This window comes from Emys orbicularis, chromosome 3, assembly GCF_028017835.1.
Source record: "Emys orbicularis isolate rEmyOrb1 chromosome 3, rEmyOrb1.hap1, whole genome shotgun sequence".
Lineage (NCBI taxonomy): Eukaryota > Metazoa > Chordata > Testudines > Emydidae > Emys > Emys orbicularis.
The window spans coordinates 98051677-98193706 of record NC_088685.1 but is presented as its reverse complement, the minus strand read 5'-3'; the positions used below and the strand labels follow the sequence as shown (position 1 = coordinate 98193706).

Below are 142030 nucleotides of genomic sequence, written 5' to 3'. Positions count from 1 at the left end.
CTGCTACTAGTTAAATTTTTTTCTCAATGAGCTGACCTTTTCACCACTCTTCTGCCCTCGAATCATAAGACTGGTAGGGACCTCAAAAGGTCTTCTAGTCCAGTCCGCTACATTCAAGGCAGGACTAAGCATTATCTACACTATTCCTGACAGGTTTTGTCTAACCTGCTCTTAAAAATACCCAACAACGGTAATTCAAAAACCTCCCTTGGCAATTTATTCTGGTGTTTAACTACCCTGACAGTTAGGATTTTTTCCCTAATGTCCAACCTAAACCTCCCTTGCTGCAATTTAAGACCATTGCTTCTTGTTCTATTCTCAGAGGTTAACAAGAACAATTTTTTCTCCTTCCTCCTTGTAACAACATCTTACGTACTTGAAAACTGTTATCTTGTCCCCCCTCAGCCTTCTCTTCTCCAGACTAAACAAACCCCATTTTTTTCAATCTTTCCTCATAGGTCATGTTTTCTAGACCTTTAGTCATTTTTGTTGCTCTCCTCTGGATTTTTTCCAATTTGTCCACATCTTTTCTGAAATGTGACACCCAAAAAGGACACACTATTCCAGTTGAGGCCTTATCAGCACAGACTAGAGCAGAAGAATTACTCCTTGTGTCTTGCTTACAACACTCCTGCTAATACATCCCAGAATGATTTTTGCTTAAAACAAACAAACAAACAAAAACCACCCACAGTGTTACACTGTTGACTTATATCTAGCTTGTGATCCACTATGACCCCCAGCCTACTCCCTTCCTAGGCAGTCATTTCCCATTTTGTATGTGTGCAACTGATTTTACCATCCCAAGTTAAGCACTTTGCATTTGTCCTTATTGAATTTCATCCTATTTACCCCCATTTCTCCAGTTTATCCAGATCATTTTTAATTTCAATCCTATCCTCCAAGCACTTGCAACCTATTTCAATCCTTTCATTCATTCTTGTTTCATCCTAAAAACAAACAAACAACCCCACACCCCAAAATTCCTTGTCCTCACCTTAAAGGCACTTTATATATATATAAATTTATATATATCTATAAATTTCACCCCATACCTATAACTCTGCTCTTATCTATCCAACCCCCAAATCACTTCTATGTTCCTTCCAATCCTTTCTCCCTCTCCTTTCTTTCATACTGCTTTCTAAGAAAGCAAGTCTCTCCCTCTCAGTTTGCATTGCTCACTCACTCTGTCATATGCCTCCATAAAACCCACCTACATCAAGGAATGCTTTCTTACTTCTCACCATATCCTCCCTTACTTGAAATGCTATGCCATATTTAGTTGTCCGTCCATCTTGCCTACCTAAAGACTAAGTCCTTTGGGTCTTGGACCACATCTTATTCTGTTTGTAAAAGTACCATATAAACATACATTATTATAGACATTGTTTTTACTAATAATAAATGCTCACACAGTATCTATTTCCAAAACAGGAAGAAAATAAAGAGGTATACATGTATTTGAAAGTGCATTCCTTCATACAAAGTATGCGCTTATGTTTATCAAATTTAATACAATGTTCAATTTCTAGCATTCAGATCAAATAATTACAGGTGTGTACAACTGAATATGCAATTATACTAAAAACTCACAGGTGCCTTTTGTTGGATTCATATTTAGCCACCTGTGGTCAGCTGGAAATGATTCAATGCTTATTTTTTCCATTTTTAACCATTCCTATAGTGCAATGCCTATCAGCATAAATAGATTCAGGAACCATGCAACAGAACCTTACTTTCAATGACATTAAAAATGGCAAATTCAAAACTGATAAAAAGAAACACTTCTTCAAACTATGTGTAATTAGACCGTGGAACCCCTTGCCATATTATGTCACAGAGAACAAGAACTTTACAAGAATCAAAAAGTTACTGGACATTTATACTGATAACAAGATTATCCAGTTACATACTAAATGCTAACAAACATTTTAGAAAGGATATAAAACCTCATGCTTCAGGTTTTAAACTAATCTGTATTAGGGATTAAGATGAGACCTTTGGGGGTGAGGGGACAGATTACCCCATACCTGCCTACCGCAGGGTTTGTTGCACCTTCTTCTGCAGCATAGAGTGCTGGTCACTGTTAGAGACACGATACTAGAAGAGATGGACCATGGATCTGAGCTAAATGACAATTCTTATGTTCCTACTGTTTTTAATGATTCCATACATTTACTCCTCGGAGAATTCTGCACCACTGCACATGTGCAGAATTTATGTCTCCCGTAGATTTCTTTGTTTCCCTGCAGAAAAATGACTCTGACGGGGAAGCAAAGGGAAGCCACAAGAGTGGTCATGCGACCCTCGCCAGCAGTATGTTTCAGGTGCCCAGGGCAGCTGGCAGAGAGGTAAATCACTGTGGGGCAGGAGGCGGGACTGGGGAAGACCTGGCTGGTGGCTCCTACCCTGTGCTGGGCTCAGCTGCTAGTCCCGGCTGGACTAGGGAAGACAGGACTTCCTCTTCCCCTGCCCAGCATCCAGGGCTGGGTCAGACCCACCCCCAGATTTCTCCCCCAGCTTCAGGAAGCTCTGCAAGCCCCCCTCCCTCCTGCCCCGCCGCTTCTTGCACCCATTGCTCCTCAGCTGCAGGGGGAGGGATCCCTGTACAGGGAGCTGCTCCCCCATCTGCCCAACCCCCATGAATCCAGATGCCCTCATACCCAGACCTTCCCACCGAACCTCACACCCCTGCACTCAGAACCCCCCAATGAGCCCCACTCCCCCTGTACCTGGACCACCTTGACGAGCCACCCACACCCAGACCCCCCTGCCAAGCTCTATATTCCCCACACCCAGACCTCACCCTGCTGAGCCCCAACCACCTTCACCTAGACTCCCCTGCAGAGTCCCATTACTGTTGCACCCAGAACCCCCCAACAAGCCCCTGTCCATCGAGATCCCCACACACCGGGATCCCCCACTGAGCCGCCCGCATCCAGATTGTCCCACACAGAACCCTCTCAACCCACACCTGGATCCCCCCACACTAAGTCCCTCCACCCTTGGATCCTGCCTTGCTGAGCCTTCCTGCCCACACCTAGTGCACCTGACATGGAGGGGCGGGGCTCTGGGTGTTTCTGGGGCAGGCCCGGTCCTTGCACTGTGTCAGGGTTGGATGCAGCCTCACCACTGAGTCCGTGTCCCATGGGCAAGCTGCACAGTGATCTCCCACCTCTATGCAGCCAGTGGCCTGTGCTCCCCAATGCCATGCTGGAGCCTCCACTTTTATCTGACAAATAAAATTTGCAGAATTTTAAAATAATGTTCACTGAATTTTTATTTTTTTGGCGCAGAATTTTTTCAGGAGTAATACATTGTAAAGTACATCTGCCATGGCTCCAAGGGATGGAGTAGTGCTGGTTTTATCATTAAAATATTAATTAAAGAAAAAAAGGCACCATAGTGTTATATCATGATATAAGAATACCTTGGCCAAATTACTTCAACATAGTTGTTTCACATCATAATGTGAGATTGCTTTAGCTACAAGAAAACAGCAAAATTATTTTTAATGAAGAAACTTTTGGTGCAATATTCTGCTCATCCTACTCATATAAGCTAATAGGCTATGCATAAAATTGTATCTTTAGAAATCTGGTCTCAAGAGATCAATGGGTGTTAGTATGAAGAAGTGTTTCTAAGACTCAATTTAAGGATACATTTGGTAACAGTGGATATGGGGTCTCTATCCTAGCACAGTCCTCGTGCAAATGAAGATTGTGCTTTCTTGAATGTACCCCGTACTGACATGTGGCCTGATATAGTCTTGCACTATGATCATAAGTGCTAGAACTAGGGGTGCTGGAGGTGCTGATGCACCCCCTGGCTTGAAGTATGGTTTCCATTATAGACAGGATTTACAGTTTGGTTCAATGGCTCTCATCACCCACACTATACAAATTGTTCCAGTACCCTTGACTCTGATATACATTACATAGGGGATATGTGAAATCCAGCATAAGAGTTTTCAGTTCTAAAAACATGAGGATTGAGTCCTTATAGTGCAAGATCATAATGACAGAATTATTTCAACCTAGAAAGACTATTTTGTGACAAAAGGAAATCAATTTTTTAGCACTCTATACCTTTTACCCTTCTGTTACAGCTAAAGAATAGATGGCATTGTTAGATTATACAAATGTTAAAAGATCATTTAGCAATTCTAGAATTGCTAAACTGCTCATGAAACAGCTGAATGTTATGAGTCAATTCAGAATGAAGTAATAAGTAAGAGTTTAAAAAATGGTACAGCTTACCTACCTTCTACGAAATGTGATTTTTAGAAGCAAAATAACCAGGGCTGTGGTATTAGGTACTTGTAAAAGTTATTAAGGAATTTGAGGGAAAGGCAACAGCAGATTTATTTGAAAATACAAAACAGCTGAAGGCCTTATTGGAAAGCTGTACTGAATTAATGCTTGTTTAGTTTGGCAAAGGGTTGCCACCTGGGCAGTTTATTACTAGCTCAGGCTGGTGCCTCACCTCATAAAAGCCAGATGAAATTAAGATGAAGCCAACTTTTTAAAAATGTTTAATAAATAAAAGTAAAGCCATTGTATAGCAGAAAGTGTAAGATTCCCTTCCCTTGCATTTCTGTTTGGAAAAAAACCCAAGCAACCCCCAAAAATCTGAAGCAAGCAGGGATTTCTCTAGACTCCCCCCTATGGGGGGTGTACCCCCCTGAATTTCCCCAACACCCTCCCCCAGTTACATGCAGTGTTGGAAACTTGGTCACTGGTTGGAAATTTGAATTGAAATTGAAACATTACACACTTTAAAAGCATATACAGTATATGAGAAAATAGTTGTACCTGAGAAAGCATAATGGGTTTGAAAAGTAGGAACAAAGACTAGCTTCCTCATACAGCTGTTATTTATGACAATGTCAGCACATTTGTTTTAGCTATATTGGCCTACCTAATAATTTCAAATGATTATTTATAAGCAAGGTCTGAATGAGCTCTCCCCTGACAGCTAGTGATGAGCCAGGGATGGGTGGAAAGGCTTCAGGACCAGACTGTATTTACATGAACACACCTACTCTGCCTAGGTATCCAGCAGACATAGCTGTGCTGCCCAAGTGATCAATTTTGGCTGGTGTTGGGTTACAAATCACTTAAGTATTAAATGTGGGGGTCATGAAATGTTGTTATCCTTATTGTATGAGTACAGGGCAGCAGAACTGTACTTAGCCTGACGGAATGAGGGGGTCTCCCTCAGTGCTTAATTTGTGCTAGGGCTTGCCAGGGCTGAGCTGCAACACCTCCAGGCTTGGAAGTTCATAGCCCTGGGACCTCTGGGCTTATCACATCAGTTATGAAAGTAACAGACTTGCTTGAGCCCTGGCACCTCTTTCATTACAAATTAAGCACTAGTCATCCTCAACTGAACTGCGCTCCCTAAGCAGGAGGTTTGGATGCTATAGCCTAGTGAAGAGAGAGAGTGGGGCACAAGTGTTTTGCTTAGTGGTGTGGGCTTTGTCTAAGAGTCACAGGCACTATTTCACCTGCCCCTCTCTCCTGTTTAGAGACAGAGCTGATTAGGCTCCATAGAGTTTGGTTTGGTAAGTGACCACTAGAGCTGAAATCCCTGATAATCGGGTTTAAGTGCTTAGACCTGCTTTGGGACAGTGTTTCTGTGGAAGAGAAAGCCCAGCCTGCACTCACTGTGAGGTTCCCCCACTGAGAGCTGAAATCACTGAGAGCTGGGTGGAAACTTGAGAGACCAACTCGCAGAGGTCACAGTGGCAGGTGGCAGCAGAAGGTGACAGTGCAGGGCCATTGGGGACAGAGTGGTAGAGTGAACGGTGGCACGACAAACAACAGCGGCCAGAGCATTGGACTATGTTTTAGTGACTTCGCTCCAGAATGCTAGATTTGGGACTGGGAATCTTAAATCTTAAATAAATATACAAGATTTTTAAAATGCATTATTTGCCAAGGTCATTATCTCACAACATCGCTATCTCCAAGAGGTCATTATCTTGGGGAGTTTCTGTACTAAACTTTTTTTATTATTATTATATTTATATTTTTATGTAAGAACAGTCATATTGGGTCAGACCAATGGTCCATCTATCCCAGTATCCTGTCTTCCAACAGTGACTATTCCAGGTGCTTCAGAGGAAATGAACAGAACAGGGAATCACTGAGTGATCCATCCCCTGTCGTCCACTCCCAGTTTCTAGCAAACAGAGACTAGGGACACTCAGTGCATGGTGTTGCATCCCTGCCCATCCTGGCTAATAGCCATTCATGGGCCTAACCTCCATGAACTTATCTAGTTCTTTTTTGAACCCTGTTATAATTTTGGCCATCACTACATCCCTGGCAAAAAGTTCCACGGGTGACTGTGCATTGTGTGAAGAAATACTTTCTTTTGTTTGTTTTAAACTTGCTGCCTATTAATTTCATTGGCTGACCCCTGGTTCTTGTGTTAAGTGAAGGGGTAAATACCATTTCCTTATTCATTTTCTCCACACCGGTCAAGATTTTATAAGCCTCTATCATATCCCCTCTTAGTCGTCTCTTTTCCAAGCTGAAAAGTCCCAGTCTTTTTAATCTCTCCTCATATGGAATCTGTTCCATACCCCTAATCATTTTTGTTGCCTTTCTCTATACCTTTTCCAATTCCAATATATCTTTTTTGAGATGGGGTGACCAGAACTGCATGCAGTATTCAAGACCATGGGCATATCATGGATTTATATAGTGAAAGTGGAGGAGCTTGGTTTGCCAGACTGATCAGCTAAGCCAATACTGACAACCTATATGAAAAGGCTGCAAAACACCATGCCTCTGGACTGCATCAACATGCAGAAAGCCTTATAAGCCAGTCACTGTCAAAGCCAATTTTAGAAGAACTTAATGAGGCTGTTAAGAATGCTGGAGACGCAACTCAGTTTATATGAATCAACATGGCTGTTGCATCATACCACACACTACAAACTGGAGGCCAATGTTAAGTGCATTGTCATTTGTTAATCCTGAAGTTGGACACTGGTTTCAAACAAGACTGACAAATCCTCACTATCTTTCTGAAAAAACTCAGCTGACTCTCTAGAAGCATGCGGTGTAACAGTGAAAAACTCAGCAGTTGAAAAAGTGAAGAACTCTCTCACCATATTGAAAATATGTGCATACATGGCTGATGAATGCACCAATGCAAATAGGCATCAAGTATTAAGATATTGTGTATGTTATCTTGGGGTATGTCTACACTACTCGACGGATCGGCGGGCAGCAATCGATCCAGCAGGGATCGATTTATCACATCTAATCTAGACGCAATAAATCAACTCCGAGCGCTCTCCCATTGACTCCTACTCCAGCACCGCGAGAGGTGCAGGCAGAGTCGACGGGAGAGCAGCAGCAGTCAACTCACCGCGATGAAGACACCATGGTAAGTCGATCTAAGTACATTGACTTCAGCTACGTTATTCACATAGCTGAAGTTGCGTAACTTAGATCGAGCCCCCCTCCCCCCAGTGTAGTCTAGGGCTAAATGTCCGTCGTAGGCCAGTAGATGCATTCTAGATGTTCAGGTTATAGAAGACACATCAGCTGCATCTGTGACATCTTAGAAGAGTTAAATGCTTGTAAATTGAACCCCGAATTTACATTTGATGGAGCTACAAACTTCTCTGGAAGACATAGTGGAGTACAAGCCTTTGCTCAGAGAAAAGTGTAACCCTGATCTCTGCTATACACACTGCAGAGGCCATCTACTCTAACTAGCACTAGTATGAGCTGCAGACTCTTCAAAAGACATTAAAAAGCCATACATTTAATGGCTTTTTATACTCTTTTTTCAGTAAGAGTCCAAAAGGACTGAACGTCTTGGAAACAAATAGAAGATACACTGGGATTGAAGTTCAAATTAGTTCAATCTGGGAAAACCTGCTGGCTTTCTCATGAGCAATTCTTGGCTGTTGTCTTAAAATTACTGCAACTGTTATTACTGGCTTTCGAAAGTATCTACCAAGATGGACTACTTTTGTTACTAAGGTCAGAGAAGACAATCGCCATTCTCTCTCTTTTTAGTCTACTGTTGAAACCACTTGGGTCATTAAACAATGTCATCCAGACATCTGCTACAACAGTAGTAGATCTGTGTCTAGCAATAGAAGCTACCCTTAGATCAATCAGAGATATCCTTTGAAAATGTACTTGAAGAAGCAAAGCCTTCAGTCCAGAAGTTGACTAATGAAGGTACTTATATTGACTCCTTAAGTGAAGAGGACAAGATGCGTTTGTTAAGCCAGTTTAAAAAGTACACAGACTTGATTCTTACAAATCTACAATAGCGATTTCTGGATTCTACTCAACCTTCACATAGCTTTTACAGGTTCCTGTCCTATAAAACACCAACAGTTAAGTGGAGTGAGGCGCTACCAGCAATGGGGTGCCATGTGATCAGGACAGAATAAAGAATTTTGAACACAGAGTGGAATATCATACGACGAATGAATGACAATTTGACTTCAACTTCTTCATTATCATCACTAATGGTTCAAACCGATCTTTGTGTTACGTTTCCTGGGATGAAAGAAGTAGGAATTCATCTCTTGCTACTCCCAGTCACAACAGCTACAGCTGAGCATTCTTTTTCCTCATTGAATAGAATGTTGTGTTCTGAAACAAGTTGCCTTCTACTTGATCAGGAGCATAACACGAAGGACTGGAAGTAACGGACACACAAGAAGACACCAAAGAGTTGTGCAAAATTACAACAAGAAACCAAGAAGGATGTAGACGTAGTGCTTCATAGTAGGCTTGAGTAACCAATTTTAATTTTTATATTATATATTATTATTATTATTGTGATGATTTTAAAACTTGAGTTACATTTTAATAAAATGGTCATGAAACATTTTTGAGTTTTTACTATGGTGCCATACAGTCCACCTTCACCTTCACGGTCTCAATCCTCGTTGGCCCTCATCCCCCCCCTCCTGAATATTCCAACACCCCCCTTATTTCAATTCCTGGGGAAAACACTGAAAGGCTGTCCTAATAAAGCTCCCTGCAAAGTATTGCTACACAGGGTGATTGCAGGCAGTTCAGTAGAAACAGCTCCCCGCCTCCTGGCGTCCCCACAAGCGTTACTACAGCTTCTGCGTTTCAGCGCTGGGAGCCCTCTTCGGTGCGCTGGATAGAAGGTCACAGCTTGAATCCCGCTTAGGGTGACCAGATGTCCTGATTTTATAGGGACAGTACTGATTTTTGGGTCTTTTTCCTATATAGGCTCTTATTACCCCCCACCCCCTGTCCCGATTTTTCACATTTGCTGTGTGGTCGCCCTAATCCCGCTGTACCTTAGTATGCCCTAGCGTTCAACGGGGCCAATCGCCACCAGCTAGGTGGATTTAAGAAGTAACAAACCGGCGTTTAAGCACATAGAAAGGAGCAAGAGTCCCGCTCCTGCCAGCCCCCGAGCTGGAGTAGGCGGGCCAGGGAGGAGCGCGGCTCGGACAAGGGAGGAGGCAGGTGACAGCGCCGACACAGCGCGCCCCGACGCGCGCAGGACGGGCTCAGGCACCTACTCTGCCCGCCCCGCCCCGGCCAGGCGAAGCCCGCGAGGGTTTCCCTGCAGGCTCGGCTGTGACTCCTCGGCCCGATCGTCTCCCCTCCGGCAGCAGCCTCAGCCCCCTCCCGCGGCCCCAGGCACCTCAGGCCGGTTCCCAGGGCCCGCCTGTGGCGTCTCCCGGGGGAGGCTCAGGGCAGCGCTAGCGCCGCCTGGGCTCCGCCCCTCCCCCCAACAGCCCGGGCCCCGAACGCGCCGGGGTCAGGGACCCGCACCCGGACCTCCGCGCGGAGCCCGGCTCCCCCCCGCCAGCGCTGACGTCACGGCGGGAGCTGCTAACGATGGGAAGCACCCACGCGCCTGCGGCCGCCTGGAGCCGGGTCACGCGCTCTGCCTCACCTCGCTCGCGGCAGGTCCCTTCACTGGGGGCACCACGGCCGGCGGGGGGGACAGGCTGGGCGCCACTGGGCAAGCTGGAGGCGCCGCCGCACGCGGTGTTGGTTGCCAGGGTAACCAGCCCAGCCTATGGAGCCAGCTGTCCTCCGTTGCCCGGGGGGGTGCGGCCACGCGCTGCCGCCGGCGGTCTGTGGGGTCCCCGCCCCCGCACAAGGCGGGGCCGAGCTGGTTCTGTCCCGCAGGTGCGGAACCGGCCGCTGAGAGGTCCCTGCTCGGTGACAGCTGAAGGCGCTGCCCGCTAGGCACAGGGGGCGGGGGAAGGCGGTAGAATCTGTGCAGGGGCAAACCGAATGCACGACGAGGCAGGGGCCGGAAAGGGTCCGAGGGCGACAGCCCATAAGGTTAAGGAAGGAAGGAGATGCGCTGCCGCCGATGGCAGAGGGGAAACCCTGGGAGAGGGCGTAGAGGGGACAGACGCTAACCCACATTAGGTGAGCTACCTGTAGGGTGACCAGATGTCCCGATTTTATAGAACCTCACTTCTTGCATCTGAAGAAGTGAGGTTCTTACCCACGAAAGCTTATGCTCCCAATACTTCTGTTAGTCTTAAAGGTGCCACAGGACCCTCTGTTGCTTTTTACAGATTCAGACTAACACGGCTACCCCTCTGATACTCGATTTTATAGGGACAGTCCCGATTTTTGGGTCTTTTTCTTCTATAGGTTCCTATTATCCCCCACCCCCGTCCTGATTTTTCACATTTGCTGCTGGTCACCCTAGCTCTCTGCAGTGGTCGCAAAAACAGGGTGTGGGTGGCAGAAGTGCTCCCCCGCAGGAGGATACATCTCTGCACCTGCTGCGCCCCAGGGCTATGTGCTGAAAGGCCCAGGTGCGGCCCAATGCCTAGAGAAGGCTACGCTGCTAAAGGCGATTGGATTCAGTGAAATATTTTACATACCTACCCCTAAAACACGCAAATTGTCATATACGATTTTTTAGTGTTGTTAAGATTCCCTTACCCGTTAATGTCTGCCTAAAACTTCTGTGTAGTATACAAATTTGCCTTAGGCCTTGGCTACACTTGCGAGTTACAGCGCTGTAAAGGCTCCCCCAGCGCTGTAACTCACTCCCCGTCCCCACTGGCAAGGCCTTTGCAGCGCTATAGCTCCGTGGTTGCAGCGCTGCATGTACTCCACCTCTCCGAGAGGAATAGCGAATATTACGCTGCCGCACCAGCGTGGCCGCTCAATGCGCTGTGAATGGCTTCCAGAATTATTCGGCAGTATCCCACAATGCCTGTTCTAGCCACTCTGGTCATCAGTTCAAACTCTACTGCCCTGGCCTCAGGTAACCAACCATGTGACCCACCCTTTACATTCCCCAGGAATTTTAAAAATCCCCTTCCTGTTTGCTCAGCGCGGCGTGGTGTGGAGTGCTATCACCGAATCTTTCCAGGTGACCATGCCTCCACGTGCCCAGCGAGCCCCAGCATGGAGCAATGGCGAGTTGCTGGATCTCATCAGTGTTTGGAGGGAGAAAGTGGTACAGTCCCAGCTGCGCTCCAGCCGTAGGAATTACGATACCTTCGGGAAGGTATCAAAGGACATAATGGAAAGGGGCCATGACCGGGACGCCCTGCAGTGCAGGATTAAAGTGAAGGAGCTGCGGAGTGCCTACCGCAAAGCCCGCGACGCAAACGGCCACTCGGGTGCTCCCCCCGCGACCTGCTGATTCTACAAAGAGCTGGATGCGATACTTGGGGTTAACTCCACCTCCACTCCGAGCACCACCATGGACACTTCAGAGCCGGTGTGGGGGGGGGGGGTGGAGGAAGAGGAGGAAAACGGGAGTGATGGTGGTAGGCCGGATGGAGACACCCCGGAATCCCTGGAGCCAAGCAGCCAGGAGCTCTTCTCGAGCCAGGAGGAAGGTAGCCAGTCGCAGCGGCCGGTACTTGGTGGAGGACAAACAGAACAGCAGGTTCCCGGTAAGCGTTTTTTTTTTTTTTCGGGAAGGAATTTTTTCGGTGCGGGCTCTTTGGGAGAGGAGGGTTAGGCATGCATGCCTAGATGCGGAATAGTGCATTGATGTGGTTTATCACATCGCGGTAATCGGCCTCGGTAATCTCCTCGAATGTCTCATCCAGAACATGTGCAATGCCCTTGCGCAGGTTTATCGGGAGAGCCACCGTGGTCCTTGTCCCAGCCAGGCTAACGTGTCCGTGCCACTGTGCCGCGAGGGGACCATTACTGCACACAGGCAAGCTGCATATGGGCCAGGGCGGAAGCCGCATTGCAGTAGAAGACCCTCTCTTGCTTCCCAGGTCACCCTCAGCAGCGAGATATCATCCAGGACGAACTCCTGTGGAAAATGTTGGGACAGTGTTCAGTGTATGTGCCTCCTGAAGCTGTTGGCTCTCCCCAAGGCACAGAAACCCAGAGGACAGTGCAGCCCTGAATCAATCAGTCCCCCTTACTCACCATTTTGAGGCTCCCGTAGGATATGTGTGCTCTGTTTCGGACGGGAAAATTATGCTATTGTGTAGACCCTGTGTGTTTTCTACTCCTTAAGTGTGTGTGTGTGTGTGGGGGGGGAGAGAATCATTACTCTGTCTGGTATAAACAATGCTGCTTCTGTTAAATGTTGCATTTTGCCTATACAGCTGCATCAACCTTGAGACCTCAGCCGTCCCTCTTATCGCCTGCTCAGAGACTGCAAAGACTCAGGAAGAGACCGCGAAAAAGCAAAGAAGACATGCTGCAAGAAGTGATGCAGCAATCTATTAAAGAGAATGAGAAAGCACAGAACTAGAGGGAGAGAGAAAGCAGGATCCGCCAGGAAAACGCAAAGCACCGCGCACCGGCAGCAAAGCACTGATAGGCTCATAAGCATCCTGGAGCGCCAAGCAGACACTATCCAGGAGCTCGTAGCCATGCAGAAAGAGGAGCAGTACCGCAAACGCAAACACCCCCCCCCACCACAGCCCTTGTCCCAAAACTCTTTCCGTTGTGCCCCACTGTCACCTCCAACCCACTTTCCCCAACTTCCGTGTTCTTTATGCCACCCGCTGCCTCCAACACCAGTATCTTCACCACCCAGCCCTGAAAACCACGACCCTTACCCTCTGCACTCAACCCCCATCACCATGCAGTATAGCTGTCCTGAAGTGCAGCACTCCCTGCACAGCACACCAGACAGGACATATGCGAATCTGTGATTGTACTGTTCCCCACTCCACCCCCTTGTTTCTTTTCAATAAATGGATTTTTTGGCTTTGAAAACATTTTTTATTATTGCATAAAGTAAGAGACTCCTTAGCCCAGGAAATAAACAGGCACTGCAAGTCTGCTTAGCAAACACTGATTCCTAAAGATTGGAACTACTGCACTTCACTCCCGTGCAGGGCACCAGATATCACTGCTGGTTTTCAGCCTCAAATTGCTCCCTCAAGGCATCCCTAATCCTTGCAGCCCCGCGCTGGGCCCCTGTAATAGTTCTGCTCTCTGGCTGTGCAAATTCAGCCTCCAGGTGTTGAACCTCAGAGGTCCATGCCTGAGTGAAGCTTTCACACTTCCCTTCACAAATATTATGGAGGGCACAGCACGCGGATATAACCACGGGGATGCTGTTTTCGGCCAAGTCCATACAGAGATCGCCAGCGGGCCTTTAAACGGCCAAAGGCACACTCCACAGTCATTCGGCACCGGCTCAGTCTGTAGTTGAACCGTTCCTTGCTGCTGTCAAGGCTCCCTGTGTAGGGTTTCATGAGCCACGGCATTAACGGGTAAGCGGGATCTCCAAGGATTACAATGGGCATTTCAACTTCCCCTACCGTGATCTTCCGCTCTGGGGAAAAAGTCCTGGCCTGCATCTTCCTGAACAGCCAAGTGTTCCGAAAGACGCGTGCGTCATGCACCTTTCCGGGCCAGCCTGTGTTAATGTCAATGAAATGCCCACGGTGATCCACAAGCGCCTGGAGAACCATAGAGAAATACCCCTTCCGATTAACGTACTCAGATCCTAGGTGGGGTGGTGCCAGAATAGGAATGTGCGTCCCATCTATCGCCCCTTCACAGTTAGGAAACCCCATTTGTGCAAAGCCATCCACTATTTCCTGCACGTTACCCAGAGTCACGGTTCTTCTGAGTAGGATGCGATTAATGGCCTTGCAAACTTGAATCAACACGATTCCAACGGTCGACTTTCCCACTCCAAACTGGTTTGCGACCGACCGGTAGCTGTCTGGAGTTGCCAGCTTCCAGATTGCAATAGCCACCCGCTTCTCCACTGGCAGGGCAGCTCTGAATCTCGTGTCCTTGTGCCGCAGGGTGGGGGCAAGCTCCTCACACAGTCCCCTGAAAGTGGCTTTTCTCATCCGAAAGTTCTGCAGCCACTGCTCGTCATCCCAGACCTTCCATGACGATGTGATCCCACCACTCGGTGCTTGTTTCCCGAGCCCAAAAGCGGCGTTCCACGGTGCTGAGCACGTCCGTGAATGCCACAAGCAATTTCGTGTCGTACGCATTACGCGGCTTGATAGCATCATCGGACTCCTCACCCTCACTGTCACTTTGGATCTTAAGGAATAGTTCGACAGCCAAACGTGACGTGCTGGCGAGACTCGTCAGCATACGCCTCAGCAGTTCGGACTCCATTTCCCGCAGACAGATCGCGCTGCACAGAAACCGTTGAAAGATGGCGCCAAAGGTGGACAGAAACAAAGGGATTTCTGGGATGCGAAGCGATGCATCACGGGGCATTGGGACAGGACCCAGAATCCCCCGCACCTACGCCCCTTTCCCACAACCCACGGCGCCAGAATGGGAAAAGGTGCTCTGTGGGATAGCTGCCCATAATGCACCGCTCCCAATAGCGCTGCAATTGCCGCAAATGTGGCCACAACAGTGCGCTGGGCAGCTGTCAGAGTGGACAGACTGCAGCGCTTTCCCTACTCAGCTGCACGAAGTCAGGTTTAACTCACAGCGCTGTACATCTGCAAGTGTAGCCAAGGCCTCAGCTGATGCGGTTTGCCTGAAGCACACACTTGTATTTCTCCACTAAGTATAGTTTCTCTCCTTTAAATTATTTACTTTTTAAAATGTTTTATTAGTTTTAGCACTGCATCATTTACCTTCATTACCTTTGTGCTGGTGGATGTCATTAATTTACATTTTAATAATCAGTGAAAATATTAATAGGTAGTAGTAGCTTCAGCAATCACAGCTGCAGCATTTCTAGTAATATTTCCTGTTTTTTAATTATGATTTTGTAATCTAATTTTTATTCCTAAATTAGTGTTCATTTTCCTTTTTTATAACACAAGTCTGTTCTTTAAGCTCATATGACTTCAAGGCTGCTTGAGTTCTTGGGTTGGTGCCAAAACGTCTTTGGTTTCCTTTGATCTATCATTGGCCCTTGGCAACTGTTATTTTGCATCTGTACCCAGGATTTGAGTGCATTTCACCACTTCAGTGTAGAACTCCTTTCCCAAATATTCAGCAAAGGCCAGATTTTTAAAGGTTGAAAACACCCAGCTGTTCTGAAAAATCTCGCTAGTGACCTAAATATCTTTAGAAATCTGATCCTAGGGACACTATGCTATCTTGTATGAAATCTTTCTGAACGGCAAATTTCTACTGTAATTTTTACTCAACATAAATACACAACTACAAGATTGGCAACCACAAGAATTAAAAAAATCATGAGTTATGCAGCCAAAAGTCAGGGAAGCACAGAGGCAGGAAGCAGAGCCATCCTTACAGCAGAGCCCCCTACAGGAAGTGGGACAGAACAGCTGACAGCTGGTAGGCCAAATGAAGGCCCTTGTGGTCATGTTGACCCATGGGGTGCCATCTGAAGAATACAGCTAGTGAGATTCCATTTTGATTTTAGCCTCTATCTGCTCATTAGCCACCTGTGATTAAAATCTTACCTTTTACTTTGTGCTCCCAGGAAAATTTAACTTACAAACTCCCCAAGTCCCCATCATCTTACACCTTCCTTACACTGATAGTAGTGTTAATGAGTCCATGATTGCTCTAATCACTGTGCAAAAAGTTGTAAGATGGGCACCACCACATCCCTCAGCCATTTTGTGTGGAGTGAGGCAGACATCTGCCTAGCTCATTCTCCCAAGCAACAATTTAGATGCCTATGCTGCCTGACTTGAAGAGAGGGGTTACTGGTTGTGAATCATCAACACAGCTAGGCACCTCCCTGCAGCCCAGACTCACTAAACTCTGTGAGAGGGGCAGGGTTTAGAACCCATGCCTCTCCTCACCATCTCCCGGCTTAGGGAGCTCCCTATCTAGCATGCCATGTCTTACATATGACACTCTTGTTAATACACCATAGAATGATATTAGCCTTTACTGTAACTGCATCACAGTCTTGACTCATACTCAATTTGTGATTCACGATCACCCTCAGATCCTTTTCAGCAATACTGCTATGTAGCCAGTTATTCCCCATTTTGTAGTTAGGAAGAAAAAAAAACAATCAAATTTACAAGTGTAGTACTTTGCACTTATCTTTATAGATTTTCATCTTGATTTCAGACCAATTCTCTAATTTGTCACGGTTATTTTGAATTCTAATCCTGTCCTCCAAATCACCTCCAACTCCTCCATGCGTGGTGTCATCTGCAAATTTTATAAACATACTCTCCACTCCACTGTCCGGGTCATTAATGAAAATATTGAGTAGTATTTCAGATGCTGGAATGACCCCTGAAGGTCATTTTATATGCCCTCCCAGTTTGACAGCGAAGTATTGATAACTGCTTTTCAGTATGGTCTTTCAAACAGCTGGACGCCCACTTTATAGTAATTTCAGCTAGCCCACATTTCCCTAGTTTGCTTATGAGAATGTCATGTAGGACAGCATAAAAAGCCATACTAAAAATCAACTGCTTTCCCCCTATTCATTAGGCCAGTAACCTGTCCAAGAAGGAAGTTAAGTTGGTTTAGCATGATTTGGTCTCGACAAATCCATGCTGGCCCTGCCTTGTAACCCCATTATCCTCCTCCATTATTAAAAATGTGTTCCAGTATCTTTCCAGGTATCAAAGTTAGGCTGATTGGTCTATAATTCCCCATCAATTATAATTAATTATACCAGTTATAATTAACTCAGAAATGGGCTTCAGCAACGATTATGGACCAAATATTTAGGCCCGAAAACAGATTTATCATAATTATACAATCACAAGAACTGTACAAATAGCCATCTAGATGTCCTGCTAACTATTTGTACAAGAAACGGAGTGCACATTCATTAGAAAAGGAAGCCCTTTCAGTTAATCATAGAATTTTGGTTTAAATGTTGATTTTATTTAGTTAACTTTTCCCTTTTCCTGCCCCCACCAAAATATTTGGGATGTTGTACAACATTCTTAAATGCAATAAAAAAAAATAGAAATCACCCTTTAAAAAGTAAAACAAATTGAAGTAGTATTAGATGGATAACTTAAGTCTAAAACTATTTAAGAAGTCAAAAGAAAGCAGGTGCTTTAAACTGCAACTAATTTATTAGGTACACAGGAATTAGTACTATTCAGGTACAAACTGGCTTACAGACAGATACATCTCATCCAGCTCAAATCTTGGAGCTGAGTGACTGGCAAGTTTTTCCTCCTGCTTCTTTTCATAGGGTCTGTCACCTAGAAGCTCCATGCAAATTTTCTTATTTTCTGTCACTAGCTTTCTGATGAAGTAACTGGCTCAATGAGAGAACATTTTGTCCATTAATTGAATTAGTGGCCTAGGACTTCATTATCTCATAGTTTCTCTCTCAGCCTAGGATCAAGTTCTTAGATCTTCAGCTCACCCTCTGTAAGGTCCTTTCTGGCAAATCTAAAACAAAGCTATCTATATAATGTTGTAGGAAGGTGGCAGCTCAGCATTTATCTGTGAAGAGCAATTGCACACATAACCATGATTACACTCATGCATTTAGACACTTTAGGGTCAATTATTAGAGATATACAACACTTTGCATTTAGATAGAGTTTTTGATCCATAGAAGCCAATATGCTTTAGTGAGGTGAGTAGGCATTATTATTCCATTTTTACAGACAGAGAAAACTGAAGCACAAACAGATTAAGAAATGTGCCCAAAGTCACACAGTGACTCAGTGGCAAAACTGGGGCTAGAATGCAAGTCTCCTGACTCCCCTCTGATAGTCTGTTCATTGGATCAGACTTTATGCTTAGAGACACCCTAGCATGTGAACCCTACTGATACATTTTATCTTACAAAATGTAGACAAGGCATAGTTCCTTTTTTTAAACCACAAGTTTCAATCCCTGAGAAATAGGTATTCTTGATGATGGGCACAGTACTGGCTAAGCCTAGTTAACACTTGAGAGCATCCTTTTCAAGATTACTTGATATCCTTATAGTTACCGTGATTAGAAGAATGGTTCTGGAGAAAACTTTTTTATTTTCCTGTTTCAAAAAGTTAATCTAAAGTACCTGTAGACCTTTTGCCAATCAGACAAAGCACCATTCTGTCAATACTATCAATTCAGTAACCCTTTCTCAGAGAAGGCACCTTGTTTAATTAAAGGGCCAATATGTTTCCATTTGCAGTCACTGCTGATGTTTCAAATGCAGTAGAGCAGACTTCTATGCAATTTGCTTTTAAAATTTCACCATTGCAAAGGAACAGATCTTTGGAAAGTTGTTCTACAAAAGAAATTAACATTTAAATGCATGTAAGATTATTTTAATCCTAATCATTTTACCATTCCAGAGTAGGATATAGTTTAGCCTTATATGGAATGTGCTAATATTTTTTAAAATAAAGAAAGAAGTTTTGAGATATTAACATGGGGAGAGATTAACTATTTAAAGTTAAATATAGGGAAGTGAAAATTCTATTTAGTATAGCAAAGATGTTAAAAGTAACAAATAGATTGAAGTGACGTATTTTCACAGAATACTTTTGTTAAAGAATTATAACATTTTAAATATCCTTCAAAGAGATTAAGTTGTATAATGATCATATCTAACATGACCACTGCTAGTCAGAGCTGTTTGCCTAATTTGTACAGCTACAGAAGTTTAGTCCTTTGCTTGCAAAAAAGGATTCAGAAACGTCAGTAGCTTTTTCTTCTCCAAAACTTTATTAGGTAGACATTACTAGATGACACTGTATGACCCTCAGCATGCAAGTAAAGAAAAACTCCACTGTGTATACCTTCACACAATCCATATGTTAACACACTCAGAACACGGTTTCCCAAGATTAGGTCTAGAACAGGTGAAGTGCATTCAGATTCCTTTTATAACATCCTCCAATTTCATCATGAGAAAATTTCCTTTTAATTCCTCATAAATAAGGGACATTAGAATATTGATGAAAGTCGAGGGATGCATTTAAAACCACTGAAGCACCATAAGCTTCTGAACTTCACCCACAGGATATACACCAGATTCACTGGACACTCTTTACTGAAAATGCCTACAGTAAGTGTGATTGGATTTAGCAAAGTGGAACAGTACAATGACATACCTATACATGAATATTAGTGAGGTACCATTTTGAAAATAAACTGTTAAAAATTTCACTTAATTTCAAAAGGTCCTGTCCAGCAGGACAACGCTTTTCCTTGTTTCCATGTTTTTGTACATGTGCATATACAGCCTGTGTTTAAAATGTTTCTGAAGAACAGGATTCATTTTAATTATTAGTTATACATTCATTAGAACAAGTTTAGTCAGACACTACTATGGCAGATTGTACAGAGGATGATAGAGGACAAACATTGTCTATAGGCCACCTAAAACAAAAGGCACTCAAAAGGAGAGCAAAAAATATTCATTACAAAACATTGACACAAACTGAAGCAATCGTGGAGGGAGCATATTCAGTAATAGCCATTGATATAATTCTAAAGTATCAGTCTGGAAGGCAGATTAGTAAAAAAAAAAAAATAATACTGGCTAAAATCATCTATTGAGATTTTTTTTGTCAAATTACTGTAGCATAGAGATGTTTAGATCAACATTCACAAATTTAGTATAGACAATCACTCTTGCTAAAATGTTATCTTAAATAATTTTGCTGTATAATGTAATTTTCAAATAGAAACACAAGGTAAGAATTGTCCATTATCTTTCAGTATTTTGCATGGAAACAGAGAGGAATGTGCTTTTGAGGGAACAATTTGTTACACAAATACTGCATGTTTCTCTTATGATAGCTGAAGTCTTATGATACATGATCTCTCATTCAGTAGGCTGTAGAGTACTTAATTCTGATAAATTTAAGATAATACAGGAATAAAGCTATTGGTATGAGAGGGTATCAACAAGGGTTATGGCAATTCAATAAGTCTCACTGAAATGAGACTCTCAATCAAATTCCCTGTTCTTAGTAACTTCAGAATTGTAGTGTGTCTGACTGAATCCTAGTGAAGTACTTGTATGTTTCTTTATAAAAAAAGTCGAACTACAGGTGGGAATAATAATTTCTTCAAAGATTTTCCTTACTGTAATTTAAGATAACTGACTAGATGAAACATTCCAGAATTCTATAATTCAGAAATTTCAGTAACAGGAAAGGCTCTACAAAACAAAATCCCCACAACCTTATTTTTGGTCAAACTAAACAGAGTGTAGAAAACAGTTTATAAAGGAAGCCTATTTATGACCATAGTTTCATGAAGAAATATTTTTCCAAAACAAGCATCAGTTTTCATCTAAAAATCAATTTGCCTACAGTAATTCTTTTGACAATTGACATTTTATTGGTCTTTAATTTTTTTTTAGATTTTCAACAGTTCAGAAGACTCTACAAAAATTCAGAAACAGAATATATTCCTTATTCTGACACCGGATTTGAGGACAGAAACAAAATAAGGGATTAGTAACTTTTTATAGTACATATGTAAGTACTTCACGTGATCTAGAATATAGTGGGTAAATCCTGGCCCTCAATGAAGTCAATAGGGGCCGGGACTTCACCCAATATTTTCACAGAAGGGAGGAAAGAAGTTGCAATCACATCCTCCTTTTTGAGACGGAGGGACAACTAATGCTGCTTACTCAGTATGTCCTGTATCCGTTTCAAATTAACTCAAGTCTCTTCACACAAAAATGAGTCTCTTTAGTCCAGGATTATAATCTTTTAATGTATCATCATTAGCAGAACTAATAGAGGGGTAGGGGGCAACTGCCCCTCCCTCCCCCAGGGGCCTTTAGGTGTATGTGTGGTGTCTTTTCAAGCATATTATGTAACTGACAAAAGGAGGTGTATGACAACATTTTCAGAGGGAAAGTTTCAGTCCATCATCATGGAGGGTCAAATATTAGCCAGGATGTCTCTTCAAGCATCCTTGGATGCCACAGACACTGCAAGCCCACCCCAAACTCACCCAGCAGCGTCTGCTCCTGTCCCATGTGGCTGGGCCTGGTTGGCCATTTCAGGAGTTGCAACATGGCGCACAGGTTCAAGTGGTATAGCAACCCCGTGAGCCACATCACAATGCCACTCATTCAAATTTGGCCTGGCTGCCCATCTGTCGTGATGAAAAGGTGACCAGGCCAAACCTAAATAGTGCTCTGATGACCTGTGTGCTAGGTTGTAATACCCAGAGTAGAGAGCTAGGCCCAGCCCTGTGGGTCAGGAGCCACCACTGCCACGTGAGTGCGAGGCAGGTTTGCTTTCCAGCCTGCCCCCATCCCCAAGGTCTCCTTCCTGCACTGCGCCAGGATTAGGGTTGTGGTGCCCGGATGGAGGGTGCAGCTGCAGGAGGTAGGTACTCCCTCGGCAGGGCAAAGAGGATGCAGCTGCAGAGAAGGAGTACACCCATCGAACAGGGAATCTCCACAAACGATCCAGTGCCCTCCAAGGTTGTAAAACCTGGCTCCACCACTCACTCTCTCTCATCTAAAATTTGGCCTGAAAGGTTGTGTCAAAACCCACAGGTACTTTTATTAGAAGACAAAATGAACACTGACAACACATATTTAGATGCATTTCTGGAAAAGGAGGGGGGGTGAATAGTAGTTTAAAAAACCAGAAAGGATTAAGATCAACCAAAATTAAACAGATGAGATTACCTTTCTTGTTCCTAAAATGTATTATGTTGAAATATCCCTGTTTCAGAATAAAAGACTTTTGGCCTAAAGATGTCTATATATAGCAATCAACTTGTCAATATTTCCTATATGGCTTTTTTATAAAGGAAAACTCAACTGATTCAAGCAATAAGGCACTAACATAGGTTAATAAAAACATGCTGTCAATACATAATACACTAAATCAAAACTGAAAAGCAAGTGTTAATATTATACCCACTTTTCCAATTTGTAATGGCCTTTACGTTTCTCTCTCTTTGTTCACTAGCTAAGAGACGTACTAGAGTCCTATTCATGCGTGCAACTTTTCATTTTAAAATAAATTTGGAGAAACTATTTGATGAATCCAAATTCCCTCTTGCCCCAGCATTCCTATCTACTTCATATAAGGGGAGAAAGATTTGTCACTGATTTTGCTGGAAGTAGGATCAGCACCTATGTTCTGAACCATGTTAGGAGCAGGAGTAATGTTTTTATTTTCTCACCATATATTGTACTTATCTAGATCACATACAAAAAATAACCTATTTTATTTCAATGATTTAATTGCCACTAAAGATAAGAAATTTGGCCCTGAACATTTCAAGATTGGACAAAAAAAGATTGGGCTGTCTAATTTTGGAATTTTTTTAGAAAAATCCCAAAGGAGACATTAGGAGTCTGTTTTTAAATTTTCCCATAGAAAATATAATAGGTCAGATCCTCAGCTTTTATAGATCTGCCTAGCTTCACTAAAGTCTATTGAGTTACATCCATTTATATTAGCCTAAAATCATTCTCTTTTTAGGAGCCATTGCTATTAAACCGAACAATATTATGTAATGATAAAATTCTTATCATACTATAATCCCAAATGTGATACTATTTATACATGCTAAACTGCATTAGCTAATAGTAATACTGTACCAATATTGTCTCAAGTGGTCAATTTTAAATGCAATTATTTCCTTCTTTAGCCACTTTAACAATCAGTTTGTGTGTTGGGATTATGATTAAATAAAATGTATAACTGGCCATAAGGTAAACATTTTATTATGAGATGGCACAAACAGACAAATTTACCTCCTTGTACTTACAATTTCTGGGTATGAAGCAGGAGAATATAGACTGACATGAAAAATTCTTAACTGCAATTTCCATGTTAAAAAAAAAAAAAAAAGGGACATGGCTCAAGATTGAACCTGCTTGGCTTCCCCTGGAACTTGAATCAGATATGAGCACATTTCTTGACTGCATCAGCAATTTACAAGCAGCAGTGTTCGTATTTAACAGCTTGTTTTGACTGTATGTTTTTCATTTCACCTTTTTTCCTTTGTAAAATGAGGCAGTCGAGGGATCACAGTAACTTTATGCTGACCGTAGCAACAATGAATAATAAAAAAAAACCTGCTAACAAAGCATCATTTTTCTCTCACTGTTTTCCACGAACTTCCTAATTGCTCATGCCAGGTCTTCTGTAACATTATAGCTGGAAATGCACGGGGCTGGCATGCACTGATGTTTAAAAGGATCTTGCATGTACTTTTTGTTCAATTTTTTTTGTAGTGTAAAAGTGGGTATTTCTCTAATAATTTAGAAAGAAACCTCTGCCATTTTGACTTTGATCCTCATAATAATTTCAGATTTACTGTTCAGTTTTTCATATGAGCCAAACAGAAAATGAAAGGTTTTCTGCTGCACTGTATGCAGTATTTTTTTTCCTAATTACCATTGAGAACAGGGCCTTTTAATTTTATATAACAAGACTTGCAATAATTTTTAAGGGGAAAGATGAGACGTATTTAGACATTCAATTTTACTTTTCTAGGAAATAAGTAACTGTACCTTACTTACACACTCTCATATCTCAAATACATCATGCATTCTATGATCAAGTTCCTAATCTACCGTAGGTATTGGCAAGTATTTTACTGCCATATTAAAAAGAGCATTAATGATTAAATGCCTTTCACTGCTAATGTTTCCACTTTTTATAGGAAGAGAATATAGATAGCTCTAATTCCTTTACTATCACTTGGAATGACATGGAAGAAGCTAGACCAGGAAAATTACAGTCCTGCGAACAGAAAGTAATTTTGTTGTAGGTGCTGTTTTTAAGGAATCACAATGTGTTATGGGGACAATTTTGCTAAGATCAACTCAATGGTATGAAAACTTACAAATACAGTCACACTTTAAACTCACATTCATTCTTTTTATGTATTTTGATTTTTCTTGCCTCTTAACAAGCCAATTACTCCTATGTAAGTGTAGTCAAAATGTTGAATCATGACATCACTGTTTTCCATGTCAGGCTGATTTCTGAATCACAAGACTACTTCACTGCAAAAATATAACAAATGATGAAGCTGGGTTCTGAAAGCGTTTCCTTGATGTAAATATCTCTACTAACAATAGGTAAAATGCCAAAAAATATTAGCAACTCAAACTGCTAATTGTATAGGAGTACTCTTTTTCAAGTTTGTCCCAGTGTGAAAGTCCCTCTTTAAAAACTCTGGATGTTGGCTGATTGCAGTTCCTAAAACTTACTGATGTGGGTCTGCTGAATAAGGCAGGCTTTAAAAAAATGCCTAAATTAACACTATAAACTAAGTGGTTTACTAGTATCCCAAAGAGGAAAAATGGCTAGGTACTATTACAAGTCAACATTCCCTTAGCATGGGACCTTCCAGAGAAAGCAATTTGAGACCAGATCAACTGTTCTTCTACCAGAAAAAAGTCTAGCCTCACTTCCCCGCAAAAAAAACCAACCAAACAAAAACTGGTGCTATGAAGAAACTGCTAAGAGGCTTTGATAGAAAAAAGATGGGATGCCTTACAAGGGTGGAGAGGAGAGCACCTTTCTGAAAAATTCTGCTCTTACAGAAGATGTAAAATCCTTAAACATAACTTCATGTAACTTGGTCAAAACATTGTGGGCCAAATTTACCATTGGCATAAAAATGGATGCAACTTCAGTGACTCCAATGGAGTTGTGCCTGCAGCAAACACCAGCAGCAAATTTGGCCCACTGCAACTAAACGGCTACTGATGAAGAAATCATGAAATTCTCTTTCAAAGTGCTCCTTTAGGATGCTTCCCATCAGCAACATTCAAAGTGATCTAATATAGATTTAAGTTATAATGGCCCATGGTTCACATCCACAACTTAGAACTATACAGCCATAACCATGACCAAGAATTATAAATGGTATAAGATCCACTCCAGAAAGAAATGCCACAAGATTTAAAAGTTCAAAGTCTGTAAAAGTAATCTGTTTGGCCACTGAATTTGAACCAATTTCCCCAGATACACTTGGCAAGAGAAACTATTAAACTCTCTAAGAATCATTTCATCACTACAGATGTAAGCAGAGAATTATCAGTCCTCTACAATAGACAGATATACTGTCCTGCACTTTTTTTTTTAATGTCACACCGACTGCTGTGACTCTTTGGAAAAACAGACAGCTCACTGACTAAACAAAATTCATAGTGGCAATGCAAATACTTTCAAGTATTATTGGCAATATTCACCTCACATTAATATTATAGAAAAATTAAAACGTCATGTTGTCCAACCTTCCAAAGGCAAGGTGAACAGATGCAATCAAAAAAACCATCATGTCATCAAGAGCTGGGAAATAAACACCTATTTATATAGTATCTCAAAAAATGAACTATGGGTAGATCCTCAGCCCCTGCTGTCCTAAAGGGAGATCACAGAGGTGATTTGAAAGTGCATTTTTAATTATTTTAAAGATATGACTATACTGTGCTATAAATAAGTGATAAAAATTGGAAACATTGTAAATATAATTTGTGATAATGAAAAGGAAGTGTTATAGTCAACTGGAGGACAGAATTGCTGTACAGTTATTGACTCATAACTGTAGTCCCACCTTTCAGTTGTGTAATTCATTGCACTCTTATTGGGTAAGGTAATAGGATTTGCACAATAACTAGTTATTTTCCAATCATACAATATGCAATTCCCTGCATAATCACTGCAGTTACACAAATACCTCCACTGTGAAAGGCTACCACACCTAGAACTCCATAACACGCCTGCCATAAATATGGTTGTCTCCGCTTCTGGTCCCCTTCCCACCCTGTAACCTCACCTAGTTGTATTAAACACAATTTAATTACACTTAGTGAAAGAAGGGAGGGGACTAAGCCTTCCTCAAGGGGCAAAGAGCAGCATGGGAGAGAGAAATATTGGGAAAACTAGAGTTAGATAGATTGGCAGATGGCAGTGTTTGTGTGAACATATGGATGGAGAGTTCTAGGGCACTAGCCATTCAGAACAGATATATTCAGAATAGCCAGTCAGAGTGCAAGATTAAGAGGATACTTTTCAATATAATATTAATAATTTCAGGGGGCTCTGATAGCCCAGTATATAGTTATTACAGAGTTAACAACTCCTGAGTTTTTGCCCTCAAATGTTATTTCACACAGGAGGGCTACTACCTTGAAGATAAGTACCTTAAAGTTACAATTTAAGTACACAGGGCCAGATTTCCTCCTCTGATAGGACAATCTGCGAGGGGACAAAGAATGAGGAAGTCTTTGAGATGTCTTGTGGGTGGTAGGTTGTTCCTCTCCATGGAAAAGCAACAAAACTGGCATCCAAAAATCACAGATTCAAGAAGATCAACAGGAGGCCAGAGCCCTCTACACTGAAGTCCTAGACCTCTGCCCAACTTGGTTTTACCAGGTTACACAGTTGGAGCCACTATTATAGGGCTTATACAGCTGGCAGCAGATGTTGGGGCCTACTTTTAAGGGAGGCTTCCAATTGCAGAGAGGTGGCTGTAGAAAAGTAATTCAGACTAAGGCTGTATTATCTTTGTACAGGAATCTCTACAGTGGGCAGCAATCATGTCCTCAACTGGCCTGCCCCTCCCCAATTACCCTATAGAATCTCAATCTGAATGTGTCTTTTGGTGTGAAAGAGCTCCTCAAATGAAAAACAACCTTTTACTGTCTACTGTAGCTACTTCCTAGTGCCTACTGAATCCATGGGTCCAGCATACAGTAACATGAAACCTGTCTTAAGAATCATTCAAATGGCAAACAACTTAGTGTTTTAATGGAAGTGGTTTACTGATAAAGGTGGAGCAGAACTGTTGTCTAGTAAAGAGTGGTGTAATGTAGGTTTTATTCTATATAAATTTACAAATAAAAATATTTTGTAAGAGGATGAATGAAAAACCATTGATCAATTTCCAAATCATAGTAGCTAAATAAATTCTATTCCAGAAATTTTGGTGTAGTTTGTGTGTATCAGAAATAATTTAGAAAATACTGACTTTTACTTTCAAATCAAATATTAAATTTATTTCCCAGGAAATTAAAAGACTGTTTAGAAGTCAAAATTTTATCAACAAAAAATAGTTAAACTTAAGTATTCGCATTTGAATAGGTGTCAATTTATGTGTTTACATATTTAAACAACTGGAATATAAAATAGTCTTTTTTAATATAGTGTTCAAATTTTTAAAGGTATTTTTATTTAAGAAAAGTGAAGAAAAGAACTACAAAGTAAGCAAGCAATCCAGGACTGAATCTCTCTCCTTTCATACAAGAAAGCACAATCAATTGTTCCTATCATTCTTTTGGAGAGAGAGCATACAAAAGATAAGGATACTCTCTCATCTTTATAAATTCATTAGGTCAAACTTGCCTAATTTTGTTATATGTACAAACAAAATGGAAAATAATTTCCATTTGATTTTGTCTACCTTGATTAAATTAACGCCCCAGATGACACAGTATTGTAGGAATTGAGATGTTATGTTGTATTTTTTTAACCTTAATGGCATGCTTTTTGTGTTTACAAATATTTTTTTGATTATAATAAAAAGTGACTGGATCTATTACCCTACCCACACTGATGGCACTAATATGGAAATGCATCCTATTCATTCCATTCTCTTATCTTAAGATCTTACTTGCATTCCCATAAGAAAATCTGAGGTTATTACCTCAAACCTCCCATACTGAAAAAGCTACAAAAATAGGTTACACATTGTAAGACTATTTCAAACATTTATAAAGAACCAGGAAGAATAATTGAATCATTCCACTGTGTAACCAACTACAGAAAATCTCAAGTACTAAGATATTCTTAAATGAAATAGTTGATTTGACACTGTTTTATAGACTGCACTGCAAACACCAAAACTCTCTATACATCTAAGGTCTGAAACTTTTCTAAATAATACAAATGTATCCCCAGAAAGTTATTTGACTTTCAAAAAAAAAAAAAAAAGGAATAAAAATCCCTGAGTAATCCAAAAACAACTGATATGTATGACCTCAGAAAACAGACTCTCTTAAAACAGACTAGTTTCAAGGCAGCTGACAACTTTTAGGTACAACCAAAATAAGGGACAGATGTATCATAGCAGATACGGTTTTAAAGCTACATAATATATGTATTTTAATTGGAAATACTATACTTTGAAATTAGGTAATTGCCTCAGTTTTTAATATGAAACTCTTAGAAAAGGTCCTATTTCCACAATTGCAGGGTCAGCATACCTTTAAACTGAAATGGAAGATGAACTGAGAGGTGCTGTTGTAACTATCTTGGCTACTATTATATACTTGTACACAGTGTTTTGGTAAGAAAAAAAGCAAGCTGGCTAATGCCTGTAATAAGCAAACACTAGCCAACTATTGTAAGCTGACATTTGTATTGCCAGGTAAACAAAATCCACTACAATTTCTTCCACTGAGGCTTTGAAGTTGAAGTACACTCTACTGCAGGGGTAAACATGGATCACTAAACTGCTACTGTTATATTTATGTTTCAGGTTTTGTTTTGGTTTTTTTTAGGATATCAGTGCAAAATATATACTCAAAATTGTATGCTGTATTTGGGTGCAATTTACAATACCTTACAGGCTTTCAAGGAGACTAAATAAAATCACAGCATATATAAATACCTGGTTAGATGTGATCAGTTAATATGGCCATTTTAAGCAATCTTATTCCTTTTGTTTCTTAAAGGCCAACTGATACTTTATGGAAAAAAACTGATCTTTTGATTTCCTCCTCCTCCTTTAATGTTTCGATATTCTAGTTACATATACATTTTCATTTCTTCTTCTTCCTAACATTTTTAAAATAAAAACTTTAGTGATATTTGCATGATAGCAAGATAGTGGGATTTTTTTGGTTTTTATTTCTAGTAACTTATTCCTAACTTTTAATTACATTGTTCTGATTGCAATGGACTGTGAAAAAGAAGTCAGTCAGAATAATATGATTTTAAGTTAGGAATAAACAGCAGGACTAGTCGAGCTCTTAAAACAGGGGCGGGCAAACTTTTCGGCCTGAGGGCCGCATCGGGTTTCCAAAATTGTATGGAGGGCCAGTTAGCGGAGGCTGTGCCTCCCCAAACAGCCAGGCATGGCCCGGCCCCGCCCCCTATCCGACCCCTCCTGCTTCTTGCCCCCTGATGCCCCCCCCCCCGGGACGCTGCCCCTGTTCCCTGTCCCCTGACAGCACCCAGAACCCCTGCCCCCCGCCACCTCATCCAACCCCCCCCCCATTCCTGACTGCCCCCCCGGTACCCCCTGCCCCCATTCAACCCCCGTTCCCCGCCCTCTGACTGCCCCGACTCCTATCCACACCCCTGCCCCCTGACCACCACTCCGAACTCCCCTGCCCTCTATCCACCCCCCCCCCGCTCCCTGCCCCCTTACCGCGCTGCCTGGAGCACCGGTGGCTGGCGGCACTACAACTGCAGTGCCCAGAGTGCCAGGACAGGAGAGTCGCGCCACCTGGCTGGAGCCAGCTACGCCACCACGCAGCACAGAGCACTGGGTCAGGCCGGGCTTTGCAGCTGTGCTGCGCTGCCCCAGGAGCTCGCAGCCCCGCCGCCCAGAGCATTGCGCCAGAGCGAGCTGAGGCTGCGGGCGAGGGGGAACCGCAGGGGAGGGGCCGGGGGGCTAGCCTCCCGGGGCAGGAGCTCAGGGGCCTGTGGGCCGTAGTTTGCCCACCTCTGTCTTAAAATAAAAGTACTGTTGTCACCGTACATCACCAAAACCAAGGAAGAGAAAACAAAGTATGGAATACTTGTAGGATTGTTTCTAACTCCTTGCCTCCACTCTGTGCCTGCCCCCACCCATGAGACATTGAGTCTTTTAGGAATTGAGCAGTCTACTTAACAACATAAACGTGTGCTGTTTGGGTAAATAATATTTCATAGATTGAATCTTCATACTGTAGGTAGTTTGTAGTGTATGTGCCAAAATACAACTGAAGATACAAGTTAGTTCTAGCTTCACCATGAAAACAGACTCTCCTACCCATTTCCCCATCTCACTTTCAGTGAGTGCCTGAAGACAGAAAGGGCCAGTAATATTTGTTTCATTAGCTAAGACAAATATTTCTTTTTTGCTGGGAGGGACTGAAATGCTCTACTGTCCTACAGAATTAGTCTCCCCAAAATCATTGCTTATATTCCTAACAATTTAAATACTACAACAAATATCGACTTGGTTCCAATAATTTTACTCCTTACTTCTCTTTGAGGCACTGATATTTTGGCAGTGGCAACCTCTGCCACATAGGTGATTAAACTCCCTAATCTGCTGGTAAAATCGGCAGACAATATAACCAGCCATCATCTTCCAGCATCTGATTTTAGATATTGGTATGTTAGACAGAACACTGTGTGATGAAAAATATTTACAGAATTAGACTCTAAAACCAGACTAGGCTATTCAGTGTACAGTAAAAGTTCAAACACCTTTAGGCATTTCCTCTGAAAGGCCTATACAGAAGCTAAATGGAAAACATGTTACCAATTAAATGCTTTCTTCACAGGACAATCAGTAGAGTTGTGGCTACAATACAGACTTTGATTGTCTACGAAAGAAACTTAGACCTAAACCGTTAAAATTAAAATAAAAAACACATTTAAAAAGCAGCAGTTAGGGGGCCCATCTTGTTTGGAGTGCACCAGAGTAGGAGGCATTCTGGTCAGCAGTAGTGTACTGTGTGGAGGGAATATGGCAGAAAGTTCCCATTCTTTTTCCAAGACTGTGGCTTCAAAGCTGTTAACCAGTACTATATTGCTCTGTCGCACAAATTTTGTGTAGCCCTTACATGACCAGCTCAGTTCAGATGAGTAAGGTCCATTCTTACCAGGGCATACCTGTCCGTGACCTTTTCCTCTGCTTTTTACAAAGGCAATAGATAGGAAACACAAATAAACCTGCCAAAAAAGAACACACAAAATTAAAAGAAAATAGTATATAGTTATAAATAGTAAATTGTAATTCCTCAATGTGTGCGCATCTACAGACACACACACACACACACACACACACACCCCAGTATCCAAATATTGCTCCACAAATTCCTGTGAAACTTTAAATGGTTAAGACATTTAGACTAGCACGGCAAATACTGAACTGAAATAGTCTCTTTTTGGTAACTACACTAACCTTTCTCTATCTTTCATTAATTTTGGGTTTAAAACTTATATTATACTTCAGAAATTGCATAGTTTAAACTTTCACAATACCTCAAAGGACACAAATAGTACAGAACTGTTGAGCCCTGGCAATCTTAACTCCACATTAAAGTTTTTTGCTGTGAAATTATAAATTATCAGGAAGGTTTCTAAAATACTTTCAGATTTATTCAAAGAAACTTTAACCATCTGATTTTATCTGGCATAAAGATCCTGTGGGTATAAAAGAAGGATGCCATTCAATTTATGGTTTACTTTTAATTTACTTGCATAACTACTGGCTTTATGATAAAACACAGTGTTTATTTTGTAATTTACATGATACAATTCCTGCTAATGCCCCTGTCTCTCAGGAACAAAAATAAATGTCTATTCCGTAGTGTCGATTATACAAGACATGAGAATTCCATCATAGATTTAAAGAGAATATTTTAAACTTACACACTTTTAAATTCACAACTAAGTTAATAAATCAGTTTTCATACAAATGTAAATCTAAAACCCCCGACACTAAGTTACACTCACTGTTACTTACTTTCAGTTCAATTTTCTTTTCTATTTGCTCACTTTCCAGAATCCCAATTTCTGACTATAGAAAACCTTACATGGGTGATATAACCTGAACTACCATGTAACATGAAAGTAATGTCTTGGGCCACAAGGATATTGTGATTTATGTTATACTAAGTGGTTGTATGCAGTGTTCCTATAGCCGTGTTGGTCCTAGGATATTAGAGAGACAAGTTGTGTGAGGTAATATCTTATTGGGCCAACTTCTGTTGGTGAGAGAGAGAGATTTTCGAGCTCCACAGAGCTCTTCTTCAGGTCTAGGAAAGGTACTCCAAGCGTCACAGCTAAATACAAGGTGCTTTGCACAGATATTAGACTGTTTGTATTGGCTTAGTAAAAAAATCAATTAGTTTTTACCCTCTGCCTACAGCTGTTTTTTCCCCCGGTCCCTGCCTTTTTTTGATGGAATGTAGATTTCAAGTATTACATGTCTTCCTCTATTAGTAACTTCACTTTCCTGAACATTAGGTGGAGGGATATTTTAACAGAAAACTTATTGATTTGCTTCCTGGTTAATTAAGTTTAAAATATAATGTTTTCATTTTCCCTAGTGAAAAAGTATGGTCTCTAGATCACCTGCTGTCTGCATCAAGACACAATGAGTGTACGAAACATCTGCAGTTCACTGGCTTTCCAGTGACACCATTAATTTGAAAAGTGGAGGAGAAACAGCAACACCTTTCAGCAGAATGAGGGAAATAGTCCTTTCTGTCTTCAAAGGGATGTAGTTCATCAATATTTATAAAGCACTTTGGGTTGGTCAGAGAGAAGGTGCTACGGAAATACAAATATTACTTGGAGTGATTTTCATTCATGCCTTGTCTAGACTAGGATTTAAAAGTGTAGTGTTTGCCTGTGTTATCCAACATGTTCTAACACACTGATATTTTGCCTTAAAACATGCTAAATTGGTCAAGTTAAAGACCAGGTTCCTCTCTAGGCTTTAATTCAACCAGTTTAGTATGTGCTGAAGGCAGCATGTCTTATCTTCACATCAGCAAATGTGTGCTAATATGACACCTTTGATCCTAGCCTAAGCAAGATTTGAGTTTATCTTAAAGCCTTTCTGTAAAAAGCAAGCTGTTTAATAAACCTGACTGTGTTTTTTAAGTGAAAAAGAACAGTTTGTTAAAAGAGGTACTTTTCAATCCAAATTGAAAGATTAGTCCATATGGGCTGGTTAGAAAAGATGTGCTTTTCAGAGACTGCAGCTCTATCATACCATAAAGAAAACCTACTGAAGTCATTACTCCTAGCTCAGTATTTAGTAATGAACTATCAAAATACAGATGGTGAAATTACTGGTGTAGAGTGGTTTACAACTACCCTATTAAGATTACTTTTACAGCAGTGTTGGTACCAGACGTTGCTATAATTACTTCAATTTCAGAGTTTAACTATATATAATCAACATGTCTTTTCTAAACCGCATACACATTACTCTGCAGGATCATCTCAGTGATCTGATTATAGCTAAGGCCTAGTTTTACACTTAGAAGTTTTGCCATTATACCTATACCAGTATATTGCTATACAAACCCCTCTTAGTGCAGAAAAAGAGCTTTCACCAGTATAGCTTGGTGAGCAAAATAAGCTTTACAGGCAAAAGCATTTTTATGTCAGTATTAATGCACTGACACTAGGGCTTTTGCAAGCATAGAAAGGTCACAAAAAAAGTCAAAACAAAAACACCAAGCACCTCTAGTGTAGGCATGGCCACAGTTATACCAGAATAAAGGTGCCTTATATCAGTACATAGCTTATTTTGCTTTCTGACCCAGGATTAAGATGTATTGGTATACGCACTTTCATACTGGCATAACTACATCCACACTAACAGAGGTTTTGTTAATGTAACTATACTCATATAGTTCAGGTGGCAAAATGTTATAGTGTAGACAAGCCCGAAGTATTGACTCACTGAAAATAATTTGTTCTTTTTAAATAGCTGGTAGGCATCAATCCTGTACAGGAAAAAATAATTATAATGCATTGAGATTCTCATATAGAAAGCATTATTAAGATGCAAAGTGCTTTACAAACATCAGTCACAAAAAACACCCCTGTGAGGTATGTATGTATTTGTGCCTCCATTTATCCATCTCTAAAAATGGCATTACTGTGAGACTGAATGAATTGCTCAAGGTCACGTGTCATGTCAGTGGCAAAATCAGGATTAGAACCCAGATCTGCAGCTTCGATTCCCAGTTTTGTGTTAACCCTTCTGTATGATCACTAAGCTTCAACTGAATTATACTATCAGATTCAAGATATACTGACTACTTAGACTTAGAAATTCCTTTTTTTTAGCAGAATAGTCATTATTATACTGCATGAGTTCTTACCTATTACAACAGCTATAGCTCCCAGTGCCAGTCCCAATACCAGTATTAAGGGAGCAATGAGTAATTTTCCAGCTGAAAAACAAAAATCATTACAAAATTAAAATTATTTATTTTACTTCATCATCATCCTGGCTACCCCAAAACACCTTGAAATAATCTAACCTCATAGGTACTTCTGAAATAAAATTGATTTTTGGAAGTTTTACTGGAGTTCCCCTTTGTAATGATATCCTTCAACTCCAGTGAGAAGCCATTAGTGATAAGCCAATCTTCTGCTCTTCCTGCACTCTAACCACTTTCACACGCCACAATCTACCTCCGTGTATCTCAGTTTTCACAGTGAGCTTGCATCTATTACCAGTTCTAATTTTAAGACATTTCAGGATTAGAGCAGAACGATGGGCATATGTCAAGGCTGCTTCCCCACTTTGAACTTTAGGGTACAAATGTGGGGGCCTGCATGAAAACTTCTAAGCTTAACTACCAGCTTAGATCTGGTCCGCTGCCACCATCCCAAAGCTAATTCCCTTCCCTGGGTAGCCTTGAGAGACCTTCACCAATTCCCTGGTGAATACAGATCCAAACCCCTTGGATCTTAAAACAAGGAGAAATTAACCATCCCCCCTTCTTCCTCCCACCAGCTCCTGGTGAATACAGATCCAACCCCCTTGGATCTAAAAACAAGGAAAAATCAATCAGGTTCTTAAAAAGAAGGCTTTTAATTAAAGAAAAAGGTAAAAATCATCTCTGTAAAATCAGGATGGAAAATAACTTTACAAGGTAATCAAACTTAAAGAGCTCAGAGGAACCCCCTCTAGCCTCAGGTTCAAAGTACAGCAAACAGAGATAAACACTCTAGTAAAAGGTACATTTACAAGTTGAGAAAACAAAGTAAAACTAACACGCCTTGCCTCGCTGTTTACTTACAAGTTTGAAATATGAGAGACTTGTTTAGAAAGATGTGGAGAACATGGATTGATGTCTGGTCCCTCTCAGTCCCAAGAGCGAACAACCCCCAAAACAAAGAGCACAAACAAAAGCCTTCCCCCCACCAAGATTTGAAAGTATCTTGTCCCCTTATTGGTCCTTTGGGTCAGGTGTCAGCCAGGTTACCTGAGCTTCTTAACCCTTTACAGGTAAAAGGATTTTGGAGTCTCTGGCCAGGAGGGATTTTATAGTACTGTACACAGGAGAGCTGTTACCCTTCCCTTTATAGTTATGACAGCATATATGCTCAGTACTTTTGGTATCCCCTGGAGAGGCTCTAGGAGTCCTACTACATCCACCCCACTACCATCCCTAGGAAGAGGCCCCACCAAAGCATCCATCATTCTGGAGATCTATGGAGTTAGGCCCAGCTCCAAAAACGGGATCTCAGTTAACAGTCAGTAGCAGCAGCTCAAAGAGACATTACCAACTGATAGCTAGCTAATTTAGGGTCTGATCCTTTGCCCTTTGAAGGCAATGATAGTGCTCCCATTGACTTTCATGATGCAGGGCCAATCCCTACGAGCATCTAAGCCTGTTTCCAATCAATACCTAAAAGAAATGCTGTGGCTCTCACAGGACTGGGTGAGAAGAGTTATGCTGAGTAGAAGCCATAGGAGCATAGAAGTTACCCTGTATGGGTTGTTCTTTTTAGGTTTGTATTTTTTAGTTTACAGCAGGGGTAGGCCACCTGTGGCACACAAGCTGATTTTCAATGGCACTCACACTGCCCGGGTCCCGGCCACCAGTCCAGGGGCTCTACAGTTTAATTTAATTTTAAATGAAGCTTCTTAAACATTTTAAAAACCTTATTTACTTTACATACAACAATAGTTTAGTTATATATTATAGACTTATAGAAAGAGACCTTCTAAAAATGTTAAAATGTATTACGGGCACGCGAAACTTAAATCAGAGTGAATAAATGAAGACTCGGCACACCACTTCTGAAAGGTTGCCGACCCCTGGTTTACAGCTTGTTGAACTGCATGGAAGGATTGAGCAGCCAAAATCTTGCCAAACTGATACCAATTTGGATTAAACTAGAATCCATGCAATACAACTACTTTGTCTTGCTGACACAGACTGAACTCTTGAAACAGGGATAGTTTCTCTCCATGTGTTTGTATAGCATGTAACACAAAGGGGCTCTGGTCTCACCTGTTTGAAAATGCAAAACGGGAAGTAAATGCCAAGTATTTTGTTGTTATTAATGGTCCAGTAGTTCAAATGGAGGAAAATTAAAATTGATGCCCCAGAAATACAGACTGACTTAGATTAGGTTTTAGGGAATGATTTCATCATTCAAGAGAACAATGATGTAAGCTTCTCCAGAACCAGAGCCGCTAATTTGAGTAGTTTGAAGGCAAAACAAGATGTTTCACAAACATTTACAACAGTAACTGAACTGGTCCTTTTTACACTTCTGTGTAATTCAAAGTCTTAAAAACAGAGTGGGAGAGAAGGGTTCTCAAATTATGATTCATTATTAAAAGAAAAGACTTGGAAAAGGTTATTTGTATTACCATAAAACCTAGATGCCTACCCCTGGATCAGGATGCCATTGTGCTAAGTGCTGTACAAAGAACAAGACAACAGTCTCTGCCCCAAATAGCTTACAATCTAACACAAGAGACAGCCGATGGATGCAAATAGACAGGTGGGGACCACAAGGAAACAAGGCAATCAAGGATAAGCATATTGATAAAAACCCATCAATTTTTGTTATTTAAGTACATTTTTTAAAAGTAAAAATATTTAAAATATTTGAAGTTATGACAAGCTATTCTCAGGCCTAAGCTTATGAAATCTATTAAAATAATTACATTTAAAAATACGCAAGCAGTGCATGTTTGCTACTGAAGTTTCAAAGAACGTCAAACCACTGAACTGGTAGAACTTGGAAATCACTGGCTAAGCACCTGGAATCAGAGTTTGTTGTAGTGCTAAAAGCAGAAGTAGCCTCTGCTGCAGGTGCAGAGAGACTATTTTCTTCATTTTAGTTCAATCAACTAGTTCGTTCAAAGGTGAGAAACCAGTTGGGAGTTGAAAAAAAGTAGGAAAGCTTTTTTCCCTCTTCCAATCTATGAATAAAAACTAGCTGTGAGAGGATGAGATCTATTAGTTCTAAAATCTTGAAGGACGGTGACCAGAAACAATCAGTTCAATTCAGTAACTACATATAATAATTCCTTTAATATATATTTTGATAAACTTTCTTATTCTGTAACCAGCATAGTTATGGTAGTTTATTAAATAAAAACAATATTAAAATGCTGTCTGTGCATTTATAATTGAATTCCAATTACCATGCAAATATAGTTTAACACAAGTCACAAGAAAAAAAAATCAATTTAGTAAAGAAATGTGTCATTCACCATTTTATAATAAAAAATGTAAAAATTAAGAATCTGAATAAATGTACGTTAATCTTTTGTGACAGACTGTACCCTTATGTTCACCACTTTTACAAGACTATGATAAATTTTGTATTAACTGTGCATTGTGAGGTACTGTTTGAAAACTCAAAATGTACTAAATATTATTGTCCTGGTAAAATGTGTGCAGCAACATTGTATGTAAAGTTATAAGATTTTACTGTAGGACATTGCTGAGACATGCTCCAAGTTAGGAAAACAGCCCAAACCAGTTCCTCAGAGACAAAAGGTTAGCCGGAACCTCAGCCAGGTGTCAACATAATCAAGTGAACTATTACCAGGTTGAGTGGCCATTCTTTAACAGGAAGAAGGATGTGAGTAAGAAATTTACATTTTGGCAGTGGAACAGCTGGGGGTTTCCACATAAGCAGACTGGCTGTCACCTGAACCCCAGCTGGAGAGGATTCTCAAAGAGTAAAAGATATAAAAATGAGAAACAGAGGACACAAATCACCTCTTTCCCCTCATCTCCACTCACAGCATCAAGAATGTTTGAAAGATAAAGGACGCATCAGTGAACTAAGGGAGTGGTTCTGACTAAAGGAGTTTAGCCAGTGAAAGCATGTGGTGAAAAAAACCTTTGCTTTGAATTCATTTAGCTTCATAAATTAGGGATTAGTTTGCATTTACCTTTTATTTCTTTGTAACCATTTTATGCCTCATTACCTGTAATCACTTAAAATCTATCTTTCTGTAGTTAATAAACTAGTTTTATCTAAATCAGTGTGTGTTTGGATTGAAGTGTCTGGAACCTGAGATAACAGGGTTTGTGCATATCATTTTCTATTAATGAAATGATGGACTTTCTATGCGCTTGTAGTGCACGGAAAGAAAAAGAGCTGGGCAGTACAAGACGCACATTTCTGGGGACAAGTCTAGGACTGAGAATGTGCTGGTTTCACTCTGCAACGTAATTCAGGAGTGGCTGGCTAGAAGAACTCAGATAATTCAGCTGGGAGTGATTTTGCATGCTAGAGGCTGTATGTGAACAGGCAAGGAGTGGTTGTTCTCACAGCAAAGCAGTGCGTTGAGAGGACACAGCTGTTCAACTATCCAGATTGTCACATCTATATAGTTACTTTAAATGTGCATAGATGGAGTGTATTCTCCTGGTTAACAAAAAGTAGCAAAGGCTATATTTAGTTGCAAATTAAGATTTCACTGGTTACCAACCTACCAGTATCAACCATTCTTTAGGAAATAACTCAAAGGTACAAATGCAAAACAAGATTAAAATCAGTTATTTAAAATCAGCAAGCAGAAAAATCTTGATTTAAATCAATTTTAATCAAGGTTTCCCATTTGCTGATTTAAATTATAATTAAAATCAGTGATTTAAATCAATCCACTCCAGATGATATTGGTTAGCATGCTTGGCAGCAGTAAAAAAATAACAGTTACTGCTTAACACATCACCATTCATGGGGTTTAACTGAAGAAACTATTTGTATAAAATGTATGAAATATCTAAATTAGAACACTAAAAAAAAGTGAGGGAAAGCAACAGAACACCTCTGTTTATCAGAATGAATGGAACTCATTAGGGCAAGAAACTTAAGTGATGGGAGGAGGGCAGGAGGAGAATTCTCACCACCAGAGAGAAATACCTAGATTACGGCTTGTAATCAGCCCATCTGTGCCTTCAAATTCAGTTAATAGAGTCACTGAATTTACAGTTGTAAGATTAAGTAGGACAATAAATCCCTTGTCCTGCCAGTGCAGGACTGTCCATTTTCTTCTACTAGCTAGTATATCCACCGTCCACTTTAAGCTGAGGAGAAGCAGATACAACATGAGTCTACAACAGAATATTTTTGATGAAGCATAAATTGTAATGAATTCCACTGCTAAAAAGGGGTCTGCCATAGCCACCACTAAAGAACTGGTTTATCATTGTAAACAGAATGCACCAATGACACTTTATAGGTATGGCCTCTACATAGAACGCACTGGGCAAGATACACAGCTGGTGTAAACTGGTGTAGATCCATTGCCTTTAGTGGAGCCTCTACCAATTTACACCAGCTGAGAATCTAGTCCAATTAATGCACAAGGATCATGATGCTGTCAATCACTATTATAGGAAACATTAAATGCTGAGAAATACTGGAGACTAAGTAAACAACCGAACTTAAAAAGAAAAACGTTTAGAATTCTACACCTTAATTAAGTGGAAGCTAACGGTACGAGATTATCTGACAATAGGAGAATAACTTCAAGCAATTCCAGCTACAGTAGAACCTCAGAGTTAGGAACACCTTGGGAATGGAGGTTGTTCGTAACTCTGAACAAAACATAATGGTTGTTCTTTCAGAAGTTTATAACCAAACATGGACTTAATACAGCTTTAAAACTTTACTATGCAGAAGAAAAATGCTGTTTTTGACCATCTGAATTTAAATGAAACGAGCACAGAAACAGTTTCCTTACCTTGTCAAATCCTTTTTTAAAACATTTTTGTAGTAATTTACATTTAACACAATACTGTACAGCACAGTACTTGTTTGTTTTTTGGAGGAGTTTTTTTATCTCTGCTGCCTGATTGTGTACATCCAGTTTCAGATGAGGTGTGTGGTTGACTGGCAGTTCATAACTCTGGTGTTTGTAACACTGAGGTTTTACTGTACCTTTTCATGTTATTTTGCTATATTTCATGATATTTTTCTTCAGAGTGAGAACTGGTACTCCAAATCCACCTCAAAACACTGCAGATCCTCTGTTTACTCCCTCCAAGAAATCTGTTACTCTACATGTGTTATTAAAATTACACTAAAAAAAACTTTAAAAAAAGCTATTGTTCTACTGAGTTATTTGGATATTGAATTCAACCACTAATGTGAAACGAAGTGTTTTGTCCATTTATGCACGAATTTCAATACACACTAACTATGGAGTCACTCCAGTATCTGTATTGAGAATATACGTAAACACAAATACAGGCAGATCTAGCTAGTCCGCAAATACTAGTCTCAGTTCCCATCTGGATTTAAAAAAATCAAATACATATATGAGGCCTTATTATCAGGCCAGTAATAAATAAGCCTGGCATCTGCATGCAGATGTCTAACAAAGACTGAACACTGGGGACATATGCTGGTTTCTGCAGAGCATAAATTGTGTATATATCCTGCTGAATCAGGCACTCAGTCTTGAGAAGGAAGGGGGGAGTAGAAGATAAAATAAACAAGCGTAAAAACATACTATTTCTAAATCTTAGAACTAGAGCAAGTTTTTAAACAGTTATTTCTGATATAAAAGCTTCAATTGTTATAATGGAATCTGTTTTATGGTTGTTGTTTTGCCCTGCTATGTAGCATGTAATCAGTAATGCAGCACATGATTTACCATTTAATGCACTTAATTGGAGTCAGATGATGCTTTTATAAATGTAAACGAGCTGTGTATTTCCCCCCCCCCCCCCGTTTTCAGTGACCAACGGGATTCACAGTCCCTGCCATAATAAACCCGAGTTAGGCTACATCTACGCTACAAGCACTACAGCTGCTGAGACATCACGGTAGCACAGCCGTGTAGACACTTGCTACAGCAATGGAAGGGGGTTTTCCATTGCGGTAGTAAATCCACCTCATTAAGAGGTGGAAGCTAGGTCAATGGAGGCATTCTTCCACTGACCTAGCAACGTCTATACTGAGGCTTAGGGTCAGCTTAACTACACCCCTACATGACATAGCGAGGTCAACCTAAGTTTTAGGTGTAGAGCAGGCCTTAGTCTGATCATCCTGTTTTCTACAACTCAGCCGAACGAAGGCTACACAGGGTAGAGATGAAATTCTGCTAATTTTTTTTGGACACCAGAGGCTTAGTCTTACTGCTTTCCCTGGAAACAGTGGACAAAATCCCTTTAAAAAAAATCTGCTGGTTGAAGGCAGGGTGAAAGATTGTTCCTTTCCGCACTTTGCCTATCACTTCAACTGTATGTATTCCCCCCCTTTCTCTGATTTCTTTTAATAATTTTTAAATAGACGGTCTGCCTATTATCAGAGACATGTGCAGGTTTTCCTAGCTGAAACATTTGCTTCTAAACAGCAAGTTTGCCAGCCTGCCAAGTCTGCTGCAAAAAACTTTCCCTTTTTATATAAACACTAAAATTAAAATCAGGATTGCATGGTAAAAACCAAATTCAAAACACTTTAAAGCACAGACTTAGGGTACGTCTTCACTTACATCCGGGTCCGGATGTAAGCAATCGATTTTCTGAGTTCGATTTATCGCGTCTGGTTAAGACGCGATAAATCGATCCCGGATCGATCCCGGAAGTGCCCCGGATCGATCCCGGAAGTGCTCGCCTTCGACGCTGGTACTCCAGCTCGGCGAGCGGAGTACGCAGCATCGACGGGGGAGCCTTCCTGCCGCGTCTGGACCGCGGTAACTTCGGACTAAGGTACTTCGAATTCAGCTACGTTATTAACGTAGCTGAATTTGCGTACCTTAGTCCGAAGTGGGGGGGTTAGTGTAGACCAGCCCTTTGTTATTTCTAAAAACAGATTTTTGTTTAAGATAAGCATTTTCCTTCCAAAACAGGAATTAAAATGCTGCTGGAGATATTTCACTTTGATCATATGGCACTCCACTTCCTCACTACATCCCTCCAATTCTTTCATGAGTCTCAGACCTAAATGCCAATTCATTTTGCTATAGGGCTAACACTCAGGAAATCCCACTTCTCTACACTAAAGGGTTGTTTTAATTTATACTATACTCCATATATGCTATTTTCCTACAAGTTACATTATGTTGTCTCCCCTTTATAGCCTTCTTCAATCCTGCTCCAAGTAGTGATTAGCCAAGAACTAGCATTATAAGAATCTCTTCAAAATTTTCTATACTATAATGAGTTCTGGATTCACAACTACAAGAACCAAACAAACCCTTACAATTTTAGTTCAAGGCCAGATCCAAAACTGGAATGAAACTATTTTCCAGTTCTGGTTCAGAGATACTTGAAAGTTCCCAAGAACAGACTCTCTGCACAAGATGGTGAAAATCTTACAGGTGTAGCTGATCTCACAAGATTTCCACCATATGGCAGAATTCACAAGCTGAGCTGAAATCTCATAAATATCAGCTCAATTTCAGCATTTTCCACCTTCCTGAATGAAGGAATTATCAGGAGACAAGCTGGTAAGAAACTGATGCCATTTAATACGTAACATTCCCCTGATTCAGACAACCAAATTATATGCTAAATCTACTCTGCAGCCTAATGTTTTCTCCTCAGCAATCTTGAGTCCTAATTAGATTCAAACCATTCTGGTTTTATTTTTCAATTTTCTGCTCTGAGATTTGTTGGAATTCCATTATATTTTGCTATCCATACATTTTTTGTTTCCACATCTTGTACTAGAGCAACATAAAAAAAGCCTGTTTCCCTTCTGTAACAGCCTGGAAGACGTTAGGACCATGTATATCAATGCAGAATTCTCTGATTGAGTCATCCTAGGTTCAGGTGCTCAAACCTTACATTAAAATTCCAGGTAATTACTACTGAATTATGCTGGCAGGTGGCTCCAATTAGCTCCATCCATATTTAGGAGCTCAGAGTGTCACAGGGAAGTAGTGAGCTAAAACAGAGGTTGCCCCAGAGAGAAATCCTACAGTAAAATTCAGTGAGTAAACGTAGGCTGAGGTTTTGCATTGTACTACTCCTATCAACTTATCAAGAAAATATCGCCACAAGAGCACGTACAAACAAGGAAATGAAGAGTTAAGGACATCAAATCTTATACAGCCCGAACAGAGAGAAATGTACTGTTATCATAACACAACAAATTTAACTCTGATCCAAGGATTACTGGGGCTGTATGTATTTGTTACCTCCACATCAGTATTTAAACAGTATTTCCTCCAAAAAAAAAAAAAAAAAAAAAAAAGGTATTTTTTTGTGGGTTTTTTTTGCTGTAACAATAGAAATATTGTTGTTTCTTGCAGATACATGACAATACAATACAAAGTGGTAAAATATTGATTTTATTGTAAAATTATGTATATGGACTTGCATTTAGGTCTTACCAATGGGTCTCATTAATACATACATATAAATGTAACCTTTTTCAGTCAGATTTCTGTGTGTGTCGTATATTTAGAGATCACAGATGCATGAGTAGTATTTTAATTTTGGACAGTTGCATTGTGATAAGCCTGATGAACTATACGTCTTTGTACTGATGAGAACTAATTATTTGCATTACTGTAGTACTAGTCATGGAATAATAAGTTAATGCTTTAGCATGAAGATAGCATGGAATTTGTAATATCTTTGTGCCACTTAGGTTTTGAAGAGTCAAAATCTGGGTTGGTTCAGATCCAGGTTAAATTTATCCAAACCAAAACCCAGATACAGGGGTTCATTGGGGGGGGGGGGGGGGGGGGGAAATGTTCTTGTTTTGGCCCATCTCTCTCTTGTAGCTTTAGAAAAAGGCAAAGTCACAGTGTCTGGACACTGAAACTCGCTTTTTGCAAGTGAAATGATGCAAATCAATTTCCTATTAGAAAGTTTTAAAAAAGAACAAGGATAATTGGAAAATATGCAAAATCATTAATCGCTTTGCTAGGTCCCAAAACTAGCAGGTAAGACTAAGGATTTAAATTTCTTTGGGAAATGCAAAGATCTCCTCCAGAAGGGCTATATGAACTCCAAATATTCTTACTAATAGTATCCAGGTCAAATGTCATTTGGCAACAAAGGCTAAATTTATACAAACATATTAGGTTATCTATCCAGGAAGACACCATTTCAGATCAATAAGAAAGCTAACAGCTGGAGCTTTCATGATGGATTACCTGTATCAGGGGTAGCCAAATTTGCAGACGATAATCTTCAGAAGTTCAAGAGCCACAAGATACACACAATCTGTCCTGTGGGGCAGCACCTGCCGCAGCGCGGAGCTAAAGCCCCAAGACCTCCCTCCCCGCAGGGCAGAAACCCCTAGCCCTACCATCCCACCACAGGGCAGAAAGCCCCAAGCTCCCCACTCCCCAATTCTGGTAGGTGGAGAATAGAGAGGAAGTGTGGGGGTCTCCACGAGCCACACTTTGACTGTAAAAGCCACAGTCTGGCCACACCTGGCCTATAGTATCTTTTAATGGAGTCTCTGAATTTGGTTACAATACTTCTGAATATTCCTTCAGATGCAGAGCCCTGAAGAGAGTTGGATGAGAAAGACTTGGAAACATCAAAATCCACAAAGATGATTGTTCTATGGAGATGTACAAGATCATGTGCTACCAAGAATATGGTAATGAATGAGGGAACGGGGAGGAAGGACAGAGTGTAGTTGTATCATTTGCTATTGCTTTCCTCTGAAACTGGGTCGCCCAAAGATGCCTTTTGGCATTTATGCCATTGGTCAGTCCTACCTTGCCCGTGATCTGTATTTAACATAGATAATCCAGTAGTTTTCTGGAAGGAATCCAGGTCCTGTACAGCATTTTTCAGAACAGTGAGCTGCCATCTGGAGGAAATCATTTTGAAGCAACAATTGAGCCACTATTTTTATTCAGCTATGGGTAAAGGCTGATATAAGAGAAAGCATAATTAAAATAATTTGCCGAACATCGCAAAAGGAAGGAAAGAGCTGAAGGGGAAGAAAGAGATGAGTACCATAAACAGAAACATTTCTCTCCAGCTTCCAGAGAAGTACAGTAGTTTTAAGGTAGGCGATGAGGGAGCAAGCAAGGGAAAGAAAAAAAAAAGGAACGTATACACATTATTCAGTTAAAGTAAAGTTCATTTTCAAACAGGAAACCCTGCATTTAGAGGTACGATTTTATTTTATTGTTTTTTAAGAGAACGTTTTGTAATTTGCTACCTAAGTGTTTGTGTTTACTGGCATTCAACTAACTATTCTTGTTCTGCATCCTATAACTTGAATCTTGCAGTACAATAGAAAGCAGTGAACAATATTCTGGATTTATTATCTCCGTCTTGAATCCTCAGTATGAAAGGCTTTCTCCAGTGAAAAACAAGGAGTGCTGTAACATTTAATTTAAAACAAAAGAAAACTAATGTGTCCATACAGCTACTTAAGCCATCACTTGGAAAATGTACTTTTTAAAGTTTAGTTGGCATTAACATGGGTATTGCTATACAGTAACACTGTGTGACATTCTGTACCCCAAAGCAACACCCTGGCACCCCCATATTTACTATGGTGATATGATTACAATATGTTTTGTACAAAGTATGCCTTGTGAGGTATTATTCTAAAATCTTGATCTATTGAATATTAATATCCTGTTGGATTGTATGTGCTGTCATATATGAAGTTATGAAGTTTTGCTATGTGTGCGAAATACGTTGTGAAGTTGGAAACACACACAACCAGCTTTTCAGGTACAACAATGGAGAAGCCAGACAGCGTTGATAGCCCATTAAGGGGAATACACACACAAAGATTATCCCAGGAACTGTATACAATGGAGGCCTCTCAGAGAGAGCATGTAGACAACGGAGACTGCTTCACTCATAGCAATAGATCTTTCCAGCAAGCTGGAAGAACCTATAAAAGAGGGGAAATGACATCATTTGGCCTCACTCCCCCCACATCTCAACACCTGGAAACACGTCTGGAGAACAAAGACTGAAAAGATTTTACTTTTATATCTTGGGTAACCAACTTTGATCTGTACACTTACTACTTATAATCACTTAAAATCTATCTTTCTGTAGTTAATAAATCTGTTTCATATCTTACCTCAAATAGTGTGCTTTGCTTGAAGTGCTTGGGGAATCTGCTCAGTGTACAAAAGCTGGTGCAAGTCCACTTTCCTTTGTAGAAGTGGTGGACTGGGTAATAAACTTACATTGGTCAGGCTTCTGACCAAAGCAGGATGGTAAAGCCCTGGGATCCTAGACTGGGGAGCAGGGGGAACTGGCTGGAGACTCTCTATTGTTGGTTCATGGGTGGCTGGTAAAAGCAGCTGTGTGTGTCCCTGCCTGTGGATGTCTGTTAAGTGCAGGACCTGGAGCATAACAGTGTGAGAGGGAGCCCAGGTTGGTGAGACAGAGGGCTCAGCGGTAGTCCAGTTCCAGGTTTCACCCCTGGGAACCCATCACACAGTGCCATCAGTTTTTAACAGATGAAAATTAGACAAAAAGGCCAGGTTTCCAGAAATGTGTGAGCAGTCATGCTCGCAAAGTTTGTGCGCACATTTTTGTGAGCCCACATTTCTAAATGTGCCCTCAACAAAATGTTAATTAGAATAGGGCATTTGTCAGAAAAGTTACTTCTGTTTTGTATTACAATTGCTTTGCTGTATTTTAGCACACACAGTATATACCTACACATTTGGAACCTAAAGTCTAGATTTTTCATGACTGCATGTTCTTAGACAGGTTCTTATCAATTGCTTACTTTTAAACCAAAGGACTGCATTTGTAAAACCCCCCCCTCCCCCCATGTCTTGCTGGGTGTTAAAGATGCTTTTTTGAGTGTAATGAATGAACGGAGTGGAGAGCTGCTGCTACTATTAGAGAGTACGTCTACAAAAGTATATGGGCAATTCTTGATTTAGTGCAAAGCGGAACAACAGGATCTGGCCCAAGAGGTAAGTATAGCTGAACCACTTGGTAATAGTAGCCATATGGTAATTAAATTTAACAACCTTGTAGGGGGGTTAAAATACCAAAGAAACCCACCACAGTAGCATTTAACTTCAAAAAGGGGAAGTACACAAAAATAAGAAAGCTAATTAAATGGAAATTAAAAGGAACAGTCACAAGGGTGAAATGCCTGCAAAGTACATGGAGACTATTTAAAAACACCATAATAGAGGCTCAAACTAAATATATAGACCACAAAAAAAACAGTAAGAGGACCAAAAAATGCCACCATGGCTGAACAGCAGAGTAAAAGAACCAGTTAGAGGTAAAAAGGCATTCTCTAAAAATTGGAAGTCAAATCCTACTGAGGAAAATAGAAAGGAGTATAGAAACTCTAGTAAGTCAAGAATAACGAGACAGAACAAGAAAATTTGAAAAGTAACTAGTTAAGGACATAAAAACTAACAGCAATTTTTTTTAAGTACATCAGAAGCTTACCAAACAGTCAGTGTGGGCCACTGGACGATCAAGGTGCTAAAGAAACATTTAAAGGAGACCAGGTTGTTGCCGAGTAGCTAAATGAATTCTATGCAGTGGTCTTCACTGCAAAGGATGTTAGGGAGATTCCCACACCTGAGCCATTCTTTTTAGGTGACAAATCTGAGGAATTGTCCCAGATTGAGACGTCAATAGAAGAGGTTTTGGAACAAATTGATAAATTAAACAGTAATAAGTCACCAAGACCAAATGGTATTCACCCAAGAGTTCTAAAGAAACTCAAATATGAAATTGCAGAACTTCTAACTGTGGTATGTAACCCATCAGTTAAATCAACGTCTATCAGATGACTGGAGGGTAGTTAAGGTAATGATGATTTTTTTAAAAAGGCTTCAGAGGTGATCCTGGCAATTACAGGCCAGTAAGCCTAACTTCAGTACCAGGCATTTGGTTGAAACTATAGTAAAGAACAAAATTATCACACACATAAATGAACAGGATATATTGGGGAAGAATCAAGATGGCTTCTGTAAAGAGAAATCATGCCTCAATCTATTAGAATTCTTTGAGAGTCAACAAGCATGTGGATAAGGATTATCCTGCTGATAAACTGTACTTGAACTTTCAGAAAACTTTTGACAAGGTCCCTCACCAAAAGCTCTTAAGTAAACTAAGCAGTCATGGGATAAGAGAGAAGGTGTTCTTGTGGATCAGCTAAAAGATAGGAAACAAAGGGTAGGAATAAATGGTCAGTTTTCACAACAGAGAGAAGTAAACAGCAGAGTCCCCCAAGGATCTGTACTGGGACCTGTGCTATTCAACAAATTCATACATGATCTGGGAAAAGGGATGAACAGTGAGGTGGCAAAATTTGCCAACAATACAAAATTACTCAAGATAGTTAAGTCCAAAGCTGACTGAGAAGAGTTACAAAGGGATCTCCCTAAACTGGGTGGCTAGGCTACAAAATGGCAGATGAAATTCAATGCTGGTCAGTATAAGAACGGCCATACTGGGTCAGACCAAAGGTCCATCCAGCCCAGTATCCTGTCTACCGACAATGGCCAATGCCGGGTGCCCCAGAGGAAGTGAACCTAACAGGTAATCATTAAGTGATCTCTCTCCTGCCATCCAGCTCCACCCTCTGACAAACAGAGGCCAGGGACACCATTCCTTACCCATCCTGGCTACTAGCCATTAATGGACTTAACCTCCATGAACTTATCTAGTTCTCTTTTAAACCCTGTTATAGTCCTAGCCTTCACAACCTCCTCAGGCAAGGAGTTCCACAAGTTGACTCTGCTCTGTGTGAAGAAGAACTTCCTTTTATTTGTTTTAAACCTGCTGCCCATTAATTTCATTTGGTGGCCCCTAGTCCTTATATTATGGGAACAAGTAAATAACTTTTCCTTATTCACTTTCTCCACACCACTCATGATTTTATATATCTCTATCATATCCCCCCTTAGTCTCCTCTTTTCCAAGCTGAAAAGTCCTAGCCTCTTTACTCTCTCCTCATATGGGACCCATCCCAAACCCCTATTCATTTTAGTTGCCCTTCTCTGAACCTTTTCTAATGCCAGTATATCTTTTTTGAGATGAGGAGACCACATCTGTACGCAGTATTCAAGATAAAATATAAAGTAATGCACATTAGAAAACATAATCCCAACTATACATGCAAAATGATGGGGTCTAAATTAGCTGTTACCACTCTGGAGAGAGATCTTGGATTGTGGATAGTTCCCTGAAAACTTCTGCTCATTGTGCAGAGGCAGTCGAAAAAGTTCACAGAATGTTAGGAAACATTAGGAAAGGGAGAAGATATCATAATGCCACTATATAAAACCATGTTATCTAAATCCATGCCTACACCTTGAATACTGAGTGCAGTTCTGCTTGCCTCATCTCCAAAAAGATATATTAGAACTGGAAAAGGTGCAGAGAAGGGCAACAAACAGCTTCTAGAGGAGAAGAGATTAAAAAGACTGACTGTTCATTTTAGAAAAAAGACAATTAAAGAGGGATGTAATAGGAGGTGGAAGTGTTATTTACCCCTTCACATAACACAAGAACTAGGGATCACCCAAAGAAATTAATAGGCAACAGATTTAAAACAAACAAAAGGAAGCACTTCTTCATACAATGCATAGCTAACCTATGGAACTCAATGCCATGGGATATTGTGAAGGCCAAAATTATAACTGGTTTCTAAAAAGAATTAGATAAATTAATGGAAGATAGGTCCATCAAAGACTATTATCCAAAATGGTAAGGGACACAATCCCATGCTCCGGGTGTCCATAAACTTCCCATTGCCAGAAGCTGGGATTGGAGAACAGGATCACTCAAAATTGCCCTGTTCTGTTCATTCCCTCTGAAGCATCTGGCACTAGCCTCTGTCAGAAGACAGGGTACTAGGGTTAGATGGACCACTGGTCTGACCCAGTATGGCCGCTCTTATGGCAAAAGCAAAGAGCAAAACAGCTATCAGAAGACCCTAATATGGTTTCAGAGAGAAGGGGACAGGAAGGAAGAAGAGGATAGAGCAAAGGGAAAATAAATGTGTGGCGGGGTAGGGTGGGGGGAGAGAAGGGGCAAAAGGAAGGATGATGAGCTAAGCAAAGGGGATCAGAAGCAAGCAGAAAAGAGAAGGGAGGACAACAGTCTTCCCCAAATAAAATGTAGTAACTCTATAAAATATATTTTGAATAGGAGTTAACGATTCACCAGCATCACATGCTAGTTAAACTATGAGTAACAAACGAGAATAATAAGAAAAAAAATTTGCATTTACAAGAGCATCCTCAAACTGATGCAGAAACACTAAGTAAATAATTTACTCCACCCAACAAACCTACAAGGTAAAGTAATATTATTCCCTTTTTACAGAATTGGCGAAAGAGAGACATTAAAATAACTTGCCCAAGGCCACAAAGAAAGCAGTCAGAAGTCCCCAGATTGTAAGTTAGGAATTCCTCTCACCCAGTCTCATAACTTCCTTCTAGTCCATGTTGACTCTCAAAGGTATTATACTGGTTTTGAAAGTTAAAGTTCAATGAGGTGGCTGGCCATGAATGTGATAGCATTGATGATCAAAAACCAAAATTTTTGTCCTGAGGTACATTTTTGATATTTTAACATTTGCTTTCTTCCTCCTTTGGGATGACAAGTTGTAATGTCAGAAATTTACCCAGAACGGGAAGTTTACAAAAATGTAAATCCAGAAGTGTTGAAGTGTTTCATTTTGCTGTTTTCAATTGAAAGTATTTTGAGATTCCTGAATCAAAATGTTTCACTGCCGCTTGTTTGAACTGTGTCCACTCAAGCTGCCATGGAATCTCATGTTTCAGAGTAGCAGCCGTGTTAGTCTGTATCCGCAAAAAGAACAGGAGTACTTGAGCTTATGCTCTAATAAATTTGTTAGTCTCTAAGGTGCCACAAGTACTCCTGTTCTTTTTATGGAATCTCATGTTCCTCATGACCCCATTTCTCCTCTCTCGGCCAGACAACATCTTCCATGATGCACCACGGTGGTTCAACCAAAGGGGAGATTGTGATTTAGTCTGGACTGTAGAATAGGACAGGGCAAGCGATGTCAAAACTACAACTCCCATGAAGCCCCATAATAGGCACAGTTCAATGTCAAACTGACATGAAATGAAATGTTTTAATTCAGGATGACCCAACTCAAAAAATTTCATTTAGATAGCAGATCAAAAATAGACGATACAAATTTGGGGTGGGGGGGGGGAGTATCAACATTTTTCTGCAGAAAACTGTTTTTTCAATGGAAAAAACATTGACAGGAAATTCTCAGTCAGCTGTAGATGAGCATTGTTTTGCATTAGTGCTTCAGAGGTCTAAGTCTGGTAGTGAGACAAACAGGAGGGTAATATCACTGGGACAATGCCCTTGCTTACTATATAAGACCACCAATGTGGTTTTCACTGCATTATCCAGAAAGAGCTTTCTGATTCTCCCACTAATCAAAACAGGTAGGGTGTGTCTGTGTGTGGGGGGGGAATACACAAAAATAATATGGGACCGAACGCAAAAGAGAAATGTAGAATTCCAGTGTTTAAATCTGAATATTTCATAAAGGATGTTTACCACAGCACCCTTGTTTCTTAGGATACAACACGGAACAAAGGATTAATTTAAATGCCCTAAGTCACAACAAAAGAATACTTAGAAAATGTAAGCACAGGACAACTATAAGTTTATCTTTCCGGAAGTATATGCTTCAGTTCCCCATTAAAATAGTTTTATGTTGGGATGCAAAGTTTTTTCAATTTGCTTGCTACAGTAACACTCCGATTATGAAAAAGTTCCAATACAAGAGAAGTCCATTAGAAAAGTAAAAGTAAAAAAAAGAGCTTATTCACCCATAACCCATTGATTAAAAATTCCAAATGCTAAATTTGTTTATATTTTTAATGAAGCATCTTGAAACAACCCAACTTCTTTATAAGAAGTCTATGATGCATTTTGGACCAATTGTTAATTAGTTAATACTTTTACCACTCATCACTTCATAATGCAGTTCTCTGCAAGGCACATCATCCACTCACCACAGACAGAGCCTCTCACTAATCTCCTTAAATGCGGTCTCTCAGGGAGGTAGCGATATTTGCATCCAAATATACTGAGGTTTGATGTGTGATCTCCAAAGAAACGGAGCTGGCGGTATCTCTCCCCACAGCGGTAACAGAAATTAGTGTTACATTGTGAACAGGTCATGTGGTCACACCCTTCTGTTCTCTGGATGTGGATCTTTATGAGCACAAGAGGAAGAAAAAGAAAATGTTAATTTAATCAAACAAAAAAAAAACCATTAAAGCAGGTTCTACCTAATAATTATCTGGAACAAAGATCAGATGAAGAGTCACAATGAGTTATTCCCAGAGTAACAGTCACCCTGTTACTGTCCCAGCCATTCCATCAGTAATATGATTGGCTTCAATACGTGTACAATGACATTCACACATTTGTTCATAGAGCAGCAAACCTGAATATTTCCCTTAAATTCACTTCTGGAATTCCACTTAGGGATTACCTCCCCAATTATCTCCCCCCCCGTCTTTTTTTTTTTTTTTTTTTTTTTTTTTTAAAGAGAACAATCTTTTTTGCACCCCAGACAAGATCCCATGGGAGTTCTCCAAATAATCCAAATGTTATTGCAGTTTTAAAAGGATAAGAACTCTGGTGATTATTCAGATACATTATTCAGTACTACAACTATAGTTCAATTTAAAAAGTACTGAAAAACATAACTTAGGAAGGCACCTTTCCCCGCCTGCTGACCTGTCATGACACTCTTCCACCTTGAAAATGGAAGTGAGCTCAAGCCCTCCTGGCCTCAAGCATGTTGGTCCCTACTGCAACGGCTGAACTCCCCTTTTCTCCACCTTGCCATCCTAATGTACAAGTTATGGATGTCTGCATGAGGATCCTGCACACTGCGCTTCATGCACAGGGTCCTGCAAAATGTCAAGCTCAGATCTGGTAAAAGTACTTGTAAATTCTTCATTTTAAAGAGTCAGCTAACTGACTGAGAGACACTCAGAAGCAGCTGGATAGTGCTTTACATGTTCTACTCTTGATACCTTATCTCCTACCACACGTTTATGCCTCTGTCTGTTGCCCCTTATACTTGGAGCCACCTTCTGAAAACGGTCCAGCCTCCACCCTTACATCACTCAAATCACTACTAGAAACCCAACTCTGCACCACTGCCCAGTTCTTGCTTTCCCCACCCTCCACCCCCAAAGTACAGCAAAAACAAGCAACAAAAACCCACGGAAACAAGATGTGTTCCTATCTTCACTCAAATTTTAAGTTGTATTTTGTCTCTCCCCCACACACATTGCTCTCTTCCAATTATCAGCAGTTTAAGGGAGGGACTGTCTTCCTATGTCTGAGCAGAATCTAGCATACCTTAGACCAGCAGTTCTCAAACTGTGGGTCAGGACCCCAAAGTGGGTCACAACCCCATTTTAATGGTATCGCCAGGGCTGGCATTAGACTGGCTGGGGCCACCCGGGGCTCAGGTTTTGGCTTCAGCCCTGGGCAACGGGGCTCAGGTTACAGGCCTCCTGGCCAAGGATGAAGCCCTTGGGCTTTGGGCCCCTCTCCCTATGGTGGTGGGGCTCAGGCTTTGGCTCCCCTGCCCAGAGCAGTGGGGCTCGGGCAGGCTCAGGCTTCAGTCCCCCCTCTTGGGGTCGTGTAGTAATTTTTATTGTCAGAAGGGGGTCACAGTGCAATGAAGTATGAGAACCCCCGACGTAGACACTACTATAATATGAACACTAAAAACAACCCCCAACACACTTTTTTAAAATTGAAGAGTAAAGTATTTCTTCTACATCCCCTTCTCTGATATGAGTTCTCCCATATCATCTGTGGCGATTTTACGTCTCTCTTCCTCTACCCCTTCAACTTTTTCTTTATCTCAACAAGCAGAGCCACTGGGGCACTTTTCCTCGGAAAAAGACATGGCATCAGCTCAGAGATCCTTGTCAGTGATACTACTACATCAGGGAGCAGAAGATGCTGAAAATCATCATTAGCATCACATTTTCTCTACACCACCACTTTCAACCACTTTAAAAGAGACCAAAGTATCACTTTTAAAGTGCACCACTTTGCAGAGCCTAGGGTCAAACATGTCTCACACAACAGAATGACGGGTGTTTCTATCACACTACCACCAGATATACCCAATTTGTATATAAAATTGAAAATTGTATAAAAAAATACCTCACAAAAGACAAAACATTTCAAGTTCTGGATCCCAGTTCCTAGTGTCTGCAGTCAGAATAGGCCTCAACCTGAAAACTACTAAAGAGTATCTCAAAAAAATCTTAGCATGCAAGAATAAGGGAATTATCCCTGACATATCTTTAATATCTTTCTTCAATATTAAACCCACCCTTAAATAAACCACTAAAACACATCCATGCACGTACTTAAACTGAGTCACTGCATGATCTTATTGCTGTCCTTGTCCGTCTCCATCCTCCTCTTCCATAAATATGCATGGAGCAGCACAGCCCCACAGTCAGGAAGGCAGCTGGTCCGGGGCACCCCCAAAGCTCAGCCCCATCATCCTAGCTGTACTCCCAGTGGTAGTCATGAAGTAGCTGCCAGTATTAGCTAGCAAGTTCTGAAGGTGCATGCATCTTCAAATTGGAAATTTTTGCTACACACCACTGATGTGACTCTTTCCAAAGCAAATATATTTCAACCTTGATTATCCAAAGCACCTTTTATCAGGTATCATGACCCTGCTTTGGATGTCTAAGCTCAGATAAATAGAGGAGCTCTTCGGTGTCATACAGATGCTCAATGCCGAACTTACTATGGCCTCTGCAGATGAGCAACTAGAATATCCTCACTGAGGGAATCATAGAATTAGAGGGTTAGAAGGGACTGCAAGGGTCATCTAGTCTAACCACCTGCCAAGATGCAGGATTTGGTGCATCTAAATCATCCAAACAGTTGGCTTTCCCACTGCCTTCTTTTGAAAACCTTGAGTGAAGGAGCTTCCACAACCTCCCAAGGCAGTCTGTTCCATTGTCCTACTGTTCTTACAGTTAGGAAATTTTTCCTGAATTTTATTCTGAATTTGCTGTTCTGTAGTTTGAACCCATTGGCTCTTGTCCTGCCCTCTGTGGTAGGAGAGAACAACTTTTCTCCATATGTTTTATTGCAGCCTTTCAAGTATTTGAAGACCGCTATCATGATCCCCCCTTAATGCCCTCTTTTCCAAACTAAACATACCCAGCCTTTGTTCATATGGTTGGCATCCCATCCCTCTGATCATCTTTGTCGCTCACCTCTCAATCCTTTCCAGTTTCTCTACATCCTTTCTATACAGTGGTGATCACAATTGGACACAATACTCCAGCTGAGGCCTAACCACCGCCACGTAGAGCGATACTATCACCTCCCATGACTTGCATGCCAGGCCTCTGTTAATGCAACCTAAAATTGCATTTGCTTTTTTTGCAACAGCATCACGTTGCTGACTCACATTGAGGTTGTGATCCACCACCACTCCCTGATCCTTTACAACAGTGCTGCTGCCAAGTGAGTTATCCCCCATTCTGTATTTGTGCATTTGGTTTTTCTTCCCTAAGGGTAGCACCTTACATTTGTCATTGTTGAATTTCATTTTGTTGTCTATAGCCCAGTTCTCCAATTTATTAAGATCCCTCTGAATTTTAGCTCTATCCTCTAAAGCAGAGGTGGGCAAACTATGGCCCACGGGACCGTCCTGCCCAGCCCCTGAGCTCCCATCCAGGGAGGCTGCCCCCAGCCCCTCCCCTGCTGTCCCGTCCCCCTGCAGTAACTCCGCAGCGGCAGCGGGGTTGCGAGCTTCTACCGCTCTGAGCAGCATGGGGGGGGGGATTGGACAAGGGGCAGGAGGTTACAGGGGGCAGTTAGGGGACAGTTGGATGGGGCGGAGGTTCTGGGGGGGCGGTCAGGGGACAAGGAGCAGGAGGGGTTGGATGGGTCGGGGATTCTGAGCGGGGTAGTCAGGGGGCGGGAAGTGGGAGGGAGCAGGGGCCAGGCTGTTTGGGGAGGCACAGCCTTCCCTACCTGGCCCTCCATACAGTTTTGCAACCCCGATGTGGCCCTCAGGCCAAAAAGTTTGCCCACCCATGCTCTAAAGTGTTGGCAACCCCCCCCCCCTTGCTTTGTGGCATCTGCAAATTTGATCAGTATGCTCTCCACTCCTACATCCAGGCCATTAAATAACACTGGACCCAGAACAGATCCCTGTGGAACCCCACTTGAGACCTCCCTCCAATCTGACATCGTTCAATTAATAGTTACACTCTTTGTTTGTGGTTGTTAAACCAATTATGTATTCACTAAATCGTAGTTCCACTGAGTCCACATTTCTCCAGCTCACTTTTCAGAATGTCATGTGGAGCTGTGTCAAAAGCCTTGCTGAAGTCCAGGTATATTATGTCCACTGCTTTCCCCCTATCCACCAAACCACGTACCCTGTCAAAGAAGAAAATCAAGCTGGTTTGGCATGATTTGTTCTTAGGAAATCTATGCTGGCAGCTAGTGATCACCGATTCAACTTCCAGGTATTTGCAAATTGAATATTTTATACACTGCTCTGGTAGTTTCCCAAGTATTGAAGTCAGGCTGACTGGTCTATAGTTCCCTGGCTCCTTCTTATTCCTTTTTAAAAGATAGGCATTACGTTAGCCCTGCTCCAGTGTTTCAGGACCTCTCCTGTCATCCATAAATTTGCAAATATTATTGCCAGTGGTACCAAGATTTCTTCAGCTAATTCCTTCAGTACCTGGGATGAACAGCATCAGGCCCTTCTGACTTGAATTCATTCAAATTGGTCAGAAGATCTCTAACATGTTCTTTATCCCAATCTGCATCCCTTCCCCTTTATTGTCTATGGTAACTTCCGGTCACTTGTTATTTTTTGTAACAAGACTGAAGCAAAGTAGGCATGTAGCAGCTCTGCCTTCCTAACATCTTCCGTTCCCAGCTCATGTTTTCCATTGAGCAGTGGACCCACACCATTCCTGATCTTCCTTTTTTGTCTGCAGGGATGTTACAACATAAGAAGGAAACTTTCATACTATAACCGAGATGTGTTTTCTTATTTCCAGATAAAAGCTAAATATCTCCACATGCAATATGTCCCTAATTTCCAAAGAAAACAGTCTGAGAAATGAACTGAGATTCCTCACTGAGGCCAACATGGGATAAACCTGCAGAGGCTAGGGGCAACAATAAAAGAAATTACACAGACCTGAGTGTACATCCCCAAGAATACGTACACAAATGCCTCTGAAAGCTGTAAATTTGAAGCAACTGGCTTCACTTTTTCTCCAGTGACTGTATTTTCAATTGTAAAACATTTTCTTCAAAATTTACCACTTTACTGTTATTCAGATTAGTTTCAAAAAATTGGCCACACATCTTTAACATTGTTCCTGGAGCTTCATATCACATGCAGAGACTAACAGTGCCAGATGAAGTCTGTATAATTCAGTCAGGATGCTTAGAAAATCAGAAATGACATTTCATTTGATAAACTTCAGCTCTGGTTCAGATGGGTATTTCTCCCTCCCCCTCTCTAAAATCCTCCTGTGGAGATGGATCATGCAGCTAAAGGTTGGGGAAAAGTAACCGTTAATAGATCAAATGTCAAATGACCTATCGGGCAAAACAGCAGGAGTATGACATGCAATAGACACCACAAGGAATGTGCAGCCCTAGAAATTCACTTTGCTATAATTAGTACATTTCAGTTGCTTGATAAACTTCATTTCTTTGTTATAGAGGAGGACAACACAGAAATGGAGAAAGGAGAATAACCAAACAGAAGACAGTTTGAATCTCTGAAGAATCTATTATTGGCTTAACCCTGCATGGCAACGAGCACCCTTAACTCCCACTGAAGTCAAAGAACATTCTTCATATTACAGGATTAAGCCTACATAGCACTTTTATCCAAGAATCCAACAGTGCTTTATAAAAGGTGGGAAATTATACCCATTTTACAGATGGGCAAATTGCACCATAGAGCTAAATGACTTGGCCAGGATGTCGCATTGAATCAGTAGCAGAGTCTGGAATAGATCTCTAAACTGCTCTAAACATCTACATGGCTATTTTATAACTATGTAATAAACATAAATGACTGCATATTTCTTTACAGTAATTATGAGCTGGCTAACAGGGCTGACTCTAGTTGTGGGGAGGAGTTGCCAATCAAAAATGTTTCTGGCACTCCGAACTGCTCTGCTGGCTAAGTGAGAGTTTCTAGTGAACAATATTTTAGAGCAAGTTACTTAATGAGCTATCAGCTGAAAAGTTAAGCTTCTTCCCCCCCTTTTGTACCACCATAACTATCTTTCCATCCAATAAACATCCTCTTTAAAGAAAGAAGGGGGGGAGGGATAGCTCAGTGGTTTGAGCATTGGCCTGCTAAACCCAGGGTTGTGAGCTCACAATACTTGAGGGGGCCACCTGGGGATCTGAGGCAAAATCAGTACTTGATCCTGCTAGTGAAGGCAGGGGGCTGGACTCAATGACCTTTCAAGGTCCCTTCCAGTTCTAGGAGATGGGCTATCTCCATTAATTATTAATTATTATATAAAAAGCCCTTAAAAAAATCCTCCAGACAAACATTTTCAAACAACTTTACTGTATCATAAATGACTAGCTAACCTCTTTGTTAGACTTCTTTCAAAAAGGAAACCTGCTGTACATTTAAATCCTTTCATATATCTGCACTAATTCGCTTCCCTCAATAAAAACGAGCCCAGAGAGTTCCTTAAAAGATTCAGCTGGAAATACCCAACAATCAACTTTCTGGATTATTTGATGATACTCATGTTAATTTGAATATCTGATCCACAAAAAGAGTAAGTATGTCCTGATTTGTACCAATTTTCTTGTTCACTTAACTTCCTTCGGCTGTTCAAAGTTCCACAACTGTAACTCACCAGCTTTTTTAAGTTTTCTTCTGTCACCCTAAAATGTGTTTTCTCCTAAAATCCCCGGCAAGTTCACATTTTCTACATACGGCACTTCCTTGTTTTATTGTATAGGAACTACATTTGAGGAAGAAGGGGAATTTTGTGGGGGAGTTTTTAACCATACTATTTCAAGAATTTTCAAAAACTTTTGGTTGAGGAAACGGGTATACTAATTATATTCCTTTTCATCGGATATGTATACAGGAGATTTTATACTGCTCTAGACCTCTCTGACTGAAATAAACCCAGGACTTTTCACCAAGAAGCAGAACTATTCAGAAAGTCACACTGCACTAGGTATCCCAAAACAGAACACACAGGATCAGTTAAAAAAAAGCTAACAAATTATTTAGTCATAAATCATGTAATACAGAATCCAAAGAAACCCCAATCCTGCCATTTTAGTTATCATTTACAAATGTTAAAGGCTAAATATAACATATTGTGTTTTGACAGCACATGTTTTGCTTGCTCGTGTAAGCATATCCTGTAGGCAGCAGCTACACCTAAATAAATGTTTCAGTCAGACACAGTAAGGTAGTATTCACTTTCAAAAAATGTAAGGTGGGATTAAAGTTGTGGCCACCCAATGGTGCCTTCTGCTCTGTTGAAATTCCAAAACACCTACCTCAAAATGTTGGAAAACAAGAAATGCTCTTAGAGATCTCCCCAGATATTCCCCAAGGGAACATTCTTGTAACACTAAAAACACCCACCAACTTAAGAAAATCAGAAAAATGCATAAATAAGGTAACACTTTATTGGTGATATGTTGACTTTAGGAAAAGTTGCACCACAACTAACAAATCAGCTGTAATGCTCCACAGGGGTACCGAGGGTTGTGAGGTTCCTCACCACCACTTACCCTTAGCATGAGTAAATCTTGTCTGTGCCTGCTGTGGATCAGTTCCCTGAAACCAACAGCCTCTGGCAACACAAGCGCTGCCTTCCAAGCTTCTATGCCTCATTCTCTCTATACAGATAGTGACAGGCACACAGCAACCCCCAAATACTTGGAACATTGCTACAGCATCCAGCCCTTTATCCACTGAACACACTCAGAATGATCAGACCCGCTGGTAAAGGAATGGTACACATCAGCTTGTAAAATTCAACTCAGTACCAGCACTTTGCTTAAAACCACAGCACTCTGATGTATTGAGAATGAAAACAAGAATAAATTTGCTGTCAAAGAACAGAGATTCAAGTAATAGTGAGTAAGAATATTGGAAACAAATGGTTACATATAACCATATAAAGCAAAATCATAACACACTTCCTAAAAATTAAACCTTAACTAACAAGCTACTCACTTGTCTAAAGTTTCTTACCCAAAGTTCTCCTCAGTGTTTTCAACCAAGGCTGCCTCAGACCCTTTTTTCCTGAAGAAAAATTGCTGTCCTTTTACTTCCTCAGTGAAAGGCGACCAGCTGTCTTCTCTGCCTCACAAATATAGTCAAGCAAACCTTTAGATAAAGTTCTCTCCCCCCAACTCTTCTTCTCTTCTTGTTGTTAGTTTCGTTCTGAAATTCTGACAAACTTCATTTGCATTTAGTTCAGAATCATGATAGGAAGACCATTGCGAATGAGACAACACTCAATTTACATATAAACAAATAGATGGATAAATCTCTCATCTGACAGAAATCCTGTTTTTCACCTTTGCCGGTGACCAGTACCAGGATACAGACTTCAAGAACATATTTTCAGTACGTACACAACTCCTTCCACAATATCTGTACATGCACTTCACAATGGAATAATGAACAGTGACACACCAGTTTTCATTTGAGACCTTACATGACATTCTTTGGTGATCTAGAATGCACACACCAGAGACATGACATTCCTGTATTCCCTCTACACCTCCTTTGGCAGTTTGCATTAAGAGGTTCTTGGGTCACATCAGCATTCCCCCAATACCTAGCTGCTCATACAATGAGGCAGAACTTGTAAGATGGTACCCTTTGGAGGCAACCAATAATTTTACATTATGCCTTCCTGATGAGAATAACCAGCTTGTCTCTTAGGGTACATATACACTGCACTCTTTACTGTGGCGTGTAGAGTACATACAACAAGTGCCTCCCTAGCACGGGTGTAAATACCACTACAGAGGGTGAGGCACTGCTTAGGAAGTATAAACAGGCCTGAACCATGTGGTATGTACCCAGCACGGCTCTCTACATGCCCAAGCAGTGCCTTCCCAGTCTACAAAGCTATTTTTAGTAGCATAGTGTCCCGCTGCCTCCCTGCTGCTGGAATCTTTCCCTGATGCAAGAAAAGGCTCCAGCAGCAGGAAAAGGCTCTGATAGTGGGGAGGCAGCAGGGAAGGGCTCCAGCAGCTTCCCGCTGGACACTTTCCCTGCTGCTTCCCCTCAGGCCAGAGCCAAAGCTCCAGCAGCAGGGAGCTGCTGAAGCCTTTCCCCACTGCCTCTCCCCTGCCACAGCCTTTCACTGACACCCATACCTACACCCCGAAGTGTGGATGCAGCCTGCTTTTCACCAATGCATGTAGCTACATGATCCTTATGTGCTACCACCAGTAGTGTGTAGTTTATACATAGCCTATGTTACATCAAAAGAAGTCAAACTTACTGCCCTGCTTTGCTACAGTTTTTAGTTTCTGAACAAATGACAAACTATACTTGAGATTAAAGCTTTAGGCAAAAATTGTACTCTGGGTTTAAAATATATTGCCATAATGAAATACTGAAATTCAAATATTATTAATCATAAATCCATTCAACTGCCATTCCAACATCACTTGCTACAATAAGAAATTATTGTTTAGCTTTTCTTAGTCACAACAGACCTGGTTCCCTTTCTTTCTCAGCAGATCAAATATGGGGGGAGAGAGAGAGAGAGTATATATATATATATATATATATATAAAAACTAATTTAGTTTTGAAGAAGGTTGGCTCAGTCTCTTCGGTAAAGAGCAATTTCTTTAGACACTTCCTAAGGTATATAAAAAAAAAGAACTTCTACACGTATAACTATTTGCAATGCTATACTAGGTAGGATTCATTTAAAGGATCATCTCTTAGAATCTGTCACAGTTCAGCACAACTACATTTGTATTTCCCCCTCTGGTTCATCCAGGGCACCCACTCTAGCTGTCTAGTTCCACAGCAGTTGCCTCTTGTGGGTGGAGTCTCGCATCTCTCCGATCTTTCTGCCAATACTGTGATATTTCCAGCAAAAGACAAGCTGGCTAAGAAGGCTTCTTTGGTCTTCTCTTCAGAGATGACACACAATCTAATTGCCACAGTTATAAGTTACCACACAGCTTTTTCTAAGCAAGCACATTTTATTCTTCAAGTAAAAGCATTACAGAGAAAACATTAAAAAACAAGAACTACACACATGCTAATAAACTTACCAGAGATCACCCCAACATGGACTCTGGCAGGTGAGCAGTCCAAAAACCCACAAGAACCCTCACATGACACTCAGAGTCACTCATTTATCCAGTTTGGGCCTTTGAAGAGACTGTGAATAGATAATCAGCCAGACAATGGTTTTCTGCTCAAGGCACAGCTTCAAAAGGATGGATTCGAACCCCAAGTGTTTCCTAGGAGATTCACTTCACACATATTGTCCCCAAAAGTCCTTTGACGCTCATACATAAAACTCCACAATAGCACATTTGTATGTTTAATACGAGTTCCCAAAAACAACTAACCACGATTCAACAAGGTTTAACTTAATTCCATTAGTTTTGTCCTAGAAATTGCAGGATATTGTCATATCTGTACTGAAGCTACTTGTATGCAATACAAGTAATACTGCATCCTCTTTCACACGCTCCTCTAACATTCTCCTAGGTAACAGAAGTTCTGGTGGGTTTGTTCAGGAAGGATCCATTTCTGAAAGTGAAGTTCCTTTCCTGTATCACCAGTTCCTGAAGCCTCAGTTTATCCTTAAACTGGGATTCAGATCGGTCTTCAGCTTCTTGGAATATGAAAATAAAGTTTGTGTTCCATCACATACAGTATGCAAATCATTTTACATTATTTCTTTGGTCCCAATAGAATATTCAGTCAGCATTAACATGTTCATTGTCCTTCCACATAAAACAAAAAAACCCCCATGATCTAGTAAGTAATTCACAAAAAAGGCCACACTTTTTTTTTTTTTTTTTTTGGACAGCATTTGGATTTTTTTGCTGGGAAAGGGAGTTGGTGGAAAACACGAAGATGCAAAACACAGCCATTCAAAAAAAAAGATCCAATGGAAGTACAGGAAAGTATAGCTGTACTTAAAAATAAATCATAATATGTTCTCAATTTAACGGATAATACTTCAATCTTGTTTGCTTAAAACAAACAGTAATACCCTACTCCTTTTAATACTTAAGCTTCACTACTTTTTGTAGTATCCTGGTTTAATGGCTGATTTTGACCTTATCACATTACAAATGCTACTGCTTAAGACTATGCAAGAAAGTTGTTTTAATGAGGTACTTCAAGTGAGAATGCACTGGACCTAGAACAAGTTAGGATAGATCAGATGGAAGAGTACATCAGTTGCAGATTCTTCTTCCCCCCTCCTTTTCTAATTTGCATATGGGATTTCCATCTGCTTCAAGATATCCCACTACTTCATATATGAAAAAAAAAAAAAATGTTGTAAAAGTTACAACTGCTATTTCATGGTGCAGCTCACCTTTCCTGAGATCTTTCTATGTGCTTTGAGACCTACAAATGAAAAGTGGTAAGACTCGGTGGTGGTGTACTTTGTGCTACAACTGTTGAGAAATAGCAGAAACACAGCAACCTTGCAATCCTTCTAAGCAGTTATTTTGTTATTACTTGCCAGTTGCACAGTTTTGATCTTGCTTAAACAAATAATATTTTGATACAAACTGGTCAGACTGCGTAAGCTTAGAGAACTCTCTTCTCCTCCAAAGATGAATGCTGAACAACCAGAATTCCCTCTCAGATACTAATGCCGCTTTGGTTTAATATTATGTAGTTAGAGGAGAAAGTCACTACCAAAATGAATTAACAAGAGTGACCTACATGAAAGACAGTACAGCCTCAAGAATTCACTTTCAAATCAGAACACAAAACATTCAACTTTGAAGACCTGCCACATCCATCCTCTGGCACAGTGGGGGGAAAAAATTGTATAAACAACAGTCACACTTCCTCATACACAGATTACAACTCAACAGAAATACCGAATTACTAAACAAACCTCATTGAACTGCAGAAGGGCTTTTATTAACAAAGGTACTTTTCCACACATTGGGCTTGTCTACATTTCAAATGCTACAGCAGCACAGCTACACTTCAGTGTAGACACTACTTATGACGACGTGAGGGGGTTCTCCTGTTGGCATAGATAATCCACCTCCCTGAGAAGTGGTAGCTAAGACAATGGAATAACTCTTCTGTTGACCTGGCGCTGTCTACGGTGGGGGTTAGGTAGGCTTAACTACGTTATTCAGGGGTGGGGGTGGATTTTTCACACCCAAGTGATGTAGTTGGGTCGACCTAACTTTTTTGCATGGACCAGGCCTTTTGTTTCATAGCCCAGCCCACCAAATTCAGTAGACTGAGGAGTGCAAGATTATTATTATTTCCTAAACATGGACCCTGAACTCTTTGGCAAAGTTTTTCCATAAACAGGAGCCCTTACTTTAGGCTCCCAGATAAGTGGCCTGATTTTCAGAAGTTCTGAGCATCCAACACTTCCTATAAAAGTCAATGAGAGATGCCGGGTGCCCAGCACACTTGAAAATAAGCTTCTTTATTTAGATGCCGAATATAGATTTAGGCAACTAACTTTAGGCTTCTATTTCTAAAAAAATCTTGGGCTTTATGTCCAGATGCTCAGATATTATGGTGATGTTGGCCACATAACTACCTAGATATATTGAAAGGTATCGATAAGCAGAGACTCATAGCTGGTCAAAAACAAGTATAAGAGCTTGCAAACAATGTTTTGAAATATTTTACTTTTTTTTGGAAATTTTTCAAAGTTTTGACCAGCTCTGAGAGACTATCATATCACATACTTGAATTTAAGAAAACAGAGAATTTAACAAGTTCACATGCTTTAACATTTGTTAATGGCTCCCTTTACTACATACAAAAGATACCATGAAAATCAAAGAGAAAGCAGCAAAAGTTCTGAGAAGTGGAATTGTCTTTCCCCACTACACATGAACCCATCCACTGAAAAATATGACATCATGGGCATTTCCTTCCCCATAATCAGAACAAACTCAAGTGTATACTGATAAACATCCTCTTCTTATTAAAATACTGTGCAGTTTTCTAGCCAAAGATTTGAATACTTGCCAAAAAAATTGCTTTGTTGAACTGGAAGATTTTACTTTAAAGTTGATGATCATTGCATAATATGACACTAATGGATGGTGATGTCGATATCAGAGAGAACTTGAAAAATTTTACCAAAATCAATGTGAGAAGAGATTGTAAAAACCTCAAGGAGGCCAAACTGGTACTACTGGCAAAAATCTGGGGTCTCATACAGATTTAAGAAGGCTGGTAAATAAAGCTCAGTTTTCACAGTTACTTTAAATACATTTCTGATTATTATCAATTCCACAACAAAAATGTCAAGGTGGAGTTACAGTTGAAACTCCATTAGTCAGTTAGAGCAACACACATTAGAAATGCTGTAATTATCCCAAAACTAAGCACTATAAGCCCAGGAAATTCAGAGTTAAGATTAACTTTAAAATAAATCCAAACATGTTAAGGTATGGAGATCCTCAGATGGGGGCTCCAAACCACCTTAACTCTGTGTTTGTAGTGACATCATGTGAGAAAACAGACAAAATGTTTGTCTTTAAACATAAAATTAATCTAATCTGGGGCCCTGAACACTAAAATACCTTCATTTTAATCATCATGTTATTGCTTGGTATCACTACAGGGCAGAGTTAAGGTTGTTAGGATGCCCTATCTGTGCATTTTCCATTACTTTAAAAGAAACCCAAACATGTTAAGGTAAGGTTAACTCTAAATTTCAAGCTTTATAAACCCAGAGTTTAGGGACAGTTACAATATCCATATGATGTATTTTACTTTAAGGAAGTGTACTTTGTGAATTGCCCTTTCTTAATTATTAAATTTCATACATGAACAGTAAGAAAGAAACCCAATGAAAAAGTTACCATAATATTTTTCTAATCATTTGAAAATATGAGGTATCAACTTTAATTATTTTTTTATTTCACACTTTTGTGGCCAGACTACACAGTATGCTGTATCTACTTTACCCCACCTTAGAACACCACAAAAAGGCACCACTATATTGGCTAGCTGAACTGGATTTACGGTTGCTTTGCATTGCGGCTGGAGTGTATGTTATAATTTTACCCTCCCTTCCGCCCTATCAAATCCCTGAGTGCACTTCTCGCCCTTGCCTTATCAGTATCCCCCTTCCTCCTGTCCCCAACATACCTGTACATTCCCGCACCAGATTTCCCCCCTCCTTCCTGCACACTTCCCCATGCACAAGGTTTCCCCATCTTAGACTCCCTGATGAGCAGATCTGTTGTCATGGGAATGCTTTTTTTAAAACTGAAATATTTAGGATAAGTGGTAATTATTGCTGCTATTTTTCTTAACTGAAAGTTATGATGACAGAGACTAGGGCATAAAATCTTTGAATTTCTCCAAAGAACTGCCTACTTTCATAGTGCCAGCCATCACCTCTACAAACAATCAAGGGCTGCCCTTAGGTAGGATGTCCTCTTTCAAAATAACCCCCACTTCCCATTGTTTATAAATAGGAGTAAAACCACCCTGCCCTAAGGAAAGGTCATGGCCTCCCATGCTGCTGGAAGTAGGAGAAGAGCAATATAAAATTCAGGTGAATGAAAACAGTAGTCATCTTTGCTAAGAACAGCCTGTGGCCTCGATCCCATCTGAACAGTGGGAAAAGGTGGCCATTTTGAAAGAGGAAAATTAATGAAATTTGCTTAAGTAGAACATTCTTCTTAACTGAAAGCTGCTTCTTCAGCAGAGACTGAAAAAGATTATGAAAAAGTGACCATTAATCCTAAAAAACACTTCAACCACGAGAGAGAGTTTTAACTACAAGGGAAATATGAAGAGGGGTACTAAATTTCTTAAAGGACCTATTTTTAGAATAATGTTTACTTCATATTTACTTGTAAATTCCCAGAAATTTCATTCTCAACTCCGAGAATAAAGCAATATAATTTTGTAGAAAATACACTCTTTATACATAAATCAGGGATTCAACCTTTTTGTTAAATTCAAAGCTCAATCTTATTTATGCAGCTGGAGCCCAGCACCTCCTTAATATGCATCCATTCCATTATATATTTGCTGAAGTAACATTAAACAAACAGAAGCCTCAGTTTGGATAATTATTTAGATTATTCAAATGCAATTCTGAAAGCTTATGTTGTGCCCTAATAGAGGATAGCTTACCTTGCATTTTGGACATTTCTGGGCATTCCTTTGCCCATGTTCAATCTCACTGGCCCAGTGACGCAACAGCTTGTCTCCCTTTTTGTATTCTTTACAGTTAACACCTTCATGCCAGGGAGAGTGGCACTTAAAACACCAGACAAATTGGCAGGTTGGACACTGGATCTGCATAAACAAAAGTGAAACAAGAAAATACCAGACAAATTTGCAAGTTGGGCATTGAATGTCTGTGGAAAAATCACCACCACCATTATAAACACCTTTATAATTAATTTTAATTAAGATCTCAATTTCATATGACAGCTAAGGTCAAACAAACATAAAAGACTGATAATATTTAAAAAAGTATACAAGAAAGTACCAATTTAATTTATAATTCTATATGTAAGAAATTATATTAAGAAAACGTTAAAGCTTCACAATTAATTACTCAAGATCAGAAGATGTCAAAGGCTCCAATCCTTAAACAGGGGCTTAACTTTAAGCACATGAGCAATCCCACTGAATTCAATGGAATTATTCAAATGCTAAGTGTTTTGTTAGATTGGGCTAAAGTTAGTGTTGAATGCACAATTCTGCACTCTGCCCTTTTGTGAATAAGCAGTTTGGTACAAACCTTCGTTATCTGATAGATAATGTGTTTTCAGGTAATATCATAGCTTTTTCTACAAACTTTAATACAATTTAAATGCTTTAAATTAGATGTGTAACATTTAGTATTTTTCCTTCACTATTCTGATTCGCAAAATGGTGCATTCACATTTTGAAGATTTACAAGACTTAATTTTCCATACCCTGTACCTAGTGTAGTAATTTACATCTGCACAGAGCAAATAGTTTTTGTACTGAGGTAGTACCTAGAGGCCCCAGACCTATTGTGCTAGGCCCTGTACAAACACAAAGGTCTGGTCTGCACAAAGTTGCACCTGTTTAATGTGAGCTAGGATTCTAAATCAATTTAACTAAACCATTGCAACTTGGTGTTCTGACAAAGGTTTATCTTGCCCCTATAAGTTTACAGAGGCAAGTTCAACTAATTCAATCAGATTTAAATGTATACAACAGTGTACCCAAGGGGTAACACAACCACTCTAAAATGTGTGTGTAGACCAGCCCCCCCCCCCAAAAAGCCCTGAAGGGCTTACACTGTCTTCCTACCGCTCTCATTTAATGGTGTTTTCATCTACTTTGCACAGGTACAAATGAAAACCACAAAGCAAAGAGGTAGAGAATCAGTGCCAGAATTCTGATGCAGGTTCTCCTCGGTAAACTATGAATTTTAGTATTTTAGGCTGCCATGCATTACATACTCTCTCTCTAACAAGTACAGCCTTCCTTACGTGCAATTCAAAGAATGAGACAGTTAACTTTGCTGTTAAGTTAGATGGCCTATATGATACCACAATATGAAGTAACTTAAATTTTGCTTTATGTAGGTTGTGTAAATGTCATTTACTTAGTACTTTCAACATATAATATTTTCCAGTCTTTGAACTCAGTAGTGCTACACAGTACTACAAGATGCTGCATATACATATACAACATTGTAAAAATAAAATATATTGCACTTGACAAGAAGTAGGTGATCATGTAATTAAAGGACTATTGTAGTCTTCAAGGAAGGCAGCACAAAGATTGTGGAAAAGAGTTAATATATTAATAGGAATGTTTCCATGATTATTTAGGAAAAAAATGAAAGCTTGTTTGCATTTAAGTACTTCTCTGCAGCATTTGTAATCCAAATATTGCAGATTGTGACAGGTTTCAGAGTAGCAGCCGTGTTAGTCTGTATCCGCAAAAAGAACAGGAGTACTTGTGGCACCTTAGAGACTAACCAATTTATTTGAGCATACGCTTTCGTGGGTGACAGTGCATCAGAACATGAAAGTCAAACTGACTGATCTTCAATGTCCAAGATAAATACAAAAAGTAAATAAAAGCAGAAGAGTATATTTAAAAAAAATTCTGCTAGGAATTTGATGTGCTATAAGTAACTAAATTTTTGTTTCTTTAACCTCCTGGCCCTAGGTAAAATTTCTAAAGTACTTACATGACAGAGGAGCTTAAGTCCCATTTTTCAAAGAGACTTTGGCACTTAGTTATGGTATCGCTACACTTAAAACACTAGTGACACAGCTGCAGCTGCACTGCTCTGATGCTTCAATGTAGACTCACTACAGAAACGGGAGGGGTTCTATCATCACTGTAGTTAATTGACCTCCCGGAGAGGTAGTAGCTAGCGCAATGGAAATCTATCATCCTCGTGCTGTCTACAATGGTGGTTAGGTTGGCATAGCTATGTCGCAAAGGGGTGTGGATTTTTCACAGAGATGTAACTATGCCGATGTAAGTTTTCATTGTAGACCAGCCCTCGGTCTCACTGAAAGTCAATGGATCTTTGGCTCTTCTGTCACTTAGGCACTTTTGATGATAATGTAATGCATAATGGAGATAGTAATGCCATAGTGATAAGATTAGAGCTGAATGTAAAATTGGGTTTTTTTGGTTCGGTGAATGGTGGACTTTCCAACCTGGAACTTGTGTTTTATTTTGTAAAATAAATCTAGCTAAGTTTCTAAACAAAAACACAAAACATTTTGTTTAGAAAATATAAAAAACCACCACGGTTACTAACCTTCCGTAACTGTTTTTCTTCAAGATGTGTTGCTCATATCCATTTCATGCTAGGTGCGCATAGGTCAGCCCCCACAGAGGGAAAAATCTCCAGGAACTGTGCACGTGGTACGCACACACCTAGCATAGAATCGACATGAGCAAGTACTCAAAGAAGAGCAGAATACCAAAACCACATTTTTCAGCAAATAAACTATCTGTCTGAAAAATTTCACTGAGCTCTAAATAAGACCCCTTTAAAAATAACATTAAATATCCCTATGGGAAAAGTAATACCATATAAGACTGTTTCTGCAAGTACAGAAGCAACTCCAAACAGTCACTTCCAACCCTGTCATTTCATGATTCATCTTTGACAGACATAAAACCACCCACTTAGAGAGCACTTCCTACCCTAAAATATTACAAAATTTTAAGAGTCAGGTGAAACCCTATCATATTTATTTGAAAGCTTGTGAAATACATTCTCCAGAGTTACAACTTCATAGAATAGCCAGGTCGTGAACATAGGTATGCAGGGATACAAATATATCCTATTTTAAAAAGGGATGACAAAATTGACAGGCCCCTGTATCTCCCCTATGTTGAAAGTTACATTTAAAGATTACATTAATCCTTCCCCTTCCAGCTATGCTCATCTCTTCCCAATACAAACATTCCCGGGATAAAATTCTACAAAATTAAAAATATTGAAGCCTCTGCTGGGTTTCTTGCTGGAGTCAGTCTCATGGTGCCTGGTTTTTAAACAAGCATGCATACTTCCTATTGCTCTGCCTGTCAGAAGCATTCCTGTCACCAGACTGCTTTTTAAAGATATGGACATTTTCAGCTGTTCAAAGAGCTTGCAGAGTAGGATGCTTATTATTTTCAGTATCCTACCTTCTCAGAAGACTGATATAGGTTTGCATACATCCCTAGAGGTCAACACACAGAGCTCGTAGCTTTAATTACTGGTCTACCAGCCTAGACAGTGTCCTCCAAACTTGTTTTAAAGTCCTTAAAAACTTTCACTTATCACTGCTAATAGAAGTAGTAACCTATGCTGAGCTGGTATTCTACAGTAGATAATGACACATTGTGCTACATTTGTGATTTTTCAGTTTGTGATCTCCACTCCAAAATGAATATGTAGCCATAGTTACCTCTTCTAAAAACTGAAGACCTTCAGCAGTTGTAATAGTTATAAGGCCTTCCAAGCTTGGCCAACTGCTGCTGAGTGTTTCTCAGTCTATCTGTAATGCAGTAACTTGTAAACCCCCTAACCAATCAATTCCAAAATTTAAAGGAAACATTCTAGGCACCAGTGGCCAGAACTCTATTGATTCTGGGGAAAATCAGTTAACACTTTTTACTCCCAGCCCCACTGACTGAATGGGTAATTAGGCCCACACCACAAAATGAGTTTGAAACCCCTGAATTAAATTCTAAACTTCAGGGCAGCGAGTGTCCCTTAACTCTATGTTCATAGAGTGCTGACTACAATGGGGCCCTGATCTTGATTGATGCCTCTAATAATCTTTGCTAGAATACAATCAACAACAACTGATCTTTAGGCTTTAGTTTGTAGAAGACTCATCTGCAGCAAGGAAAACAAACAATGCTGAGATTAGTATGAATTTAGGTTTTAGAAGGTATGTGAATAATTTGTAATAATTGTTTTCAAACTGTATTAATTATTTTGAGTATGTGAGTATGCTTTTTTTTTTTACATCTAGTAAAAGTGTATTCTTGGTTTCTAAGAGATACAAAAATCCCCCCCCCCCAATTACTATTCAGAGTAACTGAATAGTAACTGAACTACTGAACTACTGATACAGTATTTCTAGACTTCAGTCCCACTGCTGATGTTCTGTAAGCCTCACATATGTAAGCTGGTTCTTCTGAAGGCAATATATTTCCTGTTACTTATTCAATGGTGAATAGGAAGAATTTCCTCTGGTGTAATTTACAGATGGAGTGAGGAGCAGGGAAAAGAGGCATTCAGCACAGTAACAGCAGCCCAGGAGGGTAATCTTTGTGGGCACAGCAGCAGTGACTGGAGAGCTCTATAAGTCACACATTTTATTGGTGAGAGAGATAAATAATTCCAGAAAATCTGATGAGCAGTGATCACATTAACTGCAAACAGAGCAGCTACTCTGATATGCATTGAGACATATGACCAGACCTGCAACCAGCCATTTCTTTCAAATGTAACTAGTAGAAACAAAAGCAGGTGACCTGAATAGCTCATGTGAGCAAGCTGTCCAAAGGCTGCCATTTTCAAGTATTTCCATCTGGAGGACTCTGTCACAGAAAGATTACTGCTTTTTACCAAATTACACAAATGTAGGATAGCCTCAAATGAACTCGGTTCCACAAGGACAAGTGGAAAGGCATGATTTTCAGTCACTCTGAGGGAACACAATCTAGCAAGTCCAGACTTACCAAATGGATCTTAGACCAAGTCTACAAAAAAAGGGGAAGAACACTTATAAAGCTACAGTAGAACCTCAGAGTTACGGACACCTCGGGAATGGAGGTTGTCCGTAACTCTGAACAAGACGTTACGGACTTCAGCCACTGGGGGGGGGGGGGGGGGGAGGGGCACGCCTTGGGGCTGCGCCGGGGGAGTGAGGGGGAGTGGAGTCAGGGCTCCGGGCAGTGGGGGATCATGGCTTCTGACCCTCAGGAGCACCAGGGCTCAGGGCTTTAGATCTGGGGGGAGCGCTGGAGCTTGGACTTCACAGCCCCGTGGCTCTGTTCCCGGCCTCTGGCCTGGGGGGGGGGGGGGAGTGAGGGGAAGGGGAGTGCCGGGGCTCCCCATGGCTCTGCTCCTGGTTTCAGTGTGGGGGGAGGAGGGGGGAGCGCGCGTGCATGCTGGGGCTCGGACCCAGTGCTCCATTTGTAGCTAAAAGGCGAGCCCCGGTGTCCCCTCACAGGGCTGAAACCCCGAGCCTCAGCGTGTCACCCCCCCCCGCCCACACACACACACACACACATCTAAAGCCCTGAACCTGGTGCTCCCAAGGTAATAAAGTATTTGTGTGCGTGCGTGTCTCTCTCTCTCTCCCCACGCTGCTGCCTGATTACGTCCGGTTGCAGAGGGTGACTGGTTGACCGGTAAATCCGGAACTCTGGTGTTCATATCTTTGAGGTTCTACTGTAAATGCAGTAGTCTATCCAACAAGGATAAATGTAACAAAAGAACTAATGTTACCATGAAGCTTTATTTCACACAGTCATATTTAATTCTACATTCCTTGGGGAAACGCCTACAGTTTCAAAAAAATATATATTAGGCCTCATTCTCCAGTCTGCTCTGGCAGCCCTAGACTGAGTTTAATAGGCCACTTAGTGACTCTCCCTGTCTAGGACGAGACTAGAAGTGTAAGCACTGTGATCAGTGTGTCCTTCTACCTCAGTGATATTCAGCTGCTGAATTGTCCCTTGGGGACATGGACAGATAGTATAAAATACAACTGTTGTAAGGCTGCTCTAATTTATGCTCTGAAGAAGCCTGATGGCTGGAGTGCCTGAGGATTTTGAGAGGGAGGGGTAAAGATGACAAATACCTTTACACTACTCCTAACTAAGCTGATAAGCACAGCTTGGTCACAGCCCAGGAAGCTGTCATTGTGAATTCAGCTTCCCTTGAGCAGGTGTCTATACTGCAGCTGGGAGCGAGCTTCCCAGGGCAGGTGGACAGACCCATGCTAATGGGGCTCGAGCTATCACGCTAAAAATAGCAGTATGGACGTTGCGACTCAGGCTGTAAAGCCCACCTGACCCCGTAGGCTTGAGAGCTCAAGCTCCAGCCCGAGCCACAATGTCATACTGATATGTTTATCACTATAGCTAGTGCCCTGTTAGCATGAGTCTGTCCAAGCAGGCAAGGAGGCTCATTCCTGGCCGCAGTGTAGACACACCCTGAGTGACCTGAAACCCAATGAGACACCAGCATATTCCACAGACTGGAAAATTTGTATTATTGTCATTAAAGCAAGAAGCAAAAACAGTGATTGTGACAGGCAAGTTACAATATTCTTAATCATGAGCTGGTAGTTTTCTTTCATTTACTAACAAATGTTTCCTAAATTAACTGATAAAATACTCAGAAGACAAAGGATGATATCTTGAGTGTCATGCCCAGAATCATGTCGCCCTTTGAAATAACTCTGCCATTTGCCACCATAGAGGGCTTTCTAGCACAGATGGTGGTGACTCAAGGCACAGAACATGCTACACATATTTGCAGCTTATTTAGAGGTTACCAATAATATGTAAATGGCAGTAAGTAGGCTCCAATAAAATAAACTAATAAAAATGTGGCTCTACTATATAAAAAAGTGCTGTCATCTTTAGTATTTTACCATAAAGTCATGGAAAGGGAGAGTGAAGAAAGAGGAAATGAGTAAAATAGTTGTGAAAAATGTGTAATATAACTGCCATCCTACATGTTGCTTCCTCAAAATGGTGACAAAAAAAAAAAAAAAAAAAAGCAACAAGATTTAAATTAAGTAAAAAAAATTAAAAAGGGGGGGGGGGGGAGAGCAGTGTTAAAGACAAAACTAACACTATTCCTCAGATATGGATTTTTTTTCTCCCCAAAAATATTTAATGCCCACTGTTGAAAACACATGTTTAAAACTTAATCACTTATCATACACATACACTTGCTCTCAGAATGTTAAGCAACTTTGAGAAAATCTAGTACAAGTGACTAGTACAAGCGACTGGACAGTAGTTACCTATTACTAGTCATTTTTGCATTATGCATGTGAGTTTCAGTCAAACTGTAGACACAGTGGATAGCACTTTGCTTTTTTGGCTATGAGCATATGTACCGTCATCATCTTAATATCCAGTAAATCCCCTCTCAGAGTATTATGTTCTGGCATGACAGAAGGACAGATAAATATTTGATACATCTTTTTCACCTCTACCTTCCTTGATACTCCGGTATCATACCTTCCTCAATAGGGTAATGGAGAATTCTAAGCAACTGATAATCAGATTACCTTTTGGGAATTTTAAAACACTTATCCATTAAAAAAATAAAAAGTTGCACCTATAAGCAAATGATCACAGAGCAACATAGCATTCCCCAACACATAGGGCTTTATACTTGTACCTAAACATTTTTGATAATGGTGAGAAGTTGACTGGAGTTGTGTGGCTAAAAACTCTGGTTAATTATGAAAGTCCATCTTAGAGCCCCCACCTCTTTTCTGACCAAACTGATGTTCAGTTAGTGCACAGAGGAAAGTGAAGGGCTCAGTCACCTTTCAAGGTACCATGAAAATTTAATGGCCAAAACTGTTCTTCTACCACCACAAGAAATAAATGATAACAAGAAAGTTCAAATAGACAACTGAACTGTTACATGACTTGACCAGTTATTCAGAGGTATCATACTATAGATTCATATTCTAAATCACAGCTTACATTAGGCTCCAGTAATGGAGGAAAGCCCATTTAATGCCCACCACATGCTGTCCTACTTTTGCTGCTCACAGCTGTGTCATCTAATCCATAGGTTTGGTGAGCATGCTCACTTTGTATTTGTTCTCCAATTTCGTTGGGGTTGGAATGTGACCTCTCCTCCTGAAAGTGGTAAAGTGTTTGCATTGAGGGCATGGCTTGGTGCTGGAGTCAATACGGCTGAGTTCCAGGAAGTATTTATACTTGATGATGTCATCATGTGGCAGGTTGTAGAGGACAGTTGTTTCATCCAGGTATTCACTGCACTCTGTGATTGGACAGTTTATATCTGCCTGTCCCAGCTGCACCTGCACGTAAATAGAAGGGTAAAAAATTACCAGGTAAGAGATCAGATAGCTGTGGAGCAAGTATTCCATGTCTACTATGCAAAAAGTAAAGCATTTCCAACACATCTTGTGAACTGCACAAGAAAATGCATTTGTTCTGAATTCTAGCTATCTGTACACTAACAAAAAATGCCATTTTATTTTAAGTTTATCTTGAACACATTCTGGAAAATATTAAGTTTTGCTTTTCTGTCACATCCACATCAGTTACATCACATGCACAAAGCATATGTATGTGTGCCAGTGAGGCTATATTCTAACATTTATCTTTTATATTGGCTATTGAGAGAGACAGTCTAGCTGTTCCTCATTTTACATCTTACTAAGATATGCAATACAAGCAGGCTAAGGTAGTATTTTTGATTTCATACAGAAAGGATAAAAACGTACCCAAAGAGAGAGCCCAGTTTTTACCAGGGAAAATAGATTACACTTGCTCCAGAAACCTCTGGCTGCCTTTGCTAGCTCAATGCTCTTATGTGTGCTTCTTACTAGAAGTTGGCATGGGGAAAGCAAATTCTATCTGCTCCTTGAAGAGTAAAGAATAAGCTGTTGCCTTCTTATTCTACATCACTCTCAATCAAATGGAAGATAGCCATGATGGTCAGTAACACAACTGCTTGCTCTGGGTATCCCTAAACCAATGACTGGCTGTGACGTTATGAGTGTAATATAATATTTCATTGGAAGGTGACAGGGCCAGAAAGAGTTAATTAACTCAGACTGACCTGACCCATGGCTGGGAAGGAAGACTGGCTAGGAAGATAGGTAAATGAATAGAGCTTTGAAACGCAAGTCTGCATTGTTAGAGATCTCAAGGGTAGATGTTTGCTCAGGTCTTGTGATGTAAGCAAACAAGTCTTGTCTATTGCTATAACTTTAATTCAAAGATCAAAAAAGGAATATTAACATTTGTGATGATACTTGAGTGAAATAGTATTATTGTCTATGTGTCTCTTTGAAGGTTGTGGTAACCTGTATCTGAACTGTTTAATGGATTAAATTACCCTGTGCTAATTGCCAGGATGTTTGGAAGGAGAGTTAAGCCTATTGTTTTCTCAGGCCAAAAGGCTGCTGGAAATGTATAAGAACCCTGGGACATGATCCTACTTCATCTCAGATCTGCTTTGGGTTTCAAGAAGGGGGAAACCTTAAGCCACAAGGATTGAAATCCCCAGTCATTGACTGGAGCCACCCTGAATATGGACATTGGACTATAACCTATGGTCTATTTCTAAAAGGACTTTTGGCAACTACAAGCTCACCTCTGCTATGTATCTGGACCTCAAGAATTGAATTCAAGTCTGTATGTATATTGATCTTTTAATCAACACACTCTCTTTTCTCTTTTTTAATAAATTTTAGTTTAGCTCATAAGAATTGGCTATAGCGTGTATTTTGGGTAAGATCTAAGGGTACGTCTTCACTTACATCCGGGTCCGGATGTAAGCAATCGATTTTCTGAGTTCGATTTATCGCGTCTGGTTAAGACGCGATAAATCGATCCCGGATCGATCCCGGAAGTGCCCCGGATCGATCCCGGAAGTGCTCGCCTTCGACGCTGGTACTCCAGCTCGGCGAGCGGAGTACGCAGCATCGACGGGGGAGCCATCCTGCCGCGTCTGGACCGCTGTAACTTCGGACTAAGGTACTTCGAATTCAGCTACGTTATTAACGTAGCTGAATTTGCGTACCTTAGTCCGAAGTGGGGGGGTTAGTGTAGACCTGGCCTTAGTTATAATTGAACCTGGGTATGTGGCTGATCCTTTGGAATTGGAAGAACCTTTTCTTTTATATGATGAGATAAGATTCTCAGTAATCATCATCATATCGGACGTGTGTGTCTGGACGGAGGCCTGAGGCTGGGTACTTTAAGGGAACTGCGTGGTTTGGACTTCTAAGTAACAGTGAGGTACTACAGAAGCTGTTTTGTGCTGGCTTGGTAAATCTAAGTATTGGAATATCCACCAGCGTTCGGGGTTTGTCTGCCCGTTTTGTTTGCAGTTCACCTTAATTGAGTGACCTCAGCAGGCTCCCACGGGCAGCACCGTCACACTGGCAGAAGCTGGGACTGGAGGACGGGATGGATCATTTGATAATTGCCCTCTTCTGTTCACTCCCTCTGAAGCATCTGGCACTGGCCACTGTCAGAAGACAGGATGCTGGGCTAGATGGACCACTGGTTTGACCCACTATGGCCATTCTTATCTTCTTAAATACAAATACTTGTTTTAAACAGAGAGTGCTTATAGTAGATATAAATATATTTCATAGATAAAAATTCTACACACCACTTACATCATGCATTAACTGATTATGCAGTGCATAGAGTCTTGTGCAGACAACTCCACAGTGGGGAGAATTTCACTCATACTGGAAGAATAAGAGTACTATCACTACAAAAGGTAGCAAGAGCTGCAAGGAATGGAAAGGCAGTACTTTTAAATCTAGAAAGGTTAAAGTTTTGAAGCCACTTCTTCTGTTTGGAGGTTTACCATATAATGGTGCTGCATCTCAGTATGCAACCTACTCTACTCTCATAAACTGAGTATATAAATGCACATTTTATGTACAGGAATTTCTATGGTATTCAATTACTGCAGTACCCTAGAACCACACAAACAGTGAATTAAATCTCACAATTCCCCATTTTACAGAGGAAAAAGGCAGAGAGGTTAAAGCCACAATTTTCAAAGAAGGGGACCTAGTGTTAAGCACCAAAATGGCCTCATTTTCCACTCACTTAGACATATCAGTTTCAAAATCACAGCCTGAATGATTTGCCAAAGGTGACCACATAGGACTATCTAAAAATGACACCTTCTTACTGAGAAAGTTTGCTGTGTATTCTGAGACTCATGTGCTAACTTCACTGACTAAAATAACCATTTACTGCCTTTTGCTACTATTAGGACTGCAGACAGACATGGAAAAGAGAGCAGGATTACATCTAGACTCTCCCATTAGGGGAATAATTTAATTCCTACCACAGGGCCAAATTCTGTCCTCTGATATACGTGGTGGAACGGTAGTCATGACTGGAGTACAGGTATGGAAGGGTATGTGCTGTTTAGGAATGACCGGAAGAAAGGTAAAGGTGGGGGAGTGGCATTGTATGTCAATAATGAGGTTAAATGTAAAGAAATAATAAGTGATGGAATGGATAAGACGGAGTCTGTCTGGGCAATAATTACACTGGGTAAAAGAACTACTAGAGCCTCCCCTGAGATACTGCTTGGGGTGTGCTATAGACCGCCGGGATCTAGCCTGGATGCGGACAGAGAACTATTTAATGTTTTTAGGGAAGTAAAAACTAATAAGAACTGTGTAATCATGGGGGACTTTAACTTCCCAGATATAGACTGGGGTACAAATGCTAGTAACAATAATAGGGCTCAGATGTTCCTAGACGTGCTAGCAGATGAATTCCTTCATCAAGTAGTAACTGAACCGATGAGGGGGGATGCAATTCTAGATTTGGTGCTGGTGAGTAGTGAGGACCTCGTTGAGGAAATGGTTGTAGGGGACAACCTTGGCTCGAGTGACCATGAGCTAATTCGGTTTAAACTAAATGGAAGGATTAACAGAAATAAAACTGACTAAGGTTTATGATTTCAAAAAGGCCAACTTTAATAAATTAAGGCAACTACTTAGGGAAGTGCATTGGCCTAACATACTTAGGGATCTAAAGGCAGATGACGCCTGGGATTATTTCAAGTTGAAGTTGCACGAGCTGTCCGAGGCCTGTATCCCGAGAAAGGGAAAACGGATAGTAGGCAGGAGCTGGATGAGTGGGCATCTCAAAGGGGCGATTAAGAAAAAACAGAAAGCGTACAAAGAATGGAAGAGGGGAGGGATCAGCAAGGAAACCTACCTTATTGAGGTCAGAGCATGTAGGGATGCAGTGAGAAAGGCCAAAAGCCGTGTAGAGTTGGACCTTGCGAGGGGAATTAAATCCAATAGTAAGAGGTTTTATAGCCATATAAATAGGAAGAAAACAAAGAAAGAGGAAGTGGGACCGCTGAAGAATGGAGATGGAGTGGAGATTAAGGATAATCTAGGCATGGCACAATATCTAAATGAATATTTTGCATCGGTCTTTAATAAGGCTAATGAAGGGCTTAGGAATAGAGTGAGCAGGACAGAGGGGAATAAAGGAGGGGGGATTGACATTACAGCATCAGAGGTGGAAGCCAAACTTGACCAGCTAAACGGGACTAAATCGGGCGGACCGGATGATCTTCATCCTAGAATATTGAAAGAACTGGCGCGAGAAATTGCAAGCCCTTTAACGATAATTTTTAATGAATCTGTAAACTCGGGGGTGGTACCGTTGGACTGGAAAATAGCTAATGTGGTTCCTATTTTCAAGAAGGGGAAAAAAAGTGACCCGGGTAACTACAGGCCTGTTAGTTTAACATCTGTAGTATGCAAAGTCTTGGAAAAAATTTTGAAGGAGAAAGTAGTTAAGGACCTTGAGGCGAATGGCAATTGGGACAAATTACAACATGGATTTACGAAAGGCAGATCGTGCCAAACCAACCTGATCTCCTTCTTTGAGAAAGTAACAGACCTTCTAGATAAAGGAAATGCGGTGGATCTAATATACCTCGATTTTAGTAAAGCGTTTGATACTGTGCCGCATGAGGAATTATTGGTTAAATTGGAAAAAATGGGGATCGATATGAAAATCCAGAGGTGGATAAAGAACTGGTTAAAGGGTAGACTGCAGCAGGTAGTACTGATAGGTGAACTGTCAGGTTGGAGGGAGGTCACCAGTGGGGTTCCTCAAGGTTCGGTTTTGGGTCCGATTTTATTTAATCTATTTATTACTGACCTCGGAACCGAATGTAGGAGTGGGCTGATAAAGTTTGCGGATGACACAAAGTTGGGAGGTATTGCCAATTCGGAGGAGGATCGGGATATTCTGCAGGGAGACTTGGATGACCTTGTAAATTGGAGTAATAGTAATAGGATGAGATTTAATAGTGAGAAGTGTAAGGTGATGCATTTAGGGATGACTAACAAGAATTTTAGTTATAAGCTGGGGACGCATAGGTTGGAAGTGACGGAGGAGGAGAAGGACCTCGGAGTCCTGGTTGATCGCAGGATGACTATGAGTCAGCAATGTGACGTGGCTGTGAAAAAAGCTAATGCGATCTTGGGATGCGTTAGGCGAGGTATTTCTAGTAGGGACAAGGAGGTGCTGCTTCCGTTATACAAGGCGCTGGTGAGACCTCATTTGGAGTACTGTGTGCAGTTCTGGTCTCCTATGTTTAAAAAGGACGAACTCAAACTGGAACGGGTACAGAGAAGGGCCACTAGGATGATCCGAGGAATGGAAAAACCTTTCCTATGAAAGGAGACTCGAGGAGCTCGGTTTGTTTAGCCTAACCAAAAGAAGGCTGAGGGGGGGATATGATTGCTCTCTTTAAATATATCAGAGGGATAAATACCAGGGAGGGAGAGGAATTATTTCAGCTCAGTACTAATGTGGACACGAGAACAAATGGATATAAACTGGCCGTGGGGAAGTTTAGGCTTGAAATTAGACGAAGGTTTCTAACCGTCAGAGGGGTGAAATTTTGGAACAGCCTTCCGAGGGAAACGGTGGGGGCGAAAGACCTCCCTGGCTTCAAGATTAGGCTAGATAAGTTCATGGAGGGAATGGTTTGATGGGATAACGTGATTTTAGTCAATTAGGCAATAACGTGCCATCGCTGGTAAAATGAGGCTCCGGCTGGAGATTCTTGCCTGTATGCTCGGGGTTCTACTGATCGCCATATTTGGGGTCGGGAAGGAATTTTCCTCCAGGGTAGATTGGCAGAGGCCCTGGAGGTTTTTCGCCTTCCTCCACAGCATAGGGCAGGGGTCGCAAGCTGGAGGATTCTCTGCGACTTGAAGTCTTTAAATCACGATCTGGAGACTTCAAAAGCTGAGTTAAGGGAAAGTGGGTGGGTCAGCTTTTGTGGCCTGCATCATGCGGGAGGTCAGACTAGATGACCACAATGGTCCCTTCTGACCTTAAAGTCTATGAGTCTATGAGTCTACGTGCATAAGCCATTTAAGGTGTTACTGAGGAAGAAGTACTGTGGGATTGCACAAATGCAAGTGAAGGGAAAATTCTGGCCTGCAGAACTTTTAATACTGTTGAATATGGAGCTGGACACAATAAGTTACCTTTAATTTTTTCTTATTTTTTCTAGTGTCCCTCATGAACAAAACCCCTCTTAAATTGTGAAACCTCTGCTCACTATAAGATTGATAATCCAAAACTAAAAGATTGAAAAAAATGCCTTTATTTTCCATTATATATTTCCCACTATTGCCAACCTCAGGAGATCAAAAAATCATTAGTCAGACCTCCAGAAACATGAGGTTTTATTTTCTTTTAAAGATTATATATTGTGCTTTTTTGGTCTGTCTTTTGATTTTTTAATTCCCCCTGTCCATCGTGGGTGAGAGAGAGAAAAAGAAATGTGACTTTGGCCCCATTGAAAGAGTTCTCACCTGCACATCTGCCTGTCCCCCACCCAGCAGATAATTCATTCCCCCCCCCCCCCAGCTCCCCTTCCCCCCGTCAGCTCAGTCCACCAAGCTGCCCCCAGTTCTGCACTCACTCATACAGCCTCACCTCTGCTCCTCCTGAGGTTCCTCACCCCTCACTGCCATGGCTTCCAGACTGGGGGGGGGGGGGGGGGGCGGGGCGAAGGGTACTCCACAGGGTCTTCACTCCCCTCCCCCACCCCGCTCCTGGCCAGATGTTGCAGAGTAGGCAGGGGCAGAGGAACCATCCTGTCCCAATGGCTCACAGAAGGGGAGGGTACAGAGCCATCTCCACTCTCTCCTCCTATGAGAATGGCTTTGGGTTGCTATGGGATTGGCGGGGCGGGGAGAGACACAGTTCTGTCTGCAGCAGCTCTGGTTAGTTATTCTGCCCCAAGAGGCAGGGCAAGTGGGGCAGACAGCCAATTTGCAGGCTCAAATTCACTACATGGGCACAAATCACAACCAAAATCACATCACTCCCCCAGAATTGTGAGAGTTAGCACCACTAAAATTTCTTATATAACTTTTAGATTTATTTGGGTAGCTCTCAAAGGCCTCAGGATCCCACCACACCAGGTACTGCACTAACACTATCCAAGTAGAAACAGGTGATAAACCAGAGGAGAAAGACAGAAGACAATGGTACTATAAGAGATGGTACAATTATTTAAATTGTGTATGTGCAACTTGTGATTCAACAGTAGAAACAGTGATTTTTATAGAATTTAGCCTCTGTCTTCACAAACAAGGTCAGCTCCCAGACTGCTGGACTGGGCAGCACAGTATGGGGAGGAGGTGACCAGCCCTCCATGGAGAAAGAAGTGGTTCGGGACTATTTAGAAAAACTGGATGAGCACAAATCCATGGGGCCGGATGCGCTGCATCCGAGGGTGCTAAAGGAGTTGGCGGATGTGATTGCGGAGCCATTGGCCATCATCTTTGAAAACTCATGGCGATCGGGGGAGGTCCCGGATGACTGGAAAAAGGCTAATGTAGTGCCCATCTTTAAAAAAGGGAAGGAGGAGGATCCGGGGAACTACAGGCCAGTCAGCCTCACCTCAGTCCCTGGAAAAATCATGGAGCAGGTCCTCAAGGAATCAATTATGAAACACTTAGAGTTGAGGAAAGTGATCAGGAACAGTCAGCATGGATTCACCAAGGGGAAGTCGTGCCTGACTAACCTAATTGCCTTCTATGAGGAGATAACTGGCTCTGTGGATGAGGGGAAAGTAGTGGATGTGTTATTCCTTGACTTTAGCAAAGCTTTTGATACAGTCTCCCACAGTATTCTTGCCGCCAAGTTAAAGAAGTATGGGCTGGATGAATGGACTGTAAGGTGGATAGAAAGCTGGCTAGATCGTCGGGCTCAACGGGTAGTGATCAATGGCTCCATGTCTAGTTGGCAGCCGGTATCAAGCGGAGTGCCCCAAGGGTCGGTCCTGGGGCCGGTTTTGTTTAATATCTTTATTAATGATCTGGAGGACGGTGTGGACTGCACTCTCAGCAAGTTTGCAGATGACACTAAACTGGGAGGCGTGGTAGATACGCTGGAGGGTAGGGATCAGATACAGAGGGACCTAGACAAATTGGAGGATTGGGCCAAAAGAAACCTGATGAGGTTCAACAAGGACAAGTGCAGAGTCCTGCACTTAGGACGGAAGAATCCTATGCACTGCTACAGACTAGGGACCGAATGGCTAGGTAGAAGTTCTGCAGAAAAGGACCTAGGGGTCACAGTGGACGAGAAGCTGGATATGAGTCAACAGTGTGCTCTTGTTGCCAAGAAGGCTAATGGCATTTTGGGCTGTATAAGTAGGGGCATTGCCAGCAGATCGAGGGACGTGATCGTTCCCCTTTATGCGACGTTGGTGAGGCCTCATCTGGAGTACTGTGTCCAGTTTTGGGCCCCACACTACAAGAAGGATGTGGAAATATTGGAAAGAGTCCAGCGGAGGGCAACAAAAATGATTAGGGGTCTGGAGCACATGACTTATGAGGAACGGCTGAGGGAACTGGGATTGTTTAGTCTCCAGAAGAGAAGAATGAGGGGGGATTTGATAGCTGCTTTCAACTACCTGAGGGGGGGTTCCAAAGAGGATGGAGCTCGGCTGTTCTCAGTGGTGGCAGATGAGAGAACAAGGAGCAATGGTCTCAAGTTGCAGTGGGGGAGGTCTAGGTTGGATATTAGGAAACACTATTTCACTAGGAGGGTGGTGAAGCACTGGAATGCTTTACCTAGGGAGGTGGTGTAATCTCCTTCCTTGGAGGTTTTTAAGGCCCGGCTTGACAAAGCCCTGGCTGGGATGATTTAGTTGGGAATTGGTCCTGCTTTGAGCAGGGGGTTGGACTAGATGACCTCCTGAGGTCCCTTCCAACCCTGATATTCTATGATTCTATGATACAATTCCCCCCCACCACACATACTTGTACCTAAAATACTTGCCCATCTCCCATTTCTTTATAAACTATATTCCTTTGTTACGTTTATTTTCACTTTTCCTTTATTCATTCTTTTCTATAGTAGATACATTAAGTTCCTTTCCCAATCTCTGCACCAGATTGCTTTTTCCTACCAACAATATCTTACGAGAGTCATCATGCTCCTTCCTCTCAAGAGGAAAATCTGTCCCAAGAAAATATGGGGAATGCATTCCTGGCAGAGTTTCAGGAACTGAAGATTTCTCCACACACAAGCTTGCACTGCAGTAACTAAATCAGTTCTAATTTAGATCTTATTTTAAAATGTGTTCTATTTTGCTTTTGTATGTAAAAATTCAGTGTATGCTAAATCAGAACAGGACACTTATTCTTACCTAAGAGCATCCACAGAGACTTTCCCTAACACCCCTCTCCTCCCCCCAGAAAATATCAACTAGAACAGGTTTAATTACTGCAATGCAAGTTTGTATGTAGATCGACCTTGAGAGGGTTCAAGTCATGCTGCTGCATCTCTATGAGCAAAGTCTCTCATTTCCCCTCCCAAGCTCAGACTATGTCTCTGGAAGGAATTCCAGCCCCATGTGATCCTGGAGTTGGGTGAAATAACCTAAGCCAAGTGCCTTTCTCACTCCAGGCCTCCAGGGGTGGCATGCAGCTTTATAAGTATGTAAATATGCACTATTCATTGTCCTCAGACACTTCTTTGTTGATAAAAAATAAAAAGGCATAAATCACACAAAAATCCTGTTGAGGCACTTGGAGAACAGGATTCTTGAACATTTTAGTATAGTCTGCTTACAGCAAGGAGTGGGGAGGCAAGTAAAGAAGAAAGTGCTACATATACACCTATAATGCAAACACCTCTGATACAAAAGTTTGACCTTTTGGACCTAACAGCATGTTTTAAATATTTTATAATGCACATTTAAGTGCACTCATCAGTTTAAATTCCCAAACCTCATCTAGTTTTTATACCTTTATTTATAGCTTGAAATTTAAAATGTTAACCCAACATGCCTTACCTACCACTGGTTATAGCTCCCAAAAGAAAGAGTTGCCAGTACAGAGTTCAGTAGGACCAAAGAAGGCACTGTTAGTACACAGGGTACTGCAGCTTGAGACCAAGTCTAAGAGTGGGAGAATCATGACTCCAGCTGGTAAAGAGAGTTGTGCAGGTTTTATGGCCCATTATAACAATTTGCAACACATCCTGCTACCTACTAACCCTCCACTGTCCTATGACTGCAAGGATGTTAACGGTCCACTTCCTTTTAAGTGGTCTCCTACAACATTGTGCTTGATCTGTCCCACCTTGTATTTAGCCTGGACACTCTGGTTACCTTCTCTAGACTTGACAAAAAGCTCTGTGAAGCTCATAAGCTTGTCCCTTCCACCAACAGAAGCTGGACCCATCGTGTCTCCTTCATACCCTGGGACCAACAAAGCTACAACACTGCATACAAATGTATTGCTGGCATTGATGATCTTCTCTTCACCTTTCTGCCTCGGTTTTTCTTTCGATTTGAGTCACAAAGCCATGATAAAGCAAGAAAAGGGGAATGGGTGCACTGATAATTTTATAAATTACTTTTCAGAATTTAATTTTTTAAAATGTTTGTGTGTATATATAGATCAAACTGCTGATGTGTAGGTTGTGGTTCATATTCTACATGCACAAAATTCAGACAGTTCAGTTATGATTTCCACAGAATCCCTAAACTGGACCCCTAAAAAGTGCGTGCTACAGAACTTGGCACTGATGCATCACAGGATTCAAGGTGGCTTGAATACTTGAGAATTTAGCTCCAGTAAGCTTCAGAACACTTAGGCCTGGTCTACACTAGGAGGTTATGTCGAATTTAGCAGCGTTAAATCGAATTAACCTTGCACCCGTCCACACAACGAAGCTATTTAGTTCGACATAGAGGTCTCTTAAATTCGATTTCTGTACTCCTCCCCGACGAGGGGAGTAGCGCTAAATTCGACATGGCCATGTCGAATTAGGGTAGGTGTGGATGGAATTCGACGCTAATAGCTCCGGGAGCTATCCCACAGTGCACCACTCTGTTGACGCTCTGGACAGCAGTCCGAGCTCGGATGCTCTGACCAGCCACACAGGAAATGCCCCGGGAAAATTTGAATTCCTTTTCCTGCCTGGCCAGTTTGAATCTCATGTCCTGTTTGGACATCGTGGCGAGCTCAGCAGCACTGGCAACGATGCAGAGTTCTCCAGCAGAGGTGACCATGCAATCTCAGAATAGAAAGAGGGCCCCAGCATGGACTGATTGGGAAGTCTTGGATCTGATCGCTGTGTGGGGTGATGAGTCCGTGCTTTCGGAGCTGCGATCGAAAAGACGGAATGCAAAGATCTACGAGAAGATCTCAAAAGCCATGACAGAGAGAGGATACAGCCGGGATGCAACGCAGTGCCACGTGAAAATCAAGGAGCTGAGACAAGGGTACCAGAAGACCAAAGAGGCAAACGGACGCTCCGGATCCCAGCCCCAGACATGCCGTTTCTACGAGGCACTGCATTCCATTCTAGGTGCGGCCGCCACCACTACCCCACCACTGACCGTGGACTCTGAGGATGGGATATTGTCGACGGCCGCTTCCTCGGAGATGTTAGCGGACGGGGAAGATGAGGAAGGAGATGAGGAGGACGAGGCAGTCGACAGCGCTTACAACGCTGATTTCCCCGACAGCCAGGATCTCTTCATCACCCTCACAGCGATCCCCTACCAACCGTCCCCAGGCGTTAACCCGGACCCAAAATCAGGGGAAGGATCAGTCGGTAAGTGTATTAAACATTTATTTTGAACAGAACAGGAATATTAACAATGGGTTTTTCATGATTAGTTTGCCCTAGGCGCTTAACGTTTAAGTCCTTGGCAGTGCAACTACTGCAAAAGAATCTAACAATGTCCGGTTTATCATGATTAGTTTGCCCTAGGCGCTCTACTTTTTAGTCCTTGCCAGTGCAGCTACTGGAAAATAAGGTCTATATGTCCGGGGATAGAGCTGAAATCCTCATGGGACATCTCCACAAAGCTCTCCTAGAGGTAATTGGAAAGCCTTTGCATGAGATTCCTGGGGAGAGCGACCTTATTGTGTCCTCCGTGGTAGGAAACTTTTCCGCGCCAGGCTACCATCAAGTACTCTGGGATCATTGCCTTGCAGAGCATGGCGGCATACGGCCCTGGTTTTTGCTGGCTTTCAAGCAGCATGCATTCTTTCTCTGTCTCAGAAATCCTCAGCAGAGTGATGTCGCTCATGGTGACCTGCTTAGAATTAGGGGAATGTTACTATTGGGACTGATTGCCTGTTCCTTTACAGAACTGTAACTGGCGGTTTACAGCCACGCGGTGGAGGCGGGAGAGGGGCAGCAAACAGAGATCTTTCCCGGGGAAAGCCGCGAGGGGGTGGGACAGGGGCAGAGTTCATGCTTGCCGGATTGCCGGCAGCAGGAACTGGCCAACTCTAGGAGCATTGCTTTGAACGTGAAAGGAGGGCACTGCTATAATTTAAGTTTTAAGCAGCCAAAAGTCTATGGCTTACCATGTCAGCCTGCTACCCGAATTCCGCTGTCCTGCCCCGCTTGTCTGATCTCCACTGCAAGACCCCAGGCACTGAATGCGAAGGCCAAAAATTCGACCTTGTCCTGAGTGCGCATGTGATAGGTGCTGTGCATGGTCTTGTTCACAGAGAAAGACTATGTTCATTGTTCACAAAGAATTAGCTTTTTGAGGAATTCACTTCCTTTTCCCCATCCCACAGCTGCGACTGTCTCCCGACCTACCCTGGCATCCCCCTCCCAGAGGCTGGCGCAGATTAGGTGGAGAAAGAAAAGGACACGGGACGACATGTTCTCAGAACTTATGGGCTGCTCCTGAGCCGAGGCGGCCCAGCAGACCCAGTGGAGGGAGAACATGTCGCAATACCATCAATCACACATTGAACGGGAGGAGAGGTGGCGGCAGGAAGACCAGCAGGCGACTCAAACGCTGCTTAGACTAATGAGGGAGCAAACGGACATGCTCCGGCGCCTTGTGGATGTTCTGCAGGACCGGAGGCAGGAGGACAGAGCCCCGCTGCAGTCTATCTCTAACCGCCCTCCCCCTCCACAAAGTCCCATACCCCCCTCACCCAAAGTCCCAAGAAAGAGGGGCGGCAGGGGCCGTGAAAACTGTCACTCCACCCCTGCAGACTGCTCAAGTACCAGACGGCTCTCATTCCCAAAGTTTTGATAAGTCCTTTCCTTCACTCCAAAAGCACCTCACCCAAGCCCCCGTCCCAGTGTCATCCCCTAACTGTGTAGTTGCTAATAAAAAATACGTTTCTGTTAATTACTCTTTCCGTCATGTTCTTTTAGAGGAGAGTGTGTTTGAAGGGGGGGAAGGGGGTTGGTAATTGGAGAGGACAGTCACCTTTACCAGGGTACAGACACGGGGGCAGGTTCAGCAGAAGATCACACACACATTGCAGTCACTAGGCACCCTGGTCAGTCTGGGAGGTGGTTTTTCATGTTCTGTGGGGAGGGCGGGGGGCTATGTGACTTTGTGGCGGGGGAGGGCCATTACAGATCTTATGCAGCGGTCCTTAGCCTGGATCACAGAGCCACGCAGCAGGGGATCTGTAACCGTCCTCCCCCGCCACAAAGTCACATAGCCCCCACACACAGAGTCCCAAAAAGTAATAAAGAAAACGGTGTTCATTAACAAAGTTCCATTTATTTTATTTTTAAACGTGTGTTGGAAGGGGGGGGGAACGGGGTATGTAACTGGAGAGGATAGTCAACATTAACTGGGTAAAGAAACGGGGGCAGGTTCAGCTTCTCTTTAAACAAACTTAATAGTCACAGGTTACCCTGCTCACTCAGGAACCTAGCTTTCAAAGCCTCCCGGATGCACAGCGCGTCCCGCTGTGCTCTTCTAATCACACGGCTGTCTGGCTGGGCGTAACCAGCAGCCAGGCTATTTGCCTCAACCTCCCACCCCGCCATAAAGGTCTCCCCCTTGCTCTCACAGAGATTGTGGAGCACACAGCAAGCTGTAATAACAATGGGGACAGTGGTTTCGCTGAGATCAGAGCGAGTCAGTAAGCTTCTCCATCTCCCCTTGAGACGTCCAAAAGCACACTCCACCACCATTCTGCACTTGCTCAGCCAGTAGTTGAAGAGTTCTTTTTCACTGTCCAGGGCTCCTGTATAGGGCTTCATGAGCCAGGGCATTAGCGGGTAGGCTGGGTCCCTGAGGATCACTATAGGCCTCTCCACATCCCCAACAGTTATTTTGTGGTCCGGGAAGTAAATACCTTCCTGCAGCCGTCTAAACAGACCAGAGTTCCTGAAAACACGAGCGTCATGAACCTTGCCCGGCCATCTGACGTTGATGTTTGTAAAACGTCCCCTATGGTCCACCAGTGCTTGCAGCACCATTGAAAAGTAGCCTTTTCGGTTAATGTACTGGCTGGCCTGGTGGTCCGGTCCCAGGATAGGGATGTGAGTTCCATCTATAGCCCCACCGCAGTTTGGGAATCCCATCGCGGCGAAGCCATCTATGATCACCTGCACGTTTCCAAGGGTCACTACCTTTGAGAGCAGTACCTCAACGATTGCGTTGGCTACTTGCATCACAGCAACCCCCACGGTAGATTTGCCCACACCAAAGTGGTTCACAACTGACCGGTAGCTGTCTGGCGTTGCAAGCTTCCAGAGGGCTATGGCCACTCGCTTCTGGACAGTCAGGGCTGCTCGCATCCGGGTGTCCTTGCGCTTCAGGGCAGGGGACAGCAACTCACAAAGTTCCAGGCAAGTTCCCTTCCGCATCCGAAAGTTTCGCAGCCACTGTGATTCATCCCAGACCTGCAGCACTATGCGGTCCCACCAGTCCGTGCTTGTTTCCCGGGCCCAGAATCGCCGTTCCACAGCATCAACATGACCCATTGCCACCATGATGTTCACGGCGCGGGGTCCCGTGCTTTGTGAGAGGTCTGTGCCCCTCTCAGACTTAATGTCCTCACTGTGCTGCCGTAGCCTCCTCGCCCGATTTCTCAGCATCTGCCTCTGGAAAAGCTGGATGATAATGTGCGAGGTGTTGACAATGGCCATAACTGCAGCAATGGTTGCAGCAGGCTCCATGCTCGCAGTGCTGTGGCGTCCGCGCTGTCACTCACCAGAAAAGTGCGCGCACTGATTTCCCGCCGGCGCTTTCAGGGAGGGAGGGCGGGAGTGACGGTTGGATGACGACAGTTACCCAAAACCACCCTCGACACATTTTTTGCCCCAGCAGGCATTGGGGGCTCGACCCAGAATTCCAATGGGCAGCGGGGACTGCGGGAACAGTGGGATAGCTGCCCACAATGCACCGCTTCCAATGTCGACGCTTGCCCCGTTAGTGTGGACCCACAAAGTCGAATTACTGTCCTTAGTGTGGATACACACGTTCAACTTTGTAATATCGGTTCCACAAATTCGATTTAAGTAAAATCGAACTACTCTCGTAGTGTAGACATACCCTTACAGCTTGGAACTGAAATTGACAAGCTCCAGAGAAGGGTAGTAGAGAAACAATTTAGGAGAAGCATGGAGAGAGCTCTAAAACATACAAGTTTGCAGGGAGGGGGGTTTCAAATCTCAGAGTGACTCTTTTCCACAGACTCTGTCAAATCCAAGTCCAAAACTACCACCAAAGCGGATATGTTCTTCACACTCCATTTAGAAATCTTTGACTAGTTACAGGATCAACTCAGTCTTCTTGAAGGTTAGCCAGAATCAGGTCCCTGTTTAAATCTGAAAATGATAATCTCTTCATTTACAGGGCACTGTAACCTAGTTCAATTCTTTTTATACTATTTAATTTCCAAAGGCAGCATTCATAAATTGTTAGCATACTTTTGCTGCCTAGCACGATGGGATCCTCCTGCTCCAAGACTGGGATTCTTAGGTGCTGCGGTAATACAAATAAACACATCACAACCATATATCATTAAAAATAGTGTAAATAATAAAGGCAGATTGTAACAGAATTCTGTTACAAACATAAGAAACTACATGCTAATAATGCTCAAAGCAACGTGTATCCCACGCTGCCCTTGTTATCAACTAGAATATTAAAATGGTTCAACTTTAAACATTTGAATCAATTTAATTTAGGCCAGACAAACAAGACCTACTGCCCCTCTATAATACACCATTTAGAAATCTTCACAACTCCAGTGCAGTTCTGTAGCTCAAAACTGTCAATTTTAGCAGTCCACATATGAAACTGCGCTTACTGGTCATAAAACTATGTTTCTCCCTTTGGCCAGGGAAGAAGTTATCAGCTGAGGAGTCTGAGTTGATAGTTCTTATATTTAAATGTTTAGGGGCAAGTGGCATGACATTCCTATTACATGGCTCTTAACTCTGGAATTTACTTCCTCTTTTTGATCTAACATAAGCTAAATTTAACCCTCAAAGTATGGTTCAAGCTTAGGCTTTTACCTGCGATAACGTGGTGGGGCAGGGTGTTGATTCTGAATGTGCTCCTTATTGCGACAGTTATGCAATGGGGGAATATCTTTGGCTGCATAAAACATGAAATTTATGGTCTTTAAAAATGCAATTTTCTGAGTAAAGTAACTGTTAAAAGAATAGGGGTTTTGGTGTGCATCGTCTCAGTGAACTGCTCTGTTAAAAAGCCACCACTTTGTTTCATCTGTAAACTGCCGCCCTTGTGAACTCAGCCTGGAATCTCGGAACTCAGGCTGTCTTCTTTCTGGTTCACACATAGTTGCCAGGAATAATAAAGATTCTCCAGGTCAAATTCCACTCTCAGTTGCACATATGCAACCCCACTATCTTTGTATTGGGTTGCACAGGTATAAATGGGGGCAGAATGTGTTCTTGATGTTGAAAATTAATAAATCTATTGGTGAATAAGAATATAATACAGCAAACTCTCAGCACTTCAGACTCGTCACAGACAACAGGACTAAATAGTAGTCTTTTTCAACTATTACATTTCGTAACTGTTCTTCGAGATGTGCTGATGTTCATTCCGTTGTAGGTGTGTGTGTGCTCGGCACATGCACCGATCCCGGAAGTTTTCCCCTCAGTGGTATCCGTGGGGGACTGGCTCTGGCACCCTCTGGAGTGGCGCATATATGTGCCGGTATAAGGGGTGCCACCGGCTTCGCCCTCCCTCAGTTCCTTCTTGCCAGAACTCCAACAGAGGGGAAGGAGGGTGGGTCACGGAATAGACATGAGCAACACATCTCGAAGAACAACAGTTACGAAAGGTAACCATCTTTTCTTCTTTGACTGCTTGCTCGTGTCCATTCCATTGTAGTGACTCCCAACCAGTATCATCGGAGGCAGGTGGTAGTTCATGGACGTGTCGATTGCAACACAGCTTTGCCAAATACAGTGTCATCTCTGGCTTGCTGGGTGATGGCGTAATGCATCGTGAACGTGTGTACCGAAGACCACGTCACGACCCTGCAGATGTCCTGGATAGGAACATGCACCAGGAGGGCTGCCAAAGATGCCTGAGCCATAGTCGAGTGACCCTTCTCTATCGGTGGAGGCACAGCCTGTGCCAACTCATAACAAGTGCGGATGCAGGTGGTGATCCAATTCGAAATCCTCTGAGAGGACACCAGAAGGCACTTCATCCTGTCAGTTGTCGCGATAAAGAGCTGGGTCAATCTGCGGAAGAGCTTGGTGCTCTCCAGGTAGAAAGCCAGAATGCGCCTGACATCTACAGTGTGCAGCCGCCTCTCCTCATTGGTCATGGGAGGCTTTGGACAGAACACCGGGAGGAAGATATCCTGGTTGATATGGAAGTGTGACACCACCTTTGGCAGGAAGGCCGGATGGGGCCGCAGCTAGACCTTGTCCTTGTAGAATACTGTGTATATGGGGGTTCCAAAGTGAGGGCTTTAAACTCAGAGACACGTCTTGCTGAGGTAATAGCTACAAGGAATGAAACCTTCCACAACAAGTGGGAAAGGGAACAAGAAGTCACAGTCTCAAAGAGTGGACTCATGAGCCTGGAGAGGACCAGGTTGAGGTCCCATTGAGGAACCTGGTCCCAGATCGGCAGAAAGAGGCTTCCAAGGCCTTTCAGGAACCTGATCAACACCTCATGCGCGAACACCAATATACACTGGATGCGAGGATGGAAGGCCGATATGGCTGCCAGGTGCACCTTGACTGAAGAAGTGAGAGATCTTGGTGCTTTAAGTGAAGCAGGTAATCCGGATGGACTGCAGAGATGACTGGGTCGATCAGATATTCCGCTCCGACGCCCAGCAGGAGAAACACTTCCACTTTGACAGGCAAGTTGCTCTGGCTTTCTGCTCGCCAAGAGAACCTGCTGTACCTGACTAGAGCAAGCTTGTTCCTCTGGATTCAGCCATGCAGCATCCAAGCTGTGAGGTGGAGAGAGGCAAGGTTCAGGTGCAGGAATCGACCGTGATCCTGCAAGAGTAGGTCTGGGCGGCTAGGAAGTGTCCACAGCGCTGGTACGGCCAGGTCCATGAACATGCCGAACCAATGCTGGTGAAGCCATGCTGGGGTGATCATGATGACCTGTCCCTTGTCTCTCTTGAATTTTGAGAGGACTTTTCTGATGAGCAGAATTGGTGGGAAGGTGTACATCAGGTCTCCTGACCACGACAGGAGAAAGGCATCAGACAGTGAGCCTCTGCTGAAGCCTTGAAAGAACAAAACGGATGCATTTTCCATTCTGTCTGGTGGTGAACAGGTCCACTAGGGGAACTCCCCACTTCTGGAAGAGCATTTTGACTTGTGGTGAGAGAAGAACCACCTGCTTAGACGATCCACCAGTGTGTTCTGGACGCCGGGGAGGTGCAAGGCTTCCAGGTGGATTGCATGCTGAATGCAGAAGTCCCACAGACAGAAGGCCTCCTGGCACAGAGCCGACGATCAAGCTGTTGACATAGAACATGGAGGCCGTGTTGTCTGTCAACACCTGCATCACCCAGCCGGACAGTTGGGGAAGGAAGACACCGCAAGCCAGACGGATGGCTCTGAGCTCCCTGATGTTTATATGCAACACAAGTGCCTTTCGAGACCATAACCCTGGAGTCTGCAGTGTACCAAGAAGTGCTCCCCAACCAAGGTCAGACACATCCGAAATCAGGGAGACCGTGGGTCATGGGCTCTCGAATGGCACACCTTCCAACACCAGGATGGAGTTGGACCACCACTGCAAAGAGGAAAGTGCCTGCAGAGGGATCGTGATGACCTTGTCTAGGTGATGTCTGGCCGGGGAGTAGACCAACGCCAGCCACATCTAGAAGGGACGCAGCCTGAGTCTCGCATGGTGGACAACGTGCATACATGCTGCCATGTACCCCAGACCCAGGCCGTAGTGAGCAGATGAGCAGTGATGCTGGCAATCAGATCTGACATTGCTCTGAACCTGGCCTCTGGCAGAAATTCTCTGGCTTGGGCAGTGTCAAGTACCACTCCAATAAACTCTATCCATTGGACTGGAATCAACGTTGATTTTTGTTTGTTTATCAACAGGCCCAGAGCTTGACAAGTGGCTTGCAAAGTCTCGACACTGTGCTGGACCTGGACCGGCCCTTGAAGAACCAGTTGTCTAGGTATGGATAAATCTGGATACCCTGACATCTGAGGTAGGCTGCCACCACCAACATGCATTTCATAAACACCCTTGACGCCGTTGCTAGACCAAAAGGGAACACTGCATTGGTAGTAGGCAGTCACAGTTATGAAACGTAGGAACTGTCTGTGTCCGTGAAATATCGATGTGTGAAAGTAAGTGTCTTTCAGGTTGAGTGTGACATACCAGTCTCTTGGATCCAGGGAAGGAATGATGCAGGCCAAGAAGACCATGTGGAACTTCAACTTCTTTAGATACTTGTTGAGGCTCTGCTGGTCAAGGAAGGGGCGTAGACCCCCCTGAGCTTAGGGGATCAAAAAAATAGCAGAAGTAAAACCCTTTCTCCCTTAAGTGCAGAGGGACTTCCTCCACGGCTCCCACCTGCAGAAGGCCCTGCACCTCCTGAGCGAGCAGATGCTCATGAGAAGGGTCTCTGAAGAGGGACAGGGAAGGAGGGTGGGGACAGAAATAAACTGGAGGGTATATCCCCCAGCTACTGTGTTGAGGACCCACTGGTCCGATGTTATAGAGGTCCAGGCAGGGAAGAAGGGGGACAAATGGTTGGAAAATAACAGGGGTGCTGGATCCAGGACACAGGCTTGAGAAAGCCTCGAGCATACCCTCAAAATGCCTGCTTGTTACCCGGTTGGTAACGGGTAGGGCTCGAGTGAGCTGAGGGTGCCGGCTGATGGCCCTGCCAGCGCTTATAGCCCTTGCCGTTCTTGCGGAAGGGCTCTAATCGAATGTGTGTGGCTGCTGTGGTTTAAACTGCTTTCTTGCCGGTCCCGGCATGTAAAGGGCCAGATAGCCCTAGAATCTTTCAGGCCATGTAATTTACTGTCTGTCTGTCCCAAAAACAGTGCCAGGCCATCGGAGGTCCCGGATGGATTGTTGAACCTCCATCAATAGGCCCGATGACTGCAACCAGGATGCACACCTCACAGAAATGACCGAAGCCATGATCCAGGCTGCAGAATCTGCCACATCTGAGGCCGCTTGGAGGGCTGTCCTGGGCACAGCTCTGCCCTCACAGAGGATAGCCAGGAATTCCTTCCTGGGCTCCTCTGGTAGTGAATCCGCAAACTTGGCCACGGACTGCCAAATATTAAAATCGTAACAGCCAAGTAAGGCCTGATGATTGGCCACTCTCAGCTGGAGGCTGGACATAGAAAAAAAATTTTCTACCAAAGATACCGAGCCTCTTGTTCTTAGGTGTCGATCCAGGTTGGCCCTGTCTATCGCACTCATTGGCTGCCGACACAACCAGTGAGCTTGGGCAGGGTGGGTATAAAGATACTCATACCCCTTAGTGGGGACGCAGTGTTTTCTTTCCGCCCGCTTGGAGATGAGGGCAGGGAGGAGGGTGTCTGCCACAGAACCTTAGTAATTTTCACCACTTCCTTGTGCACCGGCAATGCCACCTTGTAGGCACTTAGCACATCAAACAGGAGTCCGAGGGCTCTGCCAGTTCCTCGGCTTCCAGTCCCAGGTTTGAGGCACCCCCTTCAAAAGCTCCTGATGGGCTCTTGCATCATCCTTGGGAACCATGTGAGAGGGCCTTGCTATCGCCTCACCGGGCGAAGATGAGGAGGAGGCAGGTATAGGTAGGTCTGCAAACTCCACTACTTCTGCCAGGAGAGCCTCTGCCGAGGCTGGCTGACCATGGGGAGCCTGCTCTGACACCGCATCCGAGTTACGGGTCGGGCACGAGACTGTCGCTGGCCGTCTTTTAGAGGCCCCCAGACCGACCTATGTCCTGCAACAGGGTGGAAACCCCCAGGGGTTCCATAGTTGCCAGGGGGCTGGCCACTGGCTCTGGGGCCATGATGCCACTGACGGCCCAGAGGGGAATGCCGATGCCTTTGGTGGGTGGCCTTGGCCTGTGGGCAGGTTCTCCTCCTCGCAGTCTGAGCCCGAGGAGGGAGAAACTTGTCTGGGGTACCAAGAGAGTACTGAGGCCGCCTGTCTCCCCCAATCCTGTCAGCTCTGGCCGCAGACCTCGATTGAGGACTTGTACGGGGGCGATGGCTCTCGGTGCTGGCGTTTGGCAGATCGGCAACAATACCCAAGCAATCGACGCCTCACACTTAGAGTGCGGTGCTGCTCCATAGATCGGGAGTGGGAGCAAAAAGACCGATGTCTCGGAGACCACTGACGTGCCCGCGGTGAGCTGTACCAGCAATCTGGTGACGGGCCTTTGGGGACTGGCATCTCGACTCTCCCGCACCAGGGCTCTGGGGACTGGTGCTGCATCTCTGCGGGTCTGTGCCAGACTGCTGACAATCCACGCCTAGAGCCTGAGGAATACTGCCTAAAGTCTGGGGACCGAAGCCAGGAACTCTGGCAGGTAAGCCGACCCGTGTCCGGGGGCTGGTGGCAGTGTTCAGACGAGCGCTGGCCGGGCACCGCCTGCTGCAAGGAGCGGTGCCGCACTGATGGAGACCACTGGAAGGGTCCCAAGGCAGGCTTACCTCTCGAACAGGGCACCTCAGTGGCTGGCATGGGCGACACCAGAAGCGACAGTATATTGGCAATGACCCATCCACTCCCAGTCTTTATTTAAGCCATTGGCCAAACCGGACAGTCTCTATGCAAAAGAATAAATGGACACAAATCAGATGCCAAGAATTATAACATTCAGAAACCAGTTGGAGAACACTTCAACCTCCCTGGTCACTTGATTACAGACCTCAGTCGCAATTCAACAAAAAAAACAGACTCCAAGGAGAAACTGTAGAATTGCAATTAATTTGCAAACCTGACACCATTAAATTAGGCTTGAATAAAGACTGGGAGTGGATGGGTCATTACACTAGGTAAAATCTACTTCCCCATGCTAATTTTTCCCCCTACTGTTACTCACGCCTTCTTGTCAATTGTTGGAAATGGGCCATCCTGATTATCACTACAAAAGTTTTTTTTCTCCTGCTGATAATAGCCCACCTTAACTGATTACTCTCGTTATAGTTAGTATGGCAACACCCATTTTTTCAGTGTGTGTGTGTGTGGGGGGGGGTGTATATATACCTTCCTACTGTATTTTCCACTGCATGCATCCGCTGAAATGGGTTTTAGCTCACGAAAGCTTATGCTCAAATACATTTGTTAGTCTCTAAGGTGCCACAAGTACTCCTCGTTCTTTTTGCTGATACAGACTAACACGGCTACCGCTCTGAAACCTGAAAGAAACAAAGATTCCCTCAGGGCTCCATAGGATCAGATTATATGAAGGGGCCTGAATAGTCTCTGGCACACAAATTAAATTCTGCAGCAAAATCCTGATTTCTGCGATATAGGGCTAATTCTGAATCAGAATGAAATTTCTGCAGTAGATTCAGATAAATTCAAGATTTTATTAATGAGTTTAATTTAATATGAAAATAAAAACAAACAACAAAATCATGGATTTTTTCCCCATATGCGCTGCCTCCAGATTTTCATTGTTTAGTATACTGCAAGATTTTGAATTAATGCATAAAACCTGCAGGTTTCTGTCAAGATGGGGCTTTTGGCAACTTGGAAGGGGCAATAGATGGCTTGGGTTTTTTTACACCATGAGGATAGTTAAGATTTTTGGTACTTGGGAAAGTATGCATCTCCTCCTTCTGTTCCCCTTGTGAGCAGAGACCACACGCGCCTGATTTTTTTCCAGGGGAGATGAAGGAAAACCATGGGAAGTGGGCAAGGTTTTTGACTCCTTTCCTTGCCCCAGCAATCCAGGTCAACAGCCAGATGTCCTGTTGTGGCCCCCCTATTTCTCCACCACTACAGCTAACAAGTGATGGATAAAAAACATTAGCTGGACAGTCTGCAATACTACCAGCAGTGAAATAAGTTAACAAGACCTTTAAAATTGCATGAGTGAATTTCAGACCAATATCTTATTAGGGTGAACAGGAGCAAGTCATACTACTCTAAAAGCTTTCCTTTCATGCTGTCTGCACAGTAAAGCACACTACATCAATTCACATTTAGGTAGTTATCTTCACAACCATAAAGAGCTAAAATCAATGTTAAAAGAATAAATAAAATTAGATGTGGCAGCCAAATCCTGCTTCTAGGTGACATTCTATAGCCAATTCCATAACAGGGAGGAAATCATGGGACCCTGAAAATAAATATATATCACACACACAAATGTATATATACATATATACATACACCCACACCCACACAAAGTCTACTTCTGGGTCACTCAATTAGTAAATGACAAACATTACAAAGCCACAAGATTACTTTTTAAACCCACAAGTCATTCCCTGCCAAACAACATTAAAATGCTCTTAAATTTTCCCTTGGTGCTGCTTATGGAATCATTTAGATTTAATGGAACATTTTATTAAAACAAAATTGATCCTTTGTTGTATTCTGGTGCATAGTGTACCCTAATTATAAATCTGTTTTTAATAATAAAATCTCTGAAGTCTACTTTCCACCTCCACTGAAATCCATTTTATAGAAGTGTACTAAACATGCAAGTGTGCTAAATACTACCACAGACAGTTGGAGAAAGTATGTGCTGTATAATTCTACTCTAACTGGGGAACAAAATAGTCCTACTCTTATAAGTCAATTGGAAACTCACAGACTTTCACATATATATTATATATAGCTTTTGTTTCAAGTTTTGCACATTGAACTATGGGATACATGAGGAAAAACGTAATCTAATTTTAAAAGATTATGCCTATAATAGCTACACCACTTCAGCTAGCTTCCAGTCATATCACTTGCTTTGTACATTGAAGCCCAAATCCTGCAAACAAACAGTTACATCAATGCTTACCTTTACACATGAGAACAGTTCCACTTGTCATTCGCAGGATTGGGGCCTTAGTCAAAAAGCAGGTCACCAAACATGGATATCATTCTTAGTAATTTTTGTTAACTGCTACGTGTACTCCTTAAAATCAGGACAGATTTGTCCTTTTTGTACTTTTTTTGGATAATAAAGTCTTAGATAATGCTCTAATGTGTGTGGGGGGGAGAGCGGGGAGATGCTTTTAAAAAGTTACATACCACATGAGTTAAAGGCAACAGATTTTCTAGGATTCTACCCCATATAAGAGTATAAGGGCTTCCCCCAATCACTACACACTGCATTCACTTACATTAAGTGTGTAAAAATAAATAATATTCTAGAGATGCTGGGCCAGATTCTCTGGTCCAGCAGAACTGAACTTTAAGCAATCTTTACACTCTCTTCTTCCTTGGACCAGCCAGCTGCATAAGTTACAGCATTCTCCAAAAGTTGACTCTTGTGTCCAGGAGCTAATGGTCCCATTCCAGAAGCTAAGGATCAGCCTGACATGTGTTTGCGCCCAGGGGAAGGGAACGGAGGAGCTGACATCATCACCTGCACTGGAGAGGATGTAGCAAAGGCACTGCTACAGCAGACCTACACCCTGTGGTGATTCCCTTACATAGGTAGAATCTTTAGGTAGTCAGTGAAGATGGCCTTCTGGCTGCTCAAGACAAGCAGAGGAGACTACTTTGTGAGACATGGCATACTACATAATCTATTACTATTACTCACACACACACACACACACACACACCCCTACACCTTGTTAGAATGCTAAAGTTACAAAGTCAAGCACTCAAAAATTACGGAATGCCAGAATTAACATTGCTTGTGCAGACTTAATTTAGCTCCCTTGTGTGTACACATAATGATGCAGTCTCTAATTATATCATCACATTTTTCCACAGGATCCCTGCCTCATTCAGTGCTCACGATGGACCTGTTTTGGGGATCACTCAGGGCTGTGTAATAAGAGAGACTTTTGTCTGTAGGATCCCTGCCTCATTTGCTGCACAATTGGGAAGATGTGCAATGAATGAGGCAGGCAACTCCAAGAAGAGAAAGAACAGTCTCATGGTCATGGCACCTGAAGGCTGCCCTGGAAGATTGAGAACTCTGAAGTAGAAACAGGAATAGAATCCATGTGATGCTAATCAATTCACTTAAACCAAGTATTTCACAGGTGGTCACTGACTAAATGTTCCTCATTTTATGGATGCTCAACTTGAGCACTCACAGCTGCAACTGAAGTAACTTGGAGCTGTGCTATATGATGCTAAGTATTCTGAAAAAACAGATCAGACCCTGGGATATCTCAAATTGGACACTCAAAATTAGCAGACAGTTTTGACCTCTCTCTTCTTTGGTTCCCCCATCTACACATCTGGAAAACCACCACCTCAGAGTAATGTTGTGAAAATAAATTCATGAATGTTCATATTCATAACATATGTTCATAGTGATTAGTGCCATGGAATAGAGGAAGTCAATTCTGTCTTCAGAGCTGAGTTTGAATAGAATGCAGTAAATAAGGCATGGGGCCACACAGTGAACAATAACGATAAAAATACCAACTAGTGGCTTGTTCAGTGAGCACCATCCATCCATCTTGTAAACTGAATGAGGCAGCAGTTATGTGGAGAAAATGTGATCATGTAATTAAAGACTTATCATAATGTATACACACAAGTGGGATGAATCAGGGTTGTTAGGCAATCTCAATTCTGGCATTTCCTAACTTTTCATGCTTCACTTTGCAATCTTAATGTTATTTTAACAGTTTTCCACATGTAAGACCCTTGTTTTTAAAAAAAAAAAAAAAAAAAAATGAAACCCAAAAATGTCATCACATGAAGAAATACTGACTCCCACACGCTTCATCGGCAGAGCTGTAACTTTTACATCCACAGCACAAAACTCTGCCACTTGAGCTAACGGAGTAACTAGAAACAGCAGTAAGTTGTCATCCTCTATGTGGACCAGCCATTAGAGGAGGCTGGAGACAGTAGAAGAATGGTGAGACTGGACTGAAATTTAATGTGGATAAATGTAAAGTAATGCACATTGGAAAAAATAACCCCAATTATACATACAATATGATGGGGGCTAATTTAGCTACAAATAATCAGAAAAGAGATCTTGGAGTCATCGTGGATAGCTCTCTGAAGACGTCCACGCAGTGTGCAGTGGCAGTCAAAAAAGCAAACAGGATGTTAGGAATCATTAAAAAAGGGATAGAGAATAAGACGGAGAATATCTTATTGCCCTTATATAAATCCATGGTACGCCCACATCTTGAATACTGCGTACAGATGTGGTCTCCTCATCTCAAAAAAGATGTACTGGCATTAGAAAAGATTCAGAGAAGGACAACTAAAATGATTAGGGGTTTGGAACGGGTCCCATATGAGGGGAGATTAAAGAGGCTAGGACTTTTCAGCTTGGAAAAGAGGAGACTAAGGGGGATATGATAGAGGTATATAAAATCATGAGTGGTGTGGAGAAAGTGAATAAGGAAAAGTTATTTACTTGTTCCCATAATATAAGAACTAGGGGCCACCAAATGAAATTAATGGGCAGCAGGTTTAAAACAAATAAAAGGAAGTTCTTCTTCACACAGCGCACAGTCAACCTGTGGAACTCCTTGCCTGAGGAGGTTGTGAAGGCTAAGACTATAACAGGGTTTAAAAGAGAACTAGATAAATTTATGGAGGTTAAGTCCATTAATGGCTAGTAGCCAGGATGGGTAAGGAATGGTGTCCCTAGCCTCTGTTTGTCAGAGGGTGGAGATGGATGGCAGGAGAGAGAGCACTTGATGATTACCTGTTAGGTTCACTCCCTCTGGGGCACCCGGCATTGGCCACTGTCAGTAGACAGGATACTGGGCTGGATGGACCTTTGATCTGACCCAGTATGGCTATTCTTATGTTATGTTCTTACGGGTTTATTTGTAGGTTCTGGAGAGGAGTGGGCACAGACCTTTCTGCTCCTTCCCCCACCAAACCCTCTGCACAAGCCTGACCCCTTCTGCCCATTTCACCTCCAGCCTATCCCTGTGCCAGCCCTCTCCCTCCAGCCCCATCCCACCTCCTCATCCTAGATTCCTCGTCCTATTCCCAGCCTCCTTGTCCATCAAGTTCCCCATCCCCATTCAGTTTTTGTCCCCTCTACATTTCAATCAGGCCACTCTTCCTCCTCCTCACTACCTGGAAGCCAGCAGGGGAATTATTTAGAGCACAGGAAATCCATGTCTCTCTTGTTCTCTGTTCCAGTACCGGATACCACAGCAGCCCAGATCAGCAATTGAAATGAGTCCTGCTCTATCCCTGTAGCCCTGGGCTGAAGCATACTCCATGCAGATTGAATCCTTGGAGAATTTAGCTGCCAAACTAACAAGTCTCTGAGGGTGTGCTAAGTGCAATTTTCCAAAGGTTTATAAACTGGTCAAGTTTGGGTGGTTTTTCAAGAGAGAAGGTAAAAGGAACATCCCTGACACAAAGGCAACCCACTACCAAATTTCAAATCCCTGCTCCAAGGCAGGGAGGCACAAAGTGCTTCTCAACCAAATTATTAGAGTTGTTTAAAAAACACATGGGCAAAAAAATCTGTTTCCCATAATCCTGTTCTCAGAAATGGCTGATCCATTTTTTGCTAAAATTTCCTCCCAAAAATTCAGTCTAAAGCAGACACCCTGCCTGGAAAATTTCAGCTCGATGGTGAAGCTTGCCAAAGCTATAAGCAACTGAAATAAAGGTCTAATAATAGGAAGTGTCGAACAACCTTAAGTATAGGCTGTGCTGCCAGCGCAGACTACACTGAAGGATCTTTTGCTTACAATGAAGCAAATATGCTTCAATTTTCCTCTGTGACAACAGCTGATGGCTCCACTGAGACAGAAGGTGGCTGATTTTTGTCCTCTGTAACTTGAACGGCTAAGAGCAGATGTGTGGTAAAGAATTAATACCACAGAGCAGCAACAGACTTTTTTTTTTTTTTTTTTTAAAGACACCTGACATCAACCTGACTGAGGCTAAATATCCTTATAGGCAGCAAATGGAAGTGCAGTACAGTGAAGTCAATTTAACACTCTGCACTAGAAACCATTCTTTTCAGGGGATCTAAATGTAGAAGAGAATATAAGAAATACACTGAACATGAGAGAGAGAGTGAACATAAAACAACTATACAGATAGGAAGATTCACAGTTTTTACGTACTAAACTTCCACAGGAAAGGGAATCATAATTAATTTTTCATTAATCTATAGCTGCCCTAACTACAAAAAAAAAATGGAGAGAAACTGTGAAACAGCTGTTTTAACAGAAGATATAAAAATGATTATGAGCAGGATGAATGAAATGTGCCCAAGATTTATATATTTTCCTCTTCAGGGAAAGTCCTGCAATACTATAATTTAGTTCTATTATAAAGCTCTGCTCATGGTTCCACAAATTTTAGATTTGCACTTATATTCAGCCACTTTATACTTAAAGAATACAACATATCCTGCCCAAAATTACAGCATTTGCTTTTTGAGCACAAAATGAATTTTCTAAGATTTTAGAAATTTACAATTGGCTAGAGTTAATATTTAAAAATCAGTCCTTTAAGAAATATTCCCTTCATGGTGCTAGAAGAAAAACAAAAATCGAATGTCTTTAAGAGTCAATTTAATCTAATCTATAGCCAAAACATTACCTTAATTGTAATATGATTTTTTTCATAGTGTCACTTTAGGACAGAGTTACGGTTGTTTGGGTGCCCTAACTCTATTTCCATAACTTAACATGTTTGAATTTCTTTTAAATTTAAGCTTAACTCTGAATTTCTTGCTTTTTAACAGTTGGTATTGGTATAATTACAGCATCTCTGGGTTTGGGTTTGTTTTTTTTTAAACCCTTAATTATGGATATGTATGTGTTGTTTCATTCCATATTCTTTATGAAAATATGCTTGCAATCTGAATATGACATAACAGATGTACTTTATGCAAGATGGGTCTTGTAAGATATCATTGGAAAGGTTATAATTTACTGAATGAGATTATTATGCAATGTGTATGCCTGTATCATTTCTGTATCTGAAGTTAGGAATATTGACTATGTATCTGTATTTCAACTATGCTACTTTGGATGACGCCCACTGGTAACACTTCAGGTACAAAAATGCAAAAGCCAGACAGGACTGATGGCCAATCAGCGAGGACAATGGACTGTGAAAAGGCTTGGCTTTCTTGGGGACACTCCATACTGCCACGGACTCATGGATGCTGTGATACTACAGAGTCAGGTGGGTCTTGTCACCTGATACTAAACATTACCTGGGACTTCTTGTAACTTTCCACTGGATGGAAAGGGGGGTCAAGTTTGGGAAACAAAGGATTCCCACCTTATGTAAATTCTATTTAAGGGTGGGGAGGAAGGCAAACAAAACTCCTCCTCTCCATGGCCTGTCTGCCCAAGAAGAAAGACTGCTAAAGCCACCTGAAGGGAAGGCAAGGGAGCTGAGACAGGGGTCCAGTCTAAAAAGGAATATAACCGGAACTCTGAACCACAGAAACTTTGCAACCTGTCTAAAATAACATTTAGGGTAAGAAATTACATTGTGTAACCTGTTTCTTAAATATATTGAGCTTAGCTTGCGTACTTTGGTTTATTTGCTCAGTAATCTGCTTTGTTCTGTCTGTTATCTCTTATATTCACTTAAAATTCACCTTTTTTAGTTAATAAACTTATTTCTTGTTTATAATATAACCCAGTTTATGTAATGTCCAGGGTGGATAAAAATCAATGATTTAAAAAAAAAATTTTTTTTTTTAAACCTGAATTTTTTTTATTTATATCAGTTTTTTGATAAAATGCTTTTTGAGGAAAAAACCTATCTAAAGATAGCTTTGATTAAGATGCATTATAGCGCAAATACATCTCATCATGGAATAAGGATTATAAATTCTAATTCTATAGTATGAAACAATATATTCGTGTAATGTTTAAGAAAAGTTTTGTAAATGAGTTCCAATAGTTTTTGGATTAGGAACCCAATTTTATCGGGTTCCAGGGGCTTCTGTATAGATTATTTAGGTTAATCTTTCTATCTACCCAATGGAACACAGTGCTCAGTCTAGAAGATAACATCAGAGATGCTTAGTTTTGCAGTTCTCAAACTGTGGATTTGTGTCTCCAGAGATAACATGCTTCTTAACAGCAAAAATGTTTTTAAATAAATAAATAAATAAATAAATAAATAAAGAGAGGTGAGAAATAACAGACCTCAATCCTACTGTCCCTCTGCAAATTTGTGTACACAGAGTCAATCTCTTACCTCTCTCTAAAAGTGCAAAGTTTCAAAAAGTTCTATGAATATAAGATAGTTGGGGGCGAATAGATCTGGACAAGGAGAAGAAGTCTGGAGATAAATGTGAGAAGGGAGGGACAGGCAGTAGAAACAAAAGTGAAACTGTTTGAGCAGCATATTCCAGAAGTCTTGAGGTCTTTCTGAGTGTAGCCTTCATTGATTTAAGATCTACCATACCTTTCTCTCACTAGAAGGGAAAACCTATAATGGCAGCAGGCTGTAAAAGAAACTCAGTTTTGGAATATTTTAATGAAGTTCTCTACCTGTGGGAAGACAGGCATGCGTGCAAAATGCAAACAGTGCAACAAAGAAATGCAAGGCCTGGTTGCCTGAATGAAACATCATGAGAAGTGTTCCTTCTCGGGAGGAAGCTGCGTTGAAGATGATGAAAGGAACATGTCTGAACAAGCAGGAACTTCAGGTTGGTAAAAATTTTTATTTCATATTTCTTTCTTAAGGACTGCCTGTCTTCCTTCTGGACTATTCTTAAATTCTCATGTTTGAGCCATATTTGAGCAAAAAATATAGTTGTTACTCTATGGTACTATCATTTTAGATGCAGTTGTGATAAAAAAATAAATAGCTGAAATAGGCAGATCTTCCTTTTACAATTTCACCTTTAAAGTAGCACTGAGTGTCAGTGAATGCAATGTGTAATACTACATGAGCAGTATGGTAATAATAATTAAATAACTGCATTGACTTTTGTTTAGGAGAATCTATCCTCAACATACAGGATTCTGAAGACTATCCACCTTCAAGATCACCATCATTTTCTAGTTTCTGATTTATCTGCCAATGATAGTGTTTCAGTCACATCATGTATGTCACATAGCCACAGTATATCACCTGTAGCCAAAAGAAAAAAAAAATCTCCATCATCCAGAAACAACCATAGATAAAAGCAACAGAGGGTCCTGTGGCACCTTTAAGACTAACAGAAGTATTGGGAGCATAAGCTTTCGTGGGTAAGAACCTCACTTCTTCAGATGCAAGTAATGGAAATCTCCAGAGGCAGGTATAAATCAGTGTGGAGATAACGAGGTTAGTTCAATCAGGGAGGGTGAGGTGCTCTGCTAGCAGTAGAGGTGTGAACACCAAGGGAGGAGAAACTGCTTCTGTAGTTGGATAGCCATTCACAGTCTTTGTTTAATCCTGATCTGATGGTGTCAAATTTGCAAATGAACTGGAGCTCAGCAGTTTCTCTTTGGAGTCTGGTCCTGAAGTTTTTTTGCTGTAAGATGGCTACCTTAACATCTGCTATTGTGTGGCCAGGGAGGTTAAAGTGTTCTCCTACAGGTTTTTGTATATTGCCATTCCTGATATCTGACTTGTGTCCATTTATCCTCTTGCGTAGTGACTGTCCAGTTTGGCCAACGTACATAGCAGAGGGGCATTGCTGGCACATGATGGCATATATAACATTGGTGGACGTGCAGGTGAATGAGCCGGTGATGTTGTAGCTGATCTGGTTAGGTCCTGTGATAGTGCTGCTGGTGTAGATATGTGGGCAGAGTTGGCATCAAGGTTTGTTGCATGGGTTGGTTCCTGAGTTAGAGTTGTTATGGTGCGGTGCGTGGTTGCTGGTGAGAATATGCTTAAGGTTGGCGGGTTGTCTGTGGGCGAGGACTGGCCTGCCTCCCAAGGTCTGTGAAAGTGAGGGGTCATTGTCCAGGATGGGTTGTAGATCACTGATGATGCGTTGGAGAGGTTTAAGCTGAGGGCTGTAGGTGATGGCCAGTGGAGTTCTGTTGGTTTCTTTTTTGGGCCTGTCTTGTAGCAGGAGGCTTCTGGGTACACGTCTGGCTCTGTTGATTTGTTCCTTTATTTCCTGACATTATCATCAAAGAGGCTGATAAAGGAGGTGCTGTTGTCATCATGAACAGGTCTGACTACCAGAAGGAGGCCGCCAGACAACTCTCCAATACCAAATTCTACAGGCCACTTTCCTCAGATCCCACTGAGGAATACACTAAGAAACTGCACCATCTACTCAGGACACTCCCTACACTAACACAGGAACAAATCAACATACCCTTAGAGCCCCGACCGGGGTTATTCTATCTACTACCCAAGATCCACAAACCTGGAAATCCTGGACGCTCCATCATCTCGGGCATTGGCACTCTCACTGAAGGACTGTCTGGATATGTGGACTCCCTACTCAGACCCTACGCCACCAGCACTCCCAGCTATCTCCGTGACACCACAGATTTCCTGAGAAAACTACAATGCATTGGTGACCTCCCAGAAAACACCATCCTAGCCACCATGGATGTAGAGGCTCTCTACACAAACATCCCACACACAGATGGAATACAAGCTGTCAGGAACAGTATCTCTGATGATGACACAGCACAACTTATTGCTGAGCTCTGTGACTTTATCCTCACGCACAATTATTTCAAATTTGGTGACAATTTATACCTCCAGACCAGTGGCACCGCTATGGGCACCCGCATGGCCCCACAATATGCCAACATCTTTATGGCTGACCTGGAACAACGCTTCCTCAGCTCTCGTCCACTCACGCCCCTTCTCTACCTACGCTACATTGATGACATCTTCATCATCTGGACCCATGGGAAGGAGACCCTGGAAGAATTCCACCATGATTTCAACAGCTTCCACCCCACCATCAACCTCAGCCTGGACCAATCTACACGGGAGGTCCACTTCCTGGACACCACAGTACAAATAAGCGATGGCCACATTAACACCACCCTATACCGAAAACCCACCGACCGCTATGCCTACCTTCATGCCTCCAGCTTCCACCCCGGACACACCACACGATCCATCGTCTACAGCCAAGCACTGAGGTACAACCGCATCTGCTCCAACCCCTCAGACAGAGACCAACACCTGCAAGATCTTCACCAAGCATTCTCAAAACTACAATACCCACACAAGGAAATAAAGGAACAAATCAACAGAGCCAGACGTGTACCCAGAAGCCTCCTGCTACAAGACAGGCCCAAAAAAGAAACCAACAGAACTCCACTGGCCATCACCTACAGCCCTCAGCTTAAACCTCTCCAACGCATCATCAGTGATCTACAACCCATCCTGGACAATGACCCCTCACTTTCACAGACCTTGGGAGGCAGGCCAGTCCTCGCCCACAGACAACCCGCCAACCTTAAGCATATTCTCACCAGCAACCACGCACCGCACCATAACAACTCTAACTCAGGAACCAACCCATGCAACAAACCTTGATGCCAACTCTGCCCACATATCTACACCAGCAGCACTATCACAGGACCTAACCAGATCAGCTACAACATCACCGGCTCATTCACCTGCACGTCCACCAATGTTATATATGCCATCATGTGCCAGCAATGCCCCTCTGCTATGTACGTTGGCCAAACTGGACAGTCACTACGCAAGAGGATAAATGGACACAAGTCAGATATCAGGAATGGCAATATACAAAAACCTGTAGGAGAACACTTTAACCTCCCTGGCCACACAATAGCAGATGTTAAGGTAGCCATCTTACAGCAAAAAAACTTCAGGACCAGACTCCAAAGAGAAACTGCTGAGCTCCAGTTCATTTGCAAATTTGACACCATCAGATCAGGATTAAACAAAGACTGTGAATGGCTATCCAACTACAGAAGCAGTTTCTCCTCCCTTGGTGTTCACACCTCTACTGCTAGCAGAGCACCTCACCCTCCCTGATTGAACTAACCTCATTATCTCCACACTGATTTATACCTGCCTCTGGAGATTTCCATTACTTGCATCTGAAGAAGTGAGGTTCTTACCCACGAAAGCTTATGCTCCCAATACTTCTGTTAGTCTTAAAGGTGCCACAGGACCCTCTGTTGCTTTTTACAGATTCAGACTAACACGGCTACCCCTCTGATACTTGAAACCATAGATAAGTTTGTGATAAGAACCATCAGATTACAAAAAGAGGTAATTGATGAAAAAATTGCCCGGTTTGTTTATGCAACAAACTCTCCTGTCTGTATGATTGAGAACCCACACTTCATTAACATGGTTCAGTCATTAAGACCAGGATACAGTCCATCCAACAGAGCAGATGTCGCAGGCAAATTGCTGGATAAAGTGTATGAAAGAGAAATTGAGCAGTGTGCAAAAGGTGTAGAGGGTGAAATTGTTAACCTGAGTCCTAATGGGTGAAGCAATGTCCACAATGATCCTATTGTATGTGCCTGTGTGACAACAGAAGAAGGGAATGTCTTCCTTACAGAAACAACTGATACAAAAGGAAATGCACACACAGCAGAATACTTACAAGAAGTAACAGTAAAAACTATAACAAACTGTGAAAAAAAATTCAAATGTCTAGTACGCAGCTTGCTCACAGACAATGAAGCAATGTATTCAAGATGAGAAGAAATTTAGGAGAGAGTGAAGAGAGTCCAAAGCTAATAACATACGGTTGCAGTGCTCATTTGATGCACCTCCTAGCCCAAGAGTTCAGTGTTCCAGAAATAAAGGCTAATGTTGTTGAAATTGCAAAATACTTCCGTAACAACCACTTTGCAGCACCTGCTCTGAAAAAAGTGGGAGGAACCAAGCTAACTCTCCCACAGATGTGCGATGGAACTCAGTAGTGGACTGTTTTGAGCACTATATCAAGAACTGACCTAATCGGATGACAATTTGTGAACAAAATCGTGAAAAATTAGATGTTGGGCTTAAGAGAAATATTGAACACATGCTGAGTACCCTGAAGCCTATTTCTGTAGGCTTGAACAAAATGGGGGGAAAATAGCTGTTTAATTGTTGACACTGTTGAAATTTGGAAGGAACTCAGTGAGATCTTAAAAAGAGAAATATGCAATGACAGAATTAAATTACAAGCATTAAAAAAACGAATGGGACAAGCACTATCTCCAGCTCATTTTCTCGCAAATATTCTCAATACTCGGCACCAGGGTCAAACCTTAACTGCTGAAGAAGAGGAGTTGGCTCTGACATAGACATCCAGCAATCATCCCATCATAATGCCAACTATAATAAACTTCAGAGCTAAGGGTGAACCGTTCAAGCAATATATGTTTGCTGATGATGTTTTAAAGAAAGTCACACCAGTGAACTGGTGGAAGTCACTTAAGCACTTGGATTCAGAGACTGTTGAAGTGATAATCTCACTTTTAACAACAGTAGCTTCTTCTGCCGGTTTAGAAAGAATATATTCTTCCTTTGGACTAATTCAGTCCAAATTGAGAAATCGTTTGAGACCTGAAAAAGCAGGAAAGCTTGTTTTTCTTTTCCAGATTATGAACAAACATGAAAATGAAGGTGAAGACGACTGAGTTAGCTGCAGAAGTCAATATTTTAAGTTTCTCATGTTGACCTGGCTAACAGTCTATTTAATTTTTGTTTTGTTTTTTTAAATATTTAACTATTTTAGTTAAAAACAATTTTAACAAAAACAAACCTGATTTTAAAAAACCTGAATGTTTAACTAAATTCAAAAATTCTTATGCTTGTTTTATTAAAATAGTATATGTTTGCTGTTGAAGAAAAAAGTCCAGAATACATAACATTGTTGTTTTAGTTAAATAAAACAAATTTAAATGTCTGTCTGGTGATGTTCTCCTCCTAATACAGCATGGCAAGAATTTCCTCCAAATATTAATGATTAACCTGTTGAATTGGAAATATTTATGAAGTCTTTGGGAGGTGAACTATCTGCTTCAATTACCTTTGGTAAATGAAATAACCACACAATCATTCATTTTCTGATATAGCTATAAAACTAATCTGAAAAGTTTTCAAAATAAATCACTTAAAAATGTATAGTGTGTACCTTCTAAAAATGAAACCTACATCGATCTCTGAGTTGTGAAGAATATATATTAAGGTTATAACAACCAACAAGAATGCACTTTTATGTAGAAATCCATGATTAAATCAAGTCTTCCTGACTAGTGATTTAAATCGGGGGGGGGGGGGGGGGGAGAGGAAGTTGTGCATATCTCCCTCCACATTGAGGGAGGGGGCAAATTTAACAAAATCTTTGGGTTTGTACCCCTTAAAGGGAGGGGCACCAGAGTGTTGGGGCGAGCCCCTAAGGCTGAATCTTTCCAGAGCGGATGGATCTCTGTCTCTCTGTGCAGCTGGGTGTGGCCCTGCCTCTGTGCTTGGCTGGAAGAGGCTTGTGAGCCTAGACTAACAAGGCCAGGTAAAGGGGACCCAGGCTGGCAGAACAGACTGACTCAGTGGCATCCCAGCACATCAGGTGACGCCCCAAAGGGCCCAAACCCATTACAATGTATTATCAATCTTAACTTCTATTTAATGTCGTTTTTGTCTGGAAATAAAAATAAGAGCTTAGAACAGTGGTGTAATACACAACGCAGTACTTCCTAGTATTATTTGGTATGTTCTCCCCATGCAGCTGTCAGTCTCAGGCTCACAGGATTGCTAGTCATTCATTTGCCCTGTCCTTCTCAAACTTTCCTCCTGCTGTGTCCTAAGTACACCCCCATCTGCCCTACCCTATTGGTCACTGAATACTTTGTAACCTAGATAATCTCCCCCCACCCCAAATCAAACTTTATCAACATCAGAATATACATTTATGAAACCTACAGCATTCTATCTGAGCATGCTTGCCAAATTCCATGAAAATGTTGAGTATGAAACAGCATTCCACGTAGCATGGGCCAAATGATTTATAAGGGAGCTAGATTGCCAAGCCTGATTATAATTCAGACTCACCAATATTTTCTGTTAGTATTTATGGTAATTAATGCATTCATTAGGGCAATTACATACAGAGTTCTATTAACATCTTCTGTTTTTATATGTGCATAACTTTCAGAAACATTCTCCTTTGGGGTCAACATTTTCCAAGCCTAATCCCAAACCAGTTATTTCTCCCTCTAAAAATAAAAGTTTGTGGAAAAATCTCTTTACATATCTGAGAGTGCTATAAAAATACTCAACATTTGGCTTTATTTTGCACACCATTTGACTTTCAAGTTCTTGGGTTTAATCCTCAACCATGTCCAATAAGCACTGGGAACATCTACTGGAAGGACAGCAACAGATCTCTTTGTGGGTTCCCAATCTTGGGATCTATTCTAAGCCATCCCCAAGGCCAACATAGTTTAGAGCAGTTTCAAGGCTCCTAAAACGGCTCCTAACAGCCCCCAGGACTGTTATGCCAGCCAGCAGCCACTGAAGCACAGCACAGTCTGGACACATACTCTCCGGCTCCATATACGGATGGGGGAGGGGCTATGTGGATTAGATCTGGATATGCCAGCTGTACACCTGCTGATGATTTTCCCACACCAGCGTAATTCTCAGCTGTTCATACTGGGTAGCTCTGCATCCACTTTATACCACCAGAGAAGCATACATTGGATTTAGCACATAAGGAGTCAGATCTAGCTCATGCAAGCACAACAGAGGCAGCTTTAAAATCGAGTCAGTTTTAAAGATCAAGGTAGGCAATACACCTGCTCCCACCTCCCCACCAGCCTGCATGGTTTTACAGTCATGTTTTCAGTTTTTTTTCCTCCAGTTGTGTGAAAGGCCCACATAAACAGGGGACAGACTGACTCCATAGAGGAGAAAATGAAACAAAAAGTATTTTCCTCCATTTTCTTTCACTTACAGCATCTTTAAGGGGTCAACTTACTATATAAAAATATTCAGAACATAGTATGCCACTTAAGTTGACCTGACAATGTTCCTTTAATATAGGAATGAATACTGCAAGCAAACTTAAAGTAAAACACATCACTAACAAATGGGGGACCAAAACCTAACTCTCAAAACTTGATGATGCACAAGTAAACAAAGCAATAAAAACAGCAAACGTCTTGTACCACAAGATTTACTTGGTTCATTTATGAGGAAAATGATAGCATAGATTTAATTATAATACTTCACATATTTACTAATGTACTGTACTACAATTTATAGAAATAATGAAATCTCACTAATATGAGTTTGTCATTTTAATATTTGCTGAAAATTGGGCAATAAGCCTACCAGTTTTGCGTGGTAGTTATCAAGTTTACAGATTAATGAAGTGAGAAAAAAGTTACTGTAAGTGTAATTCTTCACCTCAGTTTTGTCCAGTTCATCCATCCAGAACAAATTTAGCCAAGATTTTGTTTTATGAATAGCTGAAGTTATTCATAATCTTTGTACCAAATGCTTTCACTATGTCTGGTTTTGTTTTTAGAGGGAATTCTCAAATAAACAAATACCAAATATTCACTCTGACTCAGATTTACAAACCACTAATAGAGAGGAGGAAGTGAATCATTCATCTATCAGGCTTGTGTGTACACACAGCTTCTAAAATAAAGAAAGCTGAATGCCATGTAAGAGCAGCAGAATGAATACAATATTAAGGTTGAGAAGTCAAGTACATTACTCTCTCCCTTCTCTTCTTAGTTTATACACTACGCAGAACAAAATTTACAGCCCAAGGGAAGGGTTGCTAACCTAGCTTTCAGCCACCTTTTGCCTCCTGGTCCTGGGGAGCAGCCCTAGGGGTAATTTAATCAGCACTAAGGAGGCTACCCATAGATGGTGCTGCCCAGAAACAGCACTGCAGTTCCACCCCCTCACTCTCCAGTCCCACCCCAACATGCTACCTATGCTGAGGTTTGCAAGTGACTGTCTTCTTCAGCTCCCATGCCACGGAATTCCTATGGCCAGATCCATGCTTTCTAGGGTCACCCCCACCTGGCACACAGGCATTGGAATCTTACTCCAATCATCTCCTTCCCACAGCCCCAATGGCTCTTTTTAAAGGCAGTAAACCTAATGATACAGGGAACAGAAGCATTTTCTCAGGCAACCAGTTCCTAATCAACCCTAAAGGACTCCCTGAGAGGTCAGTTAAATATCATGCCCAAGTTTTGGATTGGTAAATTGAGGCAGAGAACAGGTATGTGACTTACCAAAGGTCACATACAGTAAGTCAATATCAGGACCATTATTAGAACTCTGGTCTCATCTGCTAAACTTCTAACGACTAATTTACTGGGGGTGGGGTGGGGACTGATTTAATCTCAGCTTTTGGTTTTTACATCTGTAAAACAGAGAATACTCTGCAGTTGCAGAGTAATTTTTCCATCTGCAGAAAGTGCTCTGCCACACTGCTTAAGCATTAGGTGGCACATTCCACAGACAGATTTAGGTGGAATTTGATGTATATGTGGGAAGGGGTGGCTGTGATTCTTAAGTCTTGTCCTATGCTAGCAAAATTAAACAAAGCAGAAAACAGTCATTGGCAATGAACCAGTGAACACCATTTAACTGCAATTGTAGGAGAGGAAAAAAAAAAAAAAAAAAAACATGTTCAGCACCATTTCAGAAGCCATGATTAAAAACTGCTGAAAATCTGTCACTACAGGCCCCACACTTGCTCAATAGGAAAATGACGCAGAAACTTTAATGCAATTCTGAAGTCTTTAGGCTTTGATATTTCTGCTAATATGTTCTATCACCTTACAACTTCAAAGACCAGGATTTTTCCACTGGTTGTCCAGGCAAGGACTTACTCAGAGGCAATCAGTATCTTCTGAAGAGAAAAGCAGATTTTACCATCAGAGACGGTTTGTCATCGCCAGTGGTTCAGCTCCTACAACAACTGGACCAAAATACTACATTTCACAGGTCTATTGTATTCTATTCTGTGTAGGTTCTTAAACTCATGGTAGTTATGAATGCCTGATGATGTCTGTTGAGAGGTTCAAACCAAACTTGATTGTAGACATTTTCCCTTCTTGCCAGCTGCCTTTCCTTTTCCCTTGCTACATGGAGAAGTTAGAAGGAGGTTACACTATTTGAACTAATTTCCAAGACCTATTTCCACTCCATCCTGCCTTCTCTTCTTTCCCAGGAATTCCTCTCACAAGAAAGTGCTATAGAGACAAATCTTTTTTCTATTCCAGAGAGAGTCTTAGGAGAGGTCCTTTAACAGTACATGGAGAAAGAGTACTACTTCTTGTTATTTCCTGAGTCCCAAAAGAGGGAGCTGCATCTCACTATATTTGAGACTTTTGAACAAATTTATCAAGCAGATGAAATTCTATATGGTGATGTTGGCATTTGTGATAACATCCTTGTATCCAGAAGACTAGCCTGAGAGTCTTGATTTGAAGATAGCAACTTCTTCAGCGGAGCAACACAATCGGGGGAGGAGAGGTGTCTGCCATTTGGACTCTGTATAGTCATCCCCAAGACCCATCACAGAGCATACAGCAGTAATAGCAGCCCTAAGGAAGCTTGTGTATGTCCATTTCTTAATGACTAGTCAATACTAGACCTCACACCTCAAAGGGCTGCACACTAGGTTCCTAAGATAATTAGCTGTTCTATTTCTTAGGCCTAAGAACCATCCCTCAAAAGCCCACCCTCCTGCAGATGGAGTAGTTAACAGGGACAGCTTCAGACTCCAGATAATGCACCTCCCACTAGACTAAAAAAAAAATAATGGAGATATCCTATCTCCTAGAACTGGAAGGGACCTTGAAAGGTCATTGAGTCCAGCCCCCTGCCTTCACTAGCAGGACCAAGTACTGATTTTGCCCCAGATCCCTAAGTGGCCCCCTCAAGGATTGAGCTCACAACCCTGGGTTTAGCAGGCCAATGCTCAAACCACTGAGCTATCCCTCCCCCTAGGACTAGTTACAGGCTATGTTCAAACTTGCTTTAGCTCAGGACAAATCCTCAGACAACTAAGATTCTGCATCAGACTCCTCAGTCTGAAGGCTTCTTGCTCCTATAGTCAAACTCTAGTTGAGATCAATGCAGGATTAGCTAAAAACAGTTCAACCACCTCAATTTGTAGACAATCATGGCAAGCACTGTGCACCCAGCAACTTGAATCTCTGTGGTTGTGGATAAAAGCACTGCATGCTTGCTGAGGAGTTCCCTTCAACCCAGCCCATCATCAACAGTATTAGTAATAGACACATCAGGTTTAGATTGCAGAGCTCAGCTGAACCATCTCATAATACAAGGTCTCTAGTTTTAGGAAGAGTCCAGCTGTCATGTTCTTGATAGCTTGTCATGCTGTCTAGCCTGCCTGGCATTTTTATCCTGCCTCAAAGTGTTCCTTTTCACAACTTTTAGTGAGTAATACTATTGCTGTGTGCCAAGTCAACTATCAGGGTGGGACTCAGCACAACTACCACATCAGGAAGCTATGAAGAACTGGAAATTTCCACATTAAAGGCAAAGATAACATCCTGACAGATGACCTCAGCTCTAAGTACAGTATCCAGCACAAGTGGCCACTGAAGAGTGCACTGGCAAACCCATGCTCTCAGATAGAAAACTTCTTCAGGTGGACCTATTTCCCACAGAACTCAATGCAAAATGAAATCCGTTCTATTCTGAGGATAGTAAGTACCAAGGATCCTTATTGGATACATTTCTCTTGGACTGGAAACAAACATACCTGTATGTGCCCCCTTCAAATTCTTCTCATCCTATCAGATGCAACAACGTGGAGTTTATTACCATCTGAACAAAACTACACCATTCCATAAGACATTCCAGGTTTGTCTTGATTTCGGATTTTGTTTTTCAAATGTCATCTAGCACATTCCAACACTAGCACAGACAAAGCAACCTGTACTTTGGCACACACATTAGCTGGTCGAGTTAAAGCCTAGGAGGAAGCCTATGTTTCAACTCAACCAGCTAGAACATGAAAAAGTTTAAGTTGCCTTTTCTGTGTTAGTGTAAGAACATGCTAGTTAATAAGTTCTAAAAAACAAAAACAAAAAACCCCAAACAATTACCCTAGCCGAGACAATCTCTAGACTTTTAATAGCATGGAGGGACAGTTCTAGTTGTCAGTAAACTCCACAAACTGATATGCCATATGAACCAGCAATGATTCCAGTACCAACAGGTGTTAAAAGTTCCTATTACATATCTCAGATGTTCCCATTATAGAACTACATAAACCCAATAACTGGAGTTTTATCCATACCTTTACACTGCATTACTCCCTGGATTTAGTGAGTGTCTATACTAAGGTATCAAATATCAGAGGGGTAGCTGTGTTAGTCTGGATCTGTAAAAGCAGCCAGCAAAGAGTCCTGTGGCACCTTATAGACTAACGGACGTATTGGAGCATGAGCTTTCGTGGGTGAATACCCGCTTCGTTGGATGCATGCATGCACCCACGAAAGCTCATGCTCCAATACGTCTGTTAGTCTATAAGGTGCCACAGGACTCTTTGCTGCTTGTACTGAGGTAGACTGCATCAGTGCATGTCACAGTTTACACCACTGTCTATACTAAGAGCTTGCGTTGGTGCAGCTACACCACAGGCTAAAAACTGCATTGTAGACAATACCTTAACCTCTAAATCAGATGCTCTCAGACTGATCGGAATAGCAGTGTCACTGTTAAATTGAGACACCTCAACATCTCCTGTGATTATTTTTTATCACAGTGGGTATCCTAAGTACTTGCTATTTACCCAGGGCAAGAATTTTATGTTTTAAACAAGGGGAACATTTACTTACTACAGTAAATATGGTTCTTCACAATGACTGACTGCATGGACCTACACTCCCCGCCTTCCTTATCAGCATTATTTTAGTCTTACAATTGGTTTTTATTAGGGCTATCAAGCGATTAAACAGATTAACTGCGCGATTAAACAATAATAGAATACCATTTATTTAAATATTTTTTGTTTTCAACATTTTCAAATATGTTGATTTCAATTATAACAGAATACAAAGTGTACAGTGCTCACTTTACAGTGCAAATACTTGTAATAAAAAAACAAAAGAAATTGTTTTATTTTTGAATGCAGTTTTTTGTACATAATTCTACATTTGTAAGTTCAACTTTCATGATAAAGAGATTGCACTACAGTACTTTTATGAGGTGAATTGAAAAATACAATGTAAAATTTTAGAGCCTGCAAGTCCACTCAGTCCTACTTCTTGTTCAGGCAATCGCTCAGTCAAACAAGTTTGCAGGAGATAATGCTGCCCGCTTCTTGTTCACAATGTCACCTGAAAGTGAGAACAAGTGTCCACATGGCACTGTTGAAGCCGGCGTTGCAAAATATTTACATGCCAGATGCGCTAAAGATTCACATGTCCCTTCATGCTTCAACCACAGAGGATGTGCGTCCATGCTGCTGATGGGTTCTGCTCACTAACTATCCAAAGCAGTGCGGACCAGCGCATGCTCGTTTTCATCATCTGAGTCAGATGCCACCAGCAGAACGTTGATTTTCTTTTTTGGTGGTTCAGGTTCTGTAGTTGCCGCATCACAGTGATGCTCTTTTAAGACTTCTGAAAGCATGCTCCACACCTCATCCCTCTCAGATTTTGGAAGGCACTTCAGATTCTTAAATCTTGGGTTGAGTGCTGTAGCTATCTTTAGAAATGTTACATTGGTACCTTCTTTGCGTTTTGTCAAATCTGCAGCTAAAGTGTTCTTAAAACGAACATGTGCTGAGTCATCATCTGAGACTACTATAACATGAAATATATGGCAGAATGCAGGTAAAATAGAGCCAGAGACATACAATTCTCCCCTAATGAGTTCAGTCACAAATTTAATTAACGCATTATTTTTTAACGAGCGTCATCAGCATGGAAGCATATTCTCTGGAATGGTAGTCGAAGCATGAAGGGGCATACAAATGTTTAGCATAGCTAGCATGTAAATACCTTGCAATTAGGAATGTAAAATGTTAACTGGTTAACTAGTAAGCATTAGGCTTACTGGTTAATCTGCCTTAACCACTAACCTCATGGCTGGCTTGCCCGCCGACCCCAATGGCACTGCGCCGACCAAAGCAGCCCCAGCCACGCCACCCAGAGCAGTGCTGCTCGACCGGAGCAGCCCCAGCCACGCCAGCAGGCCCTTTAATCGGTTAACCATTTAAACAAAATATTTTTTAATCGTTTAAATGATTAACTTTTTAAACAGTATTTACATCCTTACTTGCAATGCGGACTACTAAAGTCTCATGCAAACGCCTGTTCTCACTTTACAGTGACATTGTAAATTAGAGGTGGGCAGCATTATCTCCCGTAAATGTAAGCAAACTTGTTTGTCTTAGTGATTGGCTGAACGAAAAGTAGGACTGAGTGGACTTGTAGGCTCTAAAGATTTGAATTGTTCTGTTTTTGAGTGCAGTTATGTAACAAAACAAAACAAAAAATCTACATTTGTAAGTTGCACTTTCACAATAGAGATTGCACTACAGTACTTGTAAGAGGTGAATTGAAAAATACTGTTTCTTTTGTTTATCATTTTTACAGTGCAAATATTTGTAATCAAAAATAATAATATAAAGTGAGCAGTGTACACTTTGTATTCTGTGTTGTAATTGAAATCAATATATTTGAAAATATAGAAAAACATCCAAAAATATTTAATAAATTTCAATTAGTATTCTATTGTTTAACAATGCAATTAAAACTGATTAATCACAATTTTTAATCACAATTAATTTTTGAGTTAATTGCACGAGTTAACTACGATTAACTGACAGCCCTAATTTTTATTTAATAGAAGGAATTGTGCTGTAGTTTGTGTTATAAACACTTTTATATCCACTAATGGGAGTGCACAAACAGGACTATACATGCACCCTACTTAACACACCCTGCTACCCAAAAGGGTCTTTGATCCTGAAAACACAGATGCACACAGTGCTGTTGACTTTGCAAGTATGTAAGGTTCTGCAGGATGAGGACCAAAGTTCGTAACTCATGCCTCACCCAGAGTATGTCTGTCAGGCAGTCATCTCAAAGAAAAAACCTTATAGTTACTAAGCTAGTTAGCAATTCTGTTAGTTTTAAGGAAAAGTGTTGGGGTAGATTAAGTCAATCATGTCACAGTAAGCAATTTAAATTATAAAATAACATACTTTTTTTTAATTCAGACTGAGAGGCAACAATATGAAAATGCAAAAACGGAGATAAAGATGGTGTAAGCTCACTAAAACGTGAAGCATGATAAAGCATGTGGTTGTGCATGATACTTTAGCATTTAAGTAATAAACAGTTACTAAAATAAGCCAATAGCTCTCAGATATTAATAAAAAAATCATCAAATTTGGAAGCAGTTTGGTAAATACTTTTGTTTGAACAAGGTGATACAAAGTCTTTCTACACTGGGCTATAAGGCTTCACCTTAGTTTTAAGTAACTTACTGAAAAATCAACCCTGGTGTGCAATTCAACAGTTGCTTGCAGTATGCTGTATGAAATAAACCTGATAAATCTATTAGTACTGCTGATACATACAGACTAGTTTTAAAACCAGCTATGGAGATTCTTATTGACATTAGATTAGGCTAGGAAAACAGTTTTAAATTATATTTTGATCTAAGAACATAAGAATGGCCATACTGGGTCAGACCAAGGGTCCATCCAGCCCAGCATCCTGTCTGCGGACAGTGGCCAATGCCAGGTGCCCCAGAGGGAGTGAACCTAATAGGCAATGATCAAGTGATCTCTCTCCTGCCATCCATCTCCATCTAAGTGAGATTGGCAGAGTGAGATGGTTCCTTTCCCATTTAAGCCTAGCCCAGTTCCACTAGTCACTGAAAAAAGTCATAGGATCCATACAAAATGACTGATGTGCTAGCCAGTGCCGAGTGGAAAGTTTTAATTGGCCTCTGGCAACAGGGGGGGGGGGGGGGAAATCAGTCTCTTTCATGTTTTACTGACCTGCTGATGTTATCAGGCTGGGATAATTCAAGAGAAATTTAAAGAAAATGAGTTTAAACTTTAGAGCATCTTCAACCTACACACACAAATCCTTCAGCCACTGAGGGGAAGAGTGTGTACACCTCCATAATGTCCAGCTCCAGTGAACAGCAAGTCCTTCTGCTACACCTGAGAGAGGGAGCAGCCCTGTAACCAGTCACTTCAGAGAAAAATACTAAGTTTTAACTATGTTTGGGGTCTAAGAAATGGGATAGGAATAGGGGCATGAAGCCTGCCCTAATGGCAGGGCTCTCTCAACTAGGCTGATAGCTTGGATGCTCAGGAGGGCAAGGAAATGTACCTGGGAGCCAAGATGGGATGGGGCAGGGCCATCCATCGAAAGGGTGAGGAGAGCCGAAGTATTTACCTGGGTGCTGGATGGGATGGGTCAGGGCTCTCCACAAAGGGGGTGAGGAGGGCCGGGGCATTTATCTCCACAGAGGGGGTGAGAAGGACCGGGGCATTTACCTGGGCGCTCAGGTAGCGCTTCAGGCACTCCTCGCACACCGCCTTCTTGCAGCAGGGTAGGGGCTTGATGGGCTTCTCCTCCAGGCACACCCGGCAGCAGAGCACCAGCAGGGGCCCGAAGTAGGGCTCGGGCAGCAGGTAAAAGTCCACCTCGATGCTGCCCCCCGAGGTCAAGGGGTCTCCGACGGGGGCGCGGCGGCCGGGCAGGGCCCCGGGGGCTGTGGCGGGCGGGTGTCCCGTCCCGGCCCCAGCCCGGTCGTTCTCCACGCAGTACACGGTGCAGTACACGTGCCGCCGCGGGGGGATGCGGCAGCGGCTGCTGCCCCAGTCCCGCCCCGGCCCCTCCTCGGTGGGCACCCCGGGCTCCCCGCCGGCCCCCGGCTCCTCCGCGGGAGGCTCAGGGGGCGGCGGCGACTCCTCGCTGCGCTCCGGACTCCCCGGGGCCCCGGCGGGAAGCGGCTCCTGCTCCCTGCTCCGCCGCCTGCTACCGGGCTCCGGCTCGGCCGCCTCCTGCCCCGGCTCTCGGGCCCCGCCGGCCGGGAACGGCGCCCCGGCGGCGGCCGCCCGCAGGGTGCTCAGCGAGCTCTGCTGCTCCCCCATCCGCGCCGCTTCCCATCCAGCCGCCTCCGGCCCCGCTTCTGCTTCCGGGTCCCGGGCCCCGCTGCTCCGCGACCCAGCGGGGAACCGCTGCTGCCTCCCCGGGGCCAGCGGCTGCCGCCACTCGCCGCCTGGGCTGCGCAGGTCAACGCCGCCCGGGGGCTCCACCGGGCTCCGCTCCCATCCCGCAGCCCCGGTCGCCCCTGTGGCCCCCGGAGAGTCACAGAGCTGGGCTCGGACTGCCCTGCCCAGCCTCAGCGCAGCCCCCCAGGAGCCGCACCGGCTCCGGCCCCCCTCTCACATGTATCCAGTCCGGGCCACTCTCCGCCCCTTCCTGCCTACACGAGGGACCCACCCACCCTCAGTTCCGCCCCTCACGTACACACAACCTCATCCACCTCTTAACCCTGCCCCTTTCTCACACTTCCCTCCGGGTCTTTGCCTGCTCCCCCCTTACACACACCTCTGCCCTCCCACCCCTAAACGCTGCTCTTCTCTCACCCACCCACCTACCAACCAACCGATCTTCCTCGCCTGCATTAATTAGGGTCACTAGATAGTAAGTATGAAATATCAGAACTTTTTTAGGGGGGGGGGGCAGGGTATAGTTGCATATATAAGACAACGTCTCTAATATCAGGAAGGTCTCGATAATATTGGGATGTCAGGTCACCCTACTTTACACACACCCCTATCTACTCACCCACCTTTCACCTCTGCTCCTCACAAACACCCCCTTCTCTCTTACATATCTCTACTCACCCCTTTTTCCTGCCACACTCTCACACACACAAACTCCTACGTACCACTTAATCCTGCCCCTCTTTCACACCCCCCCCTACCCCTTAACATTGCCTCTCTCTCATACCTACCTTCTTAACTCTGCCCCCCCCCCCCAACACACACACCCATTAAAACTGCCCCTCTCATTCACTCACACATACAATCACACTAGCTTCCCTGGCTCCCCACCACATACGCAAAGTATAGCAGGAGCAGGCTATAAGGACTTTAAACAATCTTTGACACGAACGTTGAGATTTCTTCAGAGTAGTTTCAGCTTTAAAATAAAAAGGAAGTGCTCCTTTTGTGTATTTACAGTTTTGTCCACTAATTCTTCACAAGAGAGAGTTTGTCATTAAGGTTCTTCACAAGATAGTATTTCCATATTCTTACTCCAGCATACCTGTGTAAATCTAAGTTACAGAAAAATCAGATGACCACCTTTGCACCTTTCCATTAAAAAAGGCTCATTTTTGCCAGATGTGATGATCTGTCCTCACTCTAAAAAGCAATAGTCACCTATGCACTAGTACACACACACACCCAGGTTAACGGATACATTGATAGAGAAAGTTATTACACTCATTAGGAAGCAAACACCCTTTTTAATTTCAAAGGGTCTTTGTACTTTGAATGTGATATATTTTGAATAAAAATCCAACGTCCAATTAAAAATTACTCCCAAAGAAAACAAACAGTAAAAAATAGAGACATCATCTTTATCCTCTTAGTATCATAGGTATTTAGGTTTATGATTGGCACACCAAATCTGAACAATACTATGACATCTGCAAAAGTGATTTAAATCAGACAAATTGATAAATACACATCCAATGTGTCTGGTCATTTGCAAGTAAGAGGATTGAAGAAAAAATGCCTGTGCATGCTGTTTAGAAAGCCTGTCCAAAAGCAAGGAAAAATAACTTTCAGAACTCGACATCAACATAGATACAGCAGATAACATAAAGCCCATTCTAGGACAGCTGCAGTGTTGGTAGTGGCAAGTACAGCAGGCATTTAATAAAAGGTGCTTATTCTTCCTCTTATATCTTGTCTAGGCTAGCGGTTTTGGTCCATTGCCCCAGATGGCTCCTAACTTTCTATTGAAATCAATGGAAGTTAGGAGCCTAAATACCTTTGAGGATCTGGGCCACTGTAATTTCAATTAATTGATTTTGCAATCAACTCAAATTAACTAAGAGAGCTAATACAGCATTGCCATCTGATAATCTTTTAGAGATGTCTACACAAAAATTGGTAGAAGGGTGTGATGCAGGGGCAATGGATTCTTCCTAAAAGTGGGGGGGGCCCACACTCCAAACCCTTTGGCCCCAGCCCGGAGTCCCCTCCTGCATCCCAAACCCTTCATCTCCAGCCCTCCACCCCAAAGCCTGCACCCCCAGTCAGAGCCCTCGCCCCCTCTCGCACCCCAACCCCCTGCCTCAGCCTGGTGAAAATGAGCGAGTGAGCAAGGGTTGGGGAGATCGAGCAATGGAGGGAGCGGGCCTGGAGTGAGCAGGGCCGGGGCCTCAGAGAAGGGGCAGGGCCACGGGGAGGGGGGTGGGGCAAGGGTGTTTGGTTTTCTATGATTAGAAAGTTGGCAACCCTAGCGAAAGAGACACCCAGGCAGCTGTGAGGAGCTGCGGACCCTCCACACCCCAGGCCGCTCTTACCTGGGCCAAGCTCCAGCTTCCAAGCTGGCCAGGATTGGGGCATTGGAGGGAACAGGAGGGGCAGGGGGCCAGGCCCATGGCGAAAAGTGGATGGGCCTGGCCCATCCACTTTCAAAAATGGGAGGGCCATGGTGCGTTGGCCCTCCCTGTTCTGGGGTCTCTAATGTGACAGGATCCCCAGGGTACAACCTGGAACTGTGGGACCACTGTGCCACCTTAATGCTCCAGCCTGGGTTGTCTCACACAATGCTACGCCAGTGACAAGTAGCAAAACCACTCTAGGCGCTGTGATCACTCAGCCACCAGCATATAGAGCCCCACACCCACCTAAATTGCATGAAGCTTCCCAAGCCACTCATGAATCATACAGAAAGAGGCACCAGCCAATCACCCCAACCCCCAGCCTTGCACCCCAGAAATATACCATCTTACACTGCTCAAGACTCCCTTGGAAAGTGCAAGTTCATCAATTAGATCACCACTTCTTCAAAGGAAAGTGGACATGCATCAGCCTTTGGGCTGGTCTACACTGGGGGGGGGGAATCGATCCAAGATACGCAACTTCAGCTATGCAAATAGCGTAGCTGAAGTCGAAGTATCTTGGATCGAATTACCTGGGGTCCACACGGCGCGGGATCGACGGCCGTGGCTCCCCCGTCGACTGCGCTACTGCCGCTCGCTCTGGTGGAGTTCCGGAGTCGACGGTGAGCGCGTTCGGGGATCGATATATCGCATCTTAACGAGACGTGATATATCGATCCCGGATAAATCGATTGCTACCCGCCGATACGGCGGGTAGTGAAGACGTACCCTTTGTAATCTGAGCTAAGATTCCCCAAGCACTTCAACCAAATATAAAACAGATTTATTAACTACAGAAAGATTTTAAGTGATTATAAGTAGCAGGTATAGAGATCAAAATTGGTTACTTAAGAAATAAAAATAGAAACACAGTCTAAATTCTAACTTTAACAGATTAAGCAGGATTTGAATCAAGCTGTCTCTCACCATAGTAGATGTTACTGGCAGTTCATAGTTCTCAGTACAAAGACTGGACTCCCTTCCAGCTTGGACCAATCTCCCAAGTCAAAGTCTTTGTCTTCCAAGTGAGCTTCCAGGTGTTGAGATAGGGGGTGTGGAGGAGAGAGAGGCCAAGTGATAATGTCACTGTCCCTCTTTTTTATACTTTCTTCCAGCTGCTAGAAAGATCCTTGATGTGATGTGGGGGTCAGGCACCCCCCACTGGTACATGCCCTCTGTGTAGGGTGACCAGATCACTGACAGGAAATATCGGGGGGCTGGGGGGAGGGCAAAAAAAAAAGTTTAAAAAAAAAGCTGTTTTGCAGGTGCCGGGGGAATTAGCAGGCCCCAGCCGCGCCGTGGCCGCTGCCCCCCCCTCCAGGGCCCCGGGGCACATGCGGCACATCCCGCCGCCCCGCGGGGAAGGAGCCGCTGGAGCGAGAGGCGTGGGGCTCCGGACCCCAGCAGCGGCGGGGGAGAGCGGCTCAGGGCCGCGCGAGTGGGCACGTAAAGTTTATCGGCTGGAGGGGGGGGACCCCGGCCGGCTCCTCGCTCTGCTGTGTTTACCCATAGGGTGTAGAACTCACTTCAGCTGAGATTCTCTCTACTTCCAGTGATTTTAGTCTTTATACTGAAAATAAATGGGTGATAAAGTAGATAAAACAAATAATTAAATTGTGAAATACTTCACAGAATACTAATTATTTTGTGCAGTAGCCTTCATTGAATGTTTGTTTCTTGGTTTTTGAAATAGAAACTGTAAAACTGGTTTTGATTTGTCACCATAGAGGAATAACTTTTTCCATATGATTTATCATACAAACACCACACACAAAAACACACAGTATTTCTTATCCACACTTGAGTTATACTCTCACTTTTCACTATCACTACTTTGCATCAGAGCAAATATATTCAACAGCCAAGACACTTTCAACATAGAATCATAGACTATCAGGGGTGGAAGGGACCTCAGGAGGTCATCTAGTCCAACCCCCTGCTCAAAGCAGAACCAATCCCCAACTAAATCATCCCAGCCAGGGCTTTGTCAAGCTTGACCTTAAAAACCTCTAAGGAAGGAGATTCCACCATCTCCCTAGGTAACCCATTCCAGTGCTTCACCACCCTCCAAGTGAAAAAGTTTTTCCTAATATCCAACCTAAACCTCCCCCACTGCAACTTGAGACCATTACTCCTTGTTCTGTCATCTGGTACCACTGAGAACAGTCTAGATCCATCCTCTTTGGAACCCCCTTTCAGGTAGTTGAAAGCAGCTATCAAATCCTCCCTTATTCTTCTATTCTGCAGACTAAACAATCCCAGTTCCCTCAGCCTCTCCTCATAAGTTATGTGCTCCAGGCTCCTAATCATTTTTGTTGCCCTCCGCTGGACTCTCTCCAATCTTTCCACATCCTTCTTGTAGTGTGGGGCCCAAAATTGGACACAGTACTCCAGATGAGGCCTCACCAATGTCGAATAGAGGGGAATGATCATGTCCCTCGATCTGCTGGCAATGCCCCTACTTACACAGCCCAAATGCCGTTAGCCTTCTTGGCAACAAGGGCACACTGTTGACTCATATCCAGCTTCTCATCCACTGTAACCCCTAGGTCCTTTTCTGCAGACCTACTGCCTAGCCATTTGGTCCCTAAGCTGTAGCAGTGCATGGGATTCTTCCGTCCTAAGTGCAGGACTCTGCACTTGTCCTTGTTGAACCTCATCAGATTTCTTTTGGCCCAACCCTCTAATTTGTCTAGCTCCCTCTGTATCCTATCCCTACCCTCCAGCATATCTACCACTCCTCCCAGTTTGGTGTCATCTGCAAACTTGCTGAGGGTGCAGTCCACGCCATCTTCCAGATCATTAATGAAGATATTGAACAAAACTGGCCCCAGGACCGACCCTTGGGGCACTCCGCTTGATACCGGCTGCCAACTAGACATGGAGCCATTGATCACTACCCGTTGAGCCCGATGATCTAGCCAGCTTTCTATCCATCTTATAGTCCATTCATCCAGCCCATACTTCTTTAACTTGCTGGCAAGAATACTGTGGAAGACCGTATCAAACGCTTTGCTAAAGTCAAGGAATAACACATCCACTGCTTTCCCCTCATCCACAGAGCCAGTTATTTCATCATAGAAGGCAATTAGGTTAGTCAGGCATGACTTGCCCTTGGTGAATCCATGCTGAATGTTCCTGATCACTTTCTTCTCCTCTAAGTGCTTCAGAATTGATTCCTTGAGGACCTGCTCCATGATTTTTCCAGGGATTGAGGTGAGGCTGACTAGCCTGTAGTTCCCCGGATCCTCCTCCTTCGCTTTTTAAAAGATGGGCACTACATTAGCCTTTTTCCAGTCATCCGGGACCTCCCCCGATCGCCATGAGTTTTCAATGATAATGGCCAATGGCTCTGCAATCACATCCGCCAACTCCTTTAGGACCCTCGGATGCAGCGCATCTGGCCCCATGGACTTGTGCTCGTCCAGCTTTTCTAAATAGTCCTGAACCACTTCTTTCTTCACAGAGGACTGGTCACCTCCTCTCCGTGCTGTGCTGCCCAGTGCAGTAGTCTGGGAGCTGTACAAAGTGTAAGCTGGTCTCCATATTGGAAGAGAAGGTTCAAGGTCTGGAGAAACAAGTATCAACCCTGCATTGCATAAGAGAAAATGAAGATTTCCTGGACAGACGTCAGGATATGCTTCTACGGGCACAACATTCTGAAGAATCAGAGCAGGCTGCGCAACGGGGACAGAAGGATGGTGAAGAAATTTGGCAGCATGTGACCTCCAGAAGAAGAAAGAGGAGCGTCCATGTACCAGCAATGCAGATACAGGTGAGCAACCATTTTCATGTTCTCTCCACAGGTACTAATGCGGAGAGTGGACTAGATGATACATCTGAGGGAAGGGAGCAAAAGGAGACTCCACCGATTGGAAGGCGTGAGATGCACTGTCCTAGAGATGGGGGTTCCATGACCACTGCTCCCAAGAGAAGGAGGCGGGTGGTGGTGGTCGTGGGCTCCCTCCTCAGGGGGACTGAGTCATCTATCTGCCGTCCCAACCGGGAAAACCGAGAAGTGTGCTGCTTGCCAGGAACTAGGATTCACGATGTGATGGAGAGACTGCTGAGTCTCATCAAGCCCTTGGATCGCTACCCCTTCCTGCTTCTCCACATGGGCACCAATGACACTACCAAGAATGACCTTGAGCGGATCACTGCAGACTACGTGGCTCTGGGAAGAATGATAAAGGAGTTTGAGGCGCAAGTGGTGTTCTCATCCATCCTCCCCGTGGAAGGAAAAGGCCCGGGTAGAGACCGTCGAATCGTGGAAGTCAACGAATGGCTATGCAAGTGGTGTTGGAGAGAAGGCTTTTGATTCTTTGATCATGGGATGGTGTTCCAAGAAGGAGGAGTGCTAGGCAGAGATGGGCTTCACCTAATGAAGAGAGGGAAGAGCATCTTCACAAGCAGGCTGGCTAACCTAGTGAGGAGGGCTTTAAACTAGGTTAACCGGGGGAAGGAGACCAAAGCCCTGAGGTAAGTGGGGAAGTGGGATACCGGGAGGAAGCACAAGCAGGAGAGCGCAAGAGGGGAGGACTCCTGCCTCATACTGAGAAAGCAGGACGATCAGCGAGTTATTTTAAGTGCCGATACACAAATGCAAGTGCCTGGGAAACAAGCAGGGAGAGCTGGAAGTCCTGGCACAGTCAAGGAATTATGATGTGATTGGAATAACAGAGACTTGGTGGGATAACTCACATGACTGGAGTACTGTCATGGATGGATATAAACTGTTCAGGAAGGATAGGCAGGGCAGAAAAGGTGGGGGAGTTGCACTGTATGTAAGAGAGCAGTATGACTGCTCAGAGCTCTGGTATGAAACTGCAGAAAAACCTGAGTCTCTCCATAATACTCTGTCTCACATTCTCTATGTGTTGTTGAGAAAGAAGAATATGCTTCATTGATAGCACATAAATCTTTGGGCACAGTCTTATTTTTCAGATGTTATGAACTGACTCCACAGTGAATTTTTTCCTGCAATGATTTATTACTTCATCACACAATTTGATAGTTTTCAGCAAGAGAATATTAATATTCTTCTGTGAGGAAAACTCACAGTGATAATACTGTCATGATCGCCTGGGATCATCCAATGAGATCAGAACTCTTAAAAGCTGTTCTTCTTCTACATTCATGAGTTTGGATGGATTGGATATTGTTTATTTTATGAAAGATAAAAAAGAGTTTAAATAAAGCCTTTAGTGAATTTAGTCATACCTCATTTCTTCATAACTTCATTTGACAAGAAAATTCTCATGGCATTTAAATTAGAGTAGGTTAAAAAGTATTCTTAACAGTACACGGCATTAAAGATAACATGATATACATTTGCAGCTGGAAGTTAGTTTCTTGCAGGCTCAATTCTTTGAATTTCTGTTGTTTCCTTTCAAGAGGCGAAGGAACAACATTAATGCCACATGAGATGTGGAATAAGAAAAACAAGTATAAATTAGAGTAATTTCTTATGATAATCTCTTAATACAGTGCCCTTTTAAATTAATCAGGGATGATGAATGGATGTCTAGTTTAATTGTTACAGAAATTATTTTGACCCTACACTATAACAATATTTCTATCTATTAAACCAGTCTTCAAAATGCATCATTTTGACCTGAATCCTAAAAAGATCTCAACCAATGCCACAGAGCACCATCTTTTTAGCTTCTAGTAGTCTCCATGCAGGTGCCATCATCGATACTTCCCTGAAATTACAAGGTAACTCTAATGATATTAGTGCAATGTCATTGAGAACCAAGCATGGCCCAAATCAGTGAAAATGATGGATCCTACATGTTTACAAACCATACATAGGATTGTGGGATGAAATATTCTTCTGAAAAATTTGGATGACCCTTCTTAATCTATCTCCCCAGGATCTACCCCTCTCGACCCCACTGAAAATAGCTTCCATTGAGATCTCTACTTATCTCTTTATGGCCAAATCTCAGAGCCTATACTTAATATTCATCCTCTTTAACACTTCTGCTGATTTTGATATGGTCAATCATAATTACCTTCTCAAAATCTTGTCCTCCCTTAATTTTTGTGACACCAACCTCTCCTGGTTCTCCACCTAACCCTCTGTGTATTTCTTCAGTATCTCTTTCTATGGGTCCTCCTCCCATTTCCTCCTCTTCATGATAGTACCACAAGACTCCATCCTTGGCTTGCACTTGCAAACATAGCTGCGGCTATCATCTTTACACTAATGGCTCACAAATTTATTTTTCCATTCTTGACCTGCTTTGCTCAATCCAATCCCATTTTTCAGCCAGTCTCTCTGGCATCTCCTAATGTCTCACCATGAGCTTAACATAATGAAAACTCTATACTTTTTTTCTACTCTAACCCTCTCCACTCTCCCCGTCTCTCTCATTTGGGCACCATTACCATCCTTCTAATCATTGGGGCCCATAGTTTAAGAGTTAACTCCACCACATACACAGAATAGTTTGATTGAATTAAGCTCTGTAGACATTCAGCTAATTGTAGGGTTCCAGTTTGCCCAATAGTGCTGCCGTGTACAATTCTATGATTTTTGGAGTTTAAACTCAGAGTTGGGGATTAAAACTCAGCTAAAGATAGTTGTGTTTAAAGAGCTTGCCCAAACATATCCCTATCAGCTTCAAGGTTATGTATTAAAGAGACGATCAAATATGCAACTCGATCCTGAGACTGTGACAAAAAATGCACTGAAAAAAACATCCCATACCACCCTAAAATAAAGTCTCTTTTCTCTTTTCTAATAGAAACTCTAAGGGTATGTCTACACTACGAGAGTAGTTCGATTTTACTTAAAGCGAATTTGTGGAACCGATATTACAAAGTCGAACATGTGTATCCACACTAAGGACAGTAATTCGACTTTGTGAGTCCACACTAACGGGGCAAGCGTCGACATTGGAAGCGGTGCACTGTGGGCAGCTATCCCACAGTTCCCGCAGTCCCCGCTGCCCATTGGAATTCTGGGTCGAGCCCCCAATGCCTGCTGGGGCAAAAAATGTGTCGAGGGTGGTTTTGGGTAACTGTCATCATTCAACCCTCACTCCTGCCCTCCCTCCGTGAAAGCGCCGGCGGGCAATCAGTTTGCGCACTTTTCTGGTGATTGACAGCGCGGACGCCACAGCACTGCGAGCATGGAGCCCACTGCGATCATCGCTGCAGTTATGGCCGTTGTCAACACCTCGCACCTTATCATCCACTTTTTCAGAGGCAGATGCTGAGAAATCGGGCAAGGAGGCTATGGCAGCGCGGTGAGGACATTAAGTCTGAGAGGGGCACAGACCTCTCACAAAGCACGGGACCCCGCGCCGTGAACATCATGGTGGCAATGGGTCATGTTGATGCTGTGGAACGGCGATTCTGGGCCCGGGAAACAAGCACGGACTGGTGGGACCTCATAGTGCTGCAGGTCTGGGATGAATCACAGTGGCTGCGAAACTTTTGGATGCGTAAGGGAACTTTCCTGGAACTTTGTGAGTTGCTGTCCCCTGCCCTGAAGCGCAAGGACACCCGGATGCAAGCAGCCCTGACTGTCCAGAAGCGAGTGGCCATAGCCCTCTGGAAGCTTGCAACGCCAGACAGCTACCGGTCAGTTGCGAACCAATTTGGAGTGGGCAAATCTACCGTGGGGGTTGCTGTGATGCAAGTAGCCAACGCAATCGTTGAGCTACTGCTGTCAAAGGTAGTGACCCTGGGAAACGTGCAGGTGATCATAGATGGCTTCGCTGCGATGGGATTCCCAAACTGCGGTGGGGCTATAGATGGAACTCACATCCCTATCCTGGGACCAGACCACCAGGCCAGCCAGTACATTAACCGAAAGGGCTACTTTTCAATGGTGCTGCAAGCACTGGTGGACCATAGGGGACATTTTACCAACATCAACGTCAGATGGCCGGGCAAGGTTCATGACGCTCGCGTTTTCAGGAACTCTGGTCTGTTTAGGCGGCTGCAGGAAGGTATTTACTTCCCGGACCACAAAATAACTGTTGGGGATGTGGAGATGCCTATAGTGATCCTCGGGGACCCAGCCTACCCGCTAATGCCCTGGCTCATGAAGCCCTATACAGGCGCCCTGAACAGTGAAAAAGAACTCTTCAACTACCGTCTGAGCAAGTGCAGAATGGTGGTGGAGTGTGCTTTTGGACGTCTGAAGGGGAGATGGAGAAGCTTACTGACTCGCTGTGATCTCAGTGAAACCAGTATCCCCATTGTTATTGCAGCTTGCTGTGTGCTCCACAATCTCCGTCAGAGCAAGGGGGAGATGTTTATGGCGGGGTGGGAGGTTGAGGCAAATCGCCTGGCTGCTGATTACGCCCAGCCAGACAGCCGGGTGATTAGAAGAGCCCAGCAGGACGCGCTGTGCATCCGGGAAGCTTTGAAAGCTAGGTTCCAGAGTGAGCAGGGTAACCTGTGACTATTAAGTTTGTTTAAACAGAAGCTGAACCTGCCCCCGTTTCTTTACCCAGTTAATGTTGACTATCCTCTCCAGTTACCAATCCTGTTCCCCCCCTTCCAACACACCTTTAAAAATAAAATAAATGAAACTTTGTTCATTAACACCGTTTTCTTTATTTAGGATTTCGTGGTAAAGTGTTGAAACTGGGACGCAGACTGTGGTGGGGAGCGGGTGTAGTGATGGAAAGGACGCTTCTAAACTCGAGGAATGACAGGCTCCTGCTCCTAGAGCGGTCCGCACTGGTGGACTGGTTGTTTCAACGGAGCCTGCCACCCCTCCTTTTCGGGACTCTGTGTGTGGGGGCTATGTTACTTTGTGGCGGGGGAGGGCGGTTACAGATCCCCTGCTGTGTGGCTCTGTCATCCAGGCTAAGGACCGCTGCATAAGATCTGTAACCGCCCTCCCCCGCCACAAACTCACATAGCCCCCCCACACAGAACATGAAAACCACCTCCCAGACTGACCAGAGTGCCTAGTGACTGCAATGTGTGTGTGACCTTCCGCTGAACCTGCCCCTATGTCTGTACCCTGGTAAAGGTGACTGTCCTCTCCAATTACCAACCCCCTTCCCCCCCTTCAAACACACTCTCCTCTAAAAGAACATGACGGAAACAGTAATTAACAGAAACCTATTTTTTATTAACAACTACACAGTTAGGGGATGAAACTGGGACGGGGGCTTGGGTGAGGTGCATTTGGAGGGAAGGAAAGGACGTATCAAATCTTTGGGAATGAGAGCCTTCTGCAATTTGAGCAGTCTGCAGGGGTGGAGTGACTGTTTTCATGGCCCCTGCTGCCCCTCCTTCTTGGGACTTTGGGTGAGGGGGGCATGGGACTTTGTGGCAGGGGAGGGCGGTTAGAGATAGAATGCAGCGGGGCTCTGTCCTCCTGCCTCCGGTCCTGCAGAACATCTACAAGGCGCCGGAGTGTGTCCGTTTGCTCCTTCATTAGAAGAGATCCTGGCTGTCGGGGAAATCAGCGTTGAAAGTGCTGTCGACTGACTCGTCCTCCTCATCTCCTTCCTCATCTTCCCCGTCCGTGAACATCTCCGAGGAAGCGGCCGTCGACAATACCCCATCGTCAGAGTCCACGGACAGTGGTGGGGTAGTGGTGGCGGCCGCACCTAGAATGCAATGCAGTGCCTCGTAGAAACGGCATGTCTGGGGCTGGGATCCGGAGCGTCCGTTTGACTCTTTGGTCTTCTGGTACCCTTGTCTCAGCTCCTTGATTTTCATGCAGCACTGCGTTGCATCCTGGCTGTATCCTCTCTCCGTCATGGCTTTTGAGATCTTCTCGTAGATCTTCGCATTCCGTTTTTTCGATCGCAGCTCCGAAAGCACGGACTCATCGCCCCACACAGCGATCAGATCCAAGACTTCCCAATCAGTCCATGCTGGGGCCCTCTTTCTATTCTGCGATTGCATGGTCACCTCTGCTGGAGAGCTCTGCATCGTTGCCAGTGCTGCTGAGCTTGCCACGATGTCCAAACAGGAAATGAGATTCAAACTGGCCAGACAGGAAAAGGAATTAAAATTTTCCCGGGGCTTTTCCTGTGTGGCTGGTCAGAGCATCCGAGCTCGGACTGCTGTCCAGAGCGTCAACAGAGTGGTGCACTGTGGGATAGCTCCCGGAGCTATTAGCGTCGAATTCCATCCACACCTACCCTAATTCGACATGGCCATGTCGAATTTAGCGCTACTCCCCTCGTCGGGGAGGAGTACAGAAATCGATTTAAAGAGACCTCTATGTCGAAATAAATAGCTTCGTTGTGTGGACGGGTGCAGGGTTAATTCGAGTTAACGCTGCTAAATTCGACATAACCTCCTAGTGTAGACCAGGCCTAAGAATTAAATGTTTTTAGGCATTGATTTTGTTCTCTATAATTTCTGTTGGTCTCTGAGTTAGCCCTTTATTTTATAACTGCTAAACTGGAGATTCTCCAGTTGCTAAAAAGTATGGATTGTGTGACAAAGTTCCTCCTCTATCTTGGTGGGTCCTGCGCTTATTGGCGGATTTTCTTGCCTCAAAGATTCACCATGTGGGTTGGGGAACAGCCCAGAGACCTTCCCCTCTGGGAGAACCCACAGTCCAGGTCAATTGGGAGGTTTGGGGGGAACCCGGGCCCGCCCTCTACTCCGGGTTCCAGCCCAGGGCCCTGTGGACTGCAGCTGTCTATAGTGGGCTACTTCCCCATGGCCTCCTCCAAACACCTTCCTTATTCTCACCACAGGACCTTCCTCCTGGTGTCTGATAACGCTTGTGCTCCTCAGTCCTCCAGCAGCACACCCTCTCACTCTCAGCTCCTTGTGCCTCTTGCTCCCAGCTCCTCACACTCCCACCATAAACTGAAGTGAGCTCCTTTTTAAAACCCAGGTGCCCTGATTAGCCTGCCTTAATTGATTCTAGCAGCTTCTTCTTAATTGGCTCCAGGTGTCCTAATTAGCCTGCCTGCCTTAACTGGTTCTAGCAGGTTCCTGATTACTCTAGTGCAGCCCCTGCTCTGGTCACTCAGGGAACAGAAAACTACTCATCCAGTGACCAGTATATTTGCCCTCTACCAGACTCCTGTACCCCACTGGTCTGGGTCTGTCACAATTGCTTCTTTTAGTTTTTCTAACTGCTATTCAATCCAGTCACACATTCATCTAAACAACTGATTTTAGTGGATAAAATAGATTCAATGTTTCCTAATGCAAAACTGCAGTAAGTGTTTGGATCTTCAGGGGATCACAGACCAGATTTTTAAAGATCAATTTTTAAATTGAAATAAATGAGTAGGTTAGTTTTGAAAATCACCTTAGGCTCCTATCTGCATCTTTAGGCACATAAATACCTTTACAAATCTGGCCCCACAAGGCTAACCCCATCCATCACTACAACTTTATGCTGAGGGCACATGCATATTCCAAGCACGGGGAATTACACAGATAACCCTACTCCAAGGAGCACAGTTATTGTTGTTTCAAGATCCTTTTGACAGTCCGTAATCCATAACAAAATCAAGGGATGTTTCCTGCATCCAAAAATGATTAGTTTCCCATGTAATCATTCAAAAGGAAATGCATACCTATATAATTTTGCTAATGAATGTTAATCATGAATGGAATGCCTATATCCACAACATGTTTTTTGGTAGATTCTCTTTTGGGAATCTGAAGTTATGATCCATTGAAAATAACTGTTATAGAAGTATGAGAACATTCTAAACCTTACCACTATTTCTAGATTCTCCCAAAGAGGGAATCCCTCATTTTTATATCATTGCTGGTAACATTGCTGCTCTTGAACTGATCTTTAAAATAAAAGCTCTCCATAGAATTACCTGACAAATAGTCCGGTACAAATAAATTGTGCTAAGGAGCAAATACATTTTTACTGCGATTATTACATTAATCAGCTATTCCTAGTAATACACAAATATACTGTTTTGTCAAAGTAAGACTAAGCAGCTATATATTCAAAAATATAACATGTAATTCTCTGATGTGTAAATACCTATTGCTATCTTTCCATTCCTCTCTGGAAACTTGAAAAGCAGCTGAACATTTGTTAAAACAATTGTCTACCCATATTACAGGATTATCAAATTATACTTTTATAATTTGGTGCTTGAGGGTTGTTACAATGTTAATAATTTAGAAGGATTTTCTAATATAATTAAATTATGTACTTAACTTGATCAGACGGTGGAAATACATAAAGCCACTCAAATTAGCTGCTTAATTATAGTTCTTTATTTCTTAAAGGAAAATTTCAGAATGATTTTGGAGACTTCTTATGCTCATGTCTGTCACTGAACTAAATCTGCTGTCATGAACAAAAGCTCATTTTACTTGATGATTGACCCCATTGAGATTTATTATTTCTGCAAAGGGCCACTATATTACTTTAACAAATATATTAGAGATAGGTAGTGTAGCCTACTGGATAGGGCACTTGACTGGGAGTTGGGTGACCTGGTTTCTAATCTCAGCCTAATGATGACTTGCTCTGTGACCTTGGACAAGTCACTCTACCTCTCTGTGACTCTGTTTCCCCTCTTACTCTTTGTCTGTCTTCTCTATTTGTACTGTAAGCTATTTGGGGACAGAGATTGTTTATACACATACAGCACTTAGTACAATGAGGCCCTGATCTTGGCTGAGATCTCTAGATACTACTGGAATACAAATAATATATAACCATTACCACCTCAGGACATAATGCTACTATGGTGCCTAAAAGAAATTAGATAATTAATAATGGTTAGATTGAGGGAGAGATGGACATAGCCCTCTTTATAATTTTATATAAATTTACTTTTATTATACATATGTTTCCACACATCCCACACCCTTACCTTGTTAATTTCACTGGGCATGGGACAGTCTGGAAAACCTCTCAGTTGGTCCCAGACCACTACTAAATAATAATGGTGCATGTTGTAAGGAATTAAACCATACTCTAGGGTATCTAGCATAAAAACATGAAAGTCAACCAACCCTCAAGCCCCCCCCCCCCCCCAGTCCTCCTACAGAAGGCGGAAACGCAACATTTTCACTTGCCTATGTAACACTTCTACTTGTCAGACTTCTGAGCAATAGAATTTTTCACAGCCTGCTAAGAGCAGAATTGGGCCAATAAAAGAATTTAATTAACAATTGAATTGCTGCTGCACAAGCCAGATTATAATCCAGCTCACTTTCCCATAACTATGTTCTCCTTCCACGGCTAACGAGTAAAATGTCATAATCCACCTCCCCCCCCCCACACACCTTATATCAGTCACTGAAGTAAAAACACGTGACTGACTATATACAGGAAATCATTCTGCTGAGTAAGAGGATGTGAGAGACAAGGTGGATGAGGTAATATATTTTATTGGACTAGCTTCTGTTGGGGAAAGAGACACGTTTTTGAGCTACACCGTGCTCTTCTTCAGGGACCAACATGGCTATAACAACACTGTAAACAATGAGTAAGAGGATGACAGTTTTACATGGTCGCTCTTCAGAGAAAACCTTTGTAGGCTTTGGCACTGCAATGTGTGAGATGATTAGGACTCTTGTACAGTTCTGCAGTGTTTCTCAAACTGAGAGAGAGGCTTTACTGGAGAGGCACGACATTTTTCCAAGAGAGTCTCAGAAAACCAATGGTAAATGAAGAAAAATGCAAACAAACAAACAAAAACAACTCCCCCCCCCCCCCGCCCAAAGGAATTTCTTTCAGTCTTAATAATTTGTGACTCGGCAAAAGCAGAACAACTGTTTATTGATTATTCTATAGATAGTTCTGCTTTTGATGGAGCCTAGCAGAAATCAAGAACAATTAGTAAGCAGGAACAGGAAGCAAATGGTCCTGACCACATCTTTAACAGTTTGTCTGATGCATTACGTATCCAGCATATGATGCAAAATGCACACAATGACAGATGGTACATCTCTTGTAAGTGCTGCTAAGACTTTAAATAATGACACACTCTGTCATTGCACATGACAACAACCATCAACAGGGAACAAAGTTAAAATAAATTACTAAAAAGCAATTTTTTTTCTTAAGCAAGATGATGCAGTGTTTTGTCAGCAGTTGAAAGTCTGGTTCTCAAATGGTCAGGTGCTAAAGTCCAAACAAAAATCTATGTGCAAATTACACCCAGTTTGTGTGTGTAGCTCCTGTAATTGCACATACAAATCAGACATTTATGCATATGAAAATGGGGAGTTAAACAACTGTCCATTTGTACTTGCAACAGCGATAATTATGCATGTAAGCTGCACGTGCATTTTTGCATACAGCCCTGGCCATCCTTTAAAAAAAAATCATTCCAATAAAGTATTTTTCCAATACTTACTGAATGAAAATATCCTGTATTAATAGAGAACAAAAATTTTAAGTACTAAAAAGTGACCCAGACAGCCTGCAACATGTGGAATCCAAGCACAAGGCTCAAATGTTGGCTTTCGATTGTAGGAATAGGGATAGTGAGCAAAGCGATTAATGTAGATGGGGAGAGATTGTACTGCAAGGACAGTAGTGATTTCTGTAGTCATTTTGACAGTAACATTAATGTAAAACTCTTCCAGAGAAACAGTTGTTCAGTTTCCACAATGTTAGGGCATTGATGGAATGTGAAGAGGAAAAATAAAAAAAGAACAAGAGATATTGAAGATACATGCTTGCACCTCTGAAAGTGCCCAATAGATTCCCTTGCCCTAGGGAAAAAATAGGGAGCAGTAGAACAAAGAAAGAATACAGAATATAGCAAATGAGAAACGCACAATCATGTGTTTGTAATCGGATTTATCTTTTGTTTTAAATTCTTATTGTCTATGCACTTTTCACACCTAAAAAGATTTAATGGTGGGAATGTGCTGGCTAAGTATTTCAGATGTGATACAACTGTATGCTACTATGTGCTGACACTGCTAACCAGGCCATTAATTCACTGAGTAGCACTGGGAACTTTTTTTTTTTTTTTTTTTAAACTAAGAACAGATTTATCTAGGGTTCTCTCAAAAATAAACTAGATGTTCTTCAACGACTAGGTCTCACCGCCTCCTGTATGAGTCCATGTCTCGCCTATGATGCAAAAACATCTCTGCACTGAGGCAGAGTTCAGGATCTATCAAACCTGTGTACTACCTATATTGCTATATGGGTCAGAAACCTGAACCTTCTTACAGGCAGACATGGAAAACCCAGAGGCACTCCATATATGCTGTCAGCACCAAATCCTGAGCATAAGGTGGTTTGACTTTGTGAATCTTGCAGAGATCTGGCCTTCCTTCAATCACTATTATATTCTCAAGCAGAGTTGCATGCTCTTTGGTCACATTCCCAGGATAGCCAAAAACACCCCAGCACACTGTGCTCTCAAACTCTCCATCAATGCGTGAAGGGGTACGTGCCCTGACCCTGGCACTGCCCCTGGATTCGCAGGGCTGAGCCAGATCTGGGAACTTCACTGTACAATGCCTGGTCCGATGCCATCAGCTGTAGTCACTTTGGCTGGCGGGACCGGCCCTATGTGTGTTTGATGATGATGCCTCAAAATAAAAATATAGGGTTATGGTTATATTTAAGTAAGGGCTTATCTATACACAGAAGTTGCACTGATTTAACTAAAGGTATGATGCTAATTCCGTTTAGTTAAACTGATGCAACTT

The 142030-nt window shown here is 42.5% G+C and overlaps 1 protein-coding gene across 1 annotated transcript; it reads right to left on the bottom strand.

Annotated features, from left to right (window-relative positions):
• Positions 1-31157: 31157 nt before the first annotated feature.
• Positions 31158-123887, bottom strand: RNF217 (ring finger protein 217). Its single transcript, XM_065402208.1, has 6 exons — positions 123288-123887; positions 76041-76274; positions 67870-68034; positions 52467-52668; positions 34408-34479; positions 31158-31231 (listed from the first exon to the last, which is right to left on the bottom strand). The coding sequence occupies exons 1-6, from the start codon at positions 123885-123887 to the stop codon at positions 31158-31160; spliced, it is 1347 nt and encodes a 448-aa protein (XP_065258280.1).
• Positions 123888-142030: the final 18143 nt, after the last annotated feature.

Bases quoted from the DNA above. Each gene is read 5' to 3' on its own strand.
- RNF217 (XM_065402208.1), bottom strand. From the start codon at position 123,887: ATGGGGGAGCAGCAGAGCTCGCTGAGCACCCTGCGGGCGGCCGCCGCC. The intron at 52,669-67,869 runs GTAAGCTATCCT...GTGCTCATAAAG, and splicing joins AGAAATGTCCAAAATGCAAG to ATCCACATCCAGAGAACAGA. The intron at 34,480-52,466 runs GTGAGTGGATGA...TTTGTTTTTCAG, and splicing joins AGTGAGAGGCTCTGTCTGTG to CTGGAAAATTACTCATTGCT.